This window comes from Aptenodytes patagonicus, chromosome 3, assembly GCF_965638725.1.
Source record: "Aptenodytes patagonicus chromosome 3, bAptPat1.pri.cur, whole genome shotgun sequence".
NCBI classification, from domain to species: domain Eukaryota; kingdom Metazoa; phylum Chordata; class Aves; order Sphenisciformes; family Spheniscidae; genus Aptenodytes; species Aptenodytes patagonicus.
In genome coordinates, this window is record NC_134951.1 from 78,348,675 (window position 1) to 78,489,799 (window position 141,125).

At 43.5% G+C, this 141,125-nt stretch overlaps 6 protein-coding genes, 2 long non-coding RNA genes and 1 other non-coding gene across 14 annotated transcripts; 4 read left to right on the forward strand and 5 right to left on the reverse strand.

The window, feature by feature from the left end:
- Positions 1-28,994: 28,994 nt before the first annotated feature.
- Positions 28,995-41,304, reverse strand: SOD2 (superoxide dismutase 2). The gene is made up of 5 exons (XM_076333926.1): positions 41,209-41,304; positions 39,838-40,040; positions 34,928-35,044; positions 30,576-30,755; positions 28,995-29,226 (listed from the first exon to the last, which is right to left on the reverse strand). Exons 1-5 carry the CDS (start codon positions 41,235-41,237, stop codon positions 29,081-29,083), a joined length of 675 nt encoding a protein of 224 aa, XP_076190041.1. The 5' UTR covers positions 41,238-41,304; the 3' UTR covers positions 28,995-29,080.
- A 3,230-nt stretch (positions 41,305-44,534) lies between these two features.
- WTAP (WT1 associated protein) lies at positions 44,535-72,223 on the reverse strand. Of its 4 annotated transcripts, XM_076333928.1 has the most exons (10): positions 72,005-72,223; positions 69,805-69,897; positions 68,084-68,121; positions 67,907-67,962; positions 60,567-60,625; positions 58,664-58,791; positions 57,358-57,408; positions 52,618-52,796; positions 47,660-47,814; positions 44,535-45,758 (listed from the first exon to the last, which is right to left on the reverse strand). In XM_076333928.1, the coding sequence occupies exons 3-10, from the start codon at positions 68,111-68,113 to the stop codon at positions 45,175-45,177; spliced, it is 1,242 nt and encodes a 413-aa protein (XP_076190043.1). In that variant the 5' UTR covers positions 68,114-68,121; positions 69,805-69,897; positions 72,005-72,223; the 3' UTR covers positions 44,535-45,174. The 4 variants fall into 4 exon arrangements, 3 of the variants coding, with proteins under 3 accessions (XP_076190043.1, XP_076190042.1, XP_076190044.1); XM_076333927.1 differs by lacking the exon at positions 69,805-69,897; XM_076333929.1 differs by lacking the exons at positions 57,358-57,408; positions 69,805-69,897.
- Positions 72,224-72,791: 568 nt separating this feature from the next.
- LOC143158233 (uncharacterized) lies at positions 72,792-79,492 on the forward strand. Its single transcript, XR_012994935.1, has 2 exons — positions 72,792-73,064; positions 78,749-79,492. It is a non-coding gene; the product is annotated as an uncharacterized LOC143158233 (long non-coding RNA).
- Positions 79,493-79,495: 3 nt separating this feature from the next.
- LOC143158234 (uncharacterized) lies at positions 79,496-81,294 on the reverse strand. Its single transcript, XR_012994936.1, has 2 exons — positions 81,096-81,294; positions 79,496-79,704 (listed from the first exon to the last, which is right to left on the reverse strand). It is a non-coding gene; the product is annotated as an uncharacterized LOC143158234 (long non-coding RNA).
- A 146-nt stretch (positions 81,295-81,440) lies between these two features.
- On the forward strand, positions 81,441-90,177 carry ACAT2 (acetyl-CoA acetyltransferase 2). The gene is made up of 9 exons (XM_076333932.1): positions 81,441-81,522; positions 81,663-81,797; positions 83,049-83,230; positions 84,111-84,228; positions 85,001-85,144; positions 86,153-86,275; positions 87,025-87,179; positions 89,232-89,342; positions 89,936-90,177. The coding sequence occupies exons 1-9, from the start codon at positions 81,474-81,476 to the stop codon at positions 90,101-90,103; spliced, it is 1,185 nt and encodes a 394-aa protein (XP_076190047.1). The 5' UTR covers positions 81,441-81,473; the 3' UTR covers positions 90,104-90,177.
- Positions 90,178-90,363: 186 nt separating this feature from the next.
- Positions 90,364-99,474, reverse strand: TCP1 (t-complex 1). The gene is made up of 12 exons (XM_076333930.1): positions 99,335-99,474; positions 97,700-97,785; positions 96,794-96,922; positions 96,118-96,215; positions 95,650-95,760; positions 94,868-95,049; positions 94,106-94,232; positions 93,597-93,772; positions 92,732-92,855; positions 91,392-91,584; positions 90,908-91,071; positions 90,364-90,665 (listed from the first exon to the last, which is right to left on the reverse strand). Exons 1-12 carry the CDS (start codon positions 99,405-99,407, stop codon positions 90,452-90,454), a joined length of 1,677 nt encoding a protein of 558 aa, XP_076190045.1. The 5' UTR covers positions 99,408-99,474; the 3' UTR covers positions 90,364-90,451.
- Positions 98,337-98,472, reverse strand: LOC143159151 (small nucleolar RNA SNORA29). The gene has a single exon (XR_012995142.1). It is a non-coding gene; the product is annotated as a small nucleolar RNA SNORA29 (small nucleolar RNA).
- Positions 99,475-100,027: 553 nt separating the features above from the next.
- MRPL18 (mitochondrial ribosomal protein L18) lies at positions 100,028-103,538 on the forward strand. Of its 2 annotated transcripts, none has more exons than XM_076333933.1 (4): positions 100,028-100,608; positions 101,356-101,536; positions 102,858-103,092; positions 103,336-103,538. In XM_076333933.1, the coding sequence occupies exons 1-4, from the start codon at positions 100,545-100,547 to the stop codon at positions 103,405-103,407; spliced, it is 552 nt and encodes a 183-aa protein (XP_076190048.1). In that variant the 5' UTR covers positions 100,028-100,544; the 3' UTR covers positions 103,408-103,538. The 2 variants fall into 2 exon arrangements, with proteins under 2 accessions (XP_076190048.1, XP_076190049.1); XM_076333934.1 differs by having other exon boundaries at positions 101,380-101,536.
- A 1,152-nt stretch (positions 103,539-104,690) lies between these two features.
- On the forward strand, positions 104,691-116,861 carry PNLDC1 (PARN like ribonuclease domain containing exonuclease 1). 2 transcript variants are annotated; one of them, XM_076333935.1, is made up of 19 exons: positions 104,691-104,766; positions 105,316-105,373; positions 105,495-105,568; positions 106,526-106,559; positions 106,687-106,810; positions 107,526-107,614; positions 107,907-108,007; positions 109,316-109,395; positions 110,419-110,556; positions 111,504-111,573; positions 111,829-111,914; positions 112,142-112,197; positions 113,278-113,345; positions 114,217-114,270; positions 114,487-114,529; positions 115,102-115,201; positions 115,681-115,856; positions 116,029-116,127; positions 116,697-116,861. In XM_076333935.1, exons 1-19 carry the CDS (start codon positions 104,691-104,693, stop codon positions 116,767-116,769), a joined length of 1,599 nt encoding a protein of 532 aa, XP_076190050.1. In that variant the 3' UTR covers positions 116,770-116,861. The 2 variants fall into 2 exon arrangements, with proteins under 2 accessions (XP_076190050.1, XP_076190051.1); XM_076333936.1 differs by having other exon boundaries at positions 113,281-113,345.
- The last annotated feature ends 24,264 nt before the right edge of the window (positions 116,862-141,125 follow it).

A 141,125-nucleotide genomic window follows, 5' to 3' on the forward strand; every position in this document is an offset into this window, starting at 1 on the left:
ATTGCCGGAGTTGACCAGCCAATTCATCCACTGTTTGTTCCTCTCCATCTTTCCAGGTCATCACTGCCAATGAATTGGCGTATGACGATGGTGAGCTCCTTATAAACTTCCGCCACATGGGTCGTGTGCACTTGACTTCGTCTGGATCTTTGGATAGTTGTTTATTGTTCAGGTCACCATAAATCACCTCCAGCACAGCTAATTCTCTCAGAAACTGGATACCCTTCTCCATGGTGGCCCACTTGCTTGGGCGACATATGACATCTTCCTTAAAGGGATACCTTTCCTTCACGCTTGACAAGAGTCGCCTCCAAAGGCTGAGGATACGTGTCCCTTTTCCAATTGCTTTATCAATGCCCCCTTCCCTAGAAAGGGATCCCAGCTGCTTGGCTTCCCTACCCTCTAATTCCAGGCTACTGGCCCCATTATCCCAGCATCGGAGCAGCCAGGTGACAATGTGCTCACCTGGACGACAGCTGAAATCTTTTCGTATATCTCGCAGCTCACTCAGGGATAGAGATCGGGTGGTCACTGCCTCGTTTATGAGTTCTTCCTCTTCCTCCTCCCCGATCAGCGGCCGGCTCTCCTCCTCCCGTTCTCGTGATGGCCCTTCTCCAGGGTACTCGTACAGTTCTTCCTCCGGTTCCCTTTTAGAAGAAGCTTCTTCCTCCCTTACTAAATGAGCCGACTTCCGCTTCCAAAATTTCTCTTGTGTACAGGGGCGACTGATACCGGCACAGGCTGGTTCTTTGGTTCAGCCACAGGGCCTGTTGCCGGGGTTGGAGTGGTCGCAGTGCATGTCGCCAGGGTTGGAGTGGCCACAGTGCAAGTGCATGTCACCGGAGTCTGAGTGGCCGCAGGGCCTGTCGCCGGGGTTGGAGTGGCCACAGTGCACGTGCATGTCACCGGAGCCTGAGTGGCCGCAGGGCCTGTTGCCGGGGTCTGAGTGACCGCAGTGCATGTCGCCGGGGTCTGAGTGGCCTCAGTGCATGTCGCCGGGATTGGAGTGGCCGCAGTGTGTGTCGTTTTACTGTCAGAGCCAGAGACCTTCCCTTCCCTTTGAGGGCACTGAATGGTGTTGAACAGGGCTCGGTAGGCATGGGCCAGGCCCCAGCACGGTGCAATGATCTGCATCTCTCTGGAGTTGCCAGGGTGACAGCATACTTTTTCCAAATATTCTACTAACTTTTCAGGATTCTGCACTTGCTCAGGGGTGAAGTTCCAAAACACTGGGGGTGCCCATTGGCCTAGGTACTTGCCCATCTTGTCCCACACACCCTGCCACTCATAATTATTCAGCCTTGGGGCAGATCTCTGGATGATATTCTTAAATTGCTTATCAACTTTAGACAAAACCGAAACAGTATTCCCAAGAAGTATTAATAGAAGTATCTTAACTGCCCAAGGATGTTCAAAATACTGAAAAATTACTGTAATGAAGGAGGAAACATTATAGAAGAAGGTAGTGACCCTGCCATTCTGTATTTCCTCCGTAAAAAAACTCTCAGAAAAGTTACTGCAATTGCTAGTTGTCTCCACGAAATGATCTCCGTGGTACAGTAACGGCTTCATTGCGAAGTTTACATACCACACTAACGTCAAGGTCAATGTTCTAAAAACAAACCTCACAAGCGAGACATTACTATTCACTGCAGACCACAGCAAACTGCAAAACCCAACACCAATCTTTAACATGTACAGCAGGAAAAAGAGCGCGATGCAGATTATACAAATCAATATCGAGAACAGAGAAACCAACATTGTGACCCACAACTACTAACAGATATAAGTTCTTTAATACACTCCGGTTAACCTGTTATTATCTCAAACCCTTCGAGCCCCACGTTGGACGCCAAAAAGGACTGTCGTGGTTTAACTTCAGTCGGCAACTAAGCACCACGCAGCCGCTCGCTCACTCCCCCCCACCCGGTGGGATGGGGGAGAGAATTGGAAGAGCACAAGTTAGAAAAACTCGTGGGTTGAGATAAAAACAGTTTAATAATTGAAATAAAATGATAATAATAATAATATGATAATAATAATAATAATACACAAAACAAGTGATGCACAGCACAATTGCTCACCACCCGCTGACCGATGCCCAGCCAGTCCCCGAGCAGCGGCCCCCCCGGCCAGCTTTCCCCCGTTTATGTACTGAGCATGACGTCACATGGTATGGAATGTCCCTTTGGCCAGTTTGGCTGTGCCCCCTCCCAGCTTCTTGTGCACCTTCAGCCTTCTCAGTCGGTAGAACATGGGAAGCTGAAAAGTCCTTGGCTAGTGTAAGCATTACCTAGCAACAACTAAAACATCGGTGCGTTATCAACTTTGTTCTCATCCTAAATCCAAAACACTGTACCAGCTACTAGAAAAGAAATTAGCTCTATCCCTGCCGAAACCAGGACAACACCTTAATTCCTTTGAGGAATCTCACTGGTGTTTCCTTGTTGGCTCCTATTACCTCGGGAGCCCCTGAGTAATTAATCTTAATTAACGCATCATCTTTTCCTCCAACCTGGACAAAAGCTGTTCCGATCCATCATTTCACACAATGGTCCTTCTCTCAGCCCATCAGTGTGTGGTCTTACCTCTCCCTTGGCATCTCCACAGCAGCATTCCCTCATCTTGGCTACTTCAGTTGAAGAAGGCCAGAGGCAGGAACATGATCCTAAGGGCACATGCAGACTTAAAAGTTACATTAAGGTGTACCTGCACTGTAGCCAGCAGTAAACAACCTCTGTCCAACTAAATTTGCTTTCAGTGGCCATGTGTCCAGCACATGCTGCCCTGGGGAATCAACACAGTTAAGGGCAGAATGTGCAGGAACATACACAAGGGAAGCAGCATCAAGCACCAGTGCAGAATTCAGCCTTAATAATCTGGCTATTTTTCACAAACCTGAAACTGAGGTTGTAATTGCTGAGCTCCAACGCCACAGCCTTAGCAGGAGTAGCAGGGTCTTGGTGGGACATCTTGACTTTGAAGACAACTGCACCGCTGAGCAAGTTTCTCCTGGCACCCAGCTATTGGACCTTAACTTAAAATGGCTGGCACGATGTTAGGCCATGCTACCCTGCATAGCCAGGCTTTTCCTTGTGGGGAAATGTTATGAATCAAAATGACAACAGGAGTTTTACACTCCCAGGTTTGATCACTGCTCATAGCTATATTCTTTATAACATGGCTAACTACATGAACTGAACAGAGCGGAGAACGGCACGGGGCAAATGTACCCCGGGGCAGCGGAGGGCAAGATGGTGCCCAGGTGGATGGCCGGGAGGTAAATGAATTTAGCCTTTCGTTCCTGCAGACACAGCATTCACATTTGCTCAGGAAATATTGCCAAGGAGATCTAAAAGCCCTTCTGTGGTTCTGACATTCAGTCAGGACCTGAGACTAAGAAACACCAACAGTACCCAACTTTGGCTGCAAAGGAGAGACCTGCCCTGGCTTTAGGGATGCCATTTCCCCCTTATCAGAGGGATGGGGCAGAGAGGCCCTCATGATACCCACATGGAGCTTTTGGTGGGGAGCGAGGAGCAGGAGAAGCCGCTGCCGGACAATGAGCATAGCAAAGAATGCTTTGAAGGGTATCTTTGTAATGTTTTTTACATTACTTTGCTGGCTGGATGGCAGCATGGAGCATCTGTTTCCAGCTACAGATGTGCTCATGGAAAATACTCTGGCGACTGCAGAGGCTCCCTTCCCCCTTCCCGAGGCCTCCCCCCAAACCGCACCAGTGCTGGATTGCAGGCTCCATCGCTCGAGGCATTTTGCCTGTAATCACTGGCAATAGATTTATACGTGGAGTCCAATTATGTCCTCAAATTTATGATTATAACAGAGTGATTTATACTGCAAACAAAAGAGCTAATGGGTCACAAGACTTGTCTTCCTGTGTTTCAGTTTGTTTCCCTGATGCTTTTTTTCTTCTTTCACTTTTGGGGAGTTGGGGGTTGGGTTTTTGTTGGTTTTTTTCTGCCAGAGAAGCTGCTTCCTTGAAGCTTGACTGTACAAGGCAAGAGGGAAGAGGCAGGCCAATAGGAAGCAGTGACTCGCCGTGTCTTGTGCCTTTAATTGTTTTTAATTTATGAGCTGTAGGCAGACAGTGGCTGCAGCACATTCAAGTTTCTTTAGGAAAGAACACAAAGGTTTTTCCCCCCAGTGCCTGAAAATTTTGCATCCTGAATAAAAAGTGTGAGAGAGTGGAGCCCAGCATCGGCACTGGTGTAGCACCTGCGTACAACTGACGAACCTTAGGCTCCGTTGTTACTCAGGGCTTTTGCTGCACAAGGGCAGCTAAGGGAAAGTACAAGAGCTCCAATGAAATCAGGAAAGCTGATGACAATGGATGCTTGCTCTGAAGGAAGGTGTGCACTCCCTCTCACCCTGTGCAACACCATCTCCGTATCCACTTATCTTCCCTGAACTGGTGAGAAACCTCAAAGAAAAAGAACAAAGTAAAAAGAAACAGGATCTTGGAAGAGAAGAAGAGCTGCTGCTATGAATAAAGGATGCCAGATGGGAAAATCGCCACACAGAAATGCAGTGTGGATCACTACAACAGGAATTATGGCTCTTTTGGTATACCTGGACCTCAGAAGGCAGACATAGCTGCAGACACTGAGTGTCAGAAGCCTGGCATATATTATTACTATTACTAAATATTTCATCTCAGGTAATTTGGAACATCTGGTTCTAAAAAATCTCTGCAAGAAGACTGAGTAGCTCTCTGGATCTCACTGCTGACAATGGTGAAAAGGCAGATAAAACCTTTAATTCTGTTCATGACATGAGGAATCCACCGTCAATATCTTTCCACCCCAAATATGCTTGGCACAGGATGCTGCAAGGTATAAAAGTCTACTTGGGTCCAAGGGACAACTGTACAAGGTCATGAACCAGAAATAATACATCAAGAGCCCTTACATACAAAGGCACTTCCTTCTGGCTCAGACACAAGTTGCTGGAGGATGGGGAAGCATCCCTTCGCATTTGCCCATCTTATACCATTCCCTGGCTTCCAGTGTGAGCAGTGGTAGGGCACAGCTTGCTGGGCTGGGTGAACCTCTGTCCTGACGCACTTGGTTGCTCTTATGTTCCTGTAGCTGCATTTTATAGCAAGTCTGGTCAATTATTGGTAGATCATTCCCACACCTCCTCTAAGATCTTCCTTCCATGAAAGAGCATCTCAGGTCTTACCTACATAGTAGTTCGCACTGGTGTAGCTATTAAGTGTTTTAATGAGTCTGATTGAGCCAATGAGAGCTTATACACAGGCACCCAGTACTGTAATACTGTATTTTGGCTTTGCTTAAACCATTTTTTAAACTTTCAACAGATTAAAAGAAATCAGAATAAGCCACTCAACCCTCAGTAACCTACACCTACACTGTCCTATCTAGCCACACCAGCTAAAATACACAATGTTAACTAATCCCTGGTATTTTGCATGCAGAGCAGGCCTTTCTTGCAGCTCCTTGGGGACGCTTTGCTCAGCACCATGAAACTGCTGCTGCTGTAGACAGGAATTACTTTTTGAGAGAATATATAGAGGTGATGTAATGATGGCATGTCACTCTGCATGCCACCAGGGTGACAGCAAGCGCCTCTCTAGTCATTGTGGGGTGAAATACCACAGCATTGACACTCAGTATTTGTGCCTCAGATTCGAGCCTTTGAGGAGGTGGAGAGCCATCTTTTCCCTGGAAAGACTGCTTGGAGTAATAGGATGCCTTCAAGGCATCCAGGCCCCATGTGGGATGAGCACTTTGTTCCACTGCACTAAGAAGAGCAAACTTAAACTTGGATTTTGGACTGGTTTGGAATACATACTTCGCACCTTGCAGTGACAGAATGTGCTCAAAATTGTTCTTTCCATTTGTCTGTCCCTGCTTCCAACAAAATGATTCAACCTTGCACACCATTCAGAGCTTGAACCTTGCGGGGATTATTTTACATCCACATGCTTGCAGAGATGAGAAAGTCTTTTGGCCATAAGGCCATACTCAATGTTTAAAACAAAATCATGTGGAAAATATATTGGGAATCTTGAACCTTCAAAAAGACAGTATTTAGAGCAGCTGGTTTCTGATAAAGGAGGGTGTAGAAGAAGTTGGTAAAGACTCATTGTATCCCAAATGAAGCTCCAAATTGAAGACAACCCCTTTCATAATCCCAGTTTGATGTTAACCAGACTCCTAACACTACAAGCAATATACACCCTAAGGTCAAGGCAACCAGCTTTCCTGGGTCAATCCGTTCACTCCACCCTTGTGCTCAAGAAAGGAAAGCATCAGAAGCCTCCTAGGCTGATCCCAAAGAGCAGGGCTGTGCCAATCCACATCATTAAAAAAGGAAAAGTGGAGCAGCAGCACGGTTTTTGTTGGCACCACTTTGTGTAACTCACTCCTCGGTATTCGCTGCTCTGGAGCAAGAGCACAGCCATTGCGGGCAGGCTGCTGGGGAGCCGTCGTGCGAGCCCACGCCAAAGGCACCAACGAGGGCCGGCGCTTTCGCCCATCGGCAGCGTATCTCCATCCATGCCCTTGTCACCTGCAGGTGGGACGGCTGCCTTGCTCTCCCCCGGGCCCGCAGCTCCGGTGCAGCGGGGGCAGAAGCCAGCGGAGGCTGAGCCATGTCCCTGCCCCAGGTGCAGGGAGAGGGGAGCAGAGCCCAGGGGTCCCCTTCCTGCGGGCTGGGTTTCCGGGAGCAGTGCAGTCCCCATGTGGCAGCTCCCGCCAGCACTGCTGTTTTCTCTCTGAGCTGCTCTTGGCTTCCTCCCGTGCAGCTGTGCTCTCCACATCAGAAGGGACTTTTCAGAGAAAAGTGAAATTAGTAAAAATTAAGATAATTGAACGCATTTTGTTTTACCAGAGAGACTGTTTGTGGTCAGCAAATAGACATGCAATGTTATAAAATATTTTCTAACAGTACCCTATAGAGATGACTTGTCTGTAAAACATGAAATAAAACTGGCCGGAAACCACCACATTGACTTAATAAAACATAATATTAACTGACACCAAAAAGAAACCTAGTTAAGAAGTAGAAAACTTTACAACCTCAGTTATTTGAAAAATACAGAGGTAGCCCAGCTATTAAATCGAAAGGGATCATTAGGGTAATTTGCACCATTTGGTTCACTGCTATTAAATGTGATGTCATGAATGCATTGGGTTGGAATTTCTTTGTCTCTATTATTCTCCTGACTACTCCTGCTCAAAAAATAGTAAAAGACTAACTGCCATTTTAAAACCATATAATGTTTTGCAACACTCATTTAGAAATATTTCTAGCTGAGCCAATCAAGGCTTCAGACTTTATGGAGCACATATCTTCCCAGTGAATAATGGTACATACATTCTTGACATACTCCATGGCTCAAATCAGGTAACTAGAGGTTAACTACCTGGGTCTAACCAAGGCCCTGCAAGCAGGTATTTTTAATCCTTTCTGTCTTTTAACCGGGATTTTGCAAGAACATCTGTGCACAGAAAAGGTGAAAACAATAGTAGGATGCTAATCCAGAAGACAGTTATTTGTTCACACCTATATTTTTGTATTAATGTAGTCCATAGGAACCCTGCAGACAAGCCAGACTCCAGCACGGCTGGCACTACACAGGTGTGAGACAAATGCAGAGCCTGGGAACGGTCTCCTCAGCATGCTGCACTGAGCACCTGCATCAGATGCATGAAAAAGAAAGGAAAAACAGCTGAAAATGTTCTTAGCCATTTTTTAACTACTGTGGCCTTCTGGGCAATAGGTCTTAAGAGGCAGCCCTAAAGCACCTCTCAACACAAACAGCAAAAAAATCTGTGTTCACCCTAATCCTGGCTTAACCCCTTGTATCATGGGGCCCAGAAGAGCATCATAGTCTCTGCTGTTCTGCCTGTCATGAGCAGCTTTCTGGAAAATCACAGGGTGTTCGAACGGCTGGTGAGGTAGGATCAATGTGAAGTCACAGAGAAGAGGTGAACATCACCGCTCGTGCTGCAAGCAAGCCCTTGTGATGCTGCAGCTGTTATTACTTTACTTGCAATACCACAGTCCCAACTCCTGAGTCTTTGGGCTAAGAATCTAGGGTACCAAATCATCTTGATATGACTGTCAGCAAAAGGCTCAGTATAACCTTACCTGAGGTGGTGCGTGATCCCAAAACCTTGCTGAAAATGTATAAGAGCAATTGCTTCAGCCATTCCCCTTAAATTCTAAAGTGGTGTGCCATTGTTCTAAAAAGAGAAGACTCCGAATGCCAACATACAGATTTAATATGCTTTTTCCTTTAGTCTAAACTAAAGAAAAATTGGCTGCACTTGCCTGGAGTTAACAGCAAACAGGTCACATTTATCATCCTGCCACTTATGTTCAAGAACTAGCAATTTAACTGTTCCTAAATGGGTTGGTTTGGCCCTCCTGAAACTGCAGATGGGTTGCGGTTTATATGCAATCTTATCTGCTAGAAGTGACTAATATTAGAATAACATGGCACTGCAATCTTGGCATTCTGGAAAGCTAGTGACATCCTAGCCGCAAATTCTCCTGCTTAAATGCTGCTGGTAATTTCAGCAGTGTTTGTTATTACTATGATTTATGTATATAGGTCCCAGATAAGTTACACATGAAGGAAAAAATAATTGACAAATTCTCCACTAGCCTTCTGAGTTGTTTTTTCCCCTCCTGGGATCAAAATTTCTTTAGAAAAAGATGATTATTCTCTCCCCACAGCTATAAATTCCTCAGCCAGCTCCTCTGTTACCATGCAGTCTGCTGGGCGTGTTCCAGAATTATGTCTGAAGTTTTCTCAGACTTCCATATAAGTCCAAAAATTCCACAGTCCTGCTCCATGCCAGCATGACAGCCGACCCTTACTGCTTGGTATAAATTTTTGAAACACCCAGTTCCGCTGATGCTGAGCAGCCAGTTCCACTGATCGGTAAATTAAGGACACAAAATCCGCATAGGACTTTGGGCAAGCGCTGCCACAATAATCACACCCGTCTCTCCAGCAGCTGCAGTGCTTTGTAGCAAACCAACCTGCCCCAGAAACCATGGGGACAGGAAGCACCCAGCCATCCCCACATGGTCTAGCATTGGTCACCTCCAGAGAAAGCGGTGCTGTGGGGCAGTTATAAAAAAGGGGGGGGGGGGGGAACCCCAATATCTGTGCAAAAATACTTGAATGGTACAAAACAAAATAACACTCCTCCATTGGAGGCAAATAAATTACTCCCAGGCTCCAAGACAAGCATGACTTGAAGTGCTTTGTGAAAATAGATGCAGCGCGGTGGTGTTCATGGTGAGGGCTTCCTACCGGGACCTGCTATCCCAGGTGTAGTGTGACTCCCACGCCTGCCGTGGGCTGGAGGTGCAAGACAAGCATCTGCTCATGGCCTGCGCATCCCTGTTCCCTGCTAAAAGAGCGAATTAGCCAACAATAACAGTGTTTGTTTTGTTGCCATCTCAGTAGACGCTCTAATAGCGCTAATAGGAAAAAGAAACCTCATCAGAGAAGGGAAAGGTCAGAAGGCTAATAAAACAAATGCAGCTATTGTGCGTTCACTTGGCAATTCATAAGGGAGCGTGATTTTCTTTTCTTTTCTTTTCTTTTCTTTTCTTTTCTTTTCTTTTCTTTTCTTTTCTTTTCTTTTCTTTTCTTTTCTTTTCTTTTCTTTTCTTTTCTTTTCTTTTCTTTTCTTTTCTTTTCTTTTCTTTTCTTCTCTTTTCTCTTTTCTTTTCTTTTCTTTTCTTTTCTTTTCTTTTCTTTTCTTTTCCTTTTCTTTTTCTTTTCTTTTTCTTTTTCTTTTTTTTCAGTAGTAAAAGAGTCCACTGATGAATCCAAAATGAAATTTCAGCTTTCACACAAGGTTTGTTACTGACAGCCACGTCATTGCAGAGTCAGGAATTTTAGAGATCTAGGTTTACACTTGCTAGATTCCCCCTTCATTTCATTTCTTTGTTTTTTTTGAGGTTTTCTTCCAATCAGTTCTGGCTATTAAAGAGAAGCAGTGTCGTCCATGAGTAAATGTTGGCCAGAAAGGTAATTTTACGCCAAGATCCCTGTATTGTTCTTGAAGGGCACAGCTGGCCAGCTGCTGCCCTTTTTTAGTGTTGCCCAGCTAGGTAATTCATGGTTGTTTTATCTTTAAGCTTGTGAGTGTTCCTCTGCTTATAATCAAACAGCTGCTGAAGTGTTTGGCTGGACCAGGGCTCTGAGTCAACAAAATACAGTTTGATAAATGGTTTACTTCCGAGTACACTCCTCTCCAGCACTGTATCAACACCGTGGCGCTGCTGGATTCAGGGACCCCCATTCCTGTGTGTCTAAGAGTACACATGCACATGTATACATACACATATATCCTGTGTATCTGAGAGTCACCAGGTACTCACAGGGCTGGAATTTGATCCTCTTAACAGTAGCAAAATCACTACAGTGCTGGAAAAGATGTTCTCGTGGATAAGGGATTTAAATGCAGCTGCTGCCCCTCTCTGGGAAGGATGCCCCTTCCAGCAAGGGTCAGGGCTCCGAAGCAGCAATGGCAGCCTGGGGCTATGAACATGTGGGTACCTTGGGAGGATCTAACTGGTACCCCAGTGCCTGCCCTGCACCCAGGCAGGACACATGACTGAGGCAACATGTCCTCCTGTGCTGCCAGACCTTGGCTCTCCCTCATGGTCAATGGAGAGAGACAGCCATGATTCCAAAGCAAGGCAGCTGTTGTAAGGCATCTGAACACAGGCCACGGTACTAGAAATAGCTGATCACCAGCACAGCAGAAACTGGGGGAGATAGTAGCCTGAAAGGCTGCAAAATAAGTTGCATGGCCACACTTACGAGCGCTGTTTTTTTCCCAGGAACCAAGGCAGAAGGTCACCTGCTGCAATGAAATTCTCCCAGGTCTGCAGAAGGACGCACTCGGGCTGGATCCTGCCTTTCACGTCAGCCAGCACACTTCCCTGCTATGGACTCCTACGCAGTCGTCAGCTGAAACAGCAGTGTCTGCAACTTCCCTAACAGCCCAAAGAAAAGGCCTAGTTTAAAAATCTATCAAACACGTGAGAAGGCTCCATCCTGACTTCTTGTACAGCAGGCTGATGCAAGTAAACACCCAGCCCTGTGCCCTGCAGTGGAAGGAGGGCAGTGTTTTGGTGGGATACACTTCCCTTCCCAGTATACTAGAGAAGAAATACTAGAGAAGAAACTCACCATACTAGAGAAGAAAGAACATCTGTCATGCCAGGCATCCCTCTGCAGCAGTGGAGCTTTTTCCTAGGCAATACATTTGTTGTTTTAAAGGGTCCACTTTGGGGCTTTTCACGTCAACTGTTACTGAAGTTATGCCATGATCACAAAAAACTACTTTTGTACTCTATCTAGTATGTATGTTTCATAGGTAACAACATATCCTGCCTCAACTTCTCTTAACTTTACTTCATTTCTCTAAAAAACCAACAGCCTGAGATTCTCCACAGAGTTAATGGGATGCTGTTGTAAGTAAACAGGGGATTAAGCATCACTCGCAGGTGCTTTTCCTCTCTGCACACAGTACTGGTGAAGGCAGGACAAGGAGAGCCGTAAGTACCACGCTGACAACCGTGCATACAAAGGGATGCTGGAAAAATGAAGCAGGTTCACAGATCAGCTACAAGAAAAATCTCGTCTTTGGTTGGTGTCCATGTTCATGCAATTGGTGACAGACCATACAGGAGATGCCTTTTGGCAGTTCAGTTAAATAAAGCAAACCATGGGAACATGGAACTGACTTGTGAACATCTTAATTAAGTTTTTACTCTACAGAAAAACCCATTGCTCTCCACGTATAACCTATCTTCTTGGCAACCCGAGACTCCTGCCTACATTATAGGAAAATACACCTGATCAACACGTGGCTCAGGGGCTGGTGCCATTGGCGGAATTTTGGCTTTTTTGATCATGGGGAGGTTTACACGGCACCGGGCCTGCTGGCAACTGATGGACTCCAGCTGTCTCACAGGGGGAAAAGGATCATCACTCATGAATTGTCGGGGCTCATCGAGAAGGCTTTAAACTAGGTTTGAAGGGGGAAAGGGATAAAACCAGGCTCACTAGATATGAGCCTAGGGGTGGCATGCCAATGCTGGGGGCGAAATCGATAGCCCAGCTCAAGTGCATCTACACCAACGCACGCAGCATGGGCGGCAAGCAGGAGGAGCTGGAAGCCATTGTGCAGCGGGAGAGATATGACATATGACTTAGTCGCCATCACAGAAACATGGTGGGGTGACTCTCACGACTGGATTGCTGCAATGGATGGCTACAGACTCTTCAGAAGGGACAGGCGAGGAAGGAGAGGCAGTGGGGTGGCCCTGTATGTTAGGGAGTGTTTCGATTGTATAGAGCTCAACGACTGTGATGATGATACGGTCGAGTGTTTACGGGTAAGGATGAGGGGGAAGGCCAACAAGGCAGATATCCTGCTGGGAGTCTGTTATAGACCACCCAACCAGGATGAAGAGGTGGATGAAGCGTTCTACAAGCAGCTGGCAGAAGTCTCTCAATCGCTAGCTCTTGTTCTCATGGGGGACTTCAACGTCCCGAACGTCTGCTGGAAATACAACACAGCAGAGAGGAAGCAGTCTAGGAGGTTCCTGGAGTGTGTGGAAGACAACTTCCTGACACAGCTGGTAAGTGAGCCTACCAGGGGAGGTGCCTTGCTCGACCTGATGCTTACAAACAGAGAAGGACTGGTGGGAGATGTGGTGGTTGGAGGCCGTCTTGGGCTTAGCGACCATGAAATGGTAGAATTCTCCATTCTTGGTGAAGTAAGGAGGGAGACCAGCAAAACCGCAACCATGGGCTTCCAGAGGGTGGACTTTGGCCTGTTCAGGACGCTGGTTGAGAGAGTCCCTTGGGAGACAGTCCTGAAGGGCAAAGGGGTCCAGGAAGGCTGGACGACATTCAAGAAGGAAGTCTTAAAGGTGCAGGAGCAGGCTGTCCCCGTATGCCGTAAGAAGAACGGGCGGGGAAGACGACCGGCCTGGCTGAACGGGGAGCTCTTGCTGGGACTCGGGAAAAAAAGGAGAGTTGACCACTTGTGGAAGGAGGGGCAGGCAACTCAAGAAAAGTACAGGGATCTCGTTAGGTCATGCAGAGAGGAAATGAGAAAGGCAAAAGCCCAGCTAGAACGCAATCTGGCCGCTGTCGTTAGAGACGACAAAAAATGTTTTTACAAATATATTAATGACAAGAAGAGAGCCAAGGAGAATCTCCATCCTTTATTGGATGCGGGGGGGAACATTGCCACCGAGGATGAGGAAAAGGCTGAGGAACTTAATGCCTTCTTTGCCTCAGTCTTTAACAGGCAGACCAGTTATCCTCAGGGTACTCGGCCCCCCGAGCTGGAAGACAGGGACGGCGAGCAGGATGAACCCCCCATAATCCAAGAGGAAGCAGTCAGTGACCTGCTACGCCACCTGGATGCTCACAAGTCTATGGGGCCAGATGGGATCCACCCGAGGGTGCTGAGGGAGCTGGCGGAGGAGCTCGCCAAGCCACTCTCCATCATTTATCAGCAGTCCTGGTTAACGGGGGATGTCCCGGACGACTGGAGGCTTGCCAATGTGACACCCATCTACAAGAAGGGCCGCAAGGAGGATCCGGGGAACTACAGGCCTGTCAGCCTGACCTCGGTGCCGGGGAAGATTATGGAGCGGTTCATCTTGAGGGCGCTCACAAGGCATGAGCGGGACAACCAGGGGATCAGGCCCAGCCAGCACGGGTTCATGAGAGGCAGGTCCTGCTTGACCAACCTGATCTCCTTCTATGACCAGGTGACCTGCCTAGTGGATGAGGGAAAGGCTGTGGATGTGGTCTACCTGGACTTCAGTAAGGCCTTTGACACCGTCTCCCACAGCATTCTCCTAGAGAAGCTGGCGGATCACGGCTTAGACAGGTGTACTCTGCGCTGGGTCAAAAACTGGCTGGACAGCCAGGCCCAGAGAGTTGTGGTGAATGGAGTTACATCCAGTTGGCGGCCAGTCATGAGTGTTGTTCACCAGGGCTCACTTTTGGGGCTGGTCTTGTTCAACATCTTTATCAATGATCTGGATGAGGGGATCAAGTGCACCCTCAGTAAGTTTGCAGACGACACCAAGTTGGGCGGGAGCGTTGATCTGCTCGAGGGTAGGAAGGCTGTGCAGAGGGACCTGGACAGGCTGGATCGATGGGCTGAGGCCAACTGTATGAGGTTCAACAAGGCCAAGTGCCGGGTCCTGCACTTCGGCCACAACAACCCCATGCAGCGCTACAGGCTTGGGGAAGAGTGGCTGGAAAGCTGCCCGGCGGAAAAGGACCTGGGGGTGCTGGTTGACAGCCGGCTGAACATGAGCCGGCAGTGTGCCCAGGCGGCCAAGAAGGCCAATGGCATCCTGGCCTGTATCAGAACTAGTGTGGCCAGCAGGAGTAGGGAAGTGATCATGCCCCTGTACTCGGCACTGGTGAGGCCGCACCTCGAATACTGTGTTCAGTTTTGGGCCCCTCACTACAAGAAGGACGTTGAGGTGCTGGAGCGTGTCCAGAGAAGGGCAACGAGGCTGGTGAGGGGTCTGGAGAACAAGTCTTATGAGGAGCGGCTGAGGGAACTGGGGTTGTTTAGCCTGGAGAAAAGGAGGCTGAGGGGAGACCTCATCGCTCTCTACAACTACCTGAAAGGAGGTTGTAGCGAGGTGGGTGTTGGTCTCTTCTCCCAAGTAACAAGCGATAGGACGAGAGGAAATGGCCTCAAGTTGTGCCAGGGGAGGTTTAGATTGGACATGAGGAAAAATTTCTTTACTGAAAGAGTGGTTAAACATTGGAAGAGGCTGCCCAGGGAAGTGGTTGAGTCCCCATCCCTGGAGGTATTTAAAAGACGCGTAGATGAGGCGCTTAGGGACATGGTTTAGTGGGCATGGTGGTGTTGGGTTGACGGTTGGACTCGATGAACTTAGAGGTCTTTTCCAACCTTAATGATTCTATGATTAGTACTACAGCTCCTTAGTCTTGCCATGGGAGTTTCCTGTCCAAAGTCCTTATTTTACTGGAAAAAATAAATTATATTACATCAGCGTGATTCAGATGGGGATTAGTTATTGCTGTCTCTAAAACAGAGATCATCTTTTCTTTTTGAAGCTCTCTTGTACAATATGGAATTGGTTGGCCTTGGAAAACCTCGTTGTTCCATAAACTCTAGTGCAGAGGCTCAGACTAGCCACAGGCATCCTACTAATTTACAGGGTTACACACATTAGTAAGAGGGAGGCAAGGATTTGATTGAAGCTCTCAACTTCGGGAGGGAGGGAGAACTCAACATCTCATCAGGGAGAAAGACAGGAAGAGTAAAGCAAGTGATGTGGGAATTGAGAAAGGAAAGAAAAATGTATTAAATTTACTGGCTTTAAAACACAAAGAGACACTGTGATCATCCATTTTGTATAAATTCCTGCATAAGCCAGGCCACGACATGATTTATTACCTCCAAACAAATACATGGTTAGTTCCTCTACAGCTGTAATTACAGGTATCTTCAGAAACAGAGCATTTGCTTGCATGCCAATATAGCAGTATTTTACCAGCATCACCCATTCACCTTTTGGGAATACATTCCTATACCCCTTTCCAGATGCTGGATGTGATTCTTGTGCAAAAATACCTTGGACATGGCCAATACATTCACTAGGAGACCTCAGAACACAGCATGTCCCAGACCTCTTTATTAGAGAATACATCCTGCTATTCAAACTTCTTCTAAGTCAGTATCCCTCAGAGGAAGAACTGTCTCAGATTTTTCTACGAGCTGTCATTACCACAGCAATATTTATGGCTTTGTCTTAGGGGGAGCAAGCAGGTAGCCTAGTCCGTCCCACGCACAGCCAGTGGTCCCTGGGACCTACTTATATAGAGTGTTTTTTAATACAAATTTCACGTCAGGACAAGGGTTCAGGCAATGACCTTCTAGACACCACCAGAGCCCCAGCAGTAATTGCTTGGACAGAATTTTATGCCATGTTAAATTTCTTAACCTTAATCTGTTAAACAGTACTGAAAAAAAGAGCACACAGCCCATTTGCTCATAGCTGTTCTAATCCAGCGTTATCAATCAGACATTCACAGACCACCGTCACGCTGGATGGGGCCCCCAAGGGCTCTTTCAGTTCCCAATGAAAAAATACAAAATACTTCAAGATATTCAAGCTTTCTTCAAATACATACGTATCTGATGTGTTTTCAGAAAGCAGCAGGAGCAGCAGCGTTTTTCTGGTCTCCATTGCTTGTGTCCCTTCTGAAATATATTGATATCCTGTCTCTTAAGGAAATTGCAGTTGAGATTTCCTGGAGGACTTGTGAAGAATGAAAGTTTTACATGCTGAGGACGCAGGACAAGACCAGCAGTCAGGACCTCATGGACTTCTGCAGCTTTAGAGAAGCGTTGAGACTTGCCTGTTGTAGAGGTCACTGAAATGCAGCCGACTTCTTACTCCATGACACTACCTGGCTATTAATACCACATGTGAACAATTTAACATAAATTGGAAATAAATGTATTTGTTCAGAATTTAGACCTCTACATCATGACATCCCAAATTCACCTGTTTCCTGAACTGATTTTTTATGAAAAGTTTCACTAGCTTCAGGAAATTTTCACCTGAATCTGGGCCAGTTTAAGTTTTTAATTGCAATGCCTTGCTTGGATTAGTTCCAAACCAAATTAAGTTTATTAATCATTCATTGTAAATGGGATCCACACAAAGCTTGAAACTCAAAACCAAGTTCAGAGAATGAAGGTGGCATGCCAAATTTGAAGAAAAAAATTCATCTGGCTCTCAGCAAACAAAAACATTTTGCAAAGGAAGGATAACATACAAATAAATCATTTTAAATGCAGAATATATATTTCAGAGCAATTTTCTCATTGTTTTCTACATCATGCCATTTTCCCAAAAGTACCACATGATTATTTGTCAGCTGTATCAAGCACCACTTCCATTCCGTATTATGTTGCGATACTTCATCCTACTAGGAAGAACACAAAAAACTTTTACACTCAATTTTGTCTGCATTTTTGGCCACCCTGAATGACGGATGAAGCACAGTATTGTGAAATGCCTACATGTCCTAACAAACCAGAGCATCCCTTTGGTTAATGGAAAAGGTGAATGTGATTTTTATTTGGTCCCACTAAAAAGCACAATCCCAGTTAAAGGCACGTATGATAAAGAGCAGAAAATAGTCCACAGAAAGGTTATAGGAAAGCAGTAGGTCTGCCTAAGTTCCTACCAGAGCAATGCAAGGCGGGACTCCAACAAGAATGAAATGAAAGCAGGTGACTTCAGCGTGACAGCTCTTGCTTTTTCCGTGTATTTGAGTTGATAGTGTACCATGAACAATAGTAGGGAGTTTCTGGGGAAAAAGATGAAAAAGGCTTTGTTCAATACCTGATTTTTTTAATTTGCATGGCATCATCTGCACAGTTTTAGAGAGCACAAGAAGGAGCCAGGGGTTACCATTGTCTGTTCCCTTCTCTCTTCTGCCACATGGCAAAGAAAGTGACATAAAATGGATTATTTTGTTCTTATGGAAATAAATACCATCTCCTGCTGCAAGTGCTCTTCCCTGCCTATGTAGATCATGTTTTAACAGACAGCTGTCTGCTGGATTCATCCAGCTGCCGGCTCCACCTGAGTAATGGTGATCTGGGGTGTGCAACTGCTGTCAATCAGGAAAGGTGGATGTTTGAATCTGGACTGTCTATACATCAGACAATAAACCCCACAAGCAGCTACAGGCTCTTCTGGGAGCATTTTCTTTGGTGAGAAGGAGCAACTACCTCTAGGAGAGCAGAGGGTCCGTACATACCTTAATGCTGCTTAGTTTAATGTTAGTTCAAGTTGAGAGTGAAGGTTATTGTGGCAATAGGATATTGTTCGGTCTAGGTGGGGCCTGTCTTTTATTTGACATATTTTTCTTAAAGGTTAATGTTAGCAAGGCTGGGGCATTCTCGATAAACTTGAATGAGCAAGCTGAGAACTTGACAGATGAGGTCAATGGAGATGACGGGTTGTTTTGGGTGGATGGTGGTGATACTAACTCCTGTGGGCAGCTTTTAATCTTCATCAGAAAAATACTGTAACAGATAACCAAATAATTGGCTTCTACAAGCACAGGTTTTTTTGTTTTGTTGTTTTCCAGTTATATCCTTTTTCTTGTTCCTTGTTTTTTTTCAGAAAATTTTTACAAGTTTCTCACTATTGTCAGAACAGCATACAAATTACTACAAAAGACAAAACAGTGGCTCTCTCCTCTCTCTGCCTCTTCCACTGCATTTGTTTTTCAGGTCAAGGTGAAGGATAAAACCTGATCATTTCTCCAAGAGAATCTGAGGTTGTGTTGCCTTAAAAAAAGAATGTGATTATCCCAATTTTCAGCCTATACTCTTTTTTTTGCTTTTCCCTGAAAAAAATAACATAAAAAACTGGTGCTGTGACTTTCCAACAATTCTATCCTTTTGATCTGCAGTCTTACAGGTAGTTCTTTCTTCTTTTTCACTTATTTTTCATGTTGCTGATTCCTACTTGGTGCTCTATTTAATTTTGCGCTATATTTAATTTTGCACCCATTAACATAACCCATATGTCACTGCCAACTGCCACCAAGACAGTCATTCTGACTTGAGATGAACAAATTCATTATGAATTCCTTTGGAAAAAAAAACCACTCCACAGCCTAAGTATCTGTAGAAGATGAAGTCTAAATTTGATTGTGACGAAAATCAATAAATCAGAGTTCTTGTTTAGCTGCCGTTACATGTTCTCTGACTCAGTCAACAAATTTATTTCACTCCTGTTCCCCTTTCAAGCCAATAGAAAATAGTTTCATGGAGCTGGAAAATGCTTTGGGCAAGACTGGGAGAAGCAAATAACTTATTTACTGGATACAGAGTGTTGACTGATTCAGAATGTCTTGCCAATTCATCCAAAGTCACCAAAAGCTTGGAGCCAGAAAGAGGATGTGGGGCTCAATGAGTGGAACGAGACAGTGACGAGGGCAGATGGCTCCCCTCGAGCAGTCAGGACACTGCCTGCAGCATTTTTTGGAAATCCAGAGTCTCCCTTCTAGGTGAGCATCTCGGGCACTGGGCTGGAGGAGGTCACCTCTGCCTGGCTGCTCCAGCTAATGAGCATTCCAGTAATTTTGGCTGCAGGAACTCAGAATTAATCACCTCCAAAATGCTCCTGGCATGGCAGGCAGGGCACTCTGGTGAGAGGTATACGTTCAGGTCCACTGCAGCAGAGAAAGAATTCAATGCTGCTGTCCTAACTGCCTACCTGGAGAGCAGAGGCAAAGCTGCAGTACCCCCCTCCTCCCTCCTTGCATGAACGGTGCTACCTTCCCACCCTTTTTATTCATCCAGAAACAAATCAAGGGGGGAAGGCCAAAGGTCTCATTTCCTTGGGGGGGGGGGGGGAGGCGGGGGGAGGAAAATAAAGCATATTTTTCCTGAATTTCCATTCAGAGGCTATCAGGAAGCCTTCATTTTTTATGGCATTCATAGTGCAGGACTAGCATTTCACCTCTACAATACACCTGGGTAATTGCAAGAGCAGTTCCAGCCCAAGCAATAGGTTTTTAAGACGAAGGCTTCAGTGATGAAGCAATATGAGAACCATACACATATACTGCCACTTGGATTAACCTGGCAACACTTACATGTAAACAAGGTCTAATGGTGGACACCTTCTGTCATTCCAACACATTGTCAGCTTGCGCTCTGCCACGAGGGGTCAGTTCCTCTCCAACTCTCGGTCATAGCGGGGAATCAAAGCATGGAAACCAGATGAGCAGAGATACACAGCCTCTCGAGCCTGGCAGCCAGATGTTGGATTGCAAGAGTGAGCTAACCAGATGGTTTTTCTGCCATTTTTTCTCCAAACACTCAGAAGAGGTTAACAGAACGACACACACAGAGATAAGCTCATGATCACATTTGCCTGTTTAGACATATACACATATTAGCCCCTTTGAAACTGTAATCCCTAAGGATCCATAATTGGACAGCACAACTAGCATTTTCAGATGTCAGGTCCAGCTCAGACTCTGCAAGAAGCTCCAAGTGAGCAATGGCTGGACTAGGACTTCTCCATATCACTGCCTTGATGGCGGGACCAGCCCGGGAGTGCAGCCCACAGCATCCCTCTGACGTTGGCTCCAAGCGTGTTCCTGGGTGCAGCACATGGGGACAGATTCTCAGCTGGCCACGGACAGCTTTGCTCTTTTCTACCGATGCAAAACTGCCCTACAGTGAGCTTTTTGGGATTTGCAACAACGAATACAGCAGGAAGGTCGTTGCACTGTTGTGACACACCAGCTGCTGATGCAAAGGGCTCAAGCAAAGAGGGCTTTGATGGGATAGTCCTACATCCTAACATGAGCTAGCTCCTCCGATACTTCTCTGAGGACACAGAAACACACTTTTTTCTAATTGAGCTGACATCAGAGCTCACTGGAGAGAAATCTGGGCAGGTCAGCCCAGAAATTGGTAGATACAGATGTTACTTTCAAGGACCAATTTCAGGGCTGAATCACCAGCCCACACCTGTATCCGTCCCACAGTGTCTATACCAGACAGCCATATCTGGAACAAAAAAATTTAGTTCCATTTAATGTCCTGTACTTTCTCCTATACAAAACATGGGTTTGACACTCACACACAATGTGCGTTGCACAGTCCCACACCAGCTGGACAGAATGCATTTAGGACAGCAAAGAATATCAGCAGATGGACAACAACCTCCACTTAACTGCTACAACTTACGTTTAAGATAAAATAAAATCTAGGAACAACTCTAATTCCCAGCTAGATAATACAGAAAAGCAGCAGTCCTGGCTCTGAACTGCTTTTAACTGACCTGGATCTCATGAAAGCAAGGGGGAAAACTCCCATTGCAGCTTTTGACTGTCAGACAGGCTAATTCCAGTTTATTGTTCCCATTTTATTTAGTTATGCAAAAAAGCACCAAGCCCTACACTTAGCTCTCAGAAATAATATTTCTCCATCCCCAAAAAATCCAGGTGAGAGTTTTAGTTTTGCGATCCTTATTCTTTCATAAGAAAAATAAATAAGCAGAAATACATGAGCATTTCTTCCCTGTAAACACCAGCACAGCTTATTCAAATTAAACCCAAGATCCTTTGAAATGGTTTGAAATCTTAAGTAGAGGTGGGGGAGCCCAGACGGAAGAAAAGGATAAATGGATTCTGACACAATTTTCTCTCAGTATCTTGGGAAATGAACTCAAAACATTGAGTTCATTGAACGGACCCAAGAGCTGAGCTGAGCTCTTCTCTGCCAGAGGGGCAGGCTGGCCAGGTTTGTGTGCATCTTTTATGGGAGGGAGAAGTTGAAGACAGTCCGATGATGCAAAGATTGCATTCTCCCTCCTCCCTACAGCCTCCTACTCAACACAATTCTGCTTGAGAGCTAAGAGTGCCTGGAAACATCCCAGTGAAGCATTTAGTCAGAAGACAGATACACAGAGAGACAGAGCTTTCTGAAACACTACCTTGGCGAGCCCAAAATGCTTTGTTTGAAACAGCTCTGTCTGAATGACCTTTGGAGAAGCCTGAGGCTTGAAGCCCGTAACAGCTGCCCCGACAGACAAGAACATCAAACTTCCCCAGCAGCTGTAAGGCCTGGGGAGCTTCTGGATTCCTGGAAATACTGACAAGTTTTCAATTCTGGCCAGTTTTGACCACAGCCAAATTTCAAAATGCCTGCACGCTGGAAGCCGTTGCTTTTAGCTACCTCAGGTCTGAATTTCTAGAGGCATAACAGAGATTGCAATATTACCTATTCCTGTCAAGGCCAAATACTGAAATAGTACGAGTCAGCCCTTCTCAGAATTGTGGCATTACCTTTAAATCATGACAATTAAATTAACACATGTTCTTTCTGCTTACCTCCTGGTTTGCAGACCTCTGATGTGCCAGTGATAATCTTTGCAATAACAGTGCGAAAACTTTTAACCTTCTCTTAAAAAATAAGGAAAAACTGAAATGACTGTGCAGTACTCTTCTGATACTGCTGTGTTGCAAAACTCATTGATAAAAATAGCTGAATTACCATACTACTTGCTTCTAGATCTGACTTCTTATAGCTACAGCTCTATTGCCAGTAGCATAAAGGACAAGCCCTTAAGATGCGAGCATTATGGAGCAGGCAGTGGGAAGGAACCCAGCTACAAGGAACTAAAGCACTGCAGACCTTGCTCTGAAGGAGGTGGCCCTCAATAAGGGACCTCAGCAGAAGCAGGGAGAAGCCAGGGAAGTAGATACTAGGGTAGGAAGGCTCTGCAGAGGGACCTGGACAGGCTGGATCGATGGGCTGAGGCCAACTGTATGAGGTTCAACAAGGCCAAGTGCCGGGTCCTGCACTTCGGCCACAACAACCCCATGCAGCGCTACAGGCTTGGGGAAGAGTGGCTGGAAAGCTGCCCGGCGGAAAAGGACCTGGGGGTGCTGGTCGACAGCCGGCTGAACATGAGCCGGCAGTGTGCCCAGGCGGCCAAGAAGGCCAATGGCATCCTGGCCTGTATCAGAACTAGTGTGGCCAGCAGGAGTAGGAAAGTGATCGTGCCCCTGTACTCGGCACTGGGGAGGCCGCACCTCGAATACGGTGTTCAGTTTTGGGCCCCTCACTACAAGAAGGACGTTGAGCTGCTGGAGCGTGTCCAGAGAAGGGCAATGAGGCTGGTGAGGGGTCTGGAGAACAAGTCTGATGAGGAGCGGCTGAGGGAACTGGGGTTGTTTAGCCTGGAGAAGAGGAGGCTGAGGGGAGACCTCATCGCTCTCTACAACTACCTGAAAGGAGGTTGTAGCGAGGTGGGTGTCGGTCTCTTCTCCCAAGTAACAAGCGATAGGACGAGAGGAAATGGCCTCAAGTTGTGCCAGGGGAGGTTTAGATTGGCCATGAGGAAAAATTTCTTTACTGAAAGAGTGGTTAAACATTGGAAGAGGCTGCCCAGGGCAGTGGTTGAGTCCCCATCCCTGGAGGTATTTAAAAGACGTGTAGATGAGGCGCTTAGGGACATGGTTTAGTGGGCATGGTGGTGTTGGGTTGACGGTTGGACTCGATGATCTTGGAGGTCTTTTCCAACCTTAATGATTCTATGATTCTATGGTTCTTCCCCAGAAAAAAGATGGAGAAAACAAGAAAGGACTAGTGAGTTGTAGTCCAACTGAAGACAGACCTGGACTTTTCAAAGTTTTTACCTTCCCTAGCAGGGCAAAACTCCCGCAGAGGAAGTCAGGTTCTGGAAGTCCCCAACCTGTCTGCAAATAACTACTGCAGTAACCAGCAATGGTTTTGCATGTTTCCCCAGAGTTTTGGAGAAATTAATACCTTCAGAAAACGGTCATTTCTTCTGCAGCTTTATGTGCAACAGGAGCTCACAACTATGGGACTGCCAGTCATTTCACGTAGCCCTAATACTAAGACTTCCCAAGCGCTGCACTGTAGGGAGTTCTCTGCGTTCCAGGGATTTGCCATCAACCCAGAGAGATGCTTAAAAACACCGCAGTGGGACACGTCTGTCAGTGAGCTGCTTCAGTGGTGTCACAAGGCTACGTGGGTCCACCACCAGCTCTGGCAGGTCCAGGCAGCAGGTTTGCTGACTTGCCTCTGTGCGAATTTGTCCATCCATCTCTTCAGGCAAGACGATCCAGTGAAAAGCTAGAGTTTCGCTGGAGCAGCAACAGCCCTGGGCGGCAGCACAATTGTAACTGTAAACCTCCATGCCTCCTGAGGCATGGAGGAGCCGGCTGCATAGTCTCTGCAGTCTTGGCTTAATTATAGCAATGTAACGGACTTCATCCCCTGCAGTTAAATCTCTGAACTTGAAAGACCATTCAGAACGTCATGGACATTGTATGTCCCTACACAGACATAGTTAGAGCCTGATGTGGCAGCCAGGTGGGAATTCTAGAAGCATCTTCATTTTAATTAGGAGTACCTTCCTCTAGCCTCTGCCTGCCTGGCTTTAGTTATAGCAAGACCTATAATTTGACTGTATGTATTAAAATAAATTGTCTTCTCTACAGCAGCATTGCCTCCTCCCCACGTACTGACAGGTAGCTTCAGTGGCAGGGGTGACTTTGATTATTTGGAAAGTGGAAGCAGCAGCCCAAACAGTTCTTCTCCTGTGTAGTGAGAGCACACGAACTGCTTCTTAACCTGCCTCTTGGAAATTCAACTCAGAAGCCCTACTGACAACAGAGTAAAGCAGATACACACCCCCACCTAGTGGGAAACGCACACCTCTGGTTCTCTGGGACAGAAGCAGCTTCAGCCCTGCAGTCAAACAAACATACACACGCACCACGGACGCCCAGAGCAGCTTTGCTTTTCGAACCAAAGGGGTAAACACAGCTATGATGAAATCTGAGGACATTACTTCTAATCACCAAGCAGAAAGCGCTTTAAGGAAAAGGCAGGTTAAGCCTACTAAGTCACCTGTATTTCATCCGCTTGATATTAGACATGACTGCAAACACAACTCTTCTGCTTTATACTAGTGCAATGATTAACTTCTGCAAGGTCAATGCAATAGGCATGTAAAATGTTAGCAGAATGGCATAGCAGCATTTTAAACCTATTTTGCTACACTAGAGAGAACTAAATTCTTGAATGTAAAACAAAGACAAGTAAGTCTTCTGTAAATAAAGAGGTTTTAATATGCCTGTAAGAGCCTACCAGCTCACAAGCTGAGTCACTGATAGTATTTTCTGGAGACAGTTTGGGGGTTTACTACTACTTTTTTTTTTTTTTTTTACTACGTGCTCTAGATAAAGGTGAAATAAATAATGGTGAGGTGGGAAGTAGAAGCTGGAGAAAAAAGCGTCTTTTATCTATTTCCACTTCCGACCGCTCAGTAAAGACATCTACAGACCCCTCCCGTTTCAAGAGCAGGATGAAGGCGCCACCCGCCGGGCTCACTGGGACCCGCCACCGGCATCAGCCCCGCTACCCACCACAGAGGGACAGCCGAAAGACTGCAAGAGCTCGGTTTGGCTGGCCTTAGATTACTTTAATCTTTTCTAGTACAGAAGGAGACACGCATGCTTTGCAATTCATATTAGCCTTCAAACGTCTTTCACAGGTCAGCAAAAAATTCAAATGTGCACTTGCATTCTGCAGCAGCGTATTGCCCTTTGAGACCCGATTGCATCTGTTTCTGAAAAGAAGTTCAGCCGCTGAAATCTGTTGGTAGTCTGCAAACCAAAGTCTCTAAGTGCAGCAGCTTTGCTACCCGTATGTCTTACGGGATCACCCTGATGCACTTTGTTCTTCCGACTCATAATACATAATCATTTCCAAGAGGACTCCAGTTAGGTACCGCGTGTTTTTCCTCTCTTGAAAATAATGCCAAGTTCTTGTTTTAACATATTGTGGCCTACACACAAATTAGCTGTGTATACATACACGACGTCTTCATAAGCAACACAGTTAAGCAAGGACTGACAAAAGCTAGGCTGAGGGGGACTGGCAGGATGCAATTCTTCTGCAACTCTTCTGTTTGGCCCAGGTCAAAGATGGCTTCAGCTAGTGCTGAAGTTAGAAAACTCATTGTTCCTGTCATGCAGATCAAGTCTGCAAGTAATTTCACACTTGTTGACAAGAGATACCCTGCAGAGTTCAGGTTGGAGACAACTTTACACACACAGCTACTATTTTTACCGTTAGGGTCAGGAAGCTCTAGGTAGAACAAACTGCGTTAGTAGTTTAGTTTTTGAGTAGCAGGTCTTAGACTTGTCCATTCATAGATGGCTGTAATTATTTACCTTCCTGTTTCTCAGTTCATGCAGGGAGACACACACCTGCCCACCTCCACAGCAACTTCTGCAATGCAAAGCACTAGTTCTGAATAGCAACAGCAGTTCCAAGTTTACTGTCTAACACAGATTATTAAGAGGCTTATGCACTTTCACTGCCCAGACAGTTGACAGCTTTTCTAGCAGACTTGCTAAATTACAGGCACGTACTTCAGTTCTGAGTGTCACAAGAACCACTAGGACTTTTTCCAGATTCCACAGAAGTTTGGAGTTAAGACAGTTTAACCAAGCCCTTCCTTCAAACAAACCACACAACCAACCTTTGTTTGGCCTTCGTAATTGTCCACCAGAACAAGCATTAAATTATTTTCATTGCTTCAGTGTTCCTACTATTTGGCTTCGACATTTAGTAAATTTTCATCTTCCTATTCCACAAACACTCCTGTTTGTATACAGCTTTGGACTTTCTACATTCAGACTTAAAGACAGGACACAAGGCATCAGGACAAGTTCACCAGCTGACTGTAAGCAGAGCTGCTTCTTAACCTGGTGCAGAGAGGAAACTGAGCCTCACCAGCACGTGTTGGGTCTCACACCACTGGCTTTAAAGCCTCAGAGCAAGAGCTGATCCTGCTTGAGGAGCTCTCCATGGTTTAACTCCTCAGCGCCTTAACTCAGGCTTCCTCCATAGCTTAAGCACTCCCTTCCAGAGCATCAGTGCATAGGCGCATTTACCTCTCTGTTCTTTAAGAGCATGCAGTACCAAGAAGATGCCCGACACACGCACTATGGCACTCACCAACAAAGCCCTGCCTCGGCATTCACTCATTGAGGAGGAGCACTCCACTAGGGTTTTTTGATCTCTGCTATATGGTATTTCACCGTATCATATAGTCTTGAATAAGGAAAGAAAAAAGGACTCCGCCGTTTCCTTCATCTTCAGGTAGACTCCATGGTAAACACAACATGCCTCCTCTCTACTTTGGAGGTACTCTGGAAAGTAAGCAGCGAAGGATTCTCTTCATATCTGAAGTCCTGTTCCTCCTCTAAAAAAATGCCACTGCTTCACCCCCACTCAATCCACCTTATCTGCAGGATTTCCGTAAGCTGAAGTCTGACAACTAAAACCTAAGTATTGGCCTTTACTAATCCAGATACCAACCCAACTTGCTTAAATGAAGCTTTACATCTGTAGCTAGCTACACGATTTACAAGTTATGATAAATACTGTTCCTTGCTCCAATAATTATCAACAATATTAATCAACTCTAATATGAAGTCCTTAAAAAGGATTTGCCTCAACAATCTTGCAACAGGAATATTGTGGGCTATGTGGTGTATTTTGCATTAATTTAAGCATTCTGAAGTGCTTAGAAGGAAACACACGAGGACAGAGGCTGAGAACATTAAGTTAGGAAGGTGGGTTTCAAAATAAACTGATCACCCCAAGTAAATAACTACAGCAAAGATTTAGTTTTGAATTGCCGCTTAGAAAGTAATAATTCTTTCTGCCAGAAGCTTGTGTCAGGGAAAAATCTATGTGATGCCGGTGCTTACTCATGGAGATCCAGGCTTCCTCTCTAAGAAGAAAAGCTGAGCGTAGTTTGTGACAGAGACTTTGTTCACCAGCTCTCCAGACTTACAGAGGATTCTGCAGACAGCAAGAACACGGGCCCTTCAGTAGGCTTTTTTTTTTTAAATTCAAGTCAAAAGCTGCCAGACTGATTACCAATAGACTTACTTTTCTTCATCACTGCTCTCACACCCTCAGAGGCAAACCAAGGATGTGAGGGATGATGATGTAAGTTTTAAACCAGATTATGAAGCAATCCACACCTAAGCAGAAGCTGAAGCTGCGTATCTGAGATGAGAACTAGGCCTAGAGAAAAAATATCCCACAGTAGGGAACACCCCCCTCCCCCCTTAAAATGTCAAATAAGCCATGTTTGCATAACTCGCTCTCATTCGCAACAGAGATACCTCACCAGTCGCAGCTTTGGTTTAGTGACTAAAGACTGTTTCTATGGTGGTGGTAATTTCTCTCCCTGCGTCTGCTACTGAAAGGCATTTCTTTCTTTATAAACACTTCTCCCCCTAATCTTGATACTTCAAAATAGCAGCCTAGCAGTATGGTAATGTAAGCCTATTCCTTGTTTCCCTGAGAATCCATCCTGAACTTAAAGGACCATACTAAGAAAGCTCAAAGAAAACTTAGGTACAAGTTTTAGGTACAAGGCGCAAGGTACTATGTATGTCCAGTAGCATCCGCTCTGAAATACTTGCACCAGAATGAGCAAAAAAACCAAACCACACCAACAATTTATTGTATTTTTCAAGACCTCTTGGGCATGCTCCTTTACACCAGACGGTACTGCATTCCCACCTCAAGCATTAACTTTAACTTGTTACAACTGCTTCAGGAACACAGGTACGCAGAGACAATTTATATTTGATATATGCACATAATCAGTCTCTTAAGCTAAAGGATGTTTTAGGATACACTTGAACAGCTAGTATGGAATGAGTATCACATGCTGTCATTCAGTTCCTGTATGAACAATTTAGCCTGACCCAGTACTGTAAACTCTTGTCCAAGGTAACACTTCAAAAGCTAGCGCATCAGTGCAATACATGAAGATCTCACCTAAGAGATCCAGGAAAAGGTAGGGATGACTGAAGACAGTCAAGTCAGGCAGGCACAGCCACGCCTATTTCCCTTCACCTATCTTTTTAATCTGTAAGAAAGCTCCATACCCTGTAATACAACAAATTACAAAAGGCGTTTCTCTTCTCCAACCATTTTCAAATCGAGCAAGTAACTGGACCAGCTATTACTAAAAATCAGTCTCTTATAGACAGTTATAGAAGATTCTTCTTTTGAGTTTTATTTGTTTGTAGCAACATGAAGTACGTTTCCACTTAGTTATTTTAGTGCAACAAGGAAATCCATTACCTCAATAAGCTTCAGCAAGGTGATCTATACTTCTATATGCAATGGAAAAGATTAAAGTGTCTCCCTTTGTTGCATGACAGTTTAAAGCTTCAAAAATCTAAGTAAATAGCTCTCACTGAATTAAACAAGCAGACACTTTGCTTGATTATGAAATGCTTTTGCTGGATGAGCTAAGTGTTTTCTGCAGTAGAGCAATTCATTTGTAAGCCACAGGCACTGCTACAAGAGTGGTATCAGAGTAGAAGTGGTGAGATTTTAGCAGTCTGTGCAAGAATTCCACTCTACTTTTTGCAAGTTGCATATCTTGAAGATACATTCTCCCAGTTGATCACATTCCAGATGGCTTTCAAATAATCAGGTCGAACATTTTTATACTGAAGATAATAAGCGTGTTCCCATACATCGATTCCTAGCAAAGGAATGAGACCTGTAAAAAAACCAAAGGAGGATAAACTTTGTAAATCTGTGAAAACACGTTTTACATGTAGTGCCTTATATTGCATCCCGAAGTTGTACCCAATTTCTGAGTCTTTATCTGCAGGAAGACAAAGAGCTCTCCAGCACACAGGTGCTTATTGCAACATTTTACAGAGTTGTTTGCTCTCCACTCACATATATTGCATAAACCAAAAGAGGTGATTAAGATAAACACCTATGAATACTCTAGAACTGACTTGAAGACATAACTGAAACGAGATAAAGTCATTTTTGAAAGGTTTACATCTTTTGCACGGTTATGCAAGCATTTTCATGAAAAGTTACACCATGAAGGAGTCTCTTGCCATGCCAGTTTCCTTCCAATACTTTAATCACAAGTTATTAATTGTCTAATTACTTGTCTTGCTTTTGTGCTAAAATATCCTTCTCACTGCATTTTTAATGGGGAGTTTTCATGGGGGGAGGGGTGAAATTTACCCACATTATGCTGTATGTCCCTGTAATAATTTTTCTTTTCTTTCCTACTGATAAGCAATACACAGACTGCTGACAATACATGAAATTCCTCACCATTCTCTATGAATTCTACAGAACATGTTTTAAAGATATCTGCAATAGGATTTGGACAAACAGCCACCGCAGGCAGGATTCTCATTGGCCATAAGCTCTTCCCTCTGTCAAGGGTGTCCAGCCTGCCATCATCACTGCCACGTCACTCTAAGCAAGCAAAAATACCTTCAAAAGTGATCATGGCCAGTATTATGCTGCTGTACGATTTATCCCCATCCAAGGCTTATTTAACTGACACGCATTACTCTTTACCAATATTAAGGGAGCAGATTATAAGCCTTCCATTTTAAACCCAGCCTACATAGTAACGAGAGTTACTCTGTACACCTTCCCCTCTCCTGTTGTCTGGCCTACACTGACAGGTCTGTCAATAGCCCCTCCGCCACAGAAAACAATCTGAAGGCAAGAGGCTTAATCTTCCTCCATACAGGCAAGATACTCCAGTTACTCAAAAATAATCCAAAGGAGCCTAAGCTAAAACTATTGTCTAAGAGAGAGCACTTTCACAATATGCCCCATCTATCTCCCCTTTGACTAGACAGACTTTAAATCCTACTGCTCCTCACAGTTTTTAAGTCCTGCTTTACAAATGCTGTTTTAAAAACTGCAACTGTTTTTCACTTCTGCTAGTAGTGATATTCAGTTTTCCAGCCCTATTTATCCAGCAATTTCTTCTCAGCATCTGTCCACAAACCCATTTTCAGATCTCATACACTTGCCTATGAAATCTACAAAGAGAGGAGTGGAGGGGAAGGAAAGAAACCTGACCTGTTGTTCCATGCAAAGGGTCTTGATTTGCACAAGCTGCTATTTGTAGGCGCCCCTGCTCTTTGTTATAGCCAAGCCACCCCCAGCCTGATCCTTGAACACCAACTGATACAGCTGTCAGCTTCTCCTTGAAGTTTGCGAAGGAACCAAAGTCATGCTTGATGGCGTCCATCAATTCTCCTTTAAAAAAAGCACAGAAAGATCACAGAACATCAGGTACTTAACATCCTTCAATTTCCAGATATCACCTGGAAATAGAAGGAAAGAGGAACAGAAGCATTTGGGCTCTGTGGGAAGGAAGTGTCTAGACAAACAGAGTAGCTGCATCATTAATTAACAGTTCTGTCCCAACCTGCTTAAGAGGGCAAGCAGACTGAAAAGAAATTAGTGCAGTAGTCAAACATGCTGTCCTCAAAGACACAGTCAGGGTGCTAACAACAGGACACTCAGGCGTTTACTTTCTTTTCTAAAAGGAAAGGGAATACCACAGAGGAGGACTAGGAAAGAAAGTAAAGAGCTAGTTTGCATATCTAAAAGGGCAACACTAAGTGGCTGCGATTTCTTTGTCTTAATACAAAGAAATATTTGGACATCTTTGTTATCAATATAATGAACCTACACATAGTAAGAGGTATTTAACCGCTTCCCTCGAATTTTAGATTTACATCTGCTTCTGCAGTTAAGTAGTCTATTTGATATGGGTAAGTAGGCTCCCTGATTAGATCTCTTCTTTATTATACAGTTAAGCTAACCTGTGCTGGAGCAAAGGGAACAGAAACTAGAATTGTTTAGTATAACAATGCACTGTCAAACTATTTCCTTTCCCCTACACCCTAGCACACTTGTGGTTTTCAGATATTTGTTTGCTAAAACCTGAAGGTATCTACACTCATCTCTAATTAGCATGTGTAAGAATACTTCATACAGTGCAATGCTGGAGAATTCTTCATTCCTTCCACCTTCAGACAGATGGTCTTGAAAATCTCTTGGCGATAGCTGCAAGTGCATCTTAAGAGAGGCTTTAGCAGGCTTCCTACAAAAGCCTTGAACCATTCAGTTGAAACTGAAGGATGACATTTTAGGCTTACTGACTTTCACAGAAACTGGGAGACAAAAAAATCAAGGCTTTAAAGCATCTTTTCTGAGAACGTCGTCTAAAAACAAGCTCTATCAGGAATGGACTGATAACAGAACTGCTTGTTGAAATTTCAGCTTTGAAGCTTCAAAACTTTATGCTCTAGTCTTAACTAGATCATCTTCAGAGCATCTTTGTACTTCCACAGTAGAGTCAAAAGTCACAAGCAGATGTCACCTATGAACGCTGAAGCGGCATACAAAGCACCTGAAGCCCACCAATTTACAGACAGGCATATACACCTCATTCAAAAACCCACAAGTTCATCACAACAGCTTTTGTGAGATCTGTATTATAGGGTGTCCTGGTTTCGGCAGGGACAGAGTTAATTTCCTTCCTAGTAGCTGGTACAGTGCTGTGGTTTGGATTTAGTATGAGAATAATGTTGATAACACACCGATGTTTTAGTTGTTGCTCAGCAGTGCTTACACTAGTCAAGGACTTTTCAGCTTCCCATGCTCTACTGAGAAGGCTGGGGGTGCACAAGAAGCTGGGAGGGGGCACAGCCAGGACAGCTGACCCAAACTGGCCAAAGGGATATTCCATACCATGTGATGTCATGCTCAGTATATAAAGCTGGGGGAAGAAGGAAGAAGGGGGGGACGTTCGGAGTGATGGCATTTGTCTTCCCAAGTAACCGTTAGGCGTGATGGAGCCCTGCTTTCCTGGAGATGGCTGAACACCTGCCTGCCGGTGGGAAGCAGTGAATGAATTCCTTGTTTTGCTTTGCTTGCGTGTGTGGCTTTTGCTTTACCTATTAAACTGTCTTTATCTCAACCCAGAAGTTTTCTCACTTTTACCCTTCCGATTCTCTCCCCCATCCCACTGGGGGGGGAGTGAGCGAGCGGCTGTGTGGTGCTTAGTTGCCGGCTGGGGTTAAACCATGACAGTCCTTTTTTGGCGTCCAACGAGGGGCACAAAGGGTCCGAGATAATGACAGGTTTGATTGGAATGTGCTAGATCAAATTTATACCTGTTATAGCTGTTTAGCTATTAATTGGCAGGCTCCTGTGCTTGCCATGGGGCTTGCTTGCCTTACTGTATATTAGTCTAGTGCTCGTTAGTGGCTGCTTTTTGCTTTCGCTGCTTGCTGTACTGCTGTACTGGTTATCATCATATTCTACTGTGCCTGGGAACATTTTGATAACAGCAATGGCGATGTGCCTGGGCTGGCAGATGGCCAGGGCATTGCTGCTGTTTCTGTGCTGCTGTACTGGACAGGCTGGAACTCCAGCGTGAACTCGAGTCAAAGGGACTGTGACCTGTGGATGAGTCCATGCGGGAGCAGGACACCCCAAAGCGTCTGTGGCAGTGGATAAGCCCATGCCAGAGCAGGTACATCTTGAAGCGTCTGTGGCCGCAGTTACGTTTGTGCTACAGCAGGTTTACTTCTGAAGGGACGGTGGCTGCGAGTAAGGCCACGCTCGAGCAGGTATATCTCTGAAGACATTGTGGCCCATGGAGAAGGCCGTGCTGGAACAGGTGCATCTCAAAGTGACTGTGGATAAGTCTATGCTGCAGCAGGTGTACCCCTGGAGAGACTGTGGCTCATAGATAAGGCTCCACTTGGAGCAGTTACAACCCTAAGGGACTGTAGTCTGTGGATAAGTCCAAGCCGGAGCAGGGGCAAGGGGAGGAGTTCATTGCAATGTTAAACCCTACGATTTGATCTGAAGGGACCAGGGGTGGAGACTGTAATGGAAATACTTTAAATTGTTGTAACCCATGATTTGAGTTGCATGTTATAGAAATTACTATAGCAGGAACCACTCGAACCAGTGGAGGACAAGCCTTACAAGAAGCAGTGCAAGTGCAGCAGTGACCTGACCTGAGCTGGCTTTGGTGCCCAGTAACTCCATGCAACACACCACCTCTCCTGGCCTGAGTGACCACCATCACAGATGGAGCCCAAAGCCACGGACTAAATGAACTCAATGGATATTTCATGGACATTTCTGGACATTTTACAGACATTCCACAAGGGTGGTCCATAGACTAAGGGAATGATATCTGTGTATTATATCAAAGGATGGAAAGCGGGGCGGGTGGTTAATGAGGTTGTACTGGAAAACATGGGACTTGAGCATGACGTAGATGGTATAGAATAAGGGGTGGATACTGTCCTGGTTTCGGCAGGGATAGAGTTAATTTCCTTCCTAGTAGCTGGTACAGTGCTGTGGTTTGGATTTAGGGTGAGAACAATGTTGATAACACACCCATGTTTTAGTTGTTGCTAGGTAGTGCTTACACTAGTCAAGGACTTTTCAGTTTCCCATGCTCTACTGACTGAGAAGCCTGGAGGTGCACAAGAAGCTGGGAGGGGGCACAGCCAGGACAGCTGACCCAAACTGGCCAAAGGGATATTCCATACCATGGTCACATGGTCAGTATCTAAAGCTGGGGGAAGAAGGAAGAAGAGGGGGACGTTTGGAGTGATGGCGTTTGTCTTCCCAAGTAACCGTTACGCGTGATGGAGCCCTGCTTTCCTGGAGATGGCTGAACACCTGCCTGCCGATGGGAAGGAGTGAATGAATTCCTTGTTTTGCTTTGCTTGCGTGTGTGGCTTTTGCTTTACCTATTAAACTGTCTTTATCTCAACCCAGGAGTTTTCTCACTTTTACCCTTCCGATTCTCTCCCCCATCCCACTGGGGGGGAGTGAGTGAGCGGCTGTGTGGTGCTTAGTTGCTGGCTGGGGTTAAACCACGACATAGGGCCTTTACCTTTAATTGCAGGTCACTTGTAGATAATCACTACTCTATCCTCCCAAAGGGGATTTCTTTCCTTTAGGCTTTAACTGCTAAGCTATCCCTATTTCAAATTGGAGCATAAATCCAGTCACTAGGTTGGGTGGTCTGCAGCACATTTCTTCCTTTTCTGAGAATCGAGTACATATATGGCAACTTAATTAGCATAACTTTGGAAAACTATTTTCTCATATGAAGATGGAAAGGACAATATGCAGCAATAGCCAAGTATTTTGCAGTGTACACAATCAGATTTAGAAATTCAAAATACTTAGCACAGGGCTAGCTTTTTATATTCTTGGCTTGCATCTGAAAAATGCTGAATTCCTTAGAACTGTGATAACTGTCATATAGACAGGCAAATTAACTCCGAAAAATAAAGATCCTTTAGACTCTTTCAAAGAGAGGAAAGATCATCAGTTCTACCGGTCAATTAAAATTGACGCAATAAACCATCGTAACAAGCGCTAACCTTTAGGCTCTCCTCCTCCGTTAGGAGTAAGGTTTGTCCAGAAGATGGTGTGATTGATATGACCCCCGCCATTGAACTTCAGCGCAGGCTGAAGTGACACTTGAGCTGTAACATCACCTAAGGATGCAGAATATAAAAATACATAGATAAATAAAAACATCATCATCACCACAGTAGTCACTAAGTGCCACTAAGCTTCCATCGATCTCCAAAATCTTTCAAGTCTTACTAGTCTATATCATGTCTATGGAAAAGATAAGGTTTGTGACTGTTATCCATATTTTAGATAGTCACTGACATAAACCACACTAAAGATTTATCTTTGACCTTTTCTTATCCTGTAATGATATATGATCTGCCAATATTGCACCTATCAGGCAACCTATATTACGCATGTAAGATCTACTGCCATTCAACAGCAGAATAAAGCAACTAGTAGAGCCAAAACATTTTAAGGACTCAGCACTTGTAAATTGCTCAGTATTACCACTACAAGACAAGAACATTGTTCACCCATTAGCTCACTGATTTGCAAACCAAGAATTTTTTAACTTCTTAAACAATTTACAGGGCAAACAGTTTGTGCTTCAGAGAAAGTTGATGAGTACAGTGACCATGTACACGAACAAAATATTCTTCTCCCTCCTATTTTTTGTTTCGTTTTGGTTTTTTTGGAATGAGGTACTTGCAGGAAGAGATAGCAACCCAGATCAATTTACTCCACATTACAGAACCCTGCATCTGAAATCAAGATCAGACAGCCCTGTACTTCCTCCCTCTCCACAAAATGTCATATTCCTTAAAGAATTCAATGGTGCCTTGTGTCTCTAAATGGTGCTGCACCACTTCAACACAAATGTTTTGAATGCTATCATAGCTTTTAAAATAACTGAAACATTTCAAAGGTTTTTGAAGCTTCTTCCACCACTCCAATACATTCTCTAATAAGAAATCAGAGGGGCAGCTGTTTCCTCCACTCACTTTCAGGAATGAGTGGTAGAAGTCTTCTTATAGCAATAAATGAGTCATCTTAACACAGACATAAAGGCAAGCCACAAAACAGCAGCACACCTGTTACTAAGGTTTTAATACAGGATTCCAGGTTCTCAGCATCTCCTCATACCCTTCAGAAACTACAAAAGCCTTGGTAAGCTTCATACTAATAAAATATCTGGATGAAGCTGTTCCAATATAACTCCCAAGTCCCCCAAAAACACAGAATTCAATGCTTTGCTAAAACAAATTACATTAGCACTCAATCACACACCCATGGCTTTTTGGTTTTGCTGGAAATGACCACTGTTATAGTAAAGAGTTTCCTTAAGATGCAGAAACTAAAGTTTTCTACAAACTTAAGAATAATTTTTTCCCTACACCAGTTCACTTTCACATGCAATACGGTTTGGTTCCCCCCCCCATTCAGAAAAATATCTGTGGGTCAAAAAATAGTCTATGACCGTATGTGATCTTTGAATCTCCAGTCCTAATAACACCCAGAGCAACAAAACCAGAGGGGTACAGGACTGGAACAAAGCATCCAATGCAGCTAGTACAAACACTATCTGCTGAATTCAGGTATCAAGTTAAGGATGAGACAACTCTCGCACCCAGTCAAACGGCATCTTTGGGACATTTTCCTTGAATTTTGCATGCCTTAATGACAGTTTTAAGTTCATCCAGAACACACAACATATCACAAGCCAGAAATCCAGAAATAACCCAGGATGTCTTTAATGTCTTTATCATGGTTTATTCCACCATTCCTTAGAGGAACCTATTCCCTGGGACCACTAGGAACCAGAGATGGCATTGTCCTCAAAACACAGTATCTGTGACTGTCGGATCAGTCCTGCTGAACTTTGCACTGGAAAAAGACAATGGGGAAAAAAGTAACTTGCCCTTAAGTTACAGCAAAAGTACCTTGGAATTTATTTGCATACAGAGTCCCCGGCCTTTGCTCCAGCTTACCACGCTCCTCAACACAGACATGGAGGACAATTCAGTAAACCAAGACAGGCAGCTTAGAGGTGCTCCAGAGACTAGTCAGCTCAGTTTCTCAGTCTACCAAGAGTCATTTGTTTCCTTGTAAGAGCAGTAAGTAAAGCACCACAGGTCACATGACTGTCAGAAAAGAGCAGGGAAAATTCTGGTAGGCACAAGTTTTCACTGAAAGTAAGTTCACAGTTTATATCCTTCTATTAGCTGATCCTGCACATTTTGATGAACCAGTAATTAGAACCAGCTTATGCTGAAACAAATAAAGTCCTGTGCTGCACCCTATCACAGAAGTGCATACTCATTTTCAAATGAGCTGACAACATAAGCCAACAGGACTCAACCCAGGACAGCTTTTGAGTTTTCTAAGCAGATATAGATATGTGAAGACATTAAAGATGATCTGAAGAGAATACTTTACTTTCTATTGCTGAACAAAAGCCCTTGACAAGGTTCTGTTATCCAGAAGAGATATTAGATAGTGATTAGATGTGCTGTGTAACCCAACACTGAAAGGCAGCGCAGAAAGATTTTTGATCATTCTCAGTTTTTAAGCATGAAAAAAGAATGACAATACTGAGAGAATGAGGTGGCAGTTCAGACTTTGTCCTTTCCTAAATCCTGGTCTTAGAAGTCTTTCTAATGAGGGTCAAAATACTACACACAGTATACTGGGATACCAATTGGGGGGGGGAAGCCACACCAAAACACACACACACAAATATCGCAAGCAAGTATTTGTCTGCTTTGATGTGCATGACCACCACCAGTACATTATCCATTTGCAAAATAACGCCTGCAAAATCCTTAGGGGAAGATTAACCTCTACCTCTAGATACACCATTTCCAACAGTAAGTGATGAAAGCCTATCAAAGCATAGTATTTTTAAAAAAACACCTCAAAGGATCCACAACACTGCAGATGTTTCTGCTAACCACAAATTCTGCCTCCACTAGTGGCTGAAGCCTTGGTCATTAAACAGTGTAAGTAACATCAGCAGCAGATCTATTGATTCCTTATAGTTCAGGTTCCCTCCTCAATTCTGTTTGCACTAATTAAATTTCCAGAATACAACTTTATTGGATCCACCACTGGCAGGACAAAGCAGCAGCCAATCTTGATTGCCTGATTCTTAACTGAACCTCATTAGTTCATTAATTTAGACTGCACAAATTATTTTTAGGCTTATTTAGACACTTGAAAAATCTCTAAACTTTCACAGGTAACCAACTTTCTCTGTTCAAGCTCACTAGTGTTTATCAAGGGCTACAGGGTTCAAGTTTACTCAGATATTGACAATTCTCACTTTCATCCAAGCCCAAGCAGTTAAATTGCACTGTGAACCCACCTGGCAACCAGACAGAAATAAGCCTATGAAGTAATCACTTCTTAAAGGTAAACTGATACTCTTTAGAAAGATCATAGAATCATAGAATCATTAAGGTTGGAAGAGACCTCTAAGATCATTGAGTCCAACCATCAACCCAACACCACCATGCCCACTAAACCATGTCCCTAAGCGCCTCATCTACACGTCTTTTAAATACCTCCAGGGATGGGGACTCAACCACTGCCCTGGGCAGCCTCTTCCAATGTTTCACCACTCTTTCAGTAAAGAAATTTTTCCTCATGGCCAATCTAAACCTCCCCTGGCACAACTTGAGGCCATTTCTTCTCATCCTATCATTTGTTACTTGGGAGAAGAGACCGACACCCACCTCGCTACAACCTCCTTTCAGGTAGTTGTAGAGAGCGATGAGGTCTCCCCTCAGCCTCCTTTTCTCCAGGCTAAACAACCCCAGTTCCCTCAGCCGCTCCTCAGAAGACTTGTTCTCCAGACCCCTCACCAGCCTCGTTGCCCTTCTCTGGACACACTCCAGCACCTCAACGTCCTTCTTGTAGTGAGGGGCCCAAAACTGAACACCGTATTCGAGGTGCGGCTTCCCCAGTGCCGAGTACAGGGGCACAATCACTTCCCTGCTCCTGCTGGCCACACTATTTCTGATACAGGCCAGGATGCCATTGGCCTTCTTGGCCACCTGGGCACACTGCCAGCTCATGTTCAGCTGGATCATCACAACAGAAAAAAACTCAGAAAATATTCTGCCTTCTTAAAAAGATATACATGTTATTTCACACATTTTCATCAGCCCAACTCAAAGACTGAAAGATTTGAAAAAAAGCATTTAATGTGTTTCAGCATTGCCCAGCTAGAACAACTGTAAAGTTTTCACAGAAGTCAGTGTATCTCAAGATTCAATTTGAGATCTTAAAAAATTCCATGATGGCTTACTCTATATTTTAATGTTGTACGCTAGCATGCAAGTTATGTGACTCCTTAATCTGATCCACTGGCATAACTGACACCCAAACTCAGATCTCTTCACCGGCTGTCGTATACATTAACTGCACATTTGTCTTACCTCCATTTGTAGGCAACTAAGATTATTTCACAAGTGTCAGCAGAGCATCTGATGTGAAAACAATCAAGGTGCACAAATTTTACTTTACCTAAGTTTGTTACTAACCTTCCATTACAAGGTATTTGTTTAGTAAAATGACTGCAATTTCCTATTGACTCAGTCTTTGGTTCAAGGTACTAATGTAAATATGGACTAAATCCACAACAATCAATGAATTTTCTTCTAGTTTTACAGTACTACAGAGAACAGAGTTCATGCTTTTTAGTTACACTTAGTTTCTGATTATCAGCACCACTGAAGCTTACAATGAAAGCTTGTTCCTAATAACATTTCACTTTATTAAAAAAACCAAAACAAAACTTGAATTAGATAATCCAAAACTTTTAAAAGAAACTATTTCCCCTGGAAAGAAGGGCTATCCATTTTTTTTCCTCCTGTATCATCTATGTCAACTAGCTTCTGTCTCATCTGTTGACCGTGGATATACAAACCTTTTGCCAGTGCCTCTTTGTATTTCTCCTCCGCAACATTCAGGTTGTTCACGTAGGTGGCATGATGTTTGCTGTGGTGCAGCTGCATGATCTCTGCATTAATATGAGGTTCAAGAGCACCATAGTCATATGGCAAGTCAGGAAGAGTGTGCTTTTGCCTAGAGACCAAGGATCCCAACGGTGCTATCAACTTGGCACCGCTTCTAGAAGAGAAAACACAGAAGGAAGTAGTCTTATTCAGTACTTAGGCTTTACCACTAAAACCACGACTGTTACGACCAGCTGCTCTAAGTACATAGTGTGGTATCTTAGATAAAGAAGTCAAATTTCCATTTTTCCAGAGCTCAAAGCAAGCACACTTTGTAGCTTAACTGCAGAGATGAATTCACATAAAGATCACAGATCTAGGGCTTTGCACTGTGAAGCTGCCACTTCTCAAATCAAGCCCCCCAAGCTGCTGCAGAGCCACATGCCCTCTCACTCACGCAGGCAAGGCAAAGATAGGGAGAGGAAGGGAAAGCCAGCAGCAACACGCTGACATTCAAAGCTTCACCTAATCTTTATTGATTAAAAACAGAAGCCAAGATGTCCCTGGTAAATCTCTCTCCCTCACTATGCAAAAGGTCCCTGCATTGAAAAATAAAAAGGTTGAAAAACCCACAGTCACTGGGTTCCCAGGGCTGAACATCTTTAGCATTAACATCTCCTGCGCCAACACACATGCTTCACTGTCCCTATGGCAGGTAGTGGAAAAACCACATGCTGTGTAAGGACAGGGCAGCCTCAACGTCCAGCACAGAAAACCACGTAGGCTCTGGTTACCCTTCCCCATTTTAACACCTCGCACTTGTCACAAAACATGACAACGACCGTGATAAAAGGAGAACCGCTAGGCTAGGAGAAACATCAACTTCTAAGGCCCTTTTACGTTTAGCTGGTGACCTTGGCATACACCAGGGTCAAACCAACAGCAAAACTCTCTGAGCCCTGAAGAGAGACCAAACGCGGCGACCCTGCCTAGCAAAGACGAGAGGATCTGGCAGCACCATGTCAAGCAACGAGAGCCCCTCGGCAGAGTGCGAGGGCAGAACCTGGGAGGGTGAAAGGACAACCGCCAGCAGCCCCCCGGCCGCGCCGCTGCCCGGGCCGGCGCCGAGCCCTACGGAGCAGTCGGCAGCAGCACGACCTCCCTCCTCCCGAAATGGCGGAGAGCCGCTTAGGGGCAAGGAGGGGGCGACCCCACAGCCTCCTCCTCCTCCCCTCCCACCCATCGGTCAGCCGCGGAGGGCGAGGGCGGCCCGGCCGCCGCCTCACGCTGCGGGGCTCTGGCCGCCATTACGCTCCCCAACCCCCCTGCAGCCCGGCTCTCACCTGCCCGCCGAGGCGAGGTGGCACAACATGGCGGCTATCTCGCGGCCGGGCGCTACACCGACGGCGCAACGGCGTCTTCGCCCGCCCCGCCGCCAGCCCCCGCCCCAGCGGGGCGGGCGGCGCCGAGGGCGGGCAGCTCAGTGGGCTGAGCTTCGCTCCCATGGAAGGTCGGTTGGTCTTGGGCCTTGCCCGCCTCAGCTGCTGAGGAGGACTAGCCTAAGAGGAGCCTCTACCAAGCAGAAAATTGCCTGCCAGGAGCTTCTGCCTGTTATACGGCTGTTGGGCGCCAGAGAGGATACAGCAGCACAGGACAGCCGTAGTAAGCTCTGAAAACCTTCCTGGCAAAGAAATGTTTCTGTCAGTTTACTGACAGGACCAGCAGTGCTTACAAATACCTTTCCAGCTATTTTGTCTACAACTTACTTTTTTGGGTTCACTTCTGTTCTTTTCCTCATTTTTGTGTGCATCTTGTTTCCCAACATCTGTTTTCCTCCTGGTAGCAGTTGAACAGGCCTTTAGTGCTGATGAAAATCCTTTGTTCAGGTAACTTAACCCCATCAGCTAAAATAATCGGCATAGTTAGTGCAAATGAGTTCGGAGACCCATTAAAAATTGGTTCTCCAGAATGGTCAGTGAGGAGAACTCCTCCCTCAAGAGTTAGGAGGCACTCTGCAGACAAGACAAACATTAGGTAAAATTTGAATTGTACGGAAATCATCTTGTTACCCCAAAACCCTCAATCTTTTGGTTTTTGTCATTTTAAACAAACACGTATATTCCAGTATCTTACAGAACCCACATTTACCAGACTATAAAAACACAAGTTACAAAAATTCAGTGGGGGTTAGGTCTGAACAATTTTCTTGAAAATAAACTACCTTATCTTAGAAATTGCCAGGAAATCCATCTGGAGACCCGCACAGGGAATCTTGGCCCGCTGTGAGGCACAATAGTGTGTGGCTGTCCCCCTGCTTCTTGAAGGATCCTAGAAAACCATGTTAATTTACTTTCACCTATCAGCCAGCGGTACTCTCTGGAAATGTGAGCAGTGAAAGTAACTGCTTTATCAATACATACAATAAAAGGTTAATTGTCCGAAATGAACAGGAGGTTTGGAAACAAGATTTTCCCCTGAATGCTGAAAATCTATACAGCAAGATTTAGGTAGTACCTAATTTTAAAGAGGAATATGTTGTATTTATTGGTGATCAATAAAATGTCATCTTTTGTTAAAATGAACCAGCTACATTCAGGATTATTAAATGTCATAATATAGGCATTGACAGCCAGGCAAGAACATGAATATTACTAGTTTTAGCATTTCTCTATATATTATTATACTGCAATTCACTAATGCTTTGCAGTAAGTGTTCTAAGAAAGCAATTCTATGATGCATTTAGTTATTAACTGGTGCAGTTGCTGGGTTGCTTTCATTTTGAAAGAAATCAAACAAATAAAATACCCTCTAAGCAGAGAAAAACCTTACCTTACAATGGTTCCTTCAACAAGTTAATCTAACTTCTAGTCTGAGGGTATAATTTGTATTTCTGATTTTTTTTAGCTCTTTAGCTAAGCTTTAATTTTTTACTATTTAAGAATTAACTACCACACATTCTTGAGAAAAGATCATCTTTATATGAGGTTTTAAGACATGAATGTCCTATAGTAACTGACAGATTTAAGTAGCAAGCTGTCATCTGAAAGTGATGCATTTTTTTAACCTTAGCACAATTAACAGCAATTACTATAACTCCAAAGGTATTTTACAGCCTTCTAATTCCTTATACTAGGTGAAAAGATGTCTACCATTTTCTTGGCAAGAGTTGCTTTCGTATTTCAGACTGAGATTTGAACCACGACCACAGATTTCCCCGCAAGGCTTTTTACCATCTATATTATCAATTAAAGTCATTGTTATAATCTATTATCAGCATTGTAAGCTTCTTAAAAGTATTATATTCTACCACGTACAGGATCCACGATGTATATATACACGCACTATGGATAATCAAGCAATACGATACTAAGACCAAATGTAGTATCACCAGCAACTACAGATCTAGATCACCATCAGGGATTTTTGTAAACTAGAGATTACTTTGGGTGCCAGATGCTGGTACTTTTTGGTATAGATAATTGTCACTTCCCTTTCATGCATTCAGCTAGTAACTGCTATTTTTCAGGCAATGAGGGCTAAACTAATGTTCAAAAAAACCACCAGGTATCACCAATGGTATTTATGCTTCCAGTAACAACTACTAAGTGGTTTTAATATATTTAAGTGAACCCTATGAAATTAAAATAGCAGTGGTACATGGACTAGCATGTCTCCAACACAGATGACAGCAGCTAGTAGTATTTTAATTACATCCATTTGACTTTCACAATACTACTGTAGATGCCAATTCTCCTATAATATGCCATTTAAAAATGGTACCACAGAAACCCTTATATATAATCTAGGAATTTATTGTAACTGTGTAAATTTGAAACAAATTCAAGTATGTCCTAGAACTTCAGAGAAATACTGCTTTCAAACAAGAGTCTCACTGTTTCCAGTGAATTGCAAAGCTATAAGCTATTTACTATTATTTTAGTGGCTACATATGAGATAACTAATAAAATTATCTGGTAATTACAAGATTCACAGGTAGAAAAATGTTGAAACTGGACTAAGTCTACCCGAAAATATACTAAGTACTTTTATTCTCCCTTTGAACAGTGCTTTTTCATCTCCTTGCTTATGTGCTACCATCACTAAACTAGTAGATAGAAAATAACCACCAGAAATTCAGGTTCTGAAAAATTTGTGACTCGTTGCTACTGAACAACAGAAGTATGCTTAAAGGTAATTTTTTCATTCTCTGCACCTGTTAAGAAGTCAGTTCCCTCAGGTAGGCATTTAAAAAACAACAGGAGTCATATCTGGTTTAAGAGGCTGAATTACTAACTCCTTAAAGTTTTGTAGTTTAATTTGTATATTTACCTGTTGGATACTTCCTAGCTTTTTGTTGTTGGTTTGTTTGTTTTTAATCTTTATAAAAGCCAGGTTCCAACTCTGAGGTTTACTTTTATTAACTTTCCCCTTTTTTTTCTTTGTGCCCCCCCCCTCCCCTTATCTGCCAATAAGGACAAAACCTGTAGAATAAGGACTATCAGGCTGGCCTGAAATTAGTATGGTAGCACACACCTGTAACTTCAGGTATTTGGCATAAGCTGTATCAGATAGGATTGACACAGGAACAAATTCAATAAAAAAAAGCAAGTACTGTGAATACACTGCATACAAATAAGCCATGTAAGCCAATGCAGAACAATGAGGAAATTACATTATTAAAAGTTTTTATTTAGGTTTGGTCAGTACAGGTAAGATAATATTGGAGTCACAGAGCAATATGCATAAACAGGATACAACAGTTCTTAAAAACTGAGTAACTATGCACACAATTCATAAACATTCGGTCACCTAAGGAGAAAATGCACAGATGTATGGTGGGAAAAACTGTAATTAACACTGAAACTACTACAGGACTTCTTCATTAAGTCCATCTTTTAGTGATAAAACTACTGTACTGGGCAAACTTGGCAGTCATAAACCCACAGCTATTATGACAAATTTTGAAGGTGGTGCAAGTATAACAGTATGAGTAAGAATGCCCTTACACAGCACAGATTCTAGATATACACAGATTTGTACAGACATCATTTATGTTATACTTTATGGAAATAATTTCCATTTCAACTTCACATTAACTCATATAAAAATAACTTGAGCTACACAAACATCCTTTTAGCAACATTCAACGTAATTAACTGTTAAAATTTCCAAAGTGGCAGAGGTATTGAAGCAAAAAGAAACCCACAAAAAGGCAAAATTGTGACAAGTATGCACTAATTTAAACAGCTTCTGGACAGTATCCTCTCCCAATTTAAATGACACTGTATAAAAATGTTGCAGAAAAATGTTACAAAACTGAACCCTGCACATTTACACTGGAGTCCAAACCATTCTGGACATGACGAGAACCCACAGTTCTGTTACCTTTCATGCTCACTGTTTTCTCCTCTTGAGGATCATGATTGGAGTCTGTGTCATTTGAGTGGTGAGTGAGAGAGTTTTCACTGCCAGTGGGAGAGTCTACACTTTCATACCCAGTACTGAGTTGGTTTATGTAGCTACCACCTCCTCTACCAGTTCTATCTTCAGAGTGGTTGGACAGCTTATTACCATTCCCTGGAGAAGCCGGGAAGTCATCTTCCGTGCCGCTACCCTCCCTATAAAATCCAGGCCCAGATGTCCGCTGATGGGAGGAGCTACCATTGCTTGGTCCGTTTGCCAGACGGCTGCAGTCTTTACCCACAGCCTCTCCCTGGTCTGTAGGCTCAGAAGATGGAGTCCTGCTGGTACCTGGGTTGGAGGCCTGGGACTGCTGCTGCTGGTACTGCGCCAACTGCTGGCGAGTCTCCTTCAACTGCTGCTGAAGAACTAGAATGGTACTCTGCATACCCTCTACCTCCTCATCAAGCTGGATGATGAAGTCATTCAATTCTATATAAAGAAAACACATTTGTTGCAAATACTTAATAGCCCATATATAGCTTGAATCTCAAGACAAAATTATAATCCTGTAATTCAACATTTTATGCTGAAATTTTTCAACAGACTATTTTTCAGCCATCAGGTATGCACTGGTTTTGATACTCTGCCTCTGAAGGAGGAAATGCGTAACTATCATCTACATACTTTTTATACTGCTACTCAGAATATATAAAAATATATGAGAAGAAATTAATTTCTGGGCAAGAAAGAAGGGTATTTGGAAAACAGCTCAGTTCTAACAATATTTTGCAAGTAGACACTCGTGTACCTACTTTTACTCAAGAATAAAACCTTAGCAGTAATACTGTAAAAGTGACCATGAACCACATCTATATATAATAGATCTGAATAACTGAAAAGCCTATTCAGTGACAAAAAAAAAAGATTTTAGTCACATTTCAAGGAAATTTCAGCTCTTACTGCTCTTACTCCTTTAAATCCTGCATAACGGGACACAAAGAGAGACTTTCTTACCAACAAAACTGCTAACTAATTCTGCAGGGTGTTTTATTACTTGTGTCCCAAGAAAAAGGATTTTACAATTAGATTGCTTTTTGGAGCCAAACAAGTTTGACCTGAAAACAGTAGAACACTGAATCCCTTAGTCTTCAATTCAACTGCACCATTGATATGAAGGAGCAAATTAAATGCAATCTTCTTATTATTGTAAAAATTCATAAAATTAAAGTGTTCTTGGTGCTATGGAAAAAAAATCATTAGGAAAACTGCTATTGCAGGATTATTATAGTCTCTGTTCATATGGGGAAGAAGCAATAGGGGCTAAGAACACACCTCAGTTCCGGAGCTGGCTTTACTATACTGCATTCAAGAGCAGAAACTCTTTAAAGAATGTCCATGCTTGCTTCAATTATGAACTTGATAAATTTAGATGAAGTGCATTATCTAAATAGTAGTTAAGAAGCCAAAGGGTAACTATTCCAACAACATGTCATTACAGAAAGAATAATTTACCTTAAGAATTCTAATTATATATTATTTTATACTGCTACTTTCTCAAAAATATGAAGGGGGGGTGTCTATCCTTAAAAATATAGGATATGTCATCGACTTAAATAATGCCAAATCAAGTCTATGCTATCTCACAGACGTCAGCTGTAAAACAAAAACATACCCAGGTTTCTGTGTCTAAATAGCTCATGTCCCAAGACTTACTGTAATAATCAGATAACCTACTCTGCAACATTCTACCAAAAACCCACTGATTCTATGCAGAACTCTCAACTGAAGATTTTTTTAGATTTGCATTTTCCCCCTCCATTTAAATTATGCAAGAGGTCAGAGTTTATAGGTAATTTCAATTTAGGTTTACAATGCTGTAAAATTTGGACCGTGAATGCAATAATGAGGTATTTTTGTTCACCTGGGTTACCCAAGCAAAAAAAAAATCTATTTTTATTATACTTAGACATTGTTAAAAAATTCATTTTTAAAAAATAATTTCAAAATTAGTCAGAGTTAACAAGTAGTATTCTGTTCTCAGTGCATGCTTAGCTTCATGCAACGTTAACAGCTTTCATCTTACCAATTCACCACCAATGTGTGCAGTCAAAACATTCCCTATTAAATAGCAAGACCTACAGTATGAAATCTGGCAATTTCAAATTCAAACGCTGCATTACTGCAGCTGCAAATCCCACCAGTCCCCCAAAGTTAAGTTTAGGGGTTGTTTTTTTTTAATTGAGACTACCAGTGAAGACTTACAACTGTCATATTGTACTCGATATTGCCCTTTCATTCTGGCAAAAATGGTTTTACAGTATGTGTATCATCAGGAAATTGAACTAGTAGAAGTGCAAGGCAACTTCCATTTTCTTAAATAAATCCCTTACCATCCTGACTGCTTTTAAGTTCCTCACTATATTTCTTCTGTAAAGCCAACTCTGCCTCAAGCTGTGCAATACGTCCTTGGGACAGCTGCCTTCCAAGCTCTTGATTCTCCTGGATAAGCATTCGACACTTCGCCATTAACTTTTTGCCTGTTTGGCTGCAAAGGAAAGAGCCATCTATCACAAAGTGAATATAAAACCTTCAGTAATCTTCCTCAATCACAATTACAGACAAAAAGGAGATGCAATTTCTGCATGTCACAATTCAAGGAACATTATGCCTCAACATAATTGTCATAGCAGAAAGTCTCCCTATAGTTACCACGTGCTGTTCCAATGCCAGTTGATCTTCTGTCGCTGTCCCATAAAGTGGAAGGCAAGTTTTATTACTGCAAATACGAATAAGCATATTGTTCTTTTTTTGATACCAACATCTGGATTATCAGTATGCACAATCTTGCATGTGCTAATTCTCAATGGAGTTAAATATTTGATTAAAGATGTGCCTTGTAATTCAAAAGATTAAGTACTGCATAAAAATTACATGTGTAAACAATTATAAACAAAAAACCTTCTTCATTTATTGTGCTAATAAAATTTAGTAATTAAATTTGGGTGAAGAAAAGAAAGTGGCTTGGGGAAAAATACTAAACCCCATATTCATTTTTCATAGTGACATCCATTATTCTTTAAGAGGCTCAGACATTCTTTTCAACGCTGTCCAGGCACTCTTGCTTAAAAAAGTAGATGTCTATTTTTCAACTCAGCTTATATATTTGACAGTAATTTACACAGTCTGTTTCATGATTTCTATGGTCAGCTTTTCCTAAGCACATCTTGCATGGCAAGGAGAAAGTAAAATGTAGTTAAAAATTGGCAGGAAATTAAGGAAGGAGTATCTTATTAATCTACTTCCTTTAGAATGACAGATTTCAGATCACGAGTAACGATCATTAGGTTGTTCAGTTTCTGAAAGAAATGGGAAACAGGCAGGAAAAAATATTTTGAACTGACAAGATTTTCTTTACTAAATGGGTAACATCACACATCTTTAATCTTCACGATAAAAATTGCATTGTAAAGCATTATAGGAAGTAGTATGCAAATTAATATATAGGCAATACAGCTGACTCCATACAAGAGAAAAATAAAAGTCCTTTAAGACTCTTGGTCTGCCAAAGTCAAGATAGCAACCACAAACAGTTCTCCTTTTAACAGCCTCAACAACATAACGAAGCTGTCCTCTTCTACAGAAGTGTAAGCTCTGCCAAAAAAAAAAACCCAACCCAAACTTGAACAGGTTTATTGTGAATTCAATGGCAGGATTTGCATTACTTTTCAAGACCAAGAAGGTCATTTAATTTTTTGTTTGTTTGCTTTTAAACAAATGACAAAGACTGAAAGAAATTTTCAGGATTAAAAAAGTAGAACAGGAAATTTCTGCTACAATTCACAGCCACGGTTCTCTCCTGCAACCAAAACACCCAACCAAAAGAATTTAAAATAATAATTTCCTTATCAACTACCTTTTAAGCATTCAAGCCTTAGACAACTTTTAAGTTTTGCCAGCTCTGCCCCATTTAACACTTTCCGACTGACTCTCCCAAATCTTTCAGATGGGCTGCTCCAGAAGGAATCTGGCTGTGTAAAGTCTTGGAAGCCTGAAACTCTGCTAAAGGCAGCAACCTGTTTTCTTTCTTGATGAGATGTCCAATGCCAGGTCCTTGAAGTTTAAAATGTGCTGACCTAATACAGTCCAAGTCGCACACTTAAGATGCAAGTTTCCTTAGAGATGTTCATTCTGTGTAAAGCAGGACCGCTTTGGAGATAACCAATGTCACATATCCCAAAAGTTATTAGGCAGACATGCAATGATTTTTAGCCATTTGCAAATTCCTGTTACTGTATTCATCATCACTGCAAGTTGAAGAAGTTCACAGTGCTTAAGTCATTTAATGCTTTCCTCTTCACAAAACAACGTCAACTGTAGAATTAGCAAGTACCAGTTACCTTGGAATTGGGACAATTTTAGAATCCCATTAATTTCTTCATATTAACTCCTGCCAAAATGTAAAATGTTTATTACCTGTATAGAAATTTGCATAGTTACCTATAATGCTATTTCTTCCCATCAAAATTTTTCCAGATGTTCTGAACTAGTATGGCACCAATTAACCTCCCCTTGCAATTTACAAAAAAAGACAACACATGCAAGAATATAAAATCCAGTAACTATTAAAATAACTCCTATTAGCTGTAAAACTAAGGCACTGCTTTCACAAATCCTCTTGAACATATATGCAACAGAACCTGTAAGAATGTAAGTGGTTAAATTTCAGAAAACTAGTGTTTGTTGTACTAGGCTTACTGCAAATGACATTTTTACTAATTTTTCATTCAAGTGTATACGCTCTGCTTAGCAATGGTTGAAATGGCTTAGCATAGCCATTCCTTCGATTACATGCTCTTTTATTCCTCCCTCCAGACATCAGCAATGATTATGCTGTACACCTTTATCTATGGTTAAGGCCCAGAACTAATACCGCTTAGGGTTGCGGTTAACATGTTACCCCCTAAGAACACCAGTTTGGGATCTGAATAGGAGCATCACCTCTTTCAAAAACTGGGTCAGATGCCGTGAAATAAGAGTAGTTGCATACAAGGATGGACAATTAAAGCAATTAAAAGGGGGGACGGGATGCAAAGAGAGTGAAAAATCCTATAAGTACTTTACGTGAGTCATCATTTCTTTACCTTTCCAGAAATAAAAATCAATAAAATCTTAACCCAGTTAATGAAGACAGCCTCAATTATTTACCAGGAAATAACTCTAATTTTCTGTATTCCAGCTACTGCATATACGAATTATGCACATTCACACCCCAACTTAAAATTATATGATGCATAGTAGGGTACGTTGTAGCTACAGAAATAACAAAACTGTCTTTTGATACTTTTGCTTGAAAGAAAGTGGTAAGTTACTTGTCTCTCCTCAGCTGTACACACACATTTAGAGCCTGAGGACTTCAGAAAATACATTTAGATACAGGTTGCTTGTTAAGTAATTTTCTGAACTCCAAGTTAAACAAGCAATCTGCACGGCATGCCTCTATCCGCACATTATAGTGAGCTTTACAAATGGCTTGGTAACACATCAACAATTTATTAATGCAAGTCTTACCTCTGTTTTGATGCTAGATCATTAAAATCTTAGATACTGCTATAGCAAAATCATTCCAGATGTATCACTTAAAAAGGTAAAGTTTTTCTGTAGGTTTTTCTTTTGCTCTTAAGTCATTACTCATGCAAAAAAAATAAACCTGTGTAAGTACACTACTCTTCGATCCCATATCATCTGAAGCACAAACAGTTAAGATACTTCCGAGTTATAAAAATACGTAATGCCATCTTAATAAAAGTCATCAGAACAGTTAGAATACATCACCTTCTGTGACAGCTGGATGTCTTTTTTTTTAATTTAAAACTGAATTTTCTAGGATGAGACTGAGTCATAAAACGTTGCCCAACTGTTTTGAAAATCAAAACCTCAAATTACTAAATAGAACTCAATTCACTAAGAAAAAAAAAATAAACACACAAATGCTATACCAAATCTGCATTTCGCTTTACACACCTCAGACATGCACTCCCAACTGTCCCAGATCGCTACTCTTACAAGTAACTTGGGACAACAGAACAGAGGCATTAATAGAGTAGCAAAGGCTCCTTCACTGATTCCACCAAGGAAAATGCATGCATTTAAGTTTTTTGGTTTGTTAAAATACTGACTTTGTTTTCAGAGAACGAGACAATGCAGAAATAACAACCTGTTCAATTCTCGTTCATCCCAGGAGTTTCACAATACAACAGTATAACCAGCAGTGTTCCTTGAACTATATATTACAACTATTTCAAGGCACATTTTATATAGAAGTGAAATACAAAAAAAACAGGTGTACAAAGGAATAAAAACACCCCACCAACACTGAAGACAGGTGCCATTGTGTGCCTTCTGTATTGAGCATTTGAGATCAGTTCTTAGTATAGAAGATCAAAAAATTCTCATTTCTGCATGAAAACATGCAGTAAATACTTATCACAACCAGTTTTTCTTATACATGCTAGTTGTGATCAAATATATATATTGCTTCCAACAATTTTAAACCTGCAATTAGATAGAACGTACATTTTCGTACAGTCCTAATTTTGAGGCATCCACAGTATTACCAACCATCCAGAAAACAGTTCATTATTTAGCAACATTGACTTAAGGCTCCGTGAAGTGCTAGAGAGCCCAAAGGCTAAACAGTCAAATGTGTACACTACCACTGTTGTGATATCAAATAGCACTCTCATGGCTATTCAAAACTGGTTAGCAAGTAAACTCTTTAACGCAAAATTCACCTCATCGAGTTTTGACCCAGCAGTTCAGTGAACAAGCAGGAAGTCCACAGTCTTATTGGCAAAACTGACTTACAGTGTCTCTAAGTCACTAGGCTCAAGGTTAAGAGCGAAGCATATTCCACTTCTACATTTTACGGGAATTTTACATGTTCAATTCATGATTTATAATCTCTAGGTTCTCTCTCCTCCAAACTGTCTGTAGACACAGTGTGCCACAGACTTAAGACTTCTGTTTCTCCCTCTATTTTCTTCAAATAGAACAATTTTGCAAATGTCTACATGTTCTAGAAAAGATTTTTTTTCGAAGATGGCCATTTCTTCAGAATAGTCCGACGCCGTCAGGCCTCTGAAGCAAAGGGGGAGAAAAAAGCTGAAACACAAGGTTCATCTGGTAAGTTTTACATTAAGCATTACAAGCTGGACAGTATAAGAATGTGGCTTTTGCCTCAAAACGTCTGAGTCTTGGTGTGGAAACGAGTACTTGGCTGTCCCACCATAGCATTCTCGTAGTGGGACTGTCAGGGAAGTCTTGACTGGGGAGTATTTGTTTTGTTTACCTATCAGGCGTAAATTTCCAGGCACTCAGTTCATTTTGGGCTTGTTCCAGTTTGTCTTTAGTCTGTTCCAGTTCACCTTTCATTTTTAGGAAAAACAAGTTGATGGCTGGGTCCACCATTGTTGATCGCAGTTGGGCAACACTAGGCTGCTGGACTTGCTTGAGGTACTGAATCTGATTCTGCATAAAATAAGAGGAGAGACTGTTATTTATACAGTATTAAATAAAATCTTGAAGTCATTCAGATACAAATAAAAATAGTTATTCCAAAGATAACATCAAGGAAGCTTGCCTTCTTTCAACACTAACCTGAAAAAGGCAGGATAAAGATCACTTTTGCCCACCTGCACCCTATCAATGTGCATATTCACCCAATCACCCATGCCACCACCTGCCAAGCTTAAACTTTCAAGGCCAATTCCACCACGCCCCCCCCCCCCCCTCCCCCCCCCGCTTCAAATCGTTTTCTACATGTCAGTTTACATTTGCCAAAGCAACGACTGGAGCATTATATTTCTCCCTTTCTTTTATATCTGCCTGCACTCTTTTTTGGGGAAAAAAAAATATATACAAAGAGTTATCTGCTTAAAACAGATAGCTAGTTTCCATGTAACTTCAGTGAAAGCTACTGTGGAACATTACAGCTAATATTGACAAGCAATATTTTTAAGCAACTACTAAAAAGTTTTTTTACAAACGTCTAAGTTTTTTTGCAAATGCAATAGTCACTTATGATGCAAGTTTGCATATTTTTTTAAAACAAAATAATTTAGAAATATTAACACCAGTTGAACAGATTTTGGTTGGATTTGATTCTCTTGCAATAACCACAACCCAAAAGATTTACAATTTTATAATGTATAAGCCAGAAGACTTACAATACAATCAAAATTTCAGAAGGAGTAACTGTGAGAGGACTTCTTTTAAATATAGCATTCATTAGTCAAAACTTCGATGTATTTAAATAGGATTAACTTTTTTGAAAGTTTCTTTTATTTTAATCCCATCACAATAATCTTAAAATGTACTAAACAGTACGTGTTTAGAATCCAGCTAGCCACCAAACTCACATCAGCCTACACAGTGTTCACTCTTAAGTTCAATTTGTTATGCTCCTTCTATCACACATTTCTTCATCAGCAAGAGGTGAACAAAATTACAAGAGATTAAAAAAGAAACATTAATTGAAAGTCAGAAGGTTTGCCTCCTGCTGCACACACAATCTTGCAACCAGACTTGATAGCAACAGTTTCACTGACAAACAGTACAAGGCATCACTGGCAAAGTCGAGGGAGAGTCTCCCTCCACATTTTGCTTTACTTGGGACAAGCAGCACAGTCAAAAGCACTGTCAGCTCAAACATTTTCCTGTATATACAGTTACTCTGTTACTGGGTCTTTAGACAGCAATGGTGAAGAGAAAGCGTAAGTACAAACATTTAATTTACCTTAAAAACAAGCAGTAGTGACCTCAGTCACTTCCTGATTGAGGACAACATATGTTTTAATTCTTACACTGTGAAGTAGCAACAATTCTTGGATTTTATTTCAACTAAGTGATTTCAAAGTTATTTCAGTAACTGAAATATTTCCACTGACTTCACATTAATTTGGTATTATCAAAATAAAACTATTTAGCTACTTAGAAAAAAACTGAAATAACCATCATACTTTAAGTTTTAAATAGACAAACTTTTGTGTGTCCAGAAAGAAATATAAAGGGAGTAAAGCACTGCATAAAAATATTTTCAAGAAATAAAGCACTCAAGAACACACCTACAAACATTACTTAGAAATAGGAAGTCCAAATTAAGATTATCCTAACATTTCTTGGATGGCATTTTACCCCCCACAGGTCCTTTGCCTCACTGAATGCACAAAATGTTGCTCACTGAATAATGATCTATTTAGTTTATTGTTATTGATATATCTTTGCTATCCACTCAACTTTGACACTTGCACTACTAGAAGTATTTCAACAACCTGTCAATTCTTTGTGAGGGCTAGCACTAGTAGAGGGTGAAACAGCTAGTTTAACAGATGTCTGCACACGTACAGACACTCCTGCTGGCAACATACTCCAGGAATATAATTATGCTACAGCAACATGGTTCCCAATCTATTTTTAGACAGGCATCATTGAGGAAAAAGAAAGACCATGTTCCTTGTCTTACCTAGGCCCAGCTCCCTCCTCCTTCTACTGCCAGCCTAAGAACTGTTAACAGACTCCTTGGATCAGTAGCACAAAGAATTGCTGCCACCTGCTCCTCACTCATGCCAGAAATGCACTTAAAACACTCAAGAGGACCAGCTGATTCTGTCCAATGCCAGTTATTTAACAGTCTCATTTGGGTATCTCTAGCTCATGCTCCTAGTCCAAGCAGAGAGCACTTGCATAGGTTCCACACACCACGTCAGCTGTCCTTCCTAAAACAGTCACGTAGAAAGAATTTACTTACTTGAGCTGAACAACCCTTGCTCATTCACTCCCCAAACTTAAAGACCATTTATTCCTCAAACTCAGATTTTCTCCATCCCTCCACAAGTGCTTTCTCTAGTTGTAACTCCACAGTTCTCACCTATCAGGCTTTTCATCCACCCAGACCTAGCAACCTCTCCCCAATATGACCCACTCCTAAAGCAAGCCCATACCTCAACCCTTCTGTCTATTTCCTTATTTCATTCTTCTTCCTGAAGTAGCAATAACTTCATCACCACCTCTGCCAGAAACAAAGCTTTATGTAGAAACAGTAGCCAATACCTCACCTGCACTTCCCTAACAGCAGCAACCTCTTTTAGGGCGTTGTTCCTGCTAGGGGGAAGGTAGCTAAAGGCTGCTGCTGACAATAGGGCACATGAAGTATTAACAGCTAAACGTCAACCTAGCCCTTTAGTTAGCCACCCTAAACTATGCAGAGTAAGTTTGCAACACCAGTCAGACTCTCAGTAAGCTCCTTGCTCAAAAGAAACCCATATATTCTGCTGCTAGACTTCGCACAGAGCACGAGAGAATGGAACTATGCACTCAACTACCATCTTGTTTCTTCAAAAAGAGTGCTGAAACAGAATCAGGACAATGATTCTGCTAGTGCTACTTTGACATGCACACCTATACTTTCAAGACGATGACTAATGACTTTTATAAGCTACGGTATGTTTTGTTGTGTTTTACCTTTTTAGAAGAAGGGTAAAAATTAAAACAGCAACTAAGACAAAGTATCACACCTTATTCTAAAACAGAGCTAGTATATTTTAACTAGCAAAGCATTTTACGTATCAGTAGTCAGAAAACTCAGTCTTTGTCAACTACTACCATTTGAATGTGGTATAGTATTTTTGTTTTTATCCATTTAAATTTGCAAGACCAGAACGTGGTAAGTTTTAAGTGTAAAACATGTCCCAAAAATACATTAAGAGTAATATGAACAATAAGTATTATATGGTAAATATTCATCTGTAGTTTTCAAGAAACTTGACACCATAGATGCTCAGTCTTTCTAATTAAGATGTGACAGGAAACATTAAAGGTTTACATATAAATAACTGTCACTGGTATATTTTACATGTAAATATGGATTATAAAACATTAACTATGCTAAAAAATAAAGTTAATTTGTGGACTAAAAATTAGACATGTCAAAATAACATCATATGGTGAATAGCTTTTGATCATTTATGAAACGATTTAGCAACCTGTATCTTAGCTTTGCATATCATCAAATATGATTTATTTTGCTACTGTTACTTTACTGGAAAAATACTATCTAATAATACAAAGCCAAGTAGTCCTCCAGAACTTCTTGACACTACGTGCATTTCAACTTGGAAACACTTTAAGGTGCCAATGTCTCCATTACAGCTTTTACCCCCCTTCTTCCAGGATGCATCTTCCTACCTCCATGCATTATGGAGGAGATTACACCCTTGATGTTATTCATGTGTCAAGACCTGGAAAAATAAAAGCCACTTGGGGTGTGTGTGGGTGTTTCTTTTTTGTTTCTTTTTCACAGGTTGGGGTACCCCCCCCCCTTTTTTTTTTTTAAGTACACTGAAATTAACAAAAGCTCTTCAGAAGTTCTTCTAAACAGATGTTCTGAAAAGCCTATGCATCACAGCTATAGACATCTATAACAAAGTGCAGCCAAAAATCCTATCGTCTTCATGATCTTGTCAAAATTCAGTCTTAAATACTTGAAATTTTTGTCTAACTCATTCTCTTAGAAATAGGGAGGAAGAAAGGTGAAAATAGTACACACAAATTTGGTTTTGGTGAAAAATTTACATTTCATTTTTTTAGTATTTATTGTTTCAGCTATATGCTCAGAAGTTCAAAAGAAAAAAGTTCTTATTACTGCTGTTCCTCACAGCAGAATTTATCAGTAAAACTAACAAGAGAAGCAGGATCAATATAGTAGTCTTACTACTAGGGAAGTGTTGCGGTATAGTACCAGAACAGATCTTCATTAGCATCCTGGGCTGCATTAGGAGGAGTGCTGCCAGCAGGTCGAGGGAGGTGATCCTTCCCCTCCACTTGGCACTGGTGAGGCATCTGGAGTACTGGGTCCAGTGCTGGGCTCCCCAGTACAAGAGAGACATGGATATATTAGGGTGGGGCCAACGAAGGGCCATGAAGATGATTAAGGGGTTAGAGCATCTGACACACAGCAGAGGCTGAGAGCACTAGGGCTGTTCAGCCTGGAGAAGAGAAGGCTCAGGGGGATCTTATCAGTGTGCATAAATACCTGATGGGGGGAGCAAAGAAGGCGGAGCCAGGCTCTTCTCAGTGGTGCCCACTGAAAGCACAGAAGGCAATGGGCACAAATTGAAACACAGGGAATTCCATTTAAACATAAGAAAATGCTTTTTGCTGTGAGGGTGGTTGAACACTGGCACAGGTCACCCAGGGAGGTTTTGGAGTCTCCATTCTAGGGGACACTCAAAACCCAACTGTGCACAGCCCCTTCCAACCTCAGTGATTCTGTGATTCGTTTTTTGCCACTGCAAAGTAAGCTTTACCCCCTCATTTTTTCTTTTCATACCAGCGCTCACTACAAACTAAAGTCATCTTATGGTCTTAAGAGCAGTGAAAATAACGTGTACAGAGTTAAGCGTCACACTACTATACCTGACAGCTCTGAAAACCTACAGGAAAAAAGAAAGGAAGGCTAAAAGAAAATAACAGAGGAAAGCTACAATACTAGTTATTAGTTTTGCAGAGAGCTTGTGTTTTTCATAAAAGAAGCTCTCAGGAGCATGTTACACAAACTAGCAGTAAGAAGCTTTTTACAATCTTCTCTCAGGAACTGCCAAATTAAAGCAGTAGGTGAAAGTTATGTTAAGAAGGTAATTTAAAAAAAAAAAAAATCAGAAGTCCAAAAGTGGTAGAAGAGAGTTTCAAAAAACCAAAACCAAACAGAAGAAAACAAAGTCACAGAAAACCCACAGAAATAAAGGAGAGAGAAACAGAAACAACAATAAAAGAAGATATTCAGTACAAAGAACATTAGAAACCCCGAGAAGCAGATCTGCCAAGTTTCAAAAGAACTCCCTCTGAAAAAGTCAGTAGCTCTTTCCTCTACCTAGCCAAATGGATGCGGAAGCTTACAAATACCTTGTTATCCAAATCCAACGTAAATATCAGCCTAAAACCTCCTAAATGAAACCTAGTAAACTCAATCTTATTCTTACATTTCAATTTGTTCCTGCATCCAGTGATAAGCCAGAAGTAACATTTTTGGTAAATATGCACAGTTGATAGATGCTAGAAGAAAGTAAGCACAGCTCATGCAAGAATTAGCTTGGTTCTGAAGCAAGAGTCCTTCCAAGCACAACTGCTGCTGAAAATCAACTGAAATAACTAATATTAAAAAGAGCAAACTTTAAGAAATAATCTTTGCAAATTCAGTGAAAGTTTAAGTGCCCTGCCATTTCTTCAAGCACAGAAAAAGGTATGCTATAGTTATACGAAAAACATAGCTCATGGGTACTGGCTCAAATGCTGATATATCTGTAACAGTCTGAAAACACTTATCCTCTCTAAATACTTACAGTACACTCTTGCATCTCCTGTTCCTTAGTTGCCAGCCTCATCACCAGAATATTTTCTCTTCGGGCAGACTCTTGCTGTTGCTGTTTCAACTTCTCTTCAGACTCTCTCAACCCCGTCACATCATTAGCTAATACAAGTAATAAAACACAAAAAGCACATGTTTTATAGCATCCTCTCACGAACAGTTTTTAAAGACAGCTAAAAGAATCTGAAAACGAAATTCATAAACAGCAAGAGCTAAATAAATAAGCATGACTACAATAAGCATAATAAGCATAAGTAAGAAAAATCAAAGTATCATTAAGTATTAGAAAAGCTTGACAACAGTTGGTTTTAAATACATCTTTCTGATCCTTCCTTAAGGCTTACTAAAGTTTTGAAAATGTTTCCATGTTTATATAGGAATTAACTTTTAAATTGCTTGCTTAACCAACCACTACTGGCAGTAGTCTTGGGAAGTTGGGACTGTCCTGCTATCTATAAGAAATGTTGAGACCAGGGGAGGGGAGGGGGAAAGTCTACACTCTGGCAAAAAATGATCCGCAGTCTGTAAAACAGTGCCATTTGTGATCAATCCTCAAACTGGTCTCAACACTCCATGAGTAAACAGTAAGACATTAGAGAACTTCAGAAATGGCAGTTCAGTTGCAACTAGAAGAATTCTTCTGATCCATGAACATTTATGAAAGTTTATATATGAAATATGAGAGAAAGCAGCACAGCACATTTCCAAATCACTCAAACAGGAACACATGCAAGCAGCCTGATACAAACAGTATACATTCACCCTGCTACTTGTCATGTATAAAATGATGGACAGTTGGAATAATTAAGCTTTTTATTTTTTTCAATTACTTGAGAATGAGCACCTGTAAATTTAAACTAAGAACATCACAAAATTGCTTCAGGACAATTATTTCTAAATAATTCTTTGCAGATAATTCAATAATGCTGATTACTACAACCTGTATTAGACTTTCCAAAATTGAGAAACTGGGAACATTAAAACTATTTATTTATCTATGTTAGGACAGTTTGAGATTAGAATGAAATCAACTGCTTACATTTGCTGTATTTCAGTCTCTCCAAAACTCAAACATTATGGGGTGGCAGTAGAAGAGGGACGTAACAACAGAGAGAGAGGGTATCTGTTCGGACTGACAGAAAAAACCTTCAAACTCAGTGGTACTAAGTCTTTAAGTATTTAGACTGAAAAGGTGAGTGAAAACAGGAAAGAGCCCATCTCTAGCTGCCAACAATTTTTAAAAATAACTTGGGATTGGTGATTCAGTCACTTCCAGAATGTATCCAGCTTTTCTCATTTGAGAGTAGGATGTTTCTCCTATATTCTGTTTTGAAAGACTGAAGTACAGACCAAGTTTTAAAGACCACGTAAGACTGACATTCAAATAGTTAATTTGCCTAATCAGATCAAACATTACTTGGGGACTCATTTTAGACCTTCACCTCTACAAACTATTCCCCCTCCCATGTGGTTTACAATCCTGTAAGACTACTGAAGGCATAAACATTCATGGAATATTTTGGTAGAGGATAACATCTCCTTTCTGATGGAAAAGTCATGAAAATACACCTATTTGTGGGGTTATGTTTTGGGACTTTTTCCCCCCCCCAGCAGTCTGGGTACAGAAGATCCTACACATGCAAAAATAGACTTTTTAGAAGCTGTGTAAGATCTGCAAAGGAAGGTGAGTCTGAGAAAGTTGGGAAAGGCTGAAAACTTACAGTAGAGAAGACAGGGACTTTTTTTCTGACAAGTAACTGACATAGATTATTATCTCTTCTTCCTAACAGTTTTAGAAAGCACAGACATTACTTGAACACTCTGCTTTATACAAACATTCAAGCAACTTGTACCATTTTGAAACTTGGCTAACTTACAATTAAGGTCTGTGTACTTGCCCTCCAGAGCTTGCACATATGCTTCATACTGTTTCCACCTATTGCAGAGACGAAGAGAAAAAAAAAGTTTTCTGAAGCTCAGTTTATTAAATCAAGGCATCTCATTCCTAAACTTTCAGAGTATACATTTATACCATAATCAGAAAATGTCAAGAAGGAATTACACAATTGGATAAAAGTCAATTCCAGTTTTAAAAATAGGGCTTTTAATCATGGAAATAGTTATAATCCACTTCGCATCTCAAAAGGATAAAAAGGTAGCTGTGCATTACAACACTTGAAATTGACATCTTAAAACTTACTGTAACATTTTGGACAAACATTGGGATCAAACACTTATTACTTAGTTATCTGTGTAAAGCACCTAAGATACATCTCATTCTCAAAGCAGAACACTTCAAACAAAATTCTGTAACAGAAACCATAATACAAAGACAACATTAAATCTGTTACCAAGCAAACAAGACGGCAAGCAGAAGTGTATTACAATACACTAGAATTCGCAGTCTAGGTTAAGTAGTTATACCAGCTCATTCGAACCAAGACCATACTCCGATTATATTCATCAACCAGAAGCCAAACAGTTTAATAACTCTCTGAAGGCATGTTATTCAAGCAATTCATCCACAATCAGAAAACCTCTCACTTAAAAACAGCATTGCATTTGACACAAACCATCAAATCAGTAGCAAATAAAGTCTGCAGTAAAGCTTAGCACGACATGCCTTACCAACAAAGCTCACAGGATGATGTTTTGGGGTTTTTTTGTTTGTTTTTAAAGAAGTACTCTGCTTCTAACTATGTGTCTTCCTCACAATGGTACAATTCCACGTTATGAAACAAATTCATCTAATAGCTTACCACTACAAAAGGTGAAGGTTTCTGTTCCCTCCTCCCCACCACCCTTTCTCCCTGCCACCTATTTTATGCCAGACTCAACATAACTGCTCTATTTTAACTCCTTAACCTACAACACCACTACCTCAATCAAAACCGTAAAATCTAACTCTAGATCATTTTTGACCATTTAGTGAATTCAAACAGCTTGTTAAAGGATCTAAAAAGCATCAGCTCTGTAACAGCAAGTGAGATCACATCACTGGCAAAAGCAAAATTAAGCACAAGATGTCTTCCTCCCAGCAGCAACAAAATTTTGCATCTCTCCAGCTGAACGTGAAATCATCATGAATTACTCTTAGGCCTCTGAGCAACCTGATCTAGTTGAAGATGTCCCTGCCCATGACAGGGGGGTTGGACTAGATGACCCTTTAAAGGGCCCTTCCAACCCAAACTATTTTATGATTCTAAGCTGTGTAGAAGAGAGCAGTTGTATTGCCACTTAACCCTTAAACTTACGTCTCTGCTCTAAAAGGAACATTGTTAGAAACGAAAGTTTCACCGTTTGATCACTAAAAGTTCTATGTTAGTTCAGGAGATTTCAATTCCCCAAAAGTAAAACTGAAACAGCCTACTAAATAGCAAGCCTGGAAAGAAAGAACCTCATTTTTACATGAAAGAATTACATGAAATAAAAGAATTGGTCTTCAAATACAGCTGCACGATTACTTGACTTCTAAGTTACATCTTACAGCCTAAAAACAGTAATTCTGTCAAAATCATGACACACACACACACACAGAGACACTCCCCCCCAATAATAGGAGCTATACAAAAAGCAAGTGAAATGAAGACCTGAGACACAAGTTAAGTAAACATGAGAGACCACCATCGGAAAACAAGAAGCCACATAGCCCGTGGTCTACCAAGAATGTCAGAGATAATACCTCCAAGTCACCTCTCAACAACTGCTAGTATTTAAGCAAGAACTGAATTACTGGAAAAGAAAACCAGAGTGCACTAGGCCATGTCACGGACTTTTCAAGTCATGTGCCTGCCAACTCTTCTAGAAACATGACCCTTCAGACACAGTGTTTTGTCAAAAACCTGGTGAAGACTGTTGCAGTTCATCTTCAAGCAAGTTTACAAAATTGTACAGAATAAACTTGTGATCACCACACTGACATACTCAGAGAACTCTTCAACAATCAAGCCATGAATTTTAAACTTAAACTTTTTTCTATCACAGTAGCTTTAATTTCACACACATGCAATGTCTCAATTTTGCTAAAACTATAGAAGATCTCGGACACAATTTTCTCTTCTAGCAATTGATCTGGTTTTCACCTCACTTCAGGCAAACCAGAAAGCTAGCAACTACAGAGACAAAAATCAGAAGCAGGCTTATTTCATGCAATTAGATTAAAAAAACCCCAAACATTAAAACAGACAATCGAGTAGACTAAAAGCATCAAAACAAAAAGTGAAACAATTAAAGTTTAAAAAATTCCCATTAATGAAGTAGACCATTCTTATAAATAACTTCGGCTCAGGAAAATAAGCAAATATATGGGTAGGCCCTTACTGAAAGGGGACTGATTCCTTTTCAATCAAACTTGCAGTTGTGATTCTTCATCTGATGTGTATGTATTTTTGTAGTGATCTCAGTAATCCTGAGGACTAACATGTCAAAATATTTACCAAATATATCAAGACATTTCTCAAGAACATTCATGAAACCAAGTTAAAGGAAGAAAAACAAAGATTTTCTTTTTTTATATATATACACACACATACTTTGACTAGTTTTAGGTATTTTAAAAACAGTCTTGTGATGGCCCTGATAATTTAGTTTTCACTTAAGTGTCTATTAACTGACTTAAGACTTTAAACACCTTTTATAATGTCTAAGTTCTTAAGTCTTCTCTTGCAGTAACTTTTGTTGTTCACTGCCTTTAAGAATCTATTTTCCTAAATACTGTCTTTCCAGCTTATTTCACTCTGATCGTGTTCCCTTATTTACAGTAGTAGCACAGATCATTAACAGAGGGAATTAAAGGGGAATTCTGATCTTTGAAAAGCTGAAGTTGTAGCTTCTTAAGTTATGCAGAAGAAAATAAAAAGGAAAATAAGGACCTATGACAAAATAAAGCCTTTTAAAAAAATGAGGATGCTGAAGATCATTGACAGTATTTTTAGTGCTCCAACTCTGAACACTGTTAACCCCTATCTTTTTATTCCTTCTTCTCTATTATGTCTACACTGTTAGAGAAGACCAGATGATGCTATGATCAAACAGGACAGGTGTAAAACTCTCTCTTTCTAGGTCTCAAATGACTACATGAGTTGTGTTTGAGTCTGTAACACCATTCTCACAGAATGAACGATTCTCACAGAAAGTCTGTTTTTACCTGAACAACAGAAGGACAGTATTTCCAGATGCACAACTTTGGTCTTACATTGTACAACTGAATCTCCATGCACAACAGTTTTACTTCTATACTTTTTTCAGTAATATGGACTCCCAGCTGCTGATATGCAAGGCTGAGCCTGCATTCCCATTACATGAATCTTACATGCTAAGTTTTCACACAGAGCTTGAAAGAGGTGACAAGGACAGCAAGTTTGTGGAACGTTGTAATGATGCCTTTGCACAACGATGGAATCTCAGCCATGCCATGTTGAAACTAGACAGCAGAAGCTGAGGCTAATCTAGCAGCGGATGCAGCATCACCTAGAAATCCCAGCTACCAAGCACAACTCCAGTACAGTCCAAGGGTTCAGAGCTACAAGTTAAAAAAAAAAGGCAAGTATGATCTGAAGCCTCCAATAGGCCCTACTGCTATCAAGAAACAGAAAAAGTCAACTCATGGATGTCACCATATGCCACAGAGTAGGTCTTTATTTCAGATCCAGTTAGAAATTTTAATGCAAACTGTATCCAGAAATACTGTAATTCTCTGCATAAAAACATGCAACTTCCCCATAAGACACCAGAACACATTAAAGACCTCTGATAAATTATGGAAGTTTCTATATAAATAGCATTCCTAGAAATTACATACTTCAAACGTTTTCCAGCTAGCTCAAATTACAGGTTCTTCAGGGAAAAGATTTTTGACCCTAAATACATTCTAAAGTTCAGTAAAAGAAACACGTTCAAAAAAATCAGTAGTGATACAAACAGAAATATTCCGCCTCCCGCCCCACAAATTATGTCAGAATTAAAATTTGAAGACTGCTACTAGCACATCTTCAACTACAGGAGGAAAGCATTTCCCTCTGGAAAACTTTTTTGCCTTACTTGAAGATGTATCCCTTCTACCAGGTTTCATCTCCACATAATACCTGTATTAGTTTAAACTTTTTTAGTAGACAGGTAAAATCAACACTTACAGTGACATAAAAATCCAGTTTTCAGTTAACCTGTTTAAGAATTTGCACATACTGCAAAATCTTCTTTAAATAAACCAGTGATTTATAGGAACTCTCTGGCTAGACCTTAAGTCTGAAGCCTTTCTTCCCCAGGTCCAAGAAAGAGATAGTTCTCTAAGTAACCTGAGATGCATTGGTTTAAGCAAACGCAAGAGTTGCCTTGACCTCCTTGCCCCATATTGCCCCTTCTGGTACATCTGTAGGGGACTCAGGCAGCTCATCAGTGAACTCGAGCGGGGGAAAAAGACGAAGGCTAAAAGCCAGCTCTTTTCTCCAGTCAGTTTGGTTTCACTCAGTGTTGGTTCTTGATCTGCTTAGTAGTTCATGTCAGTAATCTGATGGCTAAACAGTGACAATCTGAAGAGCCTCAGTAACGTGCTACTTGGAAAGGCACTAAAGAACAGAGAGCTGTACACAGAACTAGGAAGACAGCCCTGAATCCGATTTACATTCAAGGGGTCACTTACAGTCTCACAAGAACTGGAAGATAATTGGGCAGCATTACGTAGGTTAGTTAATTCCCTTCATTCTCTAAAAATATTAAGCAGACTTTAAGACTCCATGGCTTCAAAATACCTCCATAAATACCACTATTTTTCTTGGAGCACCCATTTTTTATGCTGAGCTTTCGGGTTCACTTTTTCCAAAAATAAATGATAAGCACTTAGGGGGTAGGCCACACACAACATTGCACCTGAGCCATTCCAAAAGTAACTTGAAGTTCATGCTGATTGAAGTTCAGTAAAAGCACTGTATTTCCTCAGAACTGCTTGTGTAAATCAGGGTGCTTCAATGTTTTACATACCAACCACTAGGCTAAACGATCAGGGCAATACTGATCAGATCTTTAGCTATGATCCCCAGAGCACTTTGTTATCATGTTCCTGGCTCTTCTTTCTTCACAGAACCTCCTACACAGTCAAGCTAAGTAGCTACTGCATTAAAAAGGGGAGGGGAAAGATGAAGGCCATGAGTCCACAGCAACAAGCAATGAGGCAAGCAGAAATTCCCAAAAGGCTGGACTGAAAGGCTTCTTGTTGATCCTGCTCACTTTTAGTCAACAGAAGTTAAAATGAGCAAACCTAAATTATGTACTTCGTGGAAAAGAACAGTGAAATTGGGATTCATGGCACAGGAACTGACAAAAAAGAATTAATATTTTCTACATATGTATTTCATCAGTGCAATTGTACAGCAATGATAATATATTACCTAAAAGACCAAAAGCAGGTAACGCATGCCTGTATCTTAAAAAGCATTTGTCCCACCAAAACATGGACCCAAAAAATGCATTCCAAATCTTAATTTAAGACAATCCAGTAGTGGTCAACACATGCTTTGCTATGTCTGAAAGTAGTAGAGATGCCTTTGATTAAAATATGATATACATATAATAGTGTTATATTTTATTCCAACCTATATATGAAGCCAGCAAGTTAGTGTTTATGTGAAACCACAATTAAAGGTGAACTTACTATAACTCCATTAAATATGCACCCCATTCAAAGAAAAAACAGTGTTCGTAGGACTGCTTAATGCAAACAAATAAAATGGACACGGCCAAAACAGCATTTAAGTTTCCACTTCTGGATATAACGGACAGTTACTCTCCTTAAATCCATCAAGCAGCCTTTTTGAGAGCAGAAGTTGCTTTGTCTACACTAAGAAGAAGATTCAATAGCAACACAGCTGTCATTAGCAAATTCCCTCCTGTCTCTTCATTAACACAGTTTAGCTGCTGACGTAACTTACCTCCCTTGGGTGTATTCCATCACACTCACTTGAATATATGCTGGAAATGGATCTCTTCTATGGTAGCAACTAGTCATTGCAAGTTACAGAAACTGATTACAGTTGGAAGCCTTTTTTTGTTTTCACACTATCAATCAGAAAGCAAGTTGCACAGAATCTACGCTTTGGTAGTTTTGACAGGAATTTTACAGCTGGAAGTAAGGGCATAGCTTTACAGACTTAGAAGTTTGCTATTCCCGGGGATAATCTTGAGTACAGGAACTTTGCTGAAAAGGTTCACAAGGCCTAAACCACTCAACATCAAAGCAGCACTTTTTCCTACTGTTTAAATACATTATCCTTTACTACCCAGAAGACTAGATACTCAGAGGAAGCCAGAAACCAGCTTTAAACATATGGAGCCAGACTATGTTGACTCCCCTGGAAAGAACTGTCACCCCAGAAGTAGCTGGCAGGATAGTTTGCCCAGAAGAGGGAGTAGCTGATCATATACATCAAGTGTTGCACTTGTATCCTCACGTTTCTACAGTTTAGTCTTTGTTCTATGAAATAGCAATATTTAACTTGCAAGATCCTAATAATGCTAGTAACTTACAGTGTACAAAAAGCCAAGAGCTGAAGTTTACCAAAATGCACACACAAAATACTCCAGCAGATAAACAGATGACCCACAGACGCCTAGTCTAGTTAGCTCCTTGTTTACAAATCAGGAAATTCAGGTATACAGAGACAAGTGGCTTGGGTCAGTTTCTTTAAGCAGGTGGTCTGTGTGACAGGATTGCCTACTATATTTTCCATGGCGACACTCAGCCTTCTAAAAGGTGAAAAAGATGGCCAGGCTCTTCTTTATGCAAGTTCTAGGCGATGAAAACTTCATTTTAACATTTTACTGTTAATATTTGAACATGCTGAGGAGAAGACCGCGCAGACTAAGAAAACCTAAAATTTATTGTAGGAGTAAGGAGTTGACATTTTTCTGATGTTTAAAAATAACTTGCTATCTAGCAAGGAATGCAAGCAACCGTATCTTCTAAAGTTACAAGTGAAGAAAAAAAAACTCCTACTCATGTATTGCAAAACATTGTTCAGGATTTTGTCTCTTTGGAAAAAGCATTTCCCCCCAAACTATATATAAAAATATTTGAGCCAAGATGAGAACTTTACAAAAGAGATGTATCATGAAAAGGATAAAATAGTTTTTCAGAACAAGGATACTAAAAACAATGGAAGAGGGAGGTCACACATCTTCCATTAAAAGTTCACTAAAACGTTGAGATGGAAAAACTGCTTTTTACCTTAGGATAAGCTCGTCTCTAGGTAAAACCTTAAAATCTGCTTCACTAAGGCGAACCTATGGAGCAAAAGGAGAAGCACAACTTATCAAGCTGTCATGATTACCCGGGGGGGGGGGGAGGGGAGGGGGGAGGAAGAGAAGGACAGGAGGGGAAGTCACAAATAATTTTTAAACATACCTTCTTTGGGAGAGGTTCTTCATTCGTCATTGTGAACTCTGAAGGGGGAGAAAAAAAAAGGGGGGGTTTAATTAATGTAGTTACTAGTGTACATGAAATACTGAACAAGTCAGAAACTTGTACTTCTAGCTTTTTTTTTAATTTGCAATACTAGACTACTGAAATATTGGTTCCACACAATGCAGAGCCAGAGCACAAAACAACACTATGACAAGTTTGCTGCTGTAATCTAGATAACAAAGTCAACAGATGCATTCTTTCCAAAAGTTAACCAAAACTGTCTTTAAATGTCTATAAAGCCTACCAGTAATCAATTCTTCCTATTTAACTAAGCAAAGCCACCCAACTTTGTCTACATTTGTTTAGATCAAACTGACATTTCGTATGTGCCTACATCTATTTAACATTGTATTTTACAAGGTAGAGGACAATCAGGGTCTGAGGAAAGCAATTTATACTACTACTTCAGTTTCTCTTTGGAATAAAAGTAAATAATTTGTGAACATTACCACTAATGTTTGGGTTATGTCAAAATAACGTTCTTCCAAGTACTTACTCTTCTACTTTTAAGATTCTGATGAACAGGAGTATTAAACAGTTATTTTAAACCCCTTGTGAATCTTTTTAGGAAGAAGTAAGATGTCAAATAAATGGCTTGGATACACCATCAAATTCAATCCCTCTTGTGTGTATGTAGCATAATAGGATTGCATTGTGCTAGGTTAAAAATTCACACTTCCTTGAGTTACAGGACATGCTTCCTTACCTCAAAAGGATAATACATAGTATTTTCTACAACTATGATTATATCAAAAAATATTGAGTCCGCAAAGATTATAAGCATACAAGTAACAATGAATACAAGGTTTGCTAGAGGCATGCATCTTTGCAATATGCTTTCCAACAGAAAGGTTGCATATAATATTAAGACTCAACAAGCTTGTAAAGCTGCTGCAATGCACGTATACCAGGGAAAGGATGTGTCAACTCCGTGGTTGTAAACATTTAGCTTCACAAAAACAATGCTCTTAAGTAGTTAAAAAAATATTTTATTTTCTCAAGGACTTTTACAGACCACCTTAGGTATTTTCACAACAACACCCAATGAACTAATTTAACTTCTCCAAATCCTAAGACAAACAAATCCTAAAATTGTTTGTCAAGACAACAAACAAATACACACCAAATGAAGTAGAGCCTCTTCAACCTACACTAACCATTGACAAATACACAGCACTCTACCAAACAAGGCCCTGGTTAAAAAAAAAAAACACCCCACCCCCGAAAAACCAAACAAAAACCCACACACCAAGTACAGCGCACAGATGAAACAACTTCCAAGCCTTTCATAAAAGAAAAGCTGACACTAGAACCCACAGAAAGGTTTCCAAAAACATTCAGTAGAAGCATCTCACTGATGAATGGCAGCTTCCTGTTCCTAGTCTTAGTAACACACACACACTTAAGTGCCTCCCTAGCCTAAGAAGTCCCACCACCACCTTCTCTCTCGCACACAAGAAGTTACTCAAGCATTTTGCTTTTAACTTCTGGGTGCAGCTCCTTATTTGAGACTGTTTTATCAAAAACATACTTTAAATATATTCAAGCATAAGAGGCTATCAATACAAACTGCCAGTGCCCAACTCAGTCATCCAAAATAACACAGAATAACTTGAGATCACAGGGGGAATGCTTGTGACCCCTGTGTTTAGGTTGCCTACCTCTTCCACTATAATCTTCCTGAAGATTTTTAGAATCTTTTAACTCCTTCAGTGTTTGGATGTAGTCTTGAAGATCTCAGCAAGATTTAAGTCCTTGACAAAGAGAAACATGCTTTTCAGATGTCCCACAGAACAGCTAACACTGATTAAACTGCGCACAGATGATGTCAAGTCATTATTTGTGTTCCTCAGAAAAGTACCAGAAGCATACAAATACCAAAAAAGGTGAGTTTCCCTAAAGACTTGGCTTGTGAATCCTGCAGCAGCATACAACAACTATAAACGCTTGGTTGCTGCCACAATCATGACTGAAAGAAATCAAAGGCTGATGCTCCATCTAAGGGTAGTCTACCTCGTGTCTCCAGACTTCGCACAAGGTTCCATCATCCAGTTCTATACAGCAGCACCAGACCTGGCTACTCTAACCTCTACGCCCAGCACACCACCATTTACAAAGCCACCTCTTGCTTTCAGACGAGCACAAAAGTGCTGAAGACTGAGGTTACAGGCCACTGCATTACATAAGTTAATGTCTTACTGCCACCTATTATCACTTGTAGTGATAGAACCGTACACTTAAAAACACACAAACTAAAAATATTCTACAGGTTATTTTGGAAAAGCTAGGTTGATCACATCTTCAGATAAGCACTAGCACTCTTTCTGTATGTGTGAATTTCACCTCACTACTCCCATGCAACAGCTTTTTTTTTGGCACCTACAGTAACTTACCAAAAGCTGAAAAATTTATTACTGCTATATACTTCTACCATTGTGCTCAGTGTTTTTTCAGAAACATTAAGAGCATCAGGCTGACTACACCAGTCGTCAGTGATTTGCCTTAGCTTTCTGTTCAGATGAATTTGTATGCTACAGACAGTAACGTTACAACATTCTTTGAATTTAATACAGTAACTTTTAAAGTACTGTGCAGCAAGAGGTGCTTCTCATCACTTGGCTCTCCTCTAAAAGAGAAGATCTCTCTCCTACGCAGATCAGAAATATTTTGCAAGACCACGATGAAGTGCCATTTTCTACATTAAAAAGAACCAACTAAAACAACATTCCTGTACAACTGACTGGAATTAACACAATTATATTTTGTGATTTATATGATGAACAGCTTAACTGTACTGTCCTAACTAAACGCTTTCATGACTTTGGGGAAATGATGGCTGCTATATGCCACTCCTTCTGCATATCTGCTCCTGGCAACGAGCAATATAAAACCATATTCCATACTTAAAATAACATTGTCATGAGCATCGAAAGAATTTTTATGTAATCTCAATGTTTTAGGCTTTTATGGCACTTCAAATATTAAGAGAGCTGAAATGGGGAAAGTGCATTTTAATTTTGGGAACTCCAGTAGCCTGTACACCTTTTACTACTATGTTTAGGAAACACAGGATTTAAGGATTAAAAAACGTAAGAAACAAAGTAATTAAATAACATCAGGTATGCTGCTCTACTAGTTACACCTGAAGTAACTGGCAGTTATTTTTAACGATATGAAAAAGAGTTCCCCGGGGAAAACCCCGGCATAGGCTCCAGGCCCCCGAAATATGAAAAAAAGCTTCAAAATAACACTCTTGACCGGGCAGTCTTCACATTCGCCTCAGCAACGGCGGTCTGAAGCCGGGTCGCGCGCCCACCCACCCCCCGACAGACGGCGAGTCCCGCGCGCAGCCCCGCCTCCTGCGCGGAGACCCCGCCGGCTGCGGGCCAGGCGCAGCTGCAGGCCGCTGACCGGCCGGCTCGCCGCAGACGCTTGACAGACCCCGCTGCCGCGCCCCCCCCCCCCCCCCCCGCCAAGCTCAGGCACTGCCCGCCCCGCCGGGCCGCCCTCGCTCGTCTTCAACAAGGGATGAGAGAAACGCGTCTCCCGCGCCCGGGGGGGGGCGGCGGCGGCAGCGGCCGTGCCCGGGCGTGGCGGCTGCCGAAGGCTAGGGGAGGAGGATCCCAGCAGAGCAGCCAGGCCGGGCTCGGGGCCTCGCACAAAATGGCTCTAAGTGCTTCCGCTCCGCCCCCCGCTCGAGGTGAGGGATGGAGCCGCCGCCGGGGTTTGGCGGCCCGAGACCGCGAGGTGCCCGGTCCCTCCCGCGGGTCCCGCTACCTCCAGCGAGGAGGAAGACGGCGGTGCCAGGGAAGGTGGGTGGGGGGCTCGGCGGCGGGGAGGAGCGCTCGCGCGGCCACTCACCTCCCGCCCGCGGTGCGGAGGCCTCGCTCTCCCAGCTCACTAGTTGCTCGGGCCGCGCCCGTCACATCGAGGGCGAAACGCCGCCACCGCTCACGCCCGCCGCCACCTCTGCGCCCGCAACCAGCTCTACAGGGACCGCCGCTCCGGGGCCGGGGTCGCCGCCGCGTCCCCCCGCCCGGGCTCCCTCGCGCGCCGCTCCCGCCCGCTCTTTATTTGCGGATTCTCTGCGCTACAAAATGGCGCCCAAGGAGGAAATGAGCGCCCGGCCGCCCCGCCCACAGGCCGCCCCCCACGTTAGGGGCGGGGGACTGCGCGCGCAGCCAGCGCTGGGTGGCGGGAGCCGCCGCAGTGGTGTGGGACGGTGTGGCATGGCGGCCTCGGCAGCGGGCGGCTCGGCCCCGGCCCGCTTGCGGGGCTGCCTCTGGGGAGCTCGCCGCTCGCTCGCCCGCCCGGCTGGCCGGCCGGCCGGCCGGAAGGCGGTGTCGGGATGCCCCTGTCTTGCCGGTGTTTTCTTGTGTCACTTGAACGTTGATTTAAAGCCTGTCGGTTAAGCGGGCAGAGGGGCGGGGCGGGGGAGCGCGCGGCGGGCAGCGAGACGCGGGGCATCCTGGGGCGGGCGGAAGGATACGGGCGCCGCGCGGCCACCCGCCGGCGGGAGGCGCCACTGTCCGCTTCCTCCTGCCGCCGCCGGGCGGGGCGGAGGGAGCGCGGCTGCTGGCGGCCCCGCGGAGCCCTGCCTTCGCGCCCCGCGGCGGGGGGGGCCGCGCCTCCGCCACGGCCTCGCCCGTGAAACCGGCTGTCGGGGGGCGGCGGCGGGAGCCCCGGGGGGGCCGCCTGGGAAAGCTGCTTGGCGCCTTCTCGGAAGGCTGACGGAAAAGATGGCATCTGTAGAAAGGAGAATTGCGCGTAGCAGTTCATAACGTGCAAGATGGGCGCCGGGCTTCCCAGCCTGACTTCTGGGGCTTTCTGCCAGGCCGGGGAATGACGGTTTTCGCTCGGTTAAGGCAAGCTCAGCGGTATCGGTGCACATCAGTGTCGTCAATCGACGATGAAAGAAAAGGTAGTTCTGTTCCAGCAGCTTCCAAATAAATTAAAGTTCAGTTTAAGGATTTGGGAAAAATAAAGAATAAAGCATACTGTTTCCCCTTAATTGCAGTCTAGCACTGAGCTGCTACTTCAAAATCAAATTTATCTTTCTTATTTGTTATCTTGATTTCTCAAGCAGTGTTACTGGGGCAAGTAAATATGTTCTCCTCTTGCCAGCAAAGTCGTAAAGCTTCTGTAGGCTAAATTAGTCTGTCAGCTGGGTTGTGCAGGTGTAATTGATTGTCACGACATCGCTGTTGAAGATGCTCCAGAAATCTGCATTCTTGACTCGCTGGTAGCAGAAAGAACATACTTGCGACAGAATAGATTCCAATATACATGTGCCCATATTTGTGTGTGTGTATATATATATATATAAAAAAAGATTTTCGGTGAGAACTTGAAACCTTTTGAAACCCATGCCACGCTTCAAGTGATTTGATATGGACACCAAAACAAGGAGGTGTGAGGATCGTGTGATTAGTCACCACAAGGACAGAGGGCTTGAATTAGTTCCTTCGAACTCTTATCTTATTTTTAAACTGAAAAAGATACACTGTGATTACTGTTCCGGGTTTCCCGCTCCTGCCTTTGGTTTCCTTCGAAAATACCTTGCTGGTATTTGTTTTAAGCTTTCAAGATGCTAATGAACAGATGAAGCCACCACAGGATATGGTAGCATGGACGAGGCGCTGAAATACCAGAGTAGTCCTTGGTATGAACATTAATGTAGCAAATTGACTTGATTTCCTCATGCACAAATGTAAACATTACAATACTAAAAATGCTTATAAGCCAAGTAGGACAAGAAATTGAAACTTTTTCCATATAAAAGGGATGCAGAGTTGTACTTAAGGCTGTTTCTGTTCTGTGTATTTCTATTCTCGATATAAATTGCCTAACATTTTCTGTATATCAGCAATGATTTAAACACAAGCTCTCCCAATATTTGGGAGTTTGGCTGTTCTTTATTATGTTCAGAAACAAGGCCTCCCTTGTGTCTTTTTAATAGTACAGATAAAGATCTCACTCAGATACACCGTAAGGTACGGGATCTTAAACCTTCCACTGGTGCCTGTTGTTTGTGTTCATGAGCATGTAGAAAATACTCCTGCATTTTTTTTATGCCTTGTCAGCACATAGTTACTTAAAATTTATCTTTACAAGTGTAGATTACTTTTGTGGGAAACATGCTAGCTGAGCAAGAGCCAGCCAGCCAGAGACATCTAGAGGTAAGAGGAATCAGTCTGTAGGGCTTTATATTCTGGCCTGCCTTCTTTCTGTCCCTTCAAATTAACACATGTATTATCAGCCTACACTTACAATTTTTTGTTTGAGGAAATAAGAGCAGCAATTTGTTAACCAGTCCTCTGATACTTTTGGGAGGAGGACATTTAACTGAAATAGTCTTTTATTCTCTTTGCACATCACGTAATGCGATGAGAACTAACCTGGGATTTTTGGGTGCTACCGGAATAAACATGTTGACACCTGCATTGGGTTGTGTTTACAGCGTGATAACAGGAGTAAATTTGCTTTTCAAACAGGTGCTAGCATGACCCCCAGCAGCATCGTTTGTCCTCAGATGAGAGGACACGTAACGATCTGACCAAGCACCAAAAAAAAAGCAAAATTCATGTATTCATTCATCTATAATGATAAGATGAAATAGGAACCAGATGATGAACGTGTGGGCAATACAGCTTGCCGTAATTAAACACAGGAAATAAATATGTTTAAGGTGAAAATAACCACTGCACTTTTATTAAGTATATTGTGCTTGTATCTCTGTTTAAGAGGTCACGTGAATTGTATGGTAAAATTGTTGCAGGCTCACTCTCTTCTATGTTTGGCTTTGATGGAAAAGTTGATTTAAAAAAAGAGGAAGAATGTCCTGACGAGACCGTTGTTTGGCATTAGAGTAAACCCCCTGCGCTCCCATACCATTGCCCACGCTCTTCCTAGCGCCGCTTTCACGCCCAGGGGATATTAACGGAAACGGTTCTAATTTTTGTTTTGAATCTGTTCATATTGTCTCATCCGGTTTTAGCTTCCTTGAATGACAGTGTGTCGTTCATTAACTTAATTATCCATGGAAGGCTTGTAGTTGTTTTTAGCTGCCCAGTTCTGGGTTTTCTTTTCACCCCTTGGTTTGGGATGGAAGCCAGCTGGAACAAAGGAAACACTAAGACGCCCCTAAACTTCGAGGGATGCTGTTTGTCACTTTTTTTTTTTTTTTTTGCGCCTTATTTTTCTGTTCGCAGTCTGTCACGCCTTCGCGTGGGCTGCTGTCGTCCCCCCCACATGTGGCGGGATGCCCCGGCCCTGGCAGCGGCTGCGGGGGGAGTGCTGCGGAGCCCTGAGCGTGGGTCTCCACACTTCCTTCCCACCGGGATTGCAAGAGCCATTTCCCCTGCTTTTCATGACTGAACAGCGAGAGGCGGGTGAAATACCGTGGTGTGGGAAAAGCAAGCTTTAAGGAAAACTATTTACTAGTATAAAAGACTCATAAAATAATAGCCTGCAGGTCAGGAAAGCTAGGAAATAGGAAAAAAGTGAGATAAAGCGTTGTTCAGAAGAAGAGAAAAACTGTTTGGAGGACTGTTATGTACACTTGTTAGCATTTTAAAGTACCTTAAAATACCAGGAACTAAAGAAAGGCTAATTGCCTCTTGCAAAGGTTGTCCGTGACTTGTAAGGACATAAGGTGGAGGAAGGCAAAACAGCAGTACATCTACTGCCGGAGGAGAGAGTGAGCTCTTGGGGGCACTAGAAAAGGCTGCTGTAGTCTACAGGTGTGTAGGGAAGATAAAATGTATGGATTGCTGCACTGTGAAGAAAGTGATACAGAGAGGTCCTTCAGGTAACTACTAGGTAAAGATCTGGGCAGCAAAAAGCCCAAATTTGACATCCATTAACTCTCCCTCTCTTACAGAAGCTTCCAGAACACTAGGGTGCAAGCTTAATGCAGTCTGTATCCCCTGATAAGATGTTTTTAAGGATCTTACTGGAATTATCACATTTTTCTTCCATTTTTAAAGCAAGAAGTAATTAGAACTTCTTCAGAAAGCTCTTGTAAGGACTTCTCTTTTAATTACCAGTAATTTTTTATGATTATATGTATATGACTCCATAAAAGCATATAAAATCAGCAGTATGATAACGTACAGCTCCACAGAGCCAATTTGATTTGCAACTCTTATCTCCAAGATGGCAGCACTTGAAATGCTACCGCACACCTGTGAATTGGTGTGTGCAACATAGTGGTCAGGAACGTTGTTCCTGTTAGGGGCTGACCACAGTGGTGAGTGAAAGCCAGAGCCTCTCCTGAAGACATCCCCTGACTGACAGTCAGCCAAGATCCAATTACAGCCAAATGGTGACTCGAGTTAAATTCAGTTTGGGGATGCTTGATAAATACTGCAGGCTTGCATTTGAAGTAGAGGTGTGCGTATAGTTGCTAAGGGTATAAACCCAGGTTTTTACCTTTTGTCAAGCCATAGAAAGGCCACGATGGTTTTAATAATGCAGTGGTTTTTCTGTCTGAGGGGAAGACAGCATTTTTTTATTAAACACTGATTAGATTATGAGCTTTCCCTGACAAAAATAGATTCAAGGAAAACACAGATTACTCTTAACACAGCCAAGAACATTTTTTGCTTATCAGGAACTTGATTTCCAAGGACCCAATCAGTCAGGTTGGAGTTTGAGGTTGAGGAATTTTAGAAAATGTAAATCTCATCCTCACTGGGAAAACAGTTTGTTCTTTGAGGCATACCTTATGTGCTGAACTTATTAGGAGACAAGTGAGTGTCAGTCCACTGGTAAGAAAACTTGGAAAAAGAAAGAATTGTCTTTCTAGACCTGAGAAAGGTACTAAAGGTGCTCAGCAAGCCCAAGTGCCCTATATATTCTGACACGATGTCACAGTATATGGAGAAAGGGAAAGGCTTCCTCAGATCTTTCCCAAGTGAAAAAGGCTCTGGTTTTCATGAAATCATGCTTGTTGTTGAGCTTACTTGTTTTGGTAGCTTATTTAATTTTTTTATGGAGGAAAAAAGGGTGACTTTGCTGTCCCTTTGTCAAAGAGAAAAAAGCTGGCTTTTTGCTTAGACCAACCAAAGAACAATTCCTCTTCCCTATCAGGAATATAAGTAATTTCAAACACAGGCAAAGCATGGAAAACTTGTATCTGAAGGGTGAATGCCTCCTAAATGCTTTCAGTTGAGAACTATGGACCCCAAAAGTATCAAGGATTTTGAAGTATCTTACATAACTACTGTGACAAGGTTTGACTCCTATCTTTGAAGACACGGTTTTAGTGTACACTCCTGCAAAAGTAGTCAAGTGTGTTCCATGCTGCTGGCAAAGAATAAAAAACAAAAGAGAAATAAGGAAAAGCAGGATACTCTTATCACTATCAGTAACAGAAGTCCCAAATGTTGGCCAATTATTTGACATTAAGTTTAAGTATCATAACTAACATATCCTGCAGCAAAGGGCCAGTTCCATAAAACGTGAAGATGGATCACTTCTGCTTCAAACTTGCATCTCAATCACAGGAACATGTTGGCATTTGCTTATTTCATGGCCATGAGTGTTCCCACACAGCTGCAGATGAACTGAACACCGATGAGGACGTGTTTCTTCTGGCTGTACAGTATGGAATGATGCAAGGCAACATCAGCGGGGAAGGAGAGGAGCCACATCTCCTTCCCTGAGGAATCCCATGTGCATTTTTTTCTGTAAGGATCCCAATAAAGCAGATACTAGTACCATTATTGTGTATAAGATTTTAAAGACTAGAGAATTTCCTATTACAGGAAAGTTGTAAAATTAAGGTTTTTTTGAAAATTCTAGAATGATCTGCTATCAAGATTTATGAATTTAAAGTAATTGTTCTTTTCCATTTTTTTGCCTATAAAAGGTGCAGCTTAGTTTTTATCAAACTCACATCCCCAACAAAAGCATTTTTGTAAATATTTACCGACCAAGTGTCAGATTTATGGTGTTTCACATTTGGTAGCAACACTCTGTAAAGGTTAAATTTAGAAAGCATTTTTTAGTGGAAGAGTAAATTAGTGAACACTGAAATGCTCTGAATTTTAGCCTATTTCTAAAAAACCAGCCACCATTACCAAATGAAAATGCCAAAATTTTTGCAGTTTGAGTATTTCACATAAGGCACAAGTCTGTTTCATTGTGTTCATAGAAAGGTAATAAATAAACTTTGCACAACATAGCCTTACTCTTTTACTGATAACAAGCAAGCTCTCTGTTCTGAATTGATGTCCTAATTTTTACTGACTTACTTAATTTCCCAGAGCTTAGATTTCCAAGAAAAGGTAAAATGTACCAGCATAGGGCAGTAGTTTGCTATTGAGTATTATGCTGCTCATTAACTACACTGAATTTAAAAGCACGGCTGCCTAGTCATGTTTAATATTTTTTTCTACATTTAAATAACAACTTTGATCTGTACCATACATGTTTCATAATTCTTTGCCTTTGTGCAATTGCTACGTTATTTTGTTCCTTTACAAGTCCCTTTTATGCATTTGGATCTCAATCCTGGACACCGTCCAAGCAGAGTTAAATAGGGTACTGCAAGTCTGATAAAGGTACCAAGATAAAGCTCATTCATCTTTGTCGTTTCAGGGTGGCCCAATATTGCAGCCTGGTCCGTCACTTGTGTTGAGTTGCAAAACAGTTCTGCTGTTTGGGACTGAGAGCAAAGGTGCAGCAGGTCGGCTGATTGGGGTGAGCTGGCCAGAAGCCCCTGGGCCTGCTTCGCATTCAAACCCTTTCCATCTGTTAGTGGGTTAAAGGTGAAGTGTGGGGAGGGAAGGGGCTGAGGCCTCACTTTATGTTCTGTTCATTATTTATGGTGATATTTGTAAAGTTTTAAGTACAAGGGAGTCCTGTCTGTAAGGCTTACTTTAGGTGTATTGTCGTTTTTGGACTTTGCACACCTGCTAATGTTCAGTGTTAACCTGAGCTCATCTTGCATTATTGAGTTTGTATTTGCATTGATGACCTTAAGTTGTAATCAGTCAAATATTACATTAAGAATGACATATTGTATGTCGTACAGTTGATAAACTAGGTTACTTGGTGCTGCCCTCATACATCTATATTACTCACTCTCTACTGAATTTTGAAAAGAGGCAGAGACTTCATTCAGTCGTATAGGGTTGCTCAGGAACTGTACAATATTTTTCTAAAACAATCACTCTGTAATACTTAAAATCATACATTCCTGAGTTTTGCTTGTATGATAGATCTACTAATTACTTACTGGCCAATCTTTTGAAGACACCAAACATGTTTTTCCCATCCAGATTTAATCTGAGGTCTTTGTTATTGGTATCAGCTGCATCATTAAAGAAAAGCTGTAGCACATGCCTGTTGCCAATTAATGCATCCTTAGAAGACTGGTAGATCCATCCACCTAAGGATTTGGCTGCCCACAAGATTTTCCAGAGATTTCCTTTCCTGAAGACATCTGAGGGGGTTCTTCTCTTGCCAAAAGCTGGAAACCCCAAAGTAACTGAAGAAATCTTATGACACGTTGTTCCCTCCTTTGGCCTTATCCTTCAGTCAGACCGAAATACCTAAAAGGACAAGGCTATTTTGAGTGTTGGAGTTACTCTGAGCAGCATGGTTTAACAGAGTTATTGGTGAAATCTAGGCTAACAGTCTTGCTTTCCATAGCTGAAGTGGTTGTTTTTTTCCTATCTAGCCATGCTGTAGCTTTTTACATTATAAAGCAAGAATAGTGACTGATAGAAGCCAGAGGAATCCAACGTGGGTATTGTGTTGCTCCTGTTGCTCAGTGTTTCCACACAGAGGGTTCAGATACATTTTATGCATGCAGATTTAATACCACCAAATTCTGATTAGCCAACATGCAGAATGTCATCACAGGTGTATTGGTGCATCCACTGTCATATGTGTCAGTGTTTGTCATCGCATACTATGTGCTTTTCTAGGACTTAATTTGTCCTTCTTCCTGCTCTCCCCCCTCCCCCCCCCAAATCCTACTAAATTTTACTACGTGGATAAAAAAATACATCTCCCAACTTTGTTGATACTCTAGCTAAGGTAGGAGCAACGGCATATTTTCTAACAATCTTCTTGGCCTTCAGTTGCAACTCCAATGCGGTGCTTTGGCTGGAACGTCTGTTAGGCCGAGTACCTGTTCTGCGAACGAGTCAGCACAGGACTCGGCACGGGAGGGAATAAGGACTGAAGATCTAGGTTGTGAGATGGACGAGTGATTTCAGCCCATCTATCCATTTTTTTTTTACTGCTGTTACTTTCTTTGACATATGTTCTTGGTTCCTCCCTTTATTTACTCTGTCCCTTCTTCCTCTAAATGTTTTAGTATTGTTGCTGCCCACCCCACATCTCTAGGCTTCCCAGCTACATTTCCCCACAGAGAAACGTTTCTGCCTGCCCACCCTGCTAAGGGCTGCGGCCATCGCTGCTGCCGCCTCCTCTCCTTCCAGCCTCTGCCTCCCTGGCTGCCAGGAAGCTCTTGCTCCCAGCACCAGGTCCCTCTCGGCTACCCCGGCTTTCCCCTTGCAGCGTTCACCTCCCGCGGAGGCAGCCTGGGAGTATCCCCCTGCTTGCCTCCTTGTGCAGGTCAGACAGGAACAGCCCTTGGGCCAGCGGCATAGCACTGCCCGTGCTAAAAAAATGTTAGGCTTCTGTTAAATTAAAAAAAAAGACGTGTGCTGTGTGTTGGTAATCTCTGGGTGTCGGTAACTGTTGCTGAGCAAATCAAACAGTGATAGGTAATTTTGTATAGTTTGATTTAAATTATTCTTCTGTTGGGTTTTCTGCTCACATAGATCCGATGAAATGCCACCATGAAACAAACTGCCTAGAAACCAAAATACAATAATAGAGCATTTGATCTGCATCTTTTATTTTATAAGAAAGTCAACCGAGTATTAGCAAGAGCTGGCAAAAGGCGCTGAACAGACCCTGGCTGCCTTACCGGGGACGGGGGAGAGGGAAGCGTCTGACGGCCCCCAGAAGCGCGCCGCAGCCCCGGGCCTGGCAGGCGGAGGCGTTACGGCTGTTTTCCTCACCGACTCCGGGAGCGAGGTGGCAGAGGACGCCCACCGCCACCCGGGGGGACGGGTGGGCCCCGCCGGCGGCCGGCCTCCCGGCTCTCCCCAGGGACCCGGCCACGAATCACCCGTGCGGGCTCCCTCCTCCCGCTCCCGGCAGCGGCCCGCCCCGCCCGGCGGCAGGCGAGGGGCGGGACCGGCAACACGCGAGGGGCGGCCCCGGCGCCGGCTCCGCTCTCGCTTCGGCCGCGGCTGCTGCTCCTGCTCCCCGCAGCCGCTCCGCGCCCGCCGCTGCCGCTGCCATGAGCGCGGACCCCGTCGTCTTCGTTTCCGCCGCCAGGACCGCCGTCGGTGAGGGGCAGGGCGGGGCAGGGCCGGGCGGCGGGTGTCCCCTCCGGGGCCGGGCCGCGCCGGGGGCCGGGTGTCCCCCCGCCTTGGCCGGGTGCCCCCCCGGGGCCGGTGCTGAGCTCTCTCCCTCCGTGTTCGCCCAGGCTCCTTCAACGGCGGCCTGTCCGCCCTGCCGGCGCACGAGCTGGGGGCCGCCGTCATCCGGGAGGTGCTGCGGCGGGCCGGGCTGGCCCCCGAGGAGGTGTCGGAGGTGATCCTGGGGCAGGTCCTCACCGCAGGTACGCGGGCGGCGGGGGGATCTCCCTTCCCGCAGCCGGGTGGTGCTGGGCGGGCTCTTCCTTTCTACGGCCACATCCCTCCTTCGTTGCCCCACTGAAACAGCTCAGGCTTCTTGTTTCAGAACGTTATTCCTTGCCATTCAGAACGTGGTTCGTTAACAAAGGACTTGAGCTGCATCCTGGCCGCTCCTCCATACGCGCTGGATGACCAAACCCATTGCTGGGTTTTTGGAAAGGATGGGGGGGGGGATAGTTTGGGGTTTTTTAAATCCCCAAAGTCACTAACAGTGTGTGTGTGACAGTCAGTTTCTTTGTTACAGCATCCCTTCTCTCGCGTTGGTCATCGCATAAATTTAACATCATAAGTAATGGTAATTCTGAGATTTTAAGAGCGAGGCCTGCGTTTGTGTTTACCTGCAAGACCGACCTGCGAGATCTGTGACGCCACTTGCTTGGAAGCAAATATTTTTATTTAATGAAAATGTGGCTGACAGGGAATTGTTTGTTTTGAAACAGTCCTCTGCTTTTTCCAGGGTAATGTTTAATCAGCAGAGTCACAGGGCAGGTTTGTATTTTAAAGGTGGAGGAATAAAATAAAGGAAATGAATATCTTTGTCTTACTTAAAGCTGATCCAGATTCCCGTGTATTTTTAGCTCCTTGAATGATGTGCTCTCCTTATCCATTTCTTTACATACAAAGACCTGGCATTACTTTGGCCTGGGGAGATGCAGATGAAGAATGTTTTCTTTGAATGTAGTGTTCCTATTCTCTCCATCAGGATTACAACAAAGAATGGAAGCTTTTGGGCCTGTCCTTGCATAATGGTGCTTTTGGTTTCCATAGGAACTTTTAGGGAAAGTTGTCTGCTGGTGATGTACAGGAGATGTCGAAGAGAAACCCTTCAGCGAGTAGCAATTTAACTGAGCTCTCATCTTGCACACGTACAACAGGCTAGTGCTGATTTGAAGTTGGTGTTTCATCTGACCTGCCATCAAAAGCAGAGTTGCAGATATAAAACTATCAGTAGCAAGTCCCTGATCTTGCAGGTATTTTATTGATCAACAGTATAAATGAGAGAGGTAACTGAGCTCCTGTTTACAGATTACTGCTGGGAACTTCTCTGTCTACCAACTGAAAATAGGAGCGAGCTCTACATTTTGGTGGAATTGGGGTACCTGTTGTGAAAAGTGACGAGGCCGGTATTTGTTTTTTAAGAACAGACAAAGGAAAAATGCTGCCTGTTCCTGCAGGTGCCGGCCAGAACCCCGTCCGGCAGGCGAGTGTTGCTGCAGGAATCCCTTACTCTGTGCCCGCCTGGAGCTGCCAGATGATCTGTGGGTCAGGCTTGAAAGCGGTATGTCTGGCTGCTCAGTCCATACTGACAGGGGACTCCAGCATCGTGGTCGCAGGAGGCATGGAAAGTATGAGCAAGGTAAAGCAAATGATTGCACTCGCGTTGCGCTGACTTACTGGGAGCAAACAGCATTCAGTTATGTTGAAACACTGCATTTCTAGGCTAACGCTCTGGAGGCAGATTGAAAGAGGAGCTTTGGTTTCTGCACTTGGGAATGAATTTACACATGCAACAATTGACTTCAGCAGCTTTTTTTTTTTCTAAAAAAAAAAAAAAAAAGACCTGATACTGTAGCTACTGAAAAGGTGCCATGCAAACACACACCACATTTAAAATTCCATTTTAATTTCCATCTAGCCCTGTTGTGGTGAATGATTTGCTTGTGACAGCTGGCAATAGACAGGTTTTTTTGTGTTGCAAGAAGCCCAAAGAAAGAATAACTAGAAACGTTACTGTTTACCAAGCAATTTGAGCTTGGAAAGGAAGCAAAGGGCTTTCATTTCACAGTTTTCAGCCCAAGGCTGTATCGAGGAATGGCGCTGGGCTGGTGATCTGATCCCTAACAAGGGAGTGGCCTTTTCTGCTGGGGCTCACTGGCTGCCCGCGCTGAGAGTGATGTTGGCGTTGGCTGGCAGCGGAGTGTGATCGGGAACCACCTAGAGCAGACTGGCAGGGTGGGGGAACCGTGGCCGTATGGCCCCAGGTACGATTGATTCGATCTGTGGAGAGAAAATATTTGGTGCTTGGTGATCTGCTGCCGGGGAAATGCACAGGCCAAACAGAGCCTGCCAGCTGGCAGGCTCCGGGGGGAGAGATGGAGCAGGCAGCTGGGGAGACTGCCGGGATTTGGGGTAGCTACCTGCAGCCGCAGGGCAGGGGTCTGTCTCTTCAGCTGTCTGGCTGTATTGTGCACTGGAGATAGAAAACATCTAACTCCTTTTGAAATACCTTCTTGCAGGCTCCTCATGTAATTCACATGCGAGCTGGAGTGAAGATGGGAGAGGCTTCCTTGCAGGACACTATAATCCTTGATGGCCTCACAGATGCTTTTTATCAGTATCATATGGGTATAACAGGTAAGTGGTGACAGTCCAGAAAATGAAATGGTTAACTGGGGAGGGGAGAATAATTCACTGATAAGAAATTTCAGAAATCTGAAGTTTCAGATAAGGTGTTTCAAGCTGTCCTGAAGTTGTAGTCGTGAAAAAGAAAGAAATCCCTAATATTGAAAGGCATTGAAGGCATTTTCTGCTTTGTTTGTAAAGCTACTGTTTGGAGGGTTTTTTTCTGTCTGAGCTAATCTCACTGCATCTCTTTTGCATCTGAGCAATTTAATTTAATTTCAGGAAAAAATGAACAAAATAATCCCCGTATGTAACTGAAGCATTCAGCAGCACAGGTTTACAGTGGGGGGGAATTACGTAAAGTGTACTGTGGATACACACGGTTCTGCAATTTCAGGTTATTGCATCCTGGACGGGATAGTCAGCCAACTGCTTTTTCAGACCCTGCTTATGAAACAGTAACCTCAGAACTGTTCCCTCCTCTGAAGTAGCTGTAGAGAGATCTGAGCATAATAATCCAGAGAAGCAATAAACTAGAAAAGCTTGCTTGCATTTGTATTTAACTTGGTATACCATCTGGGAGGAGATCCTGCACAGATATTTTCACCCTCAAAGGAAAATAGAGACTCGTGAGCAAACAAAATGAGGAAATCAGAATGAAAACTGTTCAACAAGCTTAGCTGCTTGCTACAGCAAATATTAATGACTACCTTTGTGCTTACAATTTTACTACTTAGAATTTTAGCATTTTCTGATGGCAGTTTGCATTTTGGTCCTATTTCAGCTGAAAATGTGGCCAATCGGTGGCAAGTCAGCAGAGGGGAACAAGACCAACTTGCTGTACAGTCACAAAACAGGGCAGAGGCAGCACAGAAAGCTGGCTATTTTACAAAAGAAATTGTTCCTGTTCTTGTACCTTCTAAAAAAGGTAGGTGTGAATGGATAATGAGAGCTGATTTTAAAAGAAAAATCTGTTTTCTGCTATGTCTGCTGTGATCAGTGGATGGTTTCCCAGTTATACAGCCTTTTCTGTAAGCTGTTCTGTAAGCATGTAGCCTGTTGCTCTCTTTTTCAACTTCCAGTGGTTATTTTTTGAAATAAGAGAGAAACAATGCAAATGTGGAATATCTAAATGTAGCTCTCTGCAAATACTGCTACTATGTTTTATTGGGGATGTAATTAGTACCCAGGCAAACCGCTGACTTAACATAGGCTCGGATATGGTACCAAAATCAGTATTTTTGTTTCATTAGACTCCTGCTGCACCAAACTTAAAACAGTCATGTTGATCTGGCAATCCTTGCCCACCTAGTAAAATACACAGTGACAATAATTAGGGCTACTAGTTAATTAACTGGGTCAGGTTACGTATATTAGGTATGTTTCTCTTTAGGTCTGTTAGGGATATAAACAGACCTATTACGGTGCTTGAGCCAAAGGTCTGTTTCAGGAGCAGGAGAATTCCCCCAGCTCCTTGTGAGGTGGATGCAAAAACTGAATTTTCCAAACAGAAATCAAGAATCGGTTGTTCAACATTTGCATCGAATAGACCCTGTGGGAAAAGTTCTGGCGTTAGGCCAGTTACAAACTAATGAAGGGCTTTCCTGATACCAGTTTAGATAATAGTGTTTAATGACACCTGACTGCTCTTTGCAAGAAGAGGAACAGCAGGAACAAGATCTGCTTTTGTACAACTAGTCAGTATTTTAATTCTTAGTGTTTGTCTCAGAAAACCCAGCTGTCTGTCCTGCTAGAAGCAGCTGGAGGGAGCTTTAACAAATTGCACTGAGTTGGAAGCTGTCTCCGACAGAATGGCTGGTTGGTTAAAAGGAATATGGCATATACTCCCTATCAGCCTATTGTTTGTGCCAGGTTTCTGTTCGAGACAAGTGCACGCGATTAGACCCTCCTATGAGTATAATGCTCTGTTTTTCAGGTCCTATAGAAGTTAAAACAGATGAACACCCTCGACATGGGAGCAACTTGGAAACAATGGCAAAGCTAAAGCCCTGTTTCCTGACAGACGGAACTGGGACAGTAACAGCAGCTAATGCTTCAGGTTGGTCTGTCTGCTGGCTAAAACTGAAATGGAAAAGAACAATAGCTGCTCGTGGCTGAAGGCAGGGTCTCTGCGAGGGGTTGGCTGCCGTGTGGTTACTGCTGAATATATTTTGCAGAAAACGGCAATGTGTTTGACAACATAGGTAGAACTCGAATATAACTGTGGTGGAGGATTTCTTTACAGACAAGTTGTCTTTTGTTTGCTTGCTTTCTATGAAGCAATGCAAGAGTTTGGACAATAACAGCAGTATTTGATAGTCTGGAACAAAGAGAAACTACATCCTCTCTCTTTAAAACTAGCTGTCTGGTGGTTTCTAATACTGCAGGTCTGGACAAAGGAAAACTTAATTCATGTTTGAAAATGTTACTCCTGTAGGACTAACTCTCCTGCCACGGGCAGCTTTGAAACGTCTTCATCGGTCCTTATGCTGCCTCTTCCAAACTCTACCTAATAAATCTGATGTGGTCTTTTTTCAGATGGTGTCTCAACTCTTCCACCTGCTGCTTTCTGAATAGAAATCACAAATGTGTCACATTTACAGCAGTATAGATACGTTACCCATTTTAAGTGTTTGTGTCAGAGGTCAGACTTGGCTGATCTGAAAAAAAATACTGACCTAAACCAATAAAAGATTTGTGATTTTTTTTTGTTTTGTCTAGATTGTGAACTTAGGCAAGCAGGAAAAGGTGGTACAGTAAAAGCCATAAAACCCAACAAATACATAAAAGTTTTTTGTCATTCCACAGGTATAAATGATGGAGCTGCAGCTGTAATACTAATGAAGAAATCGGAAGCTGCTAGGAGAGGTCTTATGCCTTTGGCTCGGGTTGTATCTTGGGCTCAGACAGGTATAGATCCATCTATAATGGGAGTAGGACCCATTTCAGCAATAAAGCAAGCTGTAAGTAATTATCTGTCTGTCTATCTATCATTTAAAAACCCTTGCTTGTAATTGCTTTTCATTTTCTGGCCATGTCTTGGTTTTTCTACATTCTAAGGAGAACTTAATAGAAAAAATAAACTAAGTGAAAACAAGACTTAAAATAGTGGGAGTATATAAGATTAAGATTTCTAGTGCTACCAGGCTAGTGCCTACTTGTTGGGGAAAAAAAAATGTATAGGTGTACAAATGGAGTTCAGAATATAAACTAGTCAGGTTTGTGAAAGGCCGCCTAGATAACCTAGGAGGCTAAAGATAAATTTCATGGATGTGTATATACTAACCTAATTTGGGGATGATTTGTTTCTGCCATGATATGGTTCTGATGCTGTGTCTGTCCAGGTTAACTTTCAGATCACTGCCTGATTGTGTTTGCAATAGTACAACACTGAGAGAAGGGCCGGTGAGTGCCTCTGCATTAGCAAATGTGATGGTGCTCTTTGTGTTTTGGTTTGCCCTGCGAAAGGGTTGGAGCATGCAAATTGGATTCCTTTCAGATGAAACTAAACAAGAAGGTGCACTCCAAAACCACATCTAATGTGCTCAGACCATTATTGCACCCACTGATGCGCTCTGTGTTCAGTCCACAGGACAAGGTTCTCAAATAAAATGCCCTGAGTGAGCAGCTCCTATGGTACCACGCTGCTTGCTAATAGAGACTTAGCCCATGGCAACCCCAGCTGATGAGTTGCTAAAACTGAGCTATGAAGCTGAGCATGGAAAGAGCTCTTGTACGGCTGATAAGGATAGATTTGCTTTAGTAGTCCTTTTTAGTTTTTATACTGCGTAAAGGCCTTATTTTGTTCATCTCTGAAATGTCCTGGCAATGCAGAAGCCTAACTTGAACTCACCCAAGCTCTGTGGCTTTTAATGGGAAAATCAGAACTGTAATGCTGAAGCTTTTTCTTATCACATCTCAAACTGTTCTTTTAAATCCAGAATGCTATAAATGTATATACAATACACATTTTTAGTTTAAATTGTAGAACAGATAAGCTCTATGTAACTGTACCTGTAAAAATATAGGTGCTCTGAAAAAGGGCACACTACTTCTTAATGTAAACTTTGTAATGTATGTTTTCAAACACTTCACACCCTCCATATATTAGTTTATCTCTTCAGAATTTCATGGTAGCACTTTATAGTCATTCTCTCGCTAAGTCGTGCATTTTAGTGTTGCAACGACATAGTAAATCTTTAAAAGATAAGACTTTTCCCAGAATGTGAACGGTTTCCATACTGTCTCTATAATATCTGGTAGAGAGAGGCCCTCCTCCTTGACTATGGTCTTGGAGATGCACCAGCCTGGCTAGCTGGTTGTGAAACGTCATTGCTGCAGACGATTCTGCTGATAAAGCGTTGCTGTTACAGTGAGTGGAAGTAAAAATGCAAATATGGGAAACATGCCTAAGCCTGCACCCAAGCAGGCAATTGCACCACAAGAGTTTCTCAAGTGAAAACATGAGCCAAACCACCTTTCAAAATAGCCGCCTGTGAAAAGCTTCAAGTGGCAACTTTAAACTTAAAAGCAGGAGAGACTGGATGAATTACACTTTGGCAGCCATTGCTAGTGGTCATTTCACTATTTCCTGTGTAAAAATCCGTATTGCCTTGCAGAGAATCTCTAATGGAATCAGACTTATGTCCTGAAAAACTTGTTTTTAATCTGTTAAAACCTATTTTTGAAAACAGTGCTTGTTCTATTAAGGGCACCACATAGGGTTTGATTCCCACAATTGCACCACCACGAGTGTAAAATCGGTCAAGATTTTTTAAGAGCAGCCAGCACGTTATAGCATATCGTACTGACTTTTGCCGACAGTGAAATTTTGTCTGTTGTCTTCAAGAATTCTGTCATCAACCCTGGCTATAAAAAAAAAAAAAATCTGTTTCCTTCAACTTTTTAGAAGTGGTGGCTTCAAATCAACCAACTTAAGTCTTACGAAAAGCTTCCTCCAGTGCCGAGGAAAAGCTAAAAGATAATAAAGCCTCAATTTATTTTGTTTTTGTCAGATTGACAAAGCCAGCTGGACTCTGGAACAAGTTGACCTGTTTGAAATTAACGAAGCCTTTGCATCGCTATCTGTTGCAATAGCAAAAGAACTGAAAGTAAACCCAGAAAAGGTAATGAATATATCTGAGGCCATTATTAGTTTGCCTCCTGCAATTCAAAGTTGTTCCAGTCTGTGCATCTGGATTGTATTCAAAGGTGAGAACAGTCCTTTTGCAGTCACTTTGCCGTAAGCAAAAACGATGGGCAGGCATTTCCCTAGGCTGCTCTGGCGCAGGCTTGCTTTGCTAGCAGGCACGTTGTTTCCCAGCCAAACAGGCTACAGCTGTATGACAGCGTATGCGACTCTAGAGAACCGCTTGGGCATACTTGTAACTAACTTCAGAATCTGAACTTGCTGCTGGAAGTGTATTTGCCGCTGTGTTCTTCCAGTGATGGGAAAAAATGCAGGTATTACTCTCCCCTCCCTAAATTCACCTCAATTATCACCTTAATTATCTTCAGAGAGTAAAGATGGGCCCCTTTCAGAAGAAATACTAATTATAACAGCTGTTGTATTCCTGTTCAATTTCTCCTTGAAATGGTGGTAGCAGTTTCAGGCTTACTCATGATCAAGTACTATATCCAGTGAAGTCATTCATGTCGAAACTCAAATAAGCTAGCTAAATGACTTCTTAACTTGACCTTCTGTATTTTTTTTTTTTAGATTAATATCCAAGGTGGAGCTATTGCTCTTGGCCATCCTCTTGGCGCCTCTGGTTGTCGCATCCTCGTTACTCTCCTACACGCACTGGAACGAACAGGTGGAAAACGTGGTGTTGCTGCTCTCTGTATAGGAGGGGGAATGGGAATAGCCATGTGTGTTGAGAGATGAATGTGAATGACTGACTAGCTAGTGCTAACTAGCTTTGAAACAGTTTACTAATAAACTTCCAGTCACGGAGCTTACGTTCGTTTGTTTGTTTTGCCTAAAATTAAATAAGCTTACTCCATTACTTTGTGCCACTCAGTCATTGCCATGACAGGAAGATTGGTGGCTACTGCAGGCGCTCTAGTTGTTGACACACGCTAGAGCTTAAATTCTCACCGCAAGGACCAACCTCACTTTCAAAAATTAATTTGTTCACAAGAAAATAGCAGCAGCATTCAACCACTTGTTTTATTAACATTTTAGTTACAAGAGTGGGAAGTGTAAGTTAGACAAACATAAATAAAACCTAAGTTATTCTTCAAGTGCTCCAGAGTGAACTGCATCCTCATAGCACCCTCTCTCTTCTTTAGTTTCAGGGTGCAGTTTAATAAGATCATCAATTCGAAGAATAGTAATTGCAGCTTCTGTTGCAAACTTCAGGCTCTTAGTTTTGACCATGGTTGGTTCAAAGACACCGGCTTGCTTGTTATCGCGAGGTTTTCCGTTGATCAAGTCAAGACCAATCCTGAAAAGAAGAAACAGTCAGATGGAGAGGTAGAAAAAGTAGAAATATAGGTGGGAGTACGCTGTTGCCTACTGGGTCCCAGTGACGCATACGGGACTGAAGGACAGAGAAAGAAAAGTCGGTGACTTCCTGCACCCTTTTTTTACATGCAAATCACAGGTCAGTAAACTGGCAGCACAATTTTCCATCTAAGTCACCAGCCCACTTCACTTTCAATAGCCTGCCTACACAGGGATACTTGCCATTTCAGATTTTTGCGATCTGGGTTAACCTGAGCCTCGTTGTGGAACGCTCTCAACTTCGCAACGAGATCTGTCGCATCTTGAGCGGCATTTACTGCCAACGTATTTGGAATGATTAAGAGGGATCTTGCAAATTCTGCTATTGCAAGTTGTTCACGTGATCCCTAGGAAGAGGAAAAAGTTTTTAAACCAACTGCTGTAACAGAAGAGGAAAATACGCAGCCACAATCAAGAGTGTCAACAGTAGACAGGGGTTTTCACATGCAAAACCTATTTTTAGGCCGAAGAACCACACAGTCTAATTAGCAGAGAAAGAGTAACTCATATCCTCCATTTTAAAGAAGCATCTTACGTTCTGTAAGATGATTACTTTTTCATGAGCCACGGAATCAACTTTTAGTAGAATAAAATAAATGCTTGAAAATTCACATTATCCTAATTTAACACATACACACAGTTACGTCTTCGTGCAAGACTGACTTACCATGCTGGTTGCATAATTTTCAAGATATATTGAAAGTGCTGCCTCTACAGCACCACCACCTGGGACAACAGACTTGGATTCCAATACCCTTTTAACAACACAGAGAGCATCATGTATAGATCGTTCCATTTCATCACACATGAAGTCATTAGCTCCTCGCAAGATAATTGATGCTGAAGTACGAGCCTTTGTACTAGGGAAAAAAGGAATCAGAAGTCAGCTGTGTTGAACAGAATGTAAATTACAACTCTTCTTGCTAAAGTTTTTCTTCTAAAGCCAAGTTCAGTTGAGCCAGATTCTTTCAACGTTTAAAAGAAAATCTTAACATTGTTATACACCCTTGCAGGACATCTACATTGAACTTGGTAAGTCAGTATTTTAAGTTCTAATATGCAAGAACCTAGTTTGAGCTTTAGTCTTTTAGAGAAAGCTACCTGACAGACAAGGTGTTTTCCCATCAAGTAAGGGGAAAATGTCATTAGATATTAGGAGAGTTCTCTCTTGCACAGCCATCAAGTGAGCTAATGGCTGCGAACGTTACAGTATAAGCAGTCATGTAACTGCCACACAAGTGCCATGGTCAGAGTATTTCATTCACACACACAAATGAGACTACAGGAAGTTGAACACTGAAAAAGGATACTGAAGCAGTGGGAAAGTTAATATCCAAGGTATGCTCTTGTTAAACAAACTGGTGCTGGAGTCTTCAGGTACCAGACAGCAATGGCATACAAAAAACTTCAAGGGAAAATACCATGTGTGTGGACAGTTAGTAACCGTTGCTCTTCTTACCCACTAAAAACAACCCTAAAAAAATACCCTTTTAACAATGTGGTCCACTTCATACTACCAAGCAGATGACTGATTCAATGAAACCAGCACAAGTAAACCCTGTCTTCCACTATAAATGGCAAGGTCTAGCTTGCTCCTTCTTACTCAGATGGTACCTATTTCCCTTTACTGTCTGTAAGGGGAAGCCAGTGTGACTATACTGCTAAAAGCCAGGTAAAGGAACGTGATATGAATGCTGTAATAATGTCTCTAGCAATTTAATAGAATTTTATTGTAAATTTTAGAAAAATTTGTTCATCAACAAAGTTTTAAGTCTACCTAGCAATCTGATTGTCTCACATTAAGGTTGATGAAACAGGTGTCCAGCCCCAGCAGAAGAGATCAAATACTGATACTTTCACCTCTAATTTGCAGTGGACTTGTATACTCTTTCCCAGGTGTATAACTACTCATACCACTGAGATAGCATGGAAGTAAATAAATGGGGTTTTATCTCAAACTTCGTAGAAAGTGTACACAAAACTGAGTATTTTAAAATGGATCCTTACTTCTTGATTAAAATCAGCTCATCGTCACAGATTCTCTCTTGAATCACCTCTTCTGCCTGTCCCAGCATTAATGCCTCAAAACTCTCCTCACCTTCAAGGTTTGCAAGGGTTGAACATATGGTTGCTTTAACAAACAAAAAAGTGAAATTAGCATTCAATTCCAGCACATTCTTTGCCGACTTCCCAGAACAGGCATATGGAAAAAAAAACCACCACAAAATAGAAATAAAAGCAGCGTAAGTAGGTTTTTCTTAAATTCAACAGCACTTCTAATTCTCAGGTAGCAATTCAATATTCCGTACTTTATAACTGACACTGCTCTTTTTGCTCAACCTTTATAGCACTTACTTTTCCACAGCTAGTACAAGTTCCTGTGCTTTACCATAATGAAAATGCTTTCTTGCAAATTTAACGATTGACAGATAAAATCTGTATAGGACCAGATTTTTTTTCAGTATGTATTTAATGATTTAGGAATTCTTCATTTGGCTTGAACTATCTAAACAAGGTACTTAACTCTCCAAACAGAGGCTTATGAACGTGTGCTTAATAAAGACAAATAAATATAGATTCTAGCTCCCATTTCCTCAAGTCGACAGTCTTCCCAGTGCAAGGCTGCATTTTTTTCCCCACTGTAAATCTTCAGTCAGCTCTTACATTACTCATCTACTTTGACAGAATGGTCACTTAAAAGCAACAGTAAAGTTAAAACCAAACAAGAGTGGCTCAGCTCTACTCATCCTCTCCTTGCATGGCTTGCACGTTAAGAAGCCATGTTTTGAAAATTAGTTACTAGTACCTTAACAGCAGCTTTTACTTAAAAAAAAGCGGGGGAGGGGAAAGAGATATTTTTATATATACATACCTCCTGATGCCTTAGCAATCCGCTTAAGGTCCTTTTTTACAACTCTTCGTACTGCCATAGCACCAGCATCAACAAAGTATTTCAGACACATATCATCAATACCTCCAGTGGTGAGAATGACGTTGGCACCAGTGGCCAAAATCTTCTGGATCCTTTCTTTGGTAATATCTGATTCTCTACAAGGATAATGTCAAAGCTATAAAAATGGATTTAGAAGTCTACAATCACATTCTGTTAACCAATTTCCTGAAAACTTAATGTAGATCTCTGCAAGGAGAAGGAACCATTGCACAAACATACTTGGATTTCTCTAAAACTGACTTAGTAGTAGCTCTGCCTCCAAAAATGAAGACTTTTACCATTAATATTTGGTATTGTTGGGAAATGTTAACATTTAAAACATTTTTACCTCTTGTGCTCAGCCAAAATTACATCGAGCCACCTCAACTGAAGAGACCAAAACAAGCCTGTGAAACCCCACTGTCTCAGTTATTCACACTGCCACACACCTTTGCCTTATCTGGTCCAGCTTCTCAGGGTCTGAGATAACAACCTGAACACCAAGCTTCATTTTTGCTTTCTGCAGGCTGAAGTCAAGGCATGCAATCTTCGCATTAACTATTCTCTTGGTCATACCTGACGAGAGAGAACAAGAAAAAGGATTTTGCCCAATCAAGTCAACAGAACATCAAGTTGGAATTAGAGATGAAAACTAACGCTGCTTTCACATTTCAGATTTCTATTCAGTTTGCTTCTCTGCCTCCAGTTCTGCCCTAGAACAGAAAAACACTAACAAAGACTTTCAAAGAGAGAATTTTTTTTAAGAAATCTCTACTATAACCTGTTACCTTTTTATCGACCCCATCCCCAAAACATGAATGAGCATGGAAAGCTGACCCATCAGTCTCGCATCCTTTAGGTTACCTAATCACAACACAGCTCTGCTAAAAGTAACAGTGTCCTACAAACCTGACAGTGGCTCCCCACAAGGGAGGTGCTTATGCTCCAGAAGGTGACAGTGTTACCGTGCTGATACTGGGCTAGCGAAACTACAGTAACTTACCAACACTTTGTGGATCACTACTAGCTGGCAGACCCTAGCCTAGAAACCACTGGTGAAGTGGCGAGGGTTTTTTGTGATCTTGTTTAATTGTTCTGGAATTAAAAACCCAAGTGATTTGCAACTAATGCACTCAGTAAGAAGATCCACGCAGAAAGACTAAGACGACCGAGTTCACACAAAAGCTTTATGAAACATAGCATGTTCTTACCCTGTGAGCCCACCACGCAGTTCAGAGCGTAACCGTTCACAAGTATGCTCTCTTTTTGGCTGCGGCCATGTGCCTTCAAAACATTAACCGAGTTGATTGGATACCGAGCCTGACCCTTCTGGTCTGTATATTTAACTGCCAGTGCAGCATCCACCACCATATTAGCAAAGAAATCACCATCACTACAATGCTGTTAAGGTTAAAACTGAAGAAGAAACTAGTATTATGCTTAAGAAAAAAAAAGTTGCTGACAGTGCCCAAACTGAGACTCAAAAACTGTTTCCAACAAAGAACTCCAGAAAGGTATAGAAGTGCTAGCTTTCTTTACCATTCCCTTAAAGGAATGAGTAATTCTTAAAGCTGAAACATGCATTCCCTTGTTGGCACAAAGGCTAAAAATGCAGCTTTTTCTATGACTATGAAGTAAAACACAACCTTCTTTCCCCTAGTTTCACTCCCCAGGTACTTGACTTCAGTAACGCGTTCTTCCATTCACACAATTTCTTATCTAGTCTCACTAACATGCAGTGTTATAAGGAAACAATACACTGTTAAGCTATTGTGATGTGCCTAACCAGGTCTAAATAAACTGGAAGAGTCCGGACACGTTTTCCCATGCCACATAATATCATCTATGAAATGTTTTTCACACCCGTTATAAAAACGACAGATTGCACACTATACCCCATTCATAAAAACTGCTGCAGAGGAAACTAGCCTGGCTACTCAAGCTCTCCAATCAATCACTGTCACTTGAATAACTTGATGGAGTTAAAGGATACATTCCTATAATTTTAGAGGACATTGATGTTTTAGCAGCATTAATTAGGCACTCCCTGCCCAATTCATCTGTGTTAATAATAAGATTTTCATTGATGTAACGAACTGCTTCCCTGTAGAATAAAGATAAATACTGGTAAAGAATTCCACCCCCACAAAGACAAAAATCTTACATGTTTTCAGCCCTTCTAAACGTTATCTCAAAGAACACAGGGATGAAATCAATTCATCTTCTAGGACAGTAAAGTGACATTTCTATGTGAGACTACAGAAATTCAAAATAAATTAAAAAACCCAAAAAACCAAACCAACAAAAAAAAGCCCAAAACACACACCCAAACCAAAACACCGTATCCACTTTGCACTGAGAAGTCTGTATTAATGCAGTCACAAATAGAGAAATAAACAAAAAGCATGCAGTTATTGTACTTTAAAAAACGCAATGTACTTCAACTGTATTAGTTTCTTACTTGCAAGCAAGTCGGTATCCACCAATAATGGAGGTAGGATGAATTTTCTGTTTCACTAGTTCATCTGCATTTTTTAGAAGTTCTGCAGCAATAATTACCTGTTTGAAATACAAACACTAAATACATGTATTTCATACAAGCAAAATAACTACCTGTTGCCACTAAGTGGAAAGTAGAATCACAAGTAGTTGTCCAATGTCTACTCAGTGGAAACAAGTACTCGCAACCTAGAATTAGTTTCTGACATCAGGTAAAAGCCACCTGATTCTGCCCCCCCCCCAGCTGTCAAAAGTCTTAGGCAAGTTTTCAACACTCAGCATCCTTATTAGTCCTAACACTTTAATTTCTCATGGTTGTTAAAAATTAAGAACCTTAATTCAGAATCTATTCTCAACCTTCAAGAAAGGAAAAAATAAATAATGAAACTGCAGTAAGCAAATTCCATTCCAGAGCACCAGCTGCGTATGGAAACAAGCATCTCTAAAAAACCACAAGTCTAATTTCTTTATTCTGTAACCTACTTCAAAAAACTTTATATTCAGTCAACTGCAAGGTTTTTCATTCTGTATAGTAGATCCACATTGCATCAAGATTCGTAACGGATAAATCAAAAGCTGCACTGTGATACTGAAACACTGACTTTTGGTGTTATCTGCCTGTAAAACTTTCTACGTACCACTGATGTTGTCCCATCGCCAACTTCTTTGTCTTGCAAGTCTGCCAGCTCACAAAGAACTTTTGCAGCAGGGTGTTCCACTTCTAGCAGTTTCAGAATGGTTGCACCGTCATTAGTAATGGTCACGTCCTAGTTTTCAGAAATCAAATGTTAATACAAAGTATATTTCTATTATGTTTTTACTGTTGTGTTTCATAATGTTTATGCAAATGAAAGTTAATTATTCTTTGTGAATGCCCATAAAATAACTATTTATACCAAATGTTTACTGCTGCTTTTTATTCAGGAGTCCCATTCGAACAACAGAAGTATTACCAGTGCAGAATCTGCACTTTCTTTTTATCAGAAAAGTCTTTATGTTACAGAAACTCATCAAACGTTTCGCACAGACCAGATAAGTAGTAGTGCAGAGAATACCCTCTAATATAGTGTTTTATTACAGCAGCCTGTAAAATGGCAAACTTTCCTCATTTGCTTTAAATATTTTAAAACCTGAAATATGGAATGTTGCTTTAAAATGGTTATGGAATTATTGGAATTCATTTTTATGTTATTCCTCCCAATGCAGAGATTGGGATACACAAGTCAACACCATCACAAGGCCCGACATCGATGGTGATACTCATTCCTGTGAATTTGACCAATACTTGTAAGTGGTGACAAGAACTTACATGCACTGTACGGAGACAACTGTACTACACAAACTACAGTACTAGATTAAATTAAAGCGATGTAGCGTACGTTACCTGATAGCTAGCATGCTCAATTTTCTCCTCCCACCCCCTCTCAGAACCATGGAAAAAAACAGGTATGTGCACATTTGATCTATGAAGCACACTAAGTGGAAGCACTTTTACACAGGAATGTTGTAAAAGTCCTCCTGACACTTAATGAAAGCTTACTTACCCCAATATCATCCACCAACATCTTATCCAGACCAACTGGCCCAAGAGAACTCTTCACAATGTTGGCAATAGCAGATGCAGCAGTAACTGAATAAATGAAAGAAAAAAAAGTTTTATCTTTCCAACTTCAGGGAGATTCAGGTTTCCAAGAAAACGTGCCAAGAACCTGCGATTCAGAAACCTGAGATAAAGTGACCTAATTTAGGATCAGGTTTCAGCCTAGCTAAGCTAGTAATGGCTTGCTGCTACTAAAAAATACAATCTGTGCCAATCCTCACTCTTCTCTCCAAGCTGGTTCAGCTAACTAATCTGGCAAAACTAACTGATCAGAAAAAGAATGGCAAGATGGAGGACACTACTGAGGTCAGAAAATTGGTAGCTTAGCAAAGGTTGGCAGGGCTGTTTTGGCAGCAGCCAAGTCATGCCATGGAACTCCACTCTCATTTACTCCTCAGTTCTAAGCAGATACAGAACAATGGTACCACCATATATCAATTAGTAACACATCTTTTTGCCCCGATTAGATTTCAGTCTGTGACTGAAACAAGACACTTATTCTGTAACTAAGTCAAGAAAGTAAAAAGTGACCTTTTAGTCACTACTAAAGTAGCATGAAACCTCTAACACAGTGGCTTGTTTAAATGATGTTCTGCCAACTTCATATAGGAAAAAGATACAATCGACCTTTTCCTTCAGACCGTGGCAAGTTTTTCTCTATCCCACAAGCATAGCCACTTAATCTGGAAATTGAGAAAGTGGTAGTATAATGGGAATAGTTACAACTCAGACCTTCACTCTGAACTTTAAACAACGTAACTTTTTTTTTTTTTTGCTTTGGAGGAGTAAGGGCAGCTTTCTGAAAAAAGTAACCGTTGTATCATCAAAGTCGCCATTATCAAGTATCTCAGCCATAGATTAAGATAATTCTCATTCTAAGCGTTCTGCCTAAAGTACCATCAGAGCAGCATGACTCTCACGATCATCAGGAAGCAGGTCTTCAGCTTCCCCCTTTGTCTTTTACCCACTCAACAGCCTCGGAATTTGCAGCCTTTTCACAAGACTTGGGATAGAATCCAGAGAAACGGGGAACGTTTTTGAGAACTACAGTTGAAGACACTTATCCTGACGACGGTCCCCACTTTCAGGAGCAGGTTATTCCTTGTGCTGGGGACCAGTAAGCTTCCCCAGCCGCCCTTTCCCCACCAAGGCCCCTCAGCTAGCCTGCAGACCTTGCCGGCTCAACGCCCTACGAGCTCGGGACAGAACAGAGCCGATGTCCAGTCAGCAGCCGCCACCCGCCCACTGCGTGCTTCTACCAGGGAAGTAAGAGGGATGCGGGATCACTTCGCCACTGAGACACCTGGCAGCGGTGCGGGATCCCGCGAGCCTCTCGTCTCCTCGTGGAGGCTGTGGAAAAGGAGTAGTGCCACCCGCCCTCCCTCCCGGCGGCAACGGCCCTCCCAACGGCTCCCAGCGGCCCGAGACTGAGGCAAGCTGGCGGCAGGGCAAGGCCCTTCCCGGGTGGGGGCAGAGGCGGGTAAGCACATGGCGGCTGTTACGGCCGCGCCATGTTGTCTCCCTTCTGCCCCTCCCCCCGCCGCTCATCAAGCCCCTGCCGGCAGCGCGCGGCCGTTACCGTTCTGCGTGCGGATCGTGTCGCCGCTGGTCCGCTCGCCGAAGACGGCCAGGGGCCCCTCCATCGCCGCCATCTTCCCGCCCAGCCGCGGCGCGAGACTGAGAAGGAAGGCAGCGCGCGGAGCCGCGGAATGGCCAGAGGGCCGCAAGGAATGCTGGGTACACACCCCCCGCCGGGAGAGGGCGGAGGGACAGGGGACGGCCCCCCGCGCGCGAGGGGCGGGACCACACCCCCTCTGCCCAATCCAGGGGCGCGGTACGGCCCAGCCTCAAGCCGCGATTGGTGCGTGCCGTTGAACAAAGCCGCCACGCCGAGGGAGGGGCAGGAGGACTTCCAGGAGGTTCTAGAAGGGAGCGCGGGCTCGCGCGCATGCGCGCTGGCCGCCTCGCCTCGCAGGGGCGCGGCGCGGGAGCGGGTGGGCGGCGGCTGCTTCCGCCGCTGGGGGCTTCCCCTCGGCGGGGGCTCGCCGCGCCGGGCGGGGCGTGCGCTCCGGGTCCCCGCAAACGGCGCGGGGTTTTGCAAGAGCTCAGGATAACCCTGCAGCGGCCGGGGAGCGGGACGGGCGGCTCGAGCCGGCCGAGCAGCCGCTGCCGCGCGCCTCCCGGCGCCGCTTGCGTCTGATTCAGTAGCGGTAGATCCGAAGTCTGCAGCGCAAAAGAACGCGTGTTGCATTTAACGCCGGTAGGCTGTTTCTGTAGCGGCTCTGGTTTCTATCCCGTGGCTTTGCTAGGCGCTGGGAGAGGACGGGAGCCCACCTCCTCGCCTTTGGCACGCGGGCGCGTCCGCTTCCTGGGCCCAGCTCCCTGTTCCTTACACCCCGTTGCAGGAAACGTAGCCCCGGTCCCCGCAGACCGGTATCTCCTCCCGCCCTTTTGCCGAGGGGAGAAAAATTAAAGCGGTCCTCCGAGCCAGGGAAAGGTTTCCTGCTTTGTTCTGTAAGGCGTGACTGACACAACCACGCGCTTGCCCAGGGAGCTCGCGCGGGGGGTACTTCGCCAGCGGAACAGCAGCCGCCCCCTTCCCGCAGCTACGCGGCGAGGGGAGAGGGGAAGTCGGCGCTTCCGCGTGACATCATCAACTGCGGAAGGAAGTCCTCTCGACGCCGGCTTCCGGGGGAAGGTGCCGGCCTCACCAAGATGGCGGCGCCCAGGTGCCCCTGAGCGGAGGGGAGGTGACTGCCGCCCGAGGCCGTGGCGGGCACCGGCTCCCCATGGCGCTGAGCAGCCGCAGCTGCCTGCTGCTGGCGGCCGGTAGGCTCCAGGCACGTGGAGCGGGTAAGCTCAGCCCCTCTGTGGCTCGCCGGGCCGGCCTTTCCCGGCAGGGGGGCTCCGCGTCCCCCGTGCGGCCGGCGGAGGGCCGGTCCCAGGGTGATCCGGCGGCCGGGTGTCTTGGTGGGGCTGCTCCGCCGTGCGCAGGCCCCGGCCTGTGCCGGGCTCCTGCTTGTAACGGCCGTTCGGGCTGCTGAGGGACGGGGGCGCTGTTGGTGCGTGTGCGGCAGGGGCGGGCGGTCTGACAAAGAGAGACCCTGCCCGTCACTCTGGTGAGAGGTTCTCGCTGCCTCTGGACCAAAAATTGTAGCAGAGTGAGTTTACGAGCCTAATTCCAAATTCGCGTTTGTTAGCTTAATTAGTGATGATTAGCCTGACAGGACTGAGGATTTTTACCTTGTCATTTGGTAGCGCTGTTATCGGTTCTTTGTGTCCTTGACTTTCAGTATTTTGTAAAGCCTTAATCCTAGGGATCTTCTAGTCATGCATGAATTTATATTTTATGCACGGGTTTTGAACCACTATTAAAAACTTAATATACTTTTCATTTTTAGCATACAGTTCACCTCATAAATTGGAGAAACAGGTTGAGCTCTGGTAATCCATCTATTTAGTGTTTAAAAAAAAAAAAAAGCTGATTTTGCCCTGCTAACTTTTACAAGCTGCATCATTCTGTGTTGTATTTGTTCTACTGTCTGCACTATATCTTTTTTTTTTAAGTCTGTGGGGTTTTATTTCCTGCTTTCCCTCAAGGTCTTTGTTTTGCATCAACTACAGCCAGTCTCAGAACTGAGACAGAAGTGGACACAAGCGAAAATGAGATTGTTGCCTCAGACTTCACTAACAGGAATCCTCGGAACTTGGAGCAGTTGGCACTGGCTAGGAAGGAGCGTGGCTGGAAGACAACGTGGCCAAAGCGTGAATTCTGGCATAGGTGAGTCAGAAAGTCACCAGCAGAAATGAAGACTCTAAAATAAATAAATAAATAAATAAACAGGTGGAATTTCTCCAAATTTGCTTTTTGGGTTGTTGACTCAGTCACCCCCCCCTTAGTTGTTCTTAATTAACAGGTATCTTCTGTGTTCAGAGAACAGTAGGCTATCATCACCTGAAAGTTAGCGTATGCGTTGAAGACCTTTCCATCTATTGTTAAGGTAGCAGTAAGATTGCTTAAGCAGCATTTTTTTATATATATATATAAAAAAGGCATGTATTAAAAAAAAACCCATTTGTGTTATATATATATATATGTAAAAAAAGCAAACTCTTTACCAATACTTCTCAAAAAGTGGTACAAGAATACAGTATAAAAACACAGCCTCCAGTATAAGACTCGCAGTTACAGCAGCAGTTTCTAGAACATAAAATCCAGGATAAGCTACTGCGTGAAGTGGTAAGAAAGAGAGGTATGGTCCAGCCAAGCAAGGGGATCGCCCACAGGGTGCTGTTAGTCTTGGTGAGAGAGACATCATGCCATCACCATCTCCATAGGGATCCATCCAGAGATGAGCCCCGTGCTGGGAACTTAGGATCTCCTAGACCTGTGCTGACCATGCATCGTTGTTTTATTTGAGGCACTGTAATAGTCTGGGTGGGTTTTTTTTTTAGAAAATGCTGATTGCTTGTCCTCTGGAAAATAAGTTCATTTTAAGCTGGGGATTCAAAATCATGATTTTGTTCTTGAGGGGAGAACCACGCCTGGTTTGTTCATACCTGGAAATCCGACATTGTCTCAGTGCAACAGAAAATAGTTGCTGCTAATACTCTGTGGTTGTGTTACGGCTTATGAAGTACTGCTTGACCGCCTGCTGATCCTGACAAGTGGTTACCTGCTGTGTAAGCAGAAGCCTTTACGAGACTGCATAGCAAACCTAAGGTTACATTTCTGCTGGAGCAGTTCCCCTGATCTAGTTCCTAAGCACCCCTACCAGACTGTGCAGGTATACAGTGCTTGGTTTGGAGTGAGCGCTGGCGTGAGGCAGCATAGGGCTGTCACCCGCGTAACTGGTGAAAAGTCGCTCTGTGAATTTCACTCTGTTGAACTGGTAAAATGAGTCCTATTTTATGTTCTAATAAAGTAAGCAAAAACCTAGATAAGATAATAAAAGCAATATTAAGAAATCATTATTGTATTAATAGCTCCAGTACATTGTTTTATTTAAAGTGAGTCAGATGCATTTAAGCATTCGAATGTGTTCTCTCTTCAGATCTGGAAAAGACATCATAAATCTGTGTTATTCCTTTCTGCCACTCAGATTACGGCTTGAGCGGACACAGCATTATGTGGAAGCCTTCGTTGAGCGCTGTAATGGGGATGTTGTGGTATCTGCCTCTACCCGAGAGTGGGCCATAAAGAGACACCTTTACAGTCCCAAGGGAGTAACAGCATGCAAAAACCTTGGCCGCGTAATGGCACAGCGCTGTTTGGAAGCAGGAATCAACTTTGTGAACTTTAAAGCTGTTATCCCCTGGGAACATCGCTGTGACTCGGCAAGTACCCATCTTTTCCTTTTTAAGCATTAATTCTACTCCTCTTCACCGTTAGTTTTCTTATGTGGCTTGGCAGTCCCTTCTTGCAACACTCAAAAGGGTAGCTTTGGCAGGCTGCGATTCCTGGCATTATGCATCAGTGAGGCTGTTAACCTCTGCCCCTCCATGTAACCTGTCCCCACTGATATGTTGGTGCTGATGGCTTTTCTTTGTACTTATTCGTGTCTCTATCTTTTTAACAAGATTCAGGAATTCGAAAAAGCTGTGGAGGAGGGTGGTGTCGTTCTGCGTGAGCCACGAAGAATCTATCGGTAAAATGGAGACCATTGGGAAAACTTTCCAAGGAACAACAATCACTTCTTTAGGCGTGTGTACCGGCACAGTGAAGGTCCAGAGCTGGAAAGAGTTGGAACGTGGCATCTTACAATAAAATATTTTTAAACGCATGCAAGTATGTCACTTTCTTGACATTCTAAGATTCTAAATTATCAACATTTAGATAATTTAGATTCTAAAATCATCAACACCTTTCTTTTAAGGCTTGAATAAGCTGTTACAGTTCAGCCTGACAGACAAACAATTTATTTCAGAGTTCAATAATTTTAAAGTATATTTTATTTTTTATATTTGATTTTGTGTTTGTTCTAGGCTGAACTCTTTGAAATGCTTCATCCATGTACGCGGCCAGTCCAATTTAGCAAAATGCAGTCATGATGTGAATGTTTAGAACTATAATAGTTCATGTGCTGAACTTGGTAAAAAGATTAAATTCCCCTAACTCACCTTCACAGCTCTCTTGCAACCCTTAGATTCTAACTACTTCAGCCTCGCAGGTCTAGGAGGGAAGCTGCACAAATGCCAGCTGTAGGGAGTAAGGAGCCTGTTGCCCTCTTTCTGTGCCTGTCTGCTGCTTGGCCACGGAGCAACGCTGCCGCCTTGTCTGCCCCACGGATCGGCAGAGCTCCTGCTTACGTCCAGGCTCTGTAATCCTGCAGCGTGACCCCGCGGTGACAAGAAGCACACTGTGGCTGCACCCTGGGCTCAGAGAGGCCAGCCTGGTCAGCGTGGCCCCGCACCTGTAACCTGGTGGTGTACCTGCTGCCAGGCGTTTGCAAACTTTGGGAGATGTGAAATGAACGCCAGGGTTGCGCCCCAGGGTACTGCCATGTGAGACTGGCCCGGTTCTGGAGTATGTACTAAATCCTTAGCGTTCAACTGACATCATTCTTAAAAAAAAATCCCGGCATTTTACTGGATTTTTACCTAGTAGTTGGTGCTGTTTCACAATATTTAATAACTTGTAGATCGTGATAGCCTTTGTGTGATCTTCATCTCCAGAAGATAAAGATGCTTAACAGCAGCTCTCTCTGCTTTCCCTGTGAGCGAAGGCTCTGCGTAGCGGCTTCTCAGCCTTTTACGTTTCGAGTCTAAACCTCCCCGCCTTTTATTTCCGCGTCCCTGCGCGCCGCCCGCCCCCCTTACCGCCACTCTCGGGCCAACCCCGGGTTCCGACTTTTTTATTTTTTTAAAGCCGGGTAAGAGCCGCCCCCGCCGGAGCAGCGCGGGGCGCGCCGGGCACGCAGGCGCGGAGGCCCGCGATGGAGGTGGGGGCGGCGGGCTTCGAGCGGCGTCTGCCGCGCCTGCGGGGCCGCGTCCGCCGCGCCGCCTTCCTGGGTGAGCCGCGAGGGGGGGCCGCCTGTCGGCCGTGAGCGGCGCCCTCGGCCCCTGCGGCCCGCCCGGCCGCCGCCCTCCGCCGCCCGCTGAGGGGGTGCGGTGGGCCCTTGCCTGGCGAGGGGCGAGGCCGTAGCGACGCGGCCGTTGGGGTGTGTTTTAACAGATAATGGCGCTGGTGTGTACGAGAACAGCGAACGCTGAGACAGTGGGTTTTAAAACAGGCAGCAGAGGTTGGAAAGTGAGCCCTCTCTGCGGTGCTGGCCTCGGCTCGGTGGGTTGGGGGCTCAGGACGTTAGTTACGGGGCGGGGGACAGACATACTCCGAAGAGTGAGGCAGGCCCCTCCCGGGGTGTGTGTTTCCGTTCCTCATCCTGCCGCAGGGATGAGGGAGCAGGAGGCTTCGCTCCCACAGCAGTCGGTTGCCTTTTCGGTTGCGGGTTTGACACAGAGGTTATGGTGAAGAGAGGTGTTTCAGAGATCCCTGTCCTGATGGTGGTGAAATGCATGCTTCATATTTCAGATTTTTTTGTGTTCTTTCCACCTCAACAGCCCTTGATACGGAGTTTACTGGCTTACATTCAACTTTCCCACAAAATAATGAACCCAGGTAAAGCTGTTGGACTTGAAATGTGAGGGAGACTTGCTGCTCTAGCTCTGTGAGAATAACCTGTGCGCTGCCAACCTTCCTGTTTCCACTCCCCTTTCCCCAATTCTGATTTTGTTCATAGCCTGTTTGATTCCCCTGAGGAGCGGTACCTGAAGGCCAGGCAGAGTGTTCAGCGCTTCACTGTTACTCAGCTTGGTAAGTGCTGTTCTGACACACAAGATAATCTCCCGAGGCCTTGGTGGTAATTAGCCTTTTGCCAGCTGGCAGGCCCTGCGGGTAGCTCTGGTCTTAATTCACTCGTAACAGAGCCATTTGTTTGCTGTGGTAGGTTCCCCCCCGATGTTTAATACTATCAACTTTTTAATATTTTAAATAATATAAAGTCAGGTGGGCTGTATACTTTCTACTGGTCTAAAGTTGTTCGTAGCTAAAGATTGCACATACAAATATAGGGCTTTTAAAACAGAGGATGCAAGCAAGAAGTAGGTGACAGCAGCTGCTATTCAACGCTGTGTCATTTGATATAGTGCACGAGTGAGGGGACTATCAGAGGAAAATGAAGGCTAGTATTCCTGATATTCCTAAAATAATAAAAAAAATCAACACAAGAAAGGGCCTGTGGTGGTAGAGGGCTATTGACAGTTAAGGACCAGTTAGAGGTCAAGAAACCAGTTCCCAAACTTTAAAATATTGTTCAAAGCCTTATGTATGAGGCTATGTAAGATCTTACATGCTTTTTAGGGGTTAATAGAAAAAAAAAAGAACCTAAGTAGCAAAAAACATGTTTCAGTCCTCTGTGGTGCCTAGCTCTTTCCAAATACTTTTGTAGTGTAGTTGGACCCACAGACCCTTGTATGCATAGTTGGAGATTTTTGTCACCAACTCACCTCTTCTCACCCATTGCTCAATCTGTTTGCTGTTTAACCAGACTTGACTGCTTTTCCCACTTAGTACTAAAAGCTTCTCCCTGTTCAGCTCTCAGGGAGCTGGGGCGTGGCCTGGCAGTTGCTGTTAAGATTTGCACTGTGGCATTGGTGAATGGAAAACATGCACTCCATCAGGGGATCCCCACATCCCTTATCTAATTTTAACAGCGTCTGTAGAAATCCAACTAAACATTGCCATTTCAGTGCAGGTTTCTCTCTCTTGCAGGGCTGGCAATATTCTCAAATGAAAATTCAAACAAGTAAGTAAAAAGCAGTTTGCTGTTATAATGAAGACAGCGCAGCTGAGATTTTATGCAGAATTCTCTTGGGAGGAGTTAGGTCATTTATTGTAACTATCTTCTAGAGAGATTTTTCTTTCCATTGTAGGTATGTGGTGCATTCATACAACTTTTTTCTCTTTCCCTCAACATTGGGGGTTACGGATGTCGAATTCACCCTCTCTGCATCTAGCATTCAGTTCCTGTCTCATTATGGCTTTGACTATAATAAGGTATGTAATCTCTCTGCCAGAAATCTAGAACAGAGGAATTCTGTGCAATTACAGGATAAATTAGGATTAATATCCCTAAATGCTACATTTCTGGGGTAAATAGCATCTTGCTAAAGTATGAATGCCTCGTGATTCATTATCAACAGGGAGAGTGAGTGCTGGTTTTTCTCAACTGCCATAGAGGCAATAACTGCATCTTTGTCAGCCTAAGACCGATTTCCCCACCTCAAAAAAAGAAAACCTATCTCTGGTGAGCTGAGGAGTTACTAAACAGACCCCAGTGGGAGTCTTTACTAGCCATGAAGGTGGGGAAGTCTCAGTTTACCTGCGTGTTGCGTATTGCCACATTTCCTATGAAATTCAGACTATGTCATCACATAAGGGCACTTTTTTGCAGTTTTGGACAGGAAGCATCATGATATCTTGATACTGGAAGTGTCTCATTAAAGAAAAGGTAAAAGCAGAGCAAAAGGAATTGATTACAGTTGACAGAAATCCTTGTCTTTCCTCCATACACGAATACGTCTTCCTTTATGTAAGAATGCATCTTGGATTACCTACAGTTTGTGTTTGAAGAGGATATTCTGAGAATGAGGAACACTAGCATCTTCCAAGTATATGCCGGTTTTGGACCTGGCTAACCTGCTACTCTCTAATTTGCTGCAAGAAAGTCCAGGGGAGAGTAACCAACCTGGCATTTTTTTTTCTCCCTCAGTTCCTCAAAGATGGAATCCCGTACATGAATGAGGCACAGGAGAAGATCCTTAGCCAGCAACTCTTGGGGGGTAGCTGGAAAGTCAGCAGGTGAGCACTGTTCAGAGAGGTGGCTGCTCAGTACTAACTGTATTGACGGCTCACCTTCACTCAGGTCACATTTTGTAGAAATATTAAAGCCTATTGGTCTGAATGCCTTGCTGCCAGCTGTTCCAGCATGCTGTGGTCTGTCTGAAGGAAGACTGAGATCACAGGATACAATCTGGAGAGTGGGGTGAATGTTGGGAAGTGATGCTTTTGCATTCCCACAGCAAGGCACAAGGCTCCATCTGTAAAGAGCTTTTTCTCACACTCTGCCTCTTTGCCCCTGATCCCGCTTTAGTGCTCTGGACAGGGATGTGCTGAAGAAGGCTATTGATGAAGTGACCTGTTGGATAGCTGCAGCAGAGGAAGAGGAGACTATGATTCTGCAGGATCTGAGTGGTATGAAACAGAGTGCCTCCCTTAGGCACCTGTGGGCTCCAAGTGGCTTTATCACTTCTCCCGAACCTCTGGGGCTGCTATGGTCTTTTGCTGCCTGTTCTGTTAAACTGCTCTGTTGAGAGTGAAAGCATCTGTGCCCATCCTGCCTTTGCAATTCTTTGCCCCTGTCTGTGCCTCAGTTCCTGTCAGGCATTCACCTCTGGACTCTGCTTTTCTGCTCTGTTGGGGTGGTGGGTCTTTCTGTAGTGGAAGTGGATGTCTAGGTGCTTGGAGCATGCTTTGTGGTAACTGACTTCCGTTTTGTGCTTCTTCAGAGCAGCAACTGGAGAATTTGTAGTTGCTCTGAATCAGGACAACTTTTGGCATGTTTTAAATCCTGGGTGATCTGGTTTTTGTTTTCTTCCCCTTGGAGAAGGGAAAGGCGGGTCTCCTTTCAGAGTTTCTTCCCTCTCACGTGGAGCAACAAGGAGATCCATGGAGACACATATATATGCCATTGAGGATAAACAGGCCACTTACCACCTGCGTTAGCTTTTGGGAGCACTGTAGCAGAGCTGAGGAATTTCTGTGCTGTTTTGGAGGAGTTGAGGGACAGGGAATTGTAGCAGAGAATAGTTTGTAGGTTTGCTCACAGAAACCAAATCTTAATCCTCTAGGTCAGGGAATAAAATACTTTCTGTCCTTCATAACCTTTTTTGTATTTAAGGCTTTGTCTGTGATGCTTTTTTGCAGAGTGTGAAATACAGGGGGTGGGGAGTGTGCTGTGTTTTGTATCTGCTACATCAGCTGTAGTAGATACTTTAATAGGGTCTGGCAACAGTGAGCACCTGTGACAAAACATTTAAGTAAGCAATAAGACTGATTAAGGTGTCTTTTTGCATGCTGTTCAGAAGAGGACTGGGTTAGTTCCTTATCAGCTGTGGGGGAAAATGTGTTGGTACCCCTTATCTGTGCTTGGCTTCTGGGTGTGTTGCTCTGAAACCTTCAAAACCACAGACAGTCTTTTTCAGAGTAGCCGCCTTCCTCCCTCTTCTTTTCAATTAGTCTTTTCCTTGCCTCTGTGTTGTCACAAAAGCTAATTTGTCTAAAATTCTCACTGTGACCTTTTTCTGTTTTGCCTTTTTTGTTGTTTTTTTTTTTTTCCCTGTCATGTGTATGGTGATGTACCAAGATCATACATTCAGGAGTATTTTCTGTACACTGGGGCAGAAACATCTGGTCAGTCCTTCTGTCTAGAAAAATGTGATTTCCTAAATATGCTTGTCTGCACCTCTGAAGTTTTTACTACTACTTTTTTTTTGTTCTCAGGCTATCAGATGTTTGAAGTTCAGCTGGTTCTGAGACAGGCTCTCCAAAATGTTTGGACACAGCCTCTTGGAGACAAGAAGGTGAGATGGAAATGTGGACCTTTTGAAAAGAGGGTTTCTATCTAGACAGATAGGGCTGGCATTCTTGCAGGGACTCTGAAATGTTGCTTGTACTTTTAATGATAGGGTCCAGGAGGAGCAGACAATGACAAAGGAATGTTCTGGGAAGTCTTGATTGTGGGATCCCAAGAAAAGGGATCCAGAAAACTGAGTAACTTTGGTTTCTGTTTGTCCTGTAGCCACAGAATACGTTGAGCTGGAAGTGCTTGTCCTTGGGGTACTTCTGGAGGGACCCTCTCTGTGTCTCCAGACTTTGTTAGATCTCTCCTTCAATACCTCCACAAGAATGTACAGTTTTTTAGCCTTTTTTTGTGGTTTTCCTTTGCTGATTTTTGCCATGTAGTTGCTTTGAAGACTTTTACTCTGTTATATGGCTTGCTGTTTTTGCTATTTGCTATTGCTATTTTACATTTGGTGCAATATTTTCTGAATTAAACCTATGGCTGTGGACTTCTCAAAACGTGGTATGAGTATGATACCAATCAGTTGCTTAGAAGTAGGTTACAGAAGTTTTTTTGTTTTGTGTTTTTTTCTTTTTTTGCATTAGTACTATTTTGGTCTGATAATCAGTGTCAACAGAGTAACAGATTTACCCAGCCTTCTCACCTGAAGCATAGCCTCTGGGGACTCACTTTGTGTGATCGCTGTTTGTTTCTGGTTTTTGGTGCCATGAACGTACCATATTGGTGTGAAGTTAAATTGAATTATGTTCCTTTGTGCTTCAAAAAAACTGTGGTAGGAACCATCCTCTTAACAAGAGAAGTATTGATAAGACACCTTTAGAGCAGGTCTCTCTTAGTTGCTGGTGCACTGATCTCCATATGGAAGAGAAGTGAGACAGTCCTGAGGTCCCAGGGGATGCACTGTTTCTCCATCCTTCATAGCCTAGAAGCTGAACTTGTCCTCAGCATTACTGAACCCCAGTAAGCAATGTACGTACAACTAGCATGGGAAGCTGAGGGACCCAATGACCGTTCTTTTCAGGTAATGGTGAAAAAAGTGAGTCCACAGCATCGTCAGCTTCTGGAGAACTCTCCTTATGACTGCTGCCAGAAGGAACTCATTCTACTGTCTGCCCGGGGCTTCACCAATGTCTTCCAGACACTTGTTGAAGCCAAGAAGGTAAAATGCCTTATCTCCGCTCTCATTTTTCATCTCTCTCTCATTTGCTACACTGGATGTAGAGGGATGATAACAGATAAAGTAGTAATTTGTATTAAATTACTCAACTCATTCAGCGTGATCATCCTGTTTGGTTGTCAGTAACACTGAGATGAATTCTTAGATTGCAGTCATGGTTAGAAAAAAACAAGTGTTAAACATTATATCTTCTTACTGACCAGGTCCCACTCCCAAAGCATGCTCAGAATTATGGATCCAAACACTAGACTTCCCTGTGTTGCTTTGCTATTGCTCCTGCAAACCAAGTGCAGCCAGGGGAGAGGGAGCCAGAACCCATTCTGAAATGTGTTTCTTATGTCACTTGAGAAAATGCAGGAGTCAACAATGTTGAAAATCCGTGTGTTGCACATCATGAGTAACATCACACCATCTAAGGAGCTGAGCAGAATCTTGCCTTTTGGGCAAGTTACGCTTTTCAGCATGTGACAGACCAGTTTATTGGACCATGTGGACCATTGGTCTGATTATGTATGGAAATGCTTATGTTCTGTATGCAGATTATTAAATGAATTTCAGCTTCAGAAGACTTATGGGTGATGTGCAGGCAAAGGCTGTCCCTCCCCTTGTGAGTGAGCCTATAAATCTGATCGCTGGAAGATTTTTACCAGTGTTCAGCTGAACTGGGAATCCACCTAGCTCCTTAGGTCCACTCAACCAGAATGCTGCTGAAAAAATACCCTCCTCAGAGAGTCCACAAGTCTTGACTTCCTGAAAGCGATAGTCCTTCTGTGAACTCTGCAGCCTGAATGACTTTTGGGTGAGCACGTGTGGATGCTGTCCACCGGAGGAAAGGGTTACAGCCGTTGAGCATGCCTAAAATTGGTTATCTCTGAGCTCTCATCAAAAGTATGCTCCAATGGGCTGTTATGTTTATATTCTTCCCATAGCCCCTGGTGGGACACAACATGCTTATGGACCTTATGCATCTTCACGACAAGTTCTACAAGCCCCTTCCAGGTAATGCTGTACATAGCAGCTGTTCCCAGGCTGCTGGCTTTGCAATGGGGATGGGACAATAAGCACAGTGGTCATTTGCCACCCCAGCCACCCACAGTGCCTAGCAAGCGGCAGTGCTAGTTGCCTCTTCTGAGCTCTAACTGCTGGAGCAGTGCATCGTTCCTCTGACTTCACCTCTCTTTCTTACTCATTTGAAATACCATTGGCTTTTCCTCAGTTTTATGATGTCTTTCTCCACATGTGTTTTGCTTTCAGAAAGCTATGAGGAGTTTAAAAGGAACATTCACAACCTGTTTCCTGTCCTCATAGACACCAAGACTGTAACGAAATCCATCTGGAAGGTGAGATGCAAAGGTCTTTTTGTTTGGAGTTAAAGCTTGTCTTTTACCCAAAAGAGAGGGTATCTTTCCTTAGTGCCCTGTGGTTACAGAACTGTGACCAGTTCTCAGTGTTGCCCTGAGACGTTCTGATTTTAGATCTCATTTAATGAATCAGCAGTACCAGTAAATGAGCTCACTTACCACGAGGTCTGTCTCGGTTGGTTTTCTAACATGTTCTTCTTTTATAGAAATGTCCGTTTCCTCGAGTATCTAATCTTTTGGAGGTGTATGCGGTTTTGTGCAGGTAAGTGGTGGGCCATAAAGCCTTCAGCAATCCCTTTGTTTTCTTGGGAAAGATATTTCGAAGTCAGCCATTTCATATATTCATACTTTTGCTCCTCCCAAATGTTTTTCAGCTGGTTTCTTGTCTTTCTAAATTTAAGAGCAAAAGATTTGCTCATCTTTCTTATAAAGTAATTGTGCAATAAATTATTTGTTCTAAGTCACTTCTCATATTGTACCACCATTACTTCATTGGTGACAAGTTTGGCTTGCAGACAGCCTTACGTATAACTTTAGAGTTGTATGTTGCTTATGTCGTGTTACGAAATGAGTGAGTTTCAGTTCTCAGTGAAAATACACCCTAATTTCGAATGCCAGCACCCAAGAAAGAGCTGCACTGAGCCCAAAGCAGTACCTAAATACAATGTTCAAATGGAGCACATGAGTAGATATCATTATCTCATGAGCTTAGCCATGATGTGGTAGAAGAGTACTCTTTTTTACAATTATTTTGTGGATAAATTGTTTTCATGTCAATTTTGCTAAGAAAAGGAAAATTTTGCCTCTTCCCCTCACCCCCTACTCCTAAGAAGGAGATGCAAAATTAGTGCTTATAAAAATAGTACTGGGATTCTGGGGTTTTTTGTTTGTTTTAGCAATTTCAGAGTGCAGATTCTCATGAGTTTTTTGTGCTGCTTTGTTCTTTCTTTTATTTTAGTTATTCCATGGGTATCTGTTTATTAATCTGTCCTCCAGAGTTCCCCATTCAAATAGAACCATCTAGTCAACCCCTTTCCTTAGAGTTTTCCATTGATTTTTAGTTCTGTTCACATTTTTTGTACGTAATTAGAGCAGACTTGCTGCTTAGAAGGTTTGACTCGGGGAAGAGACTGAGGAAGTATTTAGGAGTTAGCTTTCAGGAAGAAAACTGGTAGCTATTTTTCAGCTAAGTATCTTAGCTTTTTCACAGAATACTACCAAAGTTCCTTTTAAAGTCTTCAGTAGCTTTTCCTGAAATGAAGCCACAGGTCACTAGAGAACAGTAACTTGTCTCTAACGTAATGAGGAAAGACAAAAATCTTACACATCCACTTGTCTTCAGCAGCAACCTAAATCCCAAAGATCCAACGTGCCCAGTGATAGCTCTTGCAAGTGACTGCTCAAGATATGGTATGTTCTTAAGCAAATCTTCAACGTCGGGTAGCTAAAAGCGTTTTGTTTTACTCTGGATGTCCACATGCAAAGCATGAGTGAGTGCCAGTGGGTCTGCTGAATTTGCACAGAGCTACCAATACACGTTTTTGTCCAGACCCAAAGCCTGGCTCCCAGAACGTCATGTGTTCAGCACATCCCTGGTAGCTGCTGAGGGTAATGCAGGGCAGGTTTGCATCATGCTGCTAGCACAAATGGCATTTACACTAAGTTGGGCTGAACTGAGCCCGACTTGGGGCTGTGAAGAGTCGGTAGCCCTTGGAAGGGGCAAGGGGAGGTGGGAAGCAGTGGTCCTAGAATGGAAAATAGCGTGAGCTAATGGCAGGGAGGTCCCAGAAAGTAGCGGGAGCTCAGTGGCTCATGTGCAGGGTTAGTGGTGCTGCGTGTGCAGGAGGTTGTGTTCAGTACACGGTGTGATACTGGCTGTGAGGCAGACGTTTCCTGGCTTCTCCTGGCAGCATGGTGTCCTGCAGTGCAGGGCCTCCTGTGTTTTGAAATGGTTCCCATACCATCAATAACATATACAACACAGTTTGGTTTAGATCTTCATGAAAGTTAAAATTTTTTAATGTGCATCTTGCTAAGCTTTTCAGCCATTTGTATAACTGCTGCCTTTTTGTTGGTATCATCTTAAAAAGCATGTAGAAGCACAGACTTTCTATGGGGTGTAAAGGTTTCAGGGTGAGGAAAGAAACAGAGCTGAGGGTGGGGGAAAAGAAACTCCAAAACAGAACAGTGGATCTTATGAATGTTCGGATTCTGCAGTGGGGCAGTTTCTACAGTGTCCTAAAGGTGTTTACTCCTTTTTGATTTTGTCGGGCACTTACAGCTGAGAAGAAATCTCCTCACGAGGCAGGCTATGATGCATTTCTCTGTGGTTCAGGTAAAACGCTTCTTAAACACTTCTTCGGAGTTTGTGTTGGGACTTGGCAATTCCTTTCCTGCTCTGTAGCTCTATCTGATGTTAAGAAATATTTGTTTATATACTGTCTGTTGCTCTTAGTAACTTAGCTGCACTTTAGTGAATTTTTGCTTTCCATTTGTTTATTTATGATCCTTTAGCTTTGTTCTAATGCCACCTCATTATTCCTCCTTCTAGTTCTTCTGAAGTCAGCTCATTTGCTACTGTGCAGATCCACAGAGTGAGTGGTGTTTAAATATTTACTGAAAATGGCATTACATGGATGGGTCCTACGGAAAGCAGTCATCAGTTCGCTCTGGCTGACTTTTTGTTTTGCAGGCTGGCCTTCCTTTTGGATAAGAGAAAGTGTTACTGGAAATGTCACTGTTCTAATTAGATTTTCATTTTATAAATCTGAAAGTAGTAGCTTTATGTCAAAGCTGACATTTAAAAAATGAAATCAGGGGCCATGCGATGGCTCAGAGGTTGGGAAATGGCATTGTGACTCCTTTATCCTTGAACAAGCTCTCTCAAGTTCAGTTCACTTGGGTAAGGGTCAAATAATTTTCCATTAGTTTCCATTTTTGAAATCTGTGTGATTCACTGCCTTCAGTTAAGCTCCTAAGAGGCAGTTGTTGAAATCCCTTCCCTTTGCCTGCAGCTTTTCGACTTCCATAGGAGATACCAAGATCTGAAATACCTATTTTGTCACTAGTTAAAGAGCTGCTTCAGGAGCTCTGTGCTCCAGAGACGCTGTGCAGCAGTGCAGCGCTGGAGAAACAAAACTTTGTTCCATTTTGTTTTCTGATGTAGTGATGCAGTGGAGGCTGATCCTTCTTTCTCTCAGTATCTCACCGTGTTAGCCGAGTATCTGAACAAAGTGAATTTCATCCGAGGTGGTGTTTCAAGCATTGTGCGTATGAATTGCAGGTCTGTGACCAGTTTGTGGGGCGCGTACGTCAGTAGCCTAGTTGAGGGCTTCATTAGGGGAGAAAAATCCACCAGTGCCTGAGCCCACCTTTGCAGAAGTTGCCATCATACAAATGACACAACTGACTGTTCAAAATGGCAAATGAGTTGAGTTTCTGCTTTGTGAAATGTTTTAATATTGTTATCCTGTAAGATGGCATTAGTCAGTTTACGTTGCCCTAATTCTCTCTGCTCTGCAAGAGAGCTTGCTGTTTCTCTGGTGGTTTCTCCATGGTAGTTGTGGCAGTTTGCTTTTATGACTCATGTTTAGAAGAATCTTGGGACAAAAAAATAATTTTACACCAACAGCTGTGTTGTACAACCTGTCTTATGTGTCACGTTTTGCATATTTTCTGATTATATTAGTAGTGCTTCTATAGTTTTTCTGGACTCAGATATGTCTCAGTATTGTACATTTTCCAGAATTTTTCTGGGGAAGATGCTCCCTGCCAACATCCCCCTCTCTTGGTTGTCCATGTCCGAGGCTGGCCAGGGCTGAATGAAAGGCAGATTTACCAAGAGTTTAAAGCTCTTTGTCGCTTTGATGTCAGACGGCTTTCAAAGAACCAGTTCATTCTGCTCTCCAATAAATTTAAGCAGTAAGTGACCGGAAAGTCTCAATTTTTTGTCCCTTGATCCTCTTTGATCCAAGTCTTCATCCCACCCTCCCTCTGCTGTGGCAACTCTTAGATAAAGAGATTCCTGTCCTGAGCTGTGGGATGCTGTAAGCAGCCTGCAAGCCACGGCTCGTGACATCCGCTTTCATTACAGCGTCAGGTGCGTTCTGCGAGATTACAAGCATCACCCTCATCTGCGGGTTTCCGTCTATCGCCACTGGAGGCACTCTCCGTGCGTGAACTGCCTGCTGCAGTGAGTTAGGGAAATCGCAGGAATGGGGAGGGAGAAGGGCATTCCTCTCGGGGTGCCTGGCCCTGTCACGGCAGCAGTCTGCCGCTCTGTCGCGATGTCCTTCTGCCAGCCCTTCAGGAGAACAAGGGGCTCGGAAGCGGGTTCACTTGCCGACTGCTGGGTGGCTGCTTGTCAGCTTTCAGCCCCGGGCAGCTGGACTTTAACCTTGATCCTGATTAACCGGGGGACGTTACCGCATGGATAGCACAAACCTATGTCTGTGCTGTCATAACAGACAGGGTTATCTTAATGAGCTGTAGTGCTACCTCTAATGAGCTTGAGGAGAGAATGGCAGAGTCTCCCAAGTGTGGGATGGATGTGTTTTTTCTACAGCAGAGTCGAAAGCTCGGTAGTAGGAGAGAATTCCAGATTCAAAGTGCACCCCTCTTGTGAGGCGGTGACAGCGATGCTCACAAAGGGTGAATTTCTGGCCTGACATGGTTTGGAAAAGAATCTCAGTGCTTAGTAAGAACAAAATTAAGCCCTAAATATAAGTAGCTTAACAGCATTTTATTATTCTTGCCCTTTAGAGTCTCTGGTATTGTGGCACTGTGGTCTCTCTTGGCCTTTGTACTCGGAGGAGCTCCCTGCTGTTCGTTCTAAAGGACGCCCTACAGATGAGACATGAGGAATGCAGATCTTATTTTTTTTGTTTGTCTATATTTTGTTTTGTTTCATCTCATCCAATAAACTATGAGCAAAAAAACCCAGCTATGAACAGTGTTTTTAACTGCTTTCTTGGAAATGTGTTTTTAAAGAGGATGTGTTGGTTTCCAATTTGTGGTGTTTTGTAATCTGTTCAAAGCATAGTCCCCTCCTGAAGAGGGAGAGACGGGTTCTTTCGATGCCTAATTTACTTTGATCCTCTGTTGGTTCTTCACAGCTATTCATAACCCCAGTTTGTTCCCAGTGCTTGTGCTGCTGCATAAAACACACTTCTGATGAAGTTCAGGAAGTTCTGAAATGAAAGGGGCTATTTTTAGCTTCAGTTGTAAAGCAGGGGAAATGTCACCATTTACCAAATGAAAATGGGCAGAGTTGATGGAGAAACCACTCTTGGGGCTCACGAAGGATTCTGGGGAATAGCAATAATTTGCAGTGCTGTCAGTGTCGTGCAGTGGTATCTTCAGTGGCAGCGGAGCTGAGGATAGACACAGATTAAGTGGAATTTATCAGCTTCCAATTTGTAGAATATACAGGTGAGTTGGCACGCATTTCTGTTTGCTTCTAGTGCACAGCATGTGAGCAGTCCTTTATCCAAAAATACCACGAGACATGCTTTGTTGATCAGTTTCTCTGATACAGCTGGAGCATTTGTCAGCCCAGGGACTGTGATCTTCAGAAATTTTTCTTACTAATTTCCTTCTCTTCTTAAAAACAACCTGTTGATCCATGGTTTCCAAATAACGGTCCCTAGATCTCATCAGTCAGACCTAATTGGATGGGGCCCATGATCATCTAATTCAATTAAAGGCAGATTCTAAAGTGGGAGTTGCTGCAGGGGACCTTAAAGCAGCAGCACGGTGTTGCAGTGTGCCTGAAGATCCCGTGCTCTCTGCTGCTAACAGTTTGCTGCTTTGCTGCTCTTCAGGAGAAAAGGGCAGCGTATCTTCAGATGTGGTTCTCGAGTTCTGCACAGCTGGTGGTTTACAGCTCTTATTTCGTAATAGCTCCTAGCCAGACAAGCAACTGACTTCTTGATGACCTTTTTTGGTTTTTTGGTAACCCCTTCAGTGACGGGGTTCTCTGTCGCAGTGTTCCTCAAATACCAGTGTTAAGTATCTCCCTGTTTATTCTGTAATGTTTTTTTGTCTTTTAGCACCATTAGACGCCCCCCTTGTGTCAAGGAGAGCGCAGGCTCAGTGTGTTGTGTAGATTTGGGAAAATTTTCACTGGGTGTTACATGCAGTAGCATGCATTTTCCCATAAAAACACTCTTCTTGGCTTATGGTCTGGGAAATATAATACCCTTGTTCTCTGGGGTCCGGATTCAGCTAGCTACTTAAACGTGCGGAGATGCAGCCTCGCTTGCATCTAATCTTTACAGTCTGGTGATCGTGAAGATACAGATGCTGTTACCTTTGAGAAGCACAGCAGTTTTTAAGGGAGCATGCACTTTGAAGGAACCAAGAAATTGTTTGTTCTGTCTTTAAATTTTGTTCCCTTCCTCCCATTTTCTTCTCCGAGTGGCACACAGACTAATAATTAATTAGTTCCCTGCAGTACTATTCTCTCTCTTGGTTCACCCTCTAGAGAAACACGCTTCCCCGTGGAAGAAAGCAGAGATCCTTTCACCCCTTTTTGAGAAACAGCCCGTGGGTCTGACCGTGCCTTCTCCCTTTTCAAGGGACAGACATACCTCACGTAGCAACATAGTGTAGTGAATCAAGAGGCTTGGCTTTCCTGCTTTAGAGCTGGGAGAACTGATAAATAACAATTGCTGTAGATCTACTAGATATTCCTACTCTAAATCCATTAAGTTTTTACATGCAGAGTAAGTACACGAAGAAGAAATGAGAGCGAGTTGGGTATATTCTGATCTCCCTCCTAGGGGAGAACTTACAGAAACAAGTTGCCTGTCTGTAATAACCTAGGGTCACTCGCTGCTCACAGCCTTTTAAAGACATCGATCGGTTGTCCTAGCAGTCAGTTCCCATGAAATGGGTTAGCTGGGGGCTAGTCTAACAAAACAAAGCACCAACTTTTAGCTGTGGGAACAGACTTACAAGTTTTTCTGAGGGGCTGTAGATCAAGACAGAATCTCCCTGAACATGCCAGTCCGGCCGTTCCGACCTCAGCTGTTGCTTTTGCTCTGGACGAGGGAATTGTTATTAATTGAAGTTGTAGTATCAAAAGTAGTTCAGGTTATGCCTGTTCCTGCGTGTCTTCTGCGAGGAGCGGGGGGTACTTTTGATTCTTGGCTCTGAAGAGGTGCATGTCAAAGTTGCTGAGTGGCTCTGAGGGCTGGCAGCTCAGAAAATCAAACCTGTCTCCCTAAGACAGTGATAAAACCGCAGCAAAGTCCCTGGCGGCAGTTATAGCACACCTGCTTCTCAGCACTATGAGAAGCTTGTAAGGATAATTCCAACCCCCAATGAACAAGCTGTTAGACTTCAAGTTGTGAAGGTGCACATTGAAAGTATAGTCCTGCAAATGGAGCATTGCAGATCAGATTATATCCGTTTCCAAGAGCAATTTGATTTTTTGATACATTGATACATTTGATTTTTGATACTTTTTTTTACATGTTCAAGATTAAATATGTGGGTTTTTTTGAGATAACATCTCTACTCTGGTGGAAAGCCTCTCGGGCCACCTCCTGTTGCTGAACACCCAGAGTGGAAGTCTTGCAAAGGAGGAGCTCAGCATTGTTTCCGATTAAAAGAAATAGTCACACCAGACTGTTGTTGAGAAATTTTATTTTTATCATTAATTTAAAAAAAAAATCCCTAACAAACAACACTGTTCAATTATGCAAAAATGTCTATGGATCCATACATGGAAAAGGCAAAACTATCTCTAAATATTCCTTAAAACATCGTTCTTACTGCTCGTGGCTTCAGTGGTGATATGCCAGATACACGCTGGCATTGGAGGAGAACAGGATTTACCTCTCTTAAAAGTCAAGGTATTCTTTTTATATAGAAAAAAATTTTATATACTCCTATGTTTTCTAATGGTGTGAATCAATGATTCCTCTTAATATTATGCATTCATTCAAAATACATCATAGCTGAAAATCTTGGTGCATCTTGGAACAGCGAGGTTGCAAACGTCTTGCTGGATGAATCAAGTGAAACAGCCCGGCATCGCTCACCCCCTTGATGTGAGGTAGCCTAACACACCAGAATGGCTTTGGTTGTATGGCAGCACCACAGCTGGGTCAGAACTTTGTGTGCCGATGAAATTTCTGTATGCCTTAGACATGGGAAAACCCTGCTGTACAATTGCGCCGTTAACACATTTTTGTGGTGGTCTCCATACGCAGCAGCAGATCTGACTTTTATTGTCTGGTTTCACCTCCCTTTTTCCCATGGCTTTTCCCAACAGCCCCTCTCCACTTGTTGCTATAGTCTCCGCCACTGGAGAACCTCCCTCCCTCCTCCCCCCCCCCCCCCCCCCCCCCCCGAAAACTAATTGAGGGGGCAGAGTATGAAATGCCGTGGCCGTTATTTCTTCCAACAGCCCTTATGCTTAAGGACAGGGGGTGATTATACTCAGTCTGATACAAGGGACCCTCGGAAGGGGAGCGTTGTGTCGGCCCAGTCCCCTCTGTAAGGCAGGTGTGTTAAGGAGATACAGACCAGCACAAATCTCTGTATCTCTTGGTTTGCTGGAGGAGCCCAAAAGCAACAGATTAGAGCTGTGCTGGAGGTGTGGTGTGTCTCGTGGTGGGGACGGCTGACGATGGAGATGGCTGGCTCGCAGAGCCGCCGCTGGGGCTAACCCATGCATCCCCAGGAGCGCTGGTGGAGAGCCGCTCACGCGAGTATATTTAAGCACTGCGTGTTTTGTTACAAAGGCTGTGGCCGAGCAGCAGGGAGGGAGGCAAGCCGCCTCCAAGCTCTGCCTGTGCCTCCAGAGACACGTAGAGCTCATGGGGCAGAAGATGGCCGAGGGTGGCTGCGGGGCACAGGCTGGGCAGGCAGAGAGGGGAGGCTCAGCAAGGATGGAGACTGGAAGGAGAATGTATGCAGGCAGAGGTGATGGAAAGGAAGATTTTCTTCCGGAGCACCCTGAGGAGCTGTGAGTTTGTTGCAAGGCAGGAGGCCATGAAAAGTGGAGAAGAGTTGTACCGCCAGGATGCGTGGGGGACAAGGGAGAGTTTACGTCCCGTGTCTCATGCACTTCATCTATGCTTTCTCTTGCTGCAGAAACTACCTTGTTCAAGTTTGTGGTTTTAACTGGTTTTAACAAAACTGGTACTTCAAGTATTGTGTGAGCACCTTTGGGCTCACCTTCAGGGAAAGAGCACGGGGCAGTTCCAGCTCTGAGGGGTACCTGGGCTGGGGTTTCTTGCTTTTAAGCACAGGCACTGCACGCAGAAGCGCTCCTGCCTGACATTCAGACCCCTGCCCTGCAGCTTGGACAGGGGAACGAGACACGGATCCTTGGCGTGGGGGGATTCAAATGTGCCTTTCCCGTCAGCATCCTAACAAACAGGTGAGTAGTCGAATCCTCTTGCAACTTCTCCCCAGCCAGGTGAGCATATAGAGATGAAGAGACAGATGCTTCACCAAAGGCAAGATGGAGATGGGGCTTCTGCACCCCCTCCTCCCTGTGTATGACAGCCAAGGGCCCCCCTCCAGACACAGGAGTGATTGGCACTGGTTCTTCTGTTTCTGGAGCAAGTGTGCTAACCCATAGACCTATACAAGACCTTCTGCAGCCAAGCCTTAAAAGAAAATGGCAACAGCAAGTCTGTTGGCAAAGAACCTAATGCCAGTGCTGTGAGTTAGGCTTGCTTTTAAAATACCTATGAGATGGAAATCTGCAAGAGGTAATGGTTACAACGCAGGAGAAACACATGGTGTCCTGGCAGAAACATATCCAGTTAAAAAGAAAAAAACAAAGTGCTATTTAAAACATGAAAATGGGTTATTCAGCACCACCCAGGCACACACAAATTGAGGAAATCCTAAAGTAGTCCTAAGTCCTGACCTGGTGCAACCCACTGATACTCCTGGAGTTCACCTGGGTTTCTAAGCAGCGGAAGAGTAATCGACAATCCTCATTCTGTATTTTGAAGTAATACAAACTATTTTATTTGTCCCGTAAAACTTGGCACTAGTGATCGCACAGAGCTGTGGCATGTTCTGAGCTTGCTCTGAAAGATGCTGCTAGAAATTTCTGCTTTGCCTCCAGCTTTTGGTTACCAAAGGTCATGCTGTCTATAATTTCTCAGTATTTAACAAGCTGCTTGCTTACAAGTGCAGCAAGCGTAACCAAAACAGGGAGTTGTTCACTCACCCACTGGAACTCATCTGTCCTGTGCATGAAACACGTACACTGGACTTTGCCATTCCTACATAAATATGAGGATTTGCAAACCCACAGGCTCCCACAGCTGCCTGCAGTGCTCAAAACTTGCCCTCTCCCCTGGGATGCAGGACTGAAGCAGCTTGATGTAATTGTTCCATAGGGCTGCTGGGTCATGGGAACCGATGCCACAGGAGACGTGCCGGGCTCCTGGGCCTCCTCTGCGGTCCTGCAGCCTCCAGCAAGCTGGGCAGCCTCCAGGGGATGGGCTGGGGCTGGCTGCTCAGCGAGGGGTGTCCTGGGGGCTGTCTGCAGCCAGAAGCATCCCTGTGGAGGGGGGATGCTCTTGCTCCACAGCTTGCATTGATGAATATTCTACACATACCATAACTTAGCATAAGTGAAGAGCATGGTGATGGGGGACGGAAACGCAACCGGAGCTCTTCCTAATCCCATAGGCACCTGTCGCCATCTTTAGACTCCCAAATACTTGTACAGTCTGGCTGGTACCTCCAATTCCACACCAGCTCTCTACTGAGCTTAGCCTCCTTTACCTGTGTGCTTCCAGTGGTGTTGCTGCTGGAGGAGGCACTTGGAGGAACAAATTGTGCCTGTTGGTGGCTGCTGGCCCATGGTGGGGTCGCATCGAGCAGGAGGCAGGGCTGCTGCTCTACAAAGCACTGCTCCATCCCCTTGCTGCAGGCAGTTCCCAAGGAGGATGTGCTTGCCTGTCAGCCATTTTTATTAGTATTTAGTATAGAGCAGTGGTCATGAACTCCTGGCACACGTGCCAGGATTAGCAGCTTCACTGCTGGCAAGGCAAGAGTACAAGAGGACCCTGGTCCCACCTTTCTTCCCAGCTGTTGGCCCCCACCAGGTCCCAGGGTCAGCAAGCATAGGAGAGAGGTGGGCTTTACCTCTCCTCCGCAGGGGAGAGGGGCTGGGAGAAGAAGTTGGATTTGAAGAGGACAGGCAGGAATAGCTGACTGGGAGCTGGAGGTGATGTGAAAGGGTTTGCTACTGCTGATCTGCAGGATGAAACTGGGCTCCAGCCCAAGGCTGGAGATTTTGGCACCTTTACCTGCACATCACTTCCTCCTTGCTGAACGTTACCACTTCTCTCAGGGTTTTGCGCATTCACCCTCTAATCTGCCACATCAGCACAAAGCCCACCCAGCCCACCAGAGACGGGCAAGAGGGCTGGAGCAGCCTATGTGAGGAGCTGGCAATCTGCAGCAAGGGCCAGTGTTTCTTTCCTGCTACTCTCCTCCTCCAGCTCTGAAGTATAAATATGAATGCAGCTTTCTTTGTAAGTGTGGATTTCCCCCGCCCCCAACACTTTTTCTAGCATGGGGATGGTGCTTGGGGATGGTGCTCGGGGATGGTGCTCTGCTTTGTGTTTGCAGGTCTCTTATCCCCAGGCAGGTGTCGCGGGCCAGCTGAATACAGCCACAGTTGCCCCACTGCACCTAGCTCTCCACGGGCACCAGAGCCAGCCTGGACCCATGCCTGTGCCCCGGCGCTGGGCAGCCTGCCCGTCCTCAGCCCTCCGCGCTGGAGCTGGTTTCCCTGCCCCCTTTAGTCTGCTCAGCCGGCTTGTTCAGTTGGGGGCTGTGAGGAAACTTCCCTCAAATCATTCTGGCAGGGAGCCTGTGTGATTTTAATTTTCTAGTCAGGGGAAGGGTGCCTACCCGGTGGGGTGGTTTGAACCTTTTTTGCTTTCTTCACTCCTTAACCCTGCAATACCCGAGCGGCAGCTTCCCGTCCTGTAGCTGCTTGCATTCCATTTTTTGAGGTGTGAAATGCTCTGTCTCATTAAAGTTTTGAGGATTTAGTGGGTTTTTTTCAAGAAATCCCGAATTCACCTACAAATGGAGTTTTCACCACAAAAATAGGGCAATTTTTGGAAAAAAAAAATATGGAGAGTTCACTTTAACTTTTCAAAAACTGCTTTTCTTTGCCAATGGAAAAATGTTTTGGTTTTGTCACACTGAAGGTCTGACAACACCATCCACCGCTTGTTTCACCTCCCCTTCAAATCCGTTTGTGCTGAAGACTGCGATGTCTTCCTTGGTAATCTCGCGTAGTGACAGTGACTCACTGTCTTTATAGTCTTCACAAGTCTGAAAAACTCGTCCACCTGCAGAGTGCATCTCCTCGAGAGGGTCTTGTAACTAAACTCCTGGGTTTCCAACCCATCCTGGCTCTGTTTCTGCTCTCACCTTGCCCTCGCTGTCCCATCCTTTAAGGCTCCCTGAAGTGCTCTCTGAATGGCTTCTCTGAGTCTCATCTTCCTCTGTCCCCAAACACAGAAGGAGACCGGGGGGTTTGCACTGCTGTTGGTGATGTTGAACAAAGCAGAAATGTAAACAAGCCTGAACGGCAGTGATGTAGGAAGTCTGCGTTTCATAGTGCTTGCAAGTCCGACAGGCACGGCAAAGGTGAGGAATGCCATGATGGTGACGACGACGGCGAGATCAAGCCTCATTTGGGGGCCCTGCTGCAAAGGCCTCTTTTGGACAGTGATGAACAAGATCAGACTGCAGAGAACCACGAGAGGGGTAAAAATGAGGTAATTAATAACAGAAGTGAAGATGATTATTGCATTGCTGCTCCCAGAGCCCCCACCAAGCAGAGCTTGTGAGTCCTTCATTTGGTGAAATCCCCCATCCCAGTGAGCAGGCCGGACAGGCTCTGAAGAAGAGCACACGCGTGGGATGAGAGGCGCTCAGGCCGACTGCGCCGGTGCCGTGTGGGGGACAGGACCCTCAGGCTGCACTGGCAGCTGTCAAAAGGAAGGGACCAGCATTGTACCCAGCGGAGAAAACGATGCCCAGCACCACATTGAGATAGCTGAGAAGCTCCCCTGAAACCACAGGTGACTGCAGGCCCATTAGTGTTGGTATGGAGGTCACATCGGCGATGGCCAGATTTAGGACATCATACACAGTAAATTTGCTCCTCTCCATCCTGGAGCACAGAAACCAGAGGATGACACCATGCCCACTGTATCCCAAAGTGGCAGTGGGAAGCACTCACCTGACAAAGACTGCCTTCAGAAATAACATGCTGTCTTCTCAGACCTTGGATTCGGTCTCGTTAGGCTTTGCTGGGTCTGTAATGAGGGACAACACAATGTTCGACTCTGCCGTGGTGTCACTTGAACCGAGAGCTGTTTTCTCTGTCAGCAGGCAGGGGTTGTTCTGCCATCAGTTTGCATTACTGAAGCTGATGGGAGAATATCATCTTATTATCAAATAGTTTAAAAGTTCATAGGTATTACAATTCAGAGAGATTGCAAACAATTTCTCATGAGTCCAATGTATTAGGAACAGAATAGTCTCTGAATGTTACTTTAATTAAACAAATTACTTCACCAAAGGAGAAATGGGTTTATCAAGCACCTCAGAGTTAAAGCCAATACACATTTTGTACTGCATGTTCTATCACAGCTGTTTTACTGGGTGATTCCCAGTTCCCCATTACAGCAGGATTACAAAGATCTCAGCTCAGGCAGGACAAGGGGAAGGTAAAAATAGTTTCTTGCAGAGAGAAAGCTGCTTGTTGGAGAGGACTTCTGCAAAGATTAGAAATAAAATTCTGCAAGTTATGCAAACGTCCAAGCTGACAGTATTGAGCTGATGGCACAGCAAAGATTCTCTTTTAAATAGCACCGCGTGCAAAGAAATAACTAGAAAAAAATAAATATGAAGTGGCCTACTGATCTGACTTTTGTGGATGAGTATTAGGAATCCAGAGCCCCAAAGCAATGAAGGATGCTGCTTCTCTTGTGATAAAGACCCAGCAAATGTGACCATGATAGCAAATTATCTGTATTACAATGCGCTTCGTCAGCTACTAAGTACTTTTCATGGAAACCAATCTGATAAAATCATTACTATTGTCAAAGAAAAAAATCACCACAGCTAGATAAAGTCTTGTTGATGTAACCGAAAAGTTTGTAATTTTTTAGAGCACACAAAGTCATTGATCAAAATTACTTGTCCCTCTGTTTTAAAATGGCAGTTAATGCATTGTGTTAATACATAAATATACACAAGAAATAATACTACATAACTCACGGTATCATTTGATCTTGCGCCTCTTGCTATCTAGTGTAGTTTGCTCATATTTATCTAGGCTTGGAAAAAAAGTACCAAGTGAAAGTACCAAGCACAAAGTACCAAGCATCTTTTACCCCATTTATGGTAATAACAGCTGATAATGTTCAATGCTGTGTGGGACTAGGGCCTACATTTTCCACAATTTTACACTTTGTTGTAATTTGTCTCCAAGGATCTAACCGGGCGTGCAATGCTGATCCCTCCAGCTCTGGTGTGCTGATTTCAATCGTTCTCTATATCCAGCCGGAAAGGGGAGAGCTTGTTTGTTTTACCGGCTTGTGCTCCCTGAGGCTGCGTCTCCTTGCCTTGAGACACATCCTCAACACGTCTGTCGTGGGGAAGGGCTGGGTACTCAGCTCTGTCACTGTGACCTTCCCCAGTGTGTCCTGGGTTATCTCCTGTCAACGAAGGCGAAGCACCACCTTATCAGTCTGCTTTTAGAGAGCTAACAGGGAATGCCTAGGGGCATTTTAAAAGTATATAAATAAGAATAAAACCCTACCATCGCTATTTAAAAATGAGACTATGAAAACAGAAAAAAAAAATTAAGTTTGGGATGAAATCTTTATTCTGGTGCATTTGATCTCTGAGTTTTGAATGAAATGGCAAGAACCCTTTAGGCTGTTTAAATACTTCTTTGTATACTCAATTAAAAAGACTCAGAAAAATCTGAGTACTGGATGGCATCGATTTAAAACAATAAGCCAACCAGTATTACAATTCAAATTACTTTTCCTCTTTCGTAAGCAAACTAGGCCAGGAGGCATTTGCTAAGACTCTTGTTTTATGCTTACAGCGCCCACAGTTACCATCCCCATGTTGTCCTTCCTGGGGCAGAACGTGAGCCTTGTGGCAGCCTCACATGCTTTTTCGGCTCCCTTGAAGGAGGAACTGTGGGCACAAGGGCGTACACTTGTTATTGCAATTGTTTAAGGCTGCTCTGGTCTCCAGGGAATCGCAGGAGATGTCTGCCTTCTTTCTCAGACAACTCTCTTGCTTGCAAGACTTGCAAAACGAAGCAAATGGGATGCTGAAGGCTCCACTGGTTGTACAGGAATGGAAAGTCCCAGACATACCCATGAACTAGATTAAAGCTAAGTAAGCAGACTTTATTAGTACCGCTGCTGCAGACACAGTGCTCGAATCCAGAATTCCCAAGAGCAGAACAGATGCAAAGGAGAATATACTGATTTTTTTTGCACTAAACTGAAGTGAGATCATTAATGTGCTGAAGTAAGTGGGAACACAGGACTAGAAGGGAGCTGTTACTTTCCAAAGCCCAATTTCTTGTTATTACATTAAAAAAAAAAAATTGCATGTTTAAGCTGATCATACTCCTTCCTAAAAGTATTCAGGATTTTCTGCCCATTCTTCTCCCAGCTTGTCCAGAAACCGTGGTCCTCTGACGACCAGATCAGTTTCCAGCCCAGATGCACTATCATGCTAGAGGTGATACAATCTTGTCAGCCGGGCCAAGGCGCTCTGACACTTCTAGATAATGTCTGACATAAGTAACCATGTCATTTCCTAACGGGAGGAAAAAAATGGGCTTCACAGGCCGTTTTCCTCATTTTTTCAGAACAAAAATATAAGTCAAGATTCAAGCAAGTTTCAGGCTGGGTCCTGTTCCCAGTCAAGCCAAGGGGTGAGCTTTGCCAGAGGTTTCGATGGGAGCTGCTGTGGTAATTAAAATGTTTAAGATACATGCTTAAAAATAATTACTTTTATCTTGAATAATGCCAGCATGCTAATTTTTGAGGAAAACGTGTAGTTGTGCATGTGAAGAATTGCACACGTTCAGTGGCAGCCACCATGCTTGTGCCAAGAGGAACCCCGGCTAATCCAGCTCATGACTTCTTCGCCAAGCGGGTTAGTGATGTCCCACAGTCTGTAGATGAGCCATGTGGGAGGAAGAGTGAAAGGCAAAGCTGAGGCAGGTCACCATGTGCGCTTGGACAAGCTCCAGGGTTGACGTCGTAACTGGGGGGACAGTACAAAGCCTCCAAAAAGGTAACATTTCCTCAACGCTCAGTGAATCTAAAGGGTTAAGATGAAAGAGGTTTTCTTTTCTGCCTAAATTAGGAAAGCAAAGAAACTTCTGAGATTCCCTGTTTCATGTGTATGTCTGTGTCCTGGAAGACCTGTACCAAATAAAGACAATGTAAACAATTGGACAAAAATAAATCATCTGTCTGAGGTAGAAGGAGCACATTGTAAGAGGGGGTGAAGGCAGCCTCCTGGAGCCAGCAGGTGGTTTTGGAATGAGTGTGTAGAGAGAGAAGAGCTTTTACTGCTGGTGGTGTAACAGGAAAAGGGCATGAAGCAGGTTATGATTAGACTGAGCGTGGAGACCTGCTGGGTAGAAATGCAATGATGGGATGTCGCAGGGAGATACTGAAGACGCGCACTCTCCATACTAGTTTTACTGTGCTTTGAGGGCTCTGTCTGCACTGAAGTAAAGGAAAAAGTCACATGGCTTAGAGGTTTTTTCCTTCCCATCATTCTTCTCTTTTCGTTTTCCGAATCTCTCAAGCCTTGTCTGGCACTTCAAGTGGTCACAAGAAGGAAATTAACATCTCAAGGGAGAGATGCAGAGCACATAGGTGATGAGAGAAAGGGCAGAGCAAAAAAAAAGATCAAGAAACAGGCATAAAGGAAGAAGAGAGGAAATTAAAAAAAAAGAGCTGTGGACATTGGAGTAATACGGAGGACAAAGGAAGCACAACAGTCATTTTAGCGCTGTTTATTCTGTTCCTTTTGCTTGGTCCAATTCAATGCAGGGCTGAAAGTTTGAAGCCAATGCAATGGCAGAAATACTATTTTAAGTTCTGTTTGTTTTCAAATCAGCTGTCAAACAGGCGATTTGGCAACCCAGGCCTTTGCCTAGCCCCAGGAGGGCATCTCTGGCTTCTACATCCAGAGATGTTGGATTGTGAAGTTATCCAAGAGTAGAAGGGACCAGGGCAGAGGCCCAAAAAGGAAATGCTTCCCCTCCTTTCCCCAGAAGTGTTTCCAAATCCTCATCTGAGAGAAACAGCTTGGCTTTGGCATATGAGAAAGAAATGACCCTAGAAAGGAGGGGCCACCTATGCTTATTCCAGAAGGATTTTGACTCTTACGCAACATTTTGTATGGAACGAAAAGCTTTTCAAAGCACAAACACGTAATTCGCCTCATGGTGCTACAACAGGCATGTCCAAGAGCAATACATGGGGCTGATCTGCTTGCGATACAAGGGTGTATTTGAGATATGTAAGGCAAATATGAGTGTTGCCACTCTGGAAGATTGTGCCGGTTACTGCAGTCGGGGAGTGCTCTCGGCTGTGAATTAGGGCAGAGAATGTATCTCCTGTTGCATTAACATAAAGGCCTGTTCTTGGAAGCCAGAAGGTATCATTAGGCTTACCCAATCACATGTTTCCACCAGGGAAGTCTGTTTCACCATTGACACAAGGGGATGAATGCTTGAAAAGCCTGGCCTTGTTTTGCCTGGCACGACATGACATGCCTTCAGGAAACCCACACCTACAGTTTAATGATCGAGAAAGATTTGCATTTGCAATTATGGGACAGACAGTGCCACCCCCTCATCTGTGTCCTCCCAGCTGATGAAAATGTGAAGACTGAAGCATTTAAGCCTTGATTGAATAAAGTACCTGAACACAGGCTTGAATTTAGGTGATGTGATTTAAGTCATGCGCTCACATCATGCTGAATTGAGCTTGCCTTTCAGGAGAGTTAGTGGTTTGTATACCATACAAAGCCTTTGTATTCAGAGGTTCCACCCTGATCCCATCCTCTGGTACACATACCAGCTTGCTTAAGTAGCTGAGAAGATGCAAGAAACCCCTGTAAAACTAGTTAGCTGGGATCAGGAAGCACCCTATAGCCTGGGGCTCATTCCCTGTTGTTGGGCTCACAAATTCTGTACTGTAGTTTAACTCTGCCAAAACAGGATTAGTAGAATCACATGGAGACTATCACAGGTGACAGGAACAAAAAATGCATGTTTACAGGTCCCGGCCAGCATCCTCCCATATTGCCTCCTCTGTCACAGCGCAGGCATCAAACCGACGGTCATAATCCAAGAGACGCAGAGTCCAGTGACTTGTCTGCCACGTGAGGAATGAACTCCACTGCCTCGTTGTCCTGACGTGGTGCTGCGTGTGGCTCTCGGAGTAACTGGCCACTGTCTCCACGGCTCTCCTGGAGCTCCCCATCACGCACAGATCATTGCCAGCATATGGAGGAAGGAGAGGGTGAGTGCCATGACCTCCCTCATCATCACTGTGCAGGAGTATGACTGCTGGTAGACCCTTTAGCACCAGCTTCATAAATTCATTCATCTGCACAGTCCCCGGCACCAAGGCAAGCCATGGCGGTAGCAGGCAGGGCATGTAGCGCACACCAAGGATGCCACGGCAGCTCTGCGCTGGTGCTGGACGTCTGTGCCTTGTCTGCAGGGCCAATGGGGCGCTGCTGGCCCAGAACAGTGGTGACCTGCCGGCGGCTGACCGCTTTGAGACCATTTCCTTGCTCTGTGCTTTTGCAGTTCTGCTCCTCCCCTATTAATTCCAGTATATCATTTATTTGAAAAGGAGGGGGCAGCCTATCACCCCTCCGGTACCTGTTTCAGGACTCTGTCCTTGGAGTCACCTGGCAGCTCTGAAGGATGGCACTCGATCTCTACGCGGTGTCAAAAGACAGCTCTGCTTTTGGTCTTCAGCCATCACAATGTCTCCAAAACTTTCCAGTGAAAGAAAGAGATACAGTTCATCTAGTTATTTTACTAATCTCTTTACCTGCTTTTTTTCTTCTGACTAATATGGTTTCTACACCATCAACTATATTCTAGTCTCTTACTGATTCTTTCTTTCCCCATCCCTGTCCCCAAAAAACCACCACCAGGAACTAAGCCTTTCTTCACCTGGGAGAGCAGTAAGTTTAATTTTGGCAAGATATGTGTATGTGTATAAATATTATGCATATTATATACTATACAGTCATCTGGAGTATTGGTACATTCAGCCTGCCGAGGAGGTGCCGTCTAGCTCTGTGACTGACACCTCGTTATCTCCTTCATCAATCCATATTTGGAGGAGTACTGAGGAAATAGCTTTGCTGAGAATATATCTCAGATCAGAGTCTGATTTCTTTGTATCACAGCAGAACAGTCTGCATGACAACGTAGGTGGAGAAAACTCAATCTGTTATGGGTATTAAGTGTGCCTTGAGTCATGCGTGTAAACTGCGCCTGAATGAGAATGTATATTCCTATCAGTGGGAACGTGGGTGCATGCAAACCACAACAAGGTATTAAAAGATTAGGCCCGGAACTGGGAGAAAAAAATATACGACAGTGAGGCAGAGAAACAGGACAGATGATACAGAGCTGCCAACCTTCGGGCTTTTTAACCTAAGTGCCTCATGAGCAGTTAAGTGCTTCCTTGCCAGGGCTATATGTGGTTTTTACTGGGACTGTGTTGGCTAGGGTAACCTGAACATTTCTGTGCTACCCTGGCTCTCCTCTGCACAGCCAGCTCAGCCCCACTCCATCCCACCACGGGTGCACAAGCAGACACGACTGCCCACCTGGGGCATGCCCTGAAGCCCTTCCTGCGGCTGGCTCCACTGTGGCCAGCAGCACGTATTGCATGGCCAAGAGCTACACAGAAATGCTGGTGGGTTGCTCACAGGGCAAGAAAAACCGTGTGTCCTTGACATCAAAAGATAAAGGGAAAGCATGACAAGGAAGAAAAAACATAGTCCTAGGAAATGTGTTCAGCAGGAAATAGAGGCAGCAATAGTCCCTGGAGCATCTAAATTTTCAGGAAAATATTTTTTATTAACAAAAGGCTGAGACTTCAAATGAGTCTGAACACATTTTAGTTGCTGGAAGTCCCTGTTAAGGGGAGGGAGAATGCAGTGGTGTCTCTAACCTCTCCACCTCAGAGGAAGAAGGAACCTGACGTTTTGATGCAGGAAGAAGTGGAATTCCTAAAAAATGCAGAACTTCAGTTTCTTTATCTCCAGCTGCAATTCACTTGGTTGTTGTTCACTACCTAATAATTTTGTGTTATCTCAACTCTGCAGAGCAAATGCTGTTACCAAACCAACCTATGAATAGAAGAGGACAAGTCAATACTGTTTCTGGAAGCAAACTGATGACACAGGCAACATAGACGTTCACACTGAAGCTTTGGCAAGATGTATCACCACATCACTGTGGGAGCTAGAAATCCCGACCTGGAGTCCTCAAGAGCAGCCTTTGTTCATGTGCAGGGGCTGAACTGTTACCTGGTTTACTAACCCTGATTTCCATGGCTTTGTGATGACTTACCACAGCTGAGCATCTTGTCTCATTTCTGTCGCAGGTATAAAGGAGAAAGTTGGAAAAGGTGCAAAAATAAAAAAAAGCCAAGACCACTTGTTTTTACTGTAATAGAATCAAACTCTGTTCTTACTGTGTTAGTGAGGTTGAAGTAGTAGGTGAATTCCTTGTATTCTTAATATTTATATTACTATGCTAGCTAACCTCACAGATTTGAAGTTATCCTCCCAGTGCTCCCATGTTACTCCCATTTTGCAGAGGAGGAATTTTGATGAACATGAGGAAGTTTGAGACAAAGTAAACACAGGCCTCATGATTTCTACCCTCAGAATGATTGTTTTGTACTCTTGCTAAACTTTAAAAATATCCTTTTGCAGAAAATATAGTGGCTTTTTTTGATATTTTAGGATTCTAGATCCACTCCAGGTATGTACGCTTGATAGAAGAGACAGACAGTTCAGTGTTTTCATTCAGTGACCTTCCGGCTTTATGCAGTAAACCTACCGCATGAGCTTGTTTTGCACTTGTGTTCAAGCTGGATCACCTTGAAAAACACAAATTATCTCTGAGTCTATATTTTGTCTTTGAAAAGAGACTAGTATTAGAAGCAGTTTAAAAATAATAGAAAAACTTTACTCAAAGGAAAATGTTTGGCTACTTGAGACTCTTCATTTTAAAAATTCAACATTTGGGAAAAATCCTAAAGCAGAAAGAAGTATTTCCCTTCTGAAATGATGTTTTGAGGCACTGTGCTCTGGTTCATCTCTGTCAGTCAGGCTTCCAATCGGACAGCAAGAGAAAAGAGGATTGTATTACAAAGTCCTATTCCATGGTGCACTGAGGGAGGTTCAACCAATAAAAGAGAAATGAGACATGAGAAAACTGGGCTACAGCTTCCCTGCGGAACCACAATGTGATATCCACAACGAAATTTTGATTTTAAAATACTGAATTAATCCATGGACTTTTAGACCACTTTCACAGTTCAGATGGAAATTCCTTTATTAAATCCCAGCATCATATAGCAATACACAGCTCTTTCAGTCATGTCAATACAAAGCTCTTGTTGTTTACTGCTTATTATCTAATTACATCCATACACAGTAGTTACATTTGCAAGTATGCCACTGGATGACTTGTAAAGGTGTTGTCCGAAGGAGTCACAGACCTATCCTGGCCGAGTCCAAAGAGTGTTCAGAAAAGGCTGTCAACAATTCCTATGTCATCTACCTTGATTTTTTGAAGTACTGGTGCCTCCATACAGCAGTTATCATCCTTTTAAATAATCTTCCAATACAAGGGATCCTCTTGTATGTAGGAGCAGAGTTCAGGGAGATAGACGGACCACCAGACTTCAGCTGAAAAATCATGAGTGTTCAGTGAACCCAACCAAAGAGACTAAGGTTTCACAGTAATGAGCATCAAGGATTTTACTTAACCACCTATTCCTGCAGTGCAGAGAGCAAATAAAGAATAATGGCTAACTTCTGTGATAGGTTGGAAATGCACGTAAATGATGAATATGTGATACAGAATAAAAATAAAAAGAGGGGTAAAAGAAAGAAGACAGGCAGATTAGTACAATCAGGAGTAAAGATTATTTCAGGGCAGTTTTTCTTACTAGGGCAGGCACTTCACGTAGCTTAGTCTGACCAGCAACTCTGTTTCAAGAAGGATTTGGACATCTGTTGATTGGAACCTCCAGAAACAACACATGTTGACAGATAGAGCACCATGGTACCAGACCCTACTTTCAGTATCTTTATCAGTAATACAAAATGTCTTAGTCTATATGAGGTAACTGGCTATCACCACACCTTCTTATCTCAACCTAAACAAAGTAAAAGCTAAGTTTACTGGCTACTTGGCACTCAAAATTCTTCTTCCAACCTTTTATCATGGAAAGCTCTGACTCATCTCTGTCATGTGCCTCTCATATTTTCTAATCCTGTAACTTCTGTTTTGCACAACTAAAGATAAAATGGTCTAAACTGCCTATACTAGTTAATCATATATGCCAAGTTATTACTTCCATTCTTATCCTATGCTCTTCCCAATGGTTTCCTGTATTGTCTTACATATATAAAATGGAAATGTAGAATGAAAATACTGTTTTCTGTATTGTCTTACACTACATAGCAGTGGTGGCCCTACCACCAGCTGGTGGGGCTGCCAGCAGGCAGGTGCAGTGTATTTTCTCTTCTGATGTGTGATGGCGCTGGGTTTGGTGCTAGCGTTTGTGCCATCGGTGACTGGCCCAAGAGGGAAATAAGACTCAGAATGATTTTAGCAAGGGTGGATTTCCACTGGGGACAGACCCCACTGTCCCCAAGGTAAGAGCTGCCACCTGCTACGCATGTTAGGACTAAAGGGTAGGTCTACAGACAGTTGAAGAGCCTCTGAAACCCAAGGATAGAGAAAACCTCCTCACATTCAGCGTGGCTGAAGATAGGAGCTGTCTGAATAAGCAGTGTTTTGTGAAGGACTCATGGTGATTTCTCATGAAGAGGGAGATAGGGAACAAAATGTTGGTGAGGCTTTGCAGGGGACTGACTGCTAATGACCAAAGACTCAGATAGGCGAAATGTAACCAAGAGCGGATCAGAGTACAGAAAGATGTGAGGCTGGTTTGTGAAGAAAGAAGACAGCTGCTCTGTACTTCATTAAGGTTCAGGTTCTCCCTCTCCATGACTTGGTGGGAGGCAGGCAGAGAGCAGGAACACATTTCTACTTGCAAAGGGCACTTCTAAACCGATAGGTATAGAAATATGTTATGGAGATTCTCTGAGAGATGAACACTTGTGCGTTTTAGTAAAGATATGTATTCTCTTCCTTGCCCAGGAATACCTTTTCCATTCATTTTTTATAACTTTTAAAATTTTGTATTTTTTCCTTTCCCCCCAGAAAAACACAGAAAGATGGGCAATAGGAAACCCTGTTATTTTATATTAGTGTCCCCCAAGCTTACAGCATCACTAAGAGCTCCTCGCTTCCTGGTACTCTCCCTCCGCTCCCCACCCCTCTCTGATTTGGGAAACTCCCTGCAATTGCCCTCTGGCTGCTTCCTCACCAGCAGTGTGACAGGACACAGAGGTACGACCTCAAATCCAGAACATGACGTGTGCTGCACCCAGGCGGGTAAATGCAGCCACCTAGTATCGTATGAGTGCGTCCGTACAGCTTCTGTACCCAAACTGGCCAATTTCCCCTCTGGTTGTGGGGTTGCACAAGTGGAGTCAGCCTGGAGTTGTCCTCCCCCCCTTGCCAGAAACGTGCCCGGGCGGCACACACCTCACCCTGGTGCTGCAGAGCTGGAGCTCTGCTCCTCCTGCCGTGTGGCATCACCCCTGAGTGCCGAGCCCTGGCATGCCACCCAGAGCTGTGCAGTTGGGAAAAAAGGAGGTGCGGCTCAAGCCAGGAGCAGGAACATCTCCAAATCCTCCCATGCTAGTCAGTCCATGAAGTTACATGTAAACAATTCCTCTAACCTGCCACCAGTCTGGGCAACACAGTAATGGGCCAGACACTTCACTTTGCTTCCAGAGATTTCCAGAGCCCTCCACACCCTACTTGGGCCCATCTATCCCTAGCTTTCTATCCGCTATTAACTCCCCTTTTCTCATCAGCCATTTCAGAGCAGAACCTAAAATGCATGAATCGTCCAAAACCATCTCTGACAAAGAATAGAAAAGTAATCTGAAAATAGCTTTACCAAACTATTTTAAGGGCCTGTATGATCCCAACAGTAACCATAAACTGCCCATCTCTCACTAGCCGCCTTATTCTTACTTCAGATAAGGTTCTTCACAGAGTACACCTAGTTTTCAGGCCCTCTGCCACAGGCCCTAAATTCACTTTCATAAAGAACATGCAGCAGGTCTTAACCACCCAGAAAAAAATATGATTAATTCACCCCTACCAACTTTAGTTGTCAAAATCTTTCAGTAGGATTTCAGGATTAAGCAGTAATCCTTGCTTTTGGAGCCTGCTATCCCATACTGTTCTCATAAAAACACAGTCCTATGATTGCCATTAACAGGATTTTACAACTGGCCTTATAACAACTGAGCAGCCACCAAGGAGTCTTCATCCTAACCCTGATTCTGGACTTAGTCTTCTTAGTTTTTATCTTCTGTTTTCTTGAATACTAATTCCTACCATAACCTTACTTTTAACTATGAACAGGTGGTCCCTGATGGCCTCTGTTACGACCCAGACTGGGTGACTCAGGGGGTCGTAGCAGTTTTGTGATTCCCTTGGGCTAAATTAAGGTGAAACGACACCAGGCGATCAATTAAACGCTTTATTTATGGAACATGCAACTTAAACTTGGAAAGCGTAATACTAGGTGGCATGGATTCTATTGAGGCATTTATAAGAAGAAAAGGAAAGAGAGGAAAAGGAAAAAGAGAGAGAGAGAGAGAGAGAGAGATCACCACCCTTGGATCCCACGATGACGGACGTGGCAATCCTCCGGTGATGGGCGCGCGCACGGCTCCTTGGAGTTGTGCCCTTTATAGCCTAGTCCCCGCCTCTCGGGGCGTTACGTAGCTCCTGATCCTTTGTGCAGGCGCCACTGGGGGGGTGGTCGTGAGCCCCTTCCTCAAATGAACTGTCTGACCTCTGGCCACACGTGGTGCGTCGTCCTGCCGGGCCCATCAGAACGTGGAACTGCGCGCCCTCCGGCACGCCCTCCGCGTCCTGAGTTGTCTGGCCTCTCCTTTAAGGTTTAACGCTGCTATGCAGACCGTGACTTGTTTTACCATGATGTTTGAGACATTAACTCTTTCAGTCTCTCACAGCCTCAAAATTAGCTGGTGACATGTACTTTCACCTTGCTTTGCAGAAGCCAACAATAAACCCAGCTCTGACACCTGTTGCCTATAAAACACAATCCACCAATTACCACCCTTTAGGGAACTGGGCATACACTAAGATGATGGCTGATACGAATAGGATAAAAGATGTCTAGCAAGTTCTGTGGTGGGTTTTGGGTTAGGGTAACCTCAATCCTAAGGTTTATCCTGAGCCTAACTCCTACTTTAACGGTACTCTCATACCACCTATTGAGAAGTAACCATAAGTCATTCTGGCTCTTCTGTGAGCCTTAATGGATCTTAAGACAGTTAGAATGCATGCATTTGTCCCCAGTGTGCTCCAGAGTCCTCTGTTTGCTCTCCATGGCACCCTAGAGCCCTCTGTTTGGGCTTTGGTCATCTTACAACCCCTCAGTTTTCCAGTGTGCCCCTCTATTGGCTGCCTGAGCCCAGGTCTTCAGTCCACACTCCTCTAAAACTTGAGCCCAACTCCTAACCTTTGTTTGAGCTGAATAATTATGGAATGAATTTCAGCTGGGAAGTGGTAATGACTGAATGACCATCAGGAAAAATTGCCTGAAAGTGCTGCCAAAGCTCATCCCTTAGGGGTTTTTGTCATGGCTCATGTAAGTATATAATTAGAAGATCTGACTCCCAGGTACAGAGAGGCTCTTTTATATCCTGGCACCTGTATCAGCCACATAAACCCCTCTAATTTGGTTTATAAATCCTAGGTTGTTGAGTTTTGTTTAATGAATGAATTGTGAGTTCTTTTCAGGCTGCCTTCTGCTTCCAGGAATTTGAGATCATAGAATCATAGAATCATTAAGGTTGGAAAAGACCTCTAAGATCATCGAGTCCAACCGTCAACCCAACACCACCAGGCCCACTAAACCATGTCCCTAAGTGCCTCATCTATGCGTCTTTTAAATACCTCCAGGGATGGGGACTCAACCACTTCCCTGGGCAGCCTCTTCCAATGTTTAACCACTCTTTCAGTAAAGAATTTTTTCCTCACATCCAATCTAAACCTCCCCTGGAGCAACTTGAGGCCATTTCCTCTTGTCCTATCGCTTGTTACTTGGGAGAAGAGACCGACACCCACCTCGCTACAACCTCCTTTCAGGTAGTTGTAGAGAGCGATGAGGTCTCCCCTCAGCCTCCTTTTCTCCAGGCTAAACAACCCCAGTTCCCTCAACCGCTCCTCAGAAGACTTGTTCTCCAGACCCTTCACCAGCCTCGTTGCCCTTCTCTGGACACGCTCCAGCACCTCAACGTCCTTCTTGTAGTGAGGGGCCCAAAACTGAACACCGTATTCGAGGTGCAGCCTCACCAGTGCCAAGTACAGGGGCACGATCACTTCCCTACTCCTGCTGGCCACACTAGTTCTGATACAGGCCAGGATGCCATTGGCCTTCTTGGCCGCCTGGGCACACTGCCGGCTCATGTTCAGCCCGCTGTCAACCAACACCCCCAGTTCCTTCTCTGCTGGGCAGCTTTCCAGCCACTCTTCCCCAAGCCTGTAGCGCTGCATGGGGTTGTTGTGGCTGAAGTGCAGGACCCGGCACTTGGCCTTGTTGAATCTCATACAGCTGGCCTGGGCCCATTGATCCAGCCTGTCCAGGTCCCTCTGCAGAGCCTTCCTACCCTCGAGCAGATCAACACTCCCGCCCAACTTGGTGTCGTCTGCAAACTTACTGAGGGTGCACTCGATCCCCTCATCCAGGTCATTGATAAAGATATTGAACAAGACCGGCCCCAAAACTGAGCCCTGGGGAACACCGCTCGTGACCGGCCACCAACTGGATTTATCTCCATTCACCACAACTCTCTGGGCCCGGCCGTCCAGCCAGTTTTTGACCCAGCGCAGAGTCCACCTGTCTAAGCCGTGAGCCGCCAGCTTCTCTAGCAGAATGCTGTGGGAGACGGTGTCAAAGGCCTTACTGAAGTCCAGGTAGACCACATCCACAGCTTTTCCCTCATCCACTAGGTGGGTCACCTGGTCATAGAAGGAGATCAGGTTGGTCAAGCAGGACCTGCCTCTCATGAACCCGGTGCTGGCTGGGCCTGATGCCCTGGTTGTCCCGCACATGCCTTGTGAGCGCCCTCAAGATGAACCGCTCCATAATCTTCCCCGGCACCGAGGTCAGGCTGACAGGCCTGTAGTTCCCTGGATCCTCCTTCCGGCCCTTCTTGTGGATGGGCGTCACATTGGCAAGCCTCCAGTCGTCCGGGACCTCCCCCGTTAACCAGGACTGCTGATAAATGATGGAGAGTGGCTTGGCAAGCTCCTCCACCAGCTCCCTCAGCACTCTTGGGTGGATCCCATCCGAGATATAAGAACATGAAATTATTCAAAGGCTCAAAGCAAAATGATAAAAAGGTAACACTGCTAGCTTCGTACATACGGGATATTTGAAAGTATTAGTACATTCAACTTACATCCACTGCAAGGCTGCTCTGTCCCACCAGGTTAGTGTATGAGAGAAATTTTTTAGGATAGATTATCATTTGTATCACATCTTGCTTTAGATTGAAATTAACAGAGTATCTATACTGTCCATCATGTCTTTAGTCCCAAGATCTGTTGGGGTTCCATGCCTTGTTATTGTAGTCCCCTTGTTCAATATCTGAATAGTTAAACTGATTCAGAAATAGCCACTCCATCTCTTGGCAGCATCTGATACAAACGCTCCAATGGTCAGCAGGCGCGGTGTCCCCCTGTGCTATTCAACCTTCCTGTTACTCCTGAAGTCACCAAGGATAAGCTGTGTTCGTGATCTCTTCCCCTCAAGACAGGGTTTCACTCTGCTGCCCTGGCCATGTAGATGATGACTGATGGCGCCCCGGGGACCAGTCATGAAGGAGGTGCTGTGTGCATGTGAGAGAGGTGCCACAAACCACCCTCCCCATGGAGGCACAGGGGCCGGGGCATCCCTGATTTTGGATTACGTTTGCGCAGCAGACTGAGTGGGCTATGAACCCAGGTACCTGGTCAATCTTGAAATGTTAATGTGTTCTTACAATGACCCTTCTCATTACTCATATGCATATCTCATTTTATGGGAAAGGAACAGGTTTTTTTCTTTTTCAGAGGTAGCTTGAAATTTTTGGTCCCATAGCTGTTGAACGTAAGGTGGATTACAGCTTAAGCCAACAAAAGCAATTAGAAGCTGTTTTTATTTCCCTCTGTTTCTTCCCTAACTTTATTCTGACCCTCCCTTTGGGGTCATTTATTTCTCACATTAGTTAGTAGTTTCTCCCGTTTGGGGATTTGGTAGTTTTAGTGAAACATCTAAAGGAGAGGACCAAGCAAACTCTCTCCTTTTTTGGCTAAGAATGTTTGTTCTGCTAATATCTGAATATAAAAACAATCTAATACTTGGGGCAAAAGCAGGGGACATCCTCAGGGGACTTTTCAAAGAGTTTATCTGCTCCTAGGCCTGTTTGAACTTTTCAGGGGAGACTGTTTAAATCTCAAGATTTTCACTTCACATGGCTGGGTTTTTTTTGGTAGAATTATCTCAAGATACAGTTTTTACCAAGAGGAATGGATGTATGAGACTAACACAAGAATGTGGCTATTTTCCTTGCTCTGTGGCTTCTTTCTTTCTGTCTATTTTCTTCGTTCTGTGAATTAGTTTTCTTCCCTCCCTCCCTTCCTTCTTTTTCTTTCTTTTCTTTCTCTTTCCTTCTCTTTTTTCTCAC

What these genes read in the sequence shown, in the direction of transcription:
- PNLDC1 (XM_076333935.1), top strand. Translation starts at nt 104,691, where the DNA reads ATGGAGGTGGGGGCGGCGGGCTTCGAGCGGCGTCTGCCGCGCCTGCGG. An exon ending in CCACAAAATAATGAACCCAG is followed by an intron (nt 105,374 to 105,494) that starts GTAAAGCTGTTG and finishes TTTTGTTCATAG; the next exon opens with CCTGTTTGATTCCCCTGAGG. An exon ending in GTGTATGCGGTTTTGTGCAG is followed by an intron (nt 112,198 to 113,277) that starts GTAAGTGGTGGG and finishes ACTTGTCTTCAG; the next exon opens with CAGCAACCTAAATCCCAAAG.
- ACAT2 (XM_076333932.1), top strand. Translation starts at nt 81,474, where the DNA reads ATGAGCGCGGACCCCGTCGTCTTCGTTTCCGCCGCCAGGACCGCCGTC. An exon ending in CGCCGCCAGGACCGCCGTCG is followed by an intron (nt 81,523 to 81,662) that starts GTGAGGGGCAGG and finishes GTGTTCGCCCAG; the next exon opens with GCTCCTTCAACGGCGGCCTG. An exon ending in TGAAAGTAAACCCAGAAAAG is followed by an intron (nt 89,343 to 89,935) that starts GTAATGAATATA and finishes TTTTTTTTTTAG; the next exon opens with ATTAATATCCAAGGTGGAGC.
- TCP1 (XM_076333930.1), bottom strand. Translation starts at nt 99,407, where the DNA reads ATGGCGGCGATGGAGGGGCCCCTGGCCGTCTTCGGCGAGCGGACCAGC. An exon ending in TCCTCTAAAATTATAGGAAT is followed by an intron (nt 95,050 to 95,649) that starts GTATCCTTTAAC and finishes ACAGCATTGTAG; the next exon opens with TGATGGTGATTTCTTTGCTA. An exon ending in CTGGACCAGATAAGGCAAAG is followed by an intron (nt 93,773 to 94,105) that starts GTGTGTGGCAGT and finishes TTATCCTTGTAG; the next exon opens with AGAATCAGATATTACCAAAG.
- WTAP (XM_076333927.1), bottom strand. Translation starts at nt 68,113, where the DNA reads ATGACGAATGAAGAACCTCTCCCAAAGAAG. An exon ending in AAGAACCTCTCCCAAAGAAG is followed by an intron (nt 67,963 to 68,083) that starts GTATGTTTAAAA and finishes TTTGCTCCATAG; the next exon opens with GTTCGCCTTAGTGAAGCAGA. An exon ending in TGGAAATTTACGCCTGATAG is followed by an intron (nt 47,815 to 52,617) that starts GTAAACAAAACA and finishes TTTCCTTTGCAG; the next exon opens with CCAAACAGGCAAAAAGTTAA.
- MRPL18 (XM_076333933.1), top strand. Translation starts at nt 100,545, where the DNA reads ATGGCGCTGAGCAGCCGCAGCTGCCTGCTGCTGGCGGCCGGTAGGCTC. An exon ending in GCTCCAGGCACGTGGAGCGG is followed by an intron (nt 100,609 to 101,355) that starts GTAAGCTCAGCC and finishes CTTTCCCTCAAG; the next exon opens with GTCTTTGTTTTGCATCAACT. An exon ending in AAGCGTGAATTCTGGCATAG is followed by an intron (nt 101,537 to 102,857) that starts GTGAGTCAGAAA and finishes TCTGCCACTCAG; the next exon opens with ATTACGGCTTGAGCGGACAC.
- SOD2 (XM_076333926.1), bottom strand. Translation starts at nt 41,237, where the DNA reads ATGTTGTGCCACCTCGCCTCGGCGGGCAG. An exon ending in CACCTCGCCTCGGCGGGCAG is followed by an intron (nt 40,041 to 41,208) that starts GTGAGAGCCGGG and finishes TTTCTCTTCTAG; the next exon opens with AAGCGGTGCCAAGTTGATAG. An exon ending in CCCTTTGCATGGAACAACAG is followed by an intron (nt 29,227 to 30,575) that starts GTCAGGTTTCTT and finishes GTTTTTTTACAG; the next exon opens with GTCTCATTCCTTTGCTAGGA.